The sequence below is a fragment of the Leptodactylus fuscus genome, chromosome 5, assembly GCF_031893055.1.
Source record: "Leptodactylus fuscus isolate aLepFus1 chromosome 5, aLepFus1.hap2, whole genome shotgun sequence".
NCBI classification, from domain to species: domain Eukaryota; kingdom Metazoa; phylum Chordata; class Amphibia; order Anura; family Leptodactylidae; genus Leptodactylus; species Leptodactylus fuscus.
Window position 1 is genome coordinate 141,505,215 of NC_134269.1, and position 121,896 is coordinate 141,627,110.

General features: G+C 41.3%; 3 protein-coding genes across 3 annotated transcripts; 2 read left to right on the top strand and 1 right to left on the bottom strand.

Annotated features, from left to right (window-relative positions):
* The first annotated feature begins 35,295 nt into the window (after positions 1–35,295).
* Positions 35,296–44,487, top strand: E2F7 (E2F transcription factor 7). The gene is made up of 12 exons (XM_075276308.1): positions 35,296–35,388; positions 36,433–36,711; positions 37,531–37,690; positions 38,759–39,031; positions 39,166–39,324; positions 40,124–40,261; positions 41,505–41,678; positions 41,989–42,070; positions 42,206–42,608; positions 42,928–43,132; positions 43,493–43,902; positions 44,314–44,487. Exons 1-12 carry the CDS (start codon positions 35,296–35,298, stop codon positions 44,485–44,487), a joined length of 2,550 nt encoding a protein of 849 aa, XP_075132409.1.
* Positions 44,488–56,022: 11,535 nt separating this feature from the next.
* On the top strand, positions 56,023–71,163 carry CSRP2 (cysteine and glycine rich protein 2). The gene is made up of 6 exons (XM_075274383.1): positions 56,023–56,110; positions 66,105–66,223; positions 68,078–68,246; positions 68,666–68,795; positions 69,668–69,761; positions 70,845–71,163. Exons 2-6 carry the CDS (start codon positions 66,112–66,114, stop codon positions 70,919–70,921), a joined length of 582 nt encoding a protein of 193 aa, XP_075130484.1. The 5' UTR covers positions 56,023–56,110; positions 66,105–66,111; the 3' UTR covers positions 70,922–71,163.
* A 12,073-nt stretch (positions 71,164–83,236) lies between these two features.
* Positions 83,237–121,509, bottom strand: ZDHHC17 (zDHHC palmitoyltransferase 17). The gene is made up of 18 exons (XM_075274386.1): positions 121,431–121,509; positions 112,192–112,298; positions 111,370–111,492; positions 109,922–109,999; positions 107,999–108,143; positions 107,055–107,119; positions 104,529–104,691; positions 102,187–102,312; positions 98,336–98,478; positions 96,061–96,161; positions 92,588–92,712; positions 91,702–91,764; positions 91,383–91,476; positions 91,148–91,231; positions 89,744–89,901; positions 87,145–87,239; positions 83,867–85,020; positions 83,237–83,461 (listed from the first exon to the last, which is right to left on the bottom strand). The coding sequence occupies exons 1-17, from the start codon at positions 121,491–121,493 to the stop codon at positions 84,882–84,884; spliced, it is 1,872 nt and encodes a 623-aa protein (XP_075130487.1). The 5' UTR covers positions 121,494–121,509; the 3' UTR covers positions 83,237–83,461; positions 83,867–84,881.
* Positions 121,510–121,896: the final 387 nt, after the last annotated feature.

Here is a 121,896-nt window from a genome sequence, read left to right on the forward strand (position 1 = left end):
TGGATGGATGTACTGGGGGTCTACCAAACTGTATGTGGTAACCAGAGGTAACACTGTTTAAGCTGGCCGGGTATGTAGGGTCACGTGGTAGAATATATGCAGCCCTTAGGGTCACGTGGTAGAATATATGCAGCCCTTGTGTTTCTGGTGTCCCACAACCCTAGATTTCTCTGGAATACCCGGGTGCAATGTGCAGGCAACTGACTTCTGGACACAAGCTTGGAGGAAACCAGATAACAGTTCTTTACTGAAGGATTGTGCACAAAACAACTGTAATCCAGATGTAGATGTACAGAGGAAAAGTCACTTCAGATGTACGCAGTCAGTGGTACAGAAATGGAAGATACGTGCAATAGTCTGTTCACACTCTCCTATAGTAACTTCTGCTTGGAGCAGGCAATATACTCGGTTGCTAGGGGTGATGACTTAAGGAATACACAGTCCAACAAGGCTTCTGCCTAGAAAGAGCCTTTATGCCTTGGCTCAGTGTGGAGATGTGGCTACACACGTGGGTGTAGACTGTATAGTGCCCAGGCTGGCAGAACCATTAAAGGCCTGGAGCATATAAAGGGGCCCTGGATGTAGGATTATCTCCTCTGGCTGTGAAATTCCTGTAGGAAGATGCTCTTCTGGCATGGACTGGATGACAGGGGAGAAGCTTGTCCAAGTCTTACAAGGAATCACAAGGGATTTCTGTACACAGCAGCAATCCAGCACAGGTCGTCCTCAGGATCAGGGGTTAGCAGATTTGGCTACACTTGGCCTTTGGATACAACCTCTTTATAAAACACCTCAGCCGGGACTACTGGAGAAGACTTGGCGGCTGAACAGTGCAGTGGAGGTGCAGAGTAGTAGTCTGAGGGGAGACATGATGAGGTGATGTTCCTCTGTCTGAGCACAGGCCCCAACTCACTACTGAAGGAACCAAACACTCTAGCACAGGGGTCTCAAACTCAATTTACACGGGGGCCGCTGGAGGTAGAGTCTGGGTGAGGCTGGGCCGCATCAGGTTTTCTACAAGCTATGCTTGCCGCAGCAAATTTAGCTCCGCCCAATTTAATGATGACTCCACCCATTCTTATTCATTTTTCATGTGCCCCCACACAGTATAATCCTCCTACAGTCACCCGTACACTATATGTCCCCACATTATAATGTTCCCTTCCAACTGCCCCACAGTATTAGGTCCCTCTCCTGGTGCCCCAGTTTAAACTCAGGAAAATTAGAGGGGACATGAAACTGGGGCAGCTGGAGGGGGACATTAAACAGTGGGGGTAGTTGGAGGGGGGCAATAAATTAATGGCAGCTAAAGTGGGACATTAAACTGGGGGCAACTAGAGGGGGACATTAAACTCAGGAGGCTAGAAGCAGACATTAAACTGTAGGGGTAGGTGGACAGTGACAATAAACTGGGGACAACTAGAGGTAGACAGGTCCCCCTCCAGCTACTCCCACGGTTTAATGCCCCCTCCAGTTGTCCCCAGTTTAAGTGCCCCCCTTCATCTACCCCCAGTTTCATCTCCCCCACCATTTCTCCCCCAGTTTGATATCCCCCTTCATTTGCCCCATTTTATGTCCCCCCTCCATCTGTCCCCAGTTTTATGTCATCACTCCATCTGCCCCAATTTCAGATGCCCCCTTCATCTGCCCCCATTTTCATGTCCCCCTTCCATCAGTGACCCCAGGTTCATGTCCCCCCCTCCATCTCTGCCCCTAGGTTACTGACACACACACTGACACACACACACTCCATCTCACATTCCTCTCAGTACTACATCTCTTCAACTTTCGGCCGGCACACTAAGACACGCCTCCAATAGTCAGGTGACATCTGACGTCACACACAGGTCCTTGAGTCTTAAACTTCAGCAGTACTAGCTTTCCACTGATCACCCATCGCTTTTATTGCTGTTATAACAGATGGGTGATCAGTGAAAAGCTAGTACTGCTGCAGTTTAAGACTCAAGGACCTGTGTGTGACGTCAGACGTCACCTGACTATTGGAGGCGTGTCTTAGTGTGCCGGCCGAAAGATGACTATAGCGGGACATGCAGGGAGCTGCGCGGGGGCCGCAAACTTTCGTCCCGAGGGCCGCAGTTGGCCCGCGGGCCGCAAGTTTGAGACCCCTGCTCTAGCACATTCTAGAACCTTCAGAGGCATTAACAGATGCCATTGGCTGGAAGGATCATGTGACAGACTTTTGGTACGTACCGTTACAAGCAAGGAATAAACCAATATTTATGCAGCCAGATCAATGCATCATTTTGGTCATTAGGTGGCAGCAACACAATAAACCTAATGTGGTATAATGTAGTATAAAGTAATGCCAATATGAAGCCATTGCACTATTATTTAAGGTGACAGCACTGATTAATATACCTATGCAGAGCATTGGCCAGTGGCACGCGAAGGCCCAATGTACATAGAAATAATGGCCATTATGGAACATTACATGTATATGCAGTCTGGGTTTCCACTGATCCTATATGTATGCTAGGGCTCCTGGGTGATAATTCTGTTGGTATTTAGAGAATACTCCATCAAACTAGAATGTAGATCACTAACCACTGGATCCAGTGATTACTCCCACTAAACCTGAATTTGTGACTACAGTGAACATAGTAATTAGAGATGAACGAACACTAAAATGTTCGAGGTTCGAAATTCGATTCGAACAGCCGCTCAATGTTCGTGTGTTCGAATGGGTTTCGAACTCCATTATAGTCTATGGGGAACAGATACTCGTTAAGGGGGAAACCCAAATCCGTGTCTGGAGGGTCACCAAGTCCACTATGACACCCCAGGAAATGATGCCAACACCTCTGGAATGACACTGGGACAGCAGGGGAAGCATGTCTGGGGGCATCTAACACACCAAAGACCCTCTATTACCCCAACAGCACAGCCTAACAACTACACACTTTACACACTCAATACCACATCTCTGACAGTAGGAAAACACCTTGAAACATGTGTATTTGGCACTTGCAGTGAGGAGAGCTTGTCACCAGCAGTGAATTTGGCCCTTGTAGTAAGTTGAGGTTGGCACCAACATTTGTTTTGAAAATCAGGGTGGATTGAGCCTCTAACCAGCAGAGTTTGGGCAAATTCATGGTGGAGGGAGCCTCTAAACACCCCAGTTTGGGCAAATTCATGGTGGAGGGAGCCTCTAAAAACCCCAGTTTGGACCAATTCATGGTGGAGGGAGCCTCTAACCAGCCCAGTGTGGGCAAATTCATGGTGGAGGGAGCCTCTAAAAAACCCAGTTTGGACCAATTCATGGTGGAGGGAGCCTCTAACCAGCCCAGTTTGGGCAAATTCATGGTGGAGGGAGCCTCTAAAAAACCCAGTTTGGACCAATTCATGGTGGAGGGAGCCTCTAACCAGCCCAGTTTGGGCAAATTCATGGTGGAGGGAGCCTCTAAAAAACCCAGTTTGAACCAATTCATGGTGGAGGGAGCCTCTAACCAGCCCAGTTTGGGCAAATTCATGGTGGAGGGAGCCTCTAAACAGCCCAGTTTGGGCAAATTCATGGTGGAGGGAGCCTCTAAACAGCCCAGTTTGGGCAAATTCATGGTGGAGGGAGCCTCTAACCAGCCCAGTTTGGACCAATTAATGGTGGAGGGAGCCTCTAACCAGCCCAGTTTGGGCAAATTCATGGTGGAGGGAGCCTCTAAACAGCCCAGTTTGGACCAATTCATGGTGGAGGGAGCCTCTAAAAAACCCAGTTTAGACCAATTCATGGTGGAGGGAGCCTCTAAACAGCCCAGTTTGGGCAAATTCATGGTGGAGGGAGCCTCTAAAAAACCCAGTTTGGACCAATTCATGGTGGAGGGAGCCTCTAACCAGCCCAGTTTGGGCAAATTCATGGTGGAGGGAGCCTCTAAACAGCCCAGTTTGGACCAATTCATGGTGGAGGGAGCCTCTAAAAAACCCAGTTTGGACCAATTCATGGTGGAGGGAGCCTCTAAACAGCCCAGTTTGGGCAAATTCATGGTGGAGGGAGCCTCTAACCAGCCCAGTTTGGACCAATTCATGGTGGAGGGAGCCTCTAAACAGCCAAGTTTTGGGAAATTCATGGTGGAGGGAGCCTCTAACCAGCCCAGTTTGGACCAATTCATGGTGGAGGGAGCCTCTAAACAGCCCAGTTTGGGCAAATTCATGGTGGAGGGAGCCTCTAAAAAACCCAGTTTGGACCAATTCATGGTGGAGGGAGCCTCTAACCAGCCCAGTTTGGACCAATTAATGGTGGAGGGAGCCTCTAAACAGCCAAGTTTGGACCAATTCATGGTGGAGGGAGCCTCTAAAAACCCCAGTTTGGACCAATTCATGGTGGAGGGAGCCTCTAACCAGCCCAGTTTGGGCAAATTCATGGTGGAGGGAGCCTCTAAACAGCCCAGTTTGGGCAAATTCATGGTGGAGGGAGCCTCTAACCAGCCCAGTTTGGACCAATTAATGGTGGAGGGAGCCGCTAAACAGCCCAGTTTGGACCAATTCATGGTGGAGGGAGCCTCTAAAAACCCCAGTTTGGACCAATTCATGGTGGAGGGAGCCTCTAAAAAACCCAGTTTGGACCAATTCATGGTGGAGGGAGCCTCTAACCAGCCCAGTTTGGACCAATTAATGGTGGAGGGAGCCTCTAAACAGCCAAGTTTGGACCAATTCATGGTGGAGGGAGCCTCTAAAAACCCCAGTTTGGACCAATTCATGGTGGAGGGAGCCTCTAACCAGCCCAGTTTGGGCAAATTCATGGTGGAGGGAGCCTCTAAACAGCCCAGTTTGGGCAAATTCATGGTGGAGGGAGCCTCTAAACAGCCCAGTTTGGGCAAATTCATGGTGGAGGGAGCCTCTAAAAACCCCAGTTTGGACCAATTCATGGTGGAGGGAGCCTCTAAAAACCCCAGTTTGGACCAATTCATGGTGGAGGGAGCCTCTAAAAACCCCAGTTTGGACCAATTCATGGTGGAGGGAGCCTCTAAACAGCCCAGTTTGGGCAAATTCATGGTGGAGGGAGCCTCTAAAAACCCCAGTTTGGACCAATTCATGGTGGAGGGAGCCTCTAAAAACCCCAGTTTGGACCAATTCATGGTGGAGGGAGCCTCTAAAAACCCCAGTTTGGACCAATTCATGGTGGAGGGAGCCTCTAAAAAACCCAGTTTGGACCAATTCATGGTGGAGGGAGCCTCTAACCAGCCCAGTTTGGACCAATTCATGGTGGAGGGAGCCTCTAAAAACCCCAGTTTGGACCAATTCATGGTGGAGGGAGCCTCTAAACAGCCCAGTTTGGACCAATTCATGGTGGAGGGAGCCTCTAAAAACCCCAATTTGGACCAATTCATGGTGGAGGGAGCCTCTAACCAGCCCAGTTTGGACCAATTCATGGTGGAGGGAGCCTCTAACCAGCCCAGTTTGGGCAAATTCATGGTGGAGGGAGCCTCTAAAAACCCCAATTTGGACCAATTCATGGTGGAGGGAGCCTCTAAACAGCCCAGTTTTGGCAAATTCATGGTGGAGGGAGCCTCTAACCAGCAGAGTTGTGGGAAAGCAGGGTGGAGGGAGCCTCTAACCAGCAGAGTTGGTGGAAATCAGGGTGGAGGGAGCCTCTAACCAGCAGAGTTGGGGGAAATCATGTTGGAGGGAGCCTAGTATTAGCAGAATTGTGCAACGCTTATGGTGGATGAGTATGAGGATGCGGAGGAATTGGAGAGGTTGAGTACAGACATGGAGTTTCATGTTGGGGTGCTTTACACAGGTGGGCACAAAAATGAAGGCTCTATCCAGTGGTGGTTCATTTTTATCAAAGTGAGCCGGTCGGCACTCTCAGCTGACAGACGGGTGCGCTTGTCAGTGATGATGCCACCGGCTGCACTGAACACCCTCTCAGATAGGACGCTGGCGGCAGGACAGGACAGCACCTCCAAGGCATATAGGGCAAGTTCAAGCCACAGGTCCAACTTCGACACCCAATACGTGTAGGGCGCAGAGGGGTCGGAGAGGACAGGGCTGTGGTCGGAAAGGTATTCCCGCAACATGCGCCTATACTTCTCACGCCTGGTGACACTAGGACCCTCCGTGGCGGCACTTTGGCGAGGGGGTGCCATCAAGGTGTCCCAGACCTTAGACAGTGTGCCCCTCGTTTGTGTGGACCGGTGAGAACTTGGTTGCCTACTGGAGGAACTGCCCTCCCTGCCGCCAACGTCACATGCTGGAAACATCTCCATCATATTCTGCACCAATTGCCTGTGGCAAGCATTGATGCGATTGGCCCTCCCCTCTACCGGAATAAAAGACGAGATGTTGTTTTTATACCGGGGGTCAAGGATAGCAAAGATCCAGTACTGGTTGTCCTCCATGATTTTGACAATACGCTTGTCGGTTGTAAAGCACCCCAACATGAACTCAGCCATGTCTGCCACAGTGTTAGTTGGCATGACTCCTCTGGCCCCACCGGAAAGTTCAATCTCCATTTCCTCCTCATCCTCCATGTCTACCCATCCGCGCTGCAACAATGGGACGATTCGAAGTTGCCCGGAAGCCTCCTGTATCACCATCACATCATCGGACAACTCTTCTTCCTCCTCCTCCTCCTCCTCCTCCTCCTCCTCCATTAAAAGCAGTGAAGCGGACAGATGTGTGGACCTACTCTCCAGCTGTGACGGATCGGATGCTATCCCTAACTCCTCTGTGTGATCTGAGTTATCCCTGATGTCAATCAGGGATTCTCTCAGAACACACAAGAGCGGGATTGTAAGGCTCACCATCGCATCCTCAGAGCTCACCCTCCTTGTGGACTCCTCAAAGACCCGTAGGATGTCACAAAGGTCTCTCATCCATGGCCACTCATGGATGTGAAACTGAGGCAGCTGACTTTGTGGCACCCTAGGGTTTTGTAGCTGGTATTCCATCAAAGGTCTCTGCTGCTCAACCACTCTATTCAACATCTGAAACGTTGAGTTCCAGCGTGTGGGGACGTCGCACAAAAGCCGGTGTTGTGGCACATGCAGGCGTTGCTGGAGAGATTTTAAGCTAGCAGCGGCTACTGTCGACTTGCGAAAGTGGGCGCACATGCGCCGCACTTTCACCAGTAGCTCTGGAACATTGGGGTAGCTCTTTAGGAAACGTTGCACCACTAGGTTGAAGACGTGGGCCAGGCATGGAACATGTTGGAGTCCGGCAAGCTCCAGAGCTGCTACCAGGTTCCGGCCGTTATCACAAACGACCATGCCTGGGCCCAGGTGCAGCGGCTCAAACCATATTGCCGTCTCATCGAGGAGGGCATCCCTCACCTCGGAGGCAGTGTGCTGTCTGTCCCCCAAGCTGATCAGCTTCAGCACAGCCTGCTGACGTCTACCAACGCCAGTGCTGCAACGTTTCCAACTCGTAGCTGGGGTCAATCTAACAGCGGAGGAGGAGGCGGTGGCGGAGGAGGAGGCGGTGGCGGAGGAGGAGGCGGTAGAGGAGGAGGAGGAGGGGGGTGTTCTTCTCGTGTCCCTGCCAGGAATGTTAGGCGGGGAGACGAGGTACACCGGGCCAGTTTGGGAAGCAGTCCCAGCCTCAACTACATTCACCCAGTGTGCCGTCAGTGAAATGTAGCGTCCCTGTCCGCATGCACTTGTCCACGCGTCGGTGGTCAAGTGGACCTTTGTGCAAAGCGCGGAACTAAGGGCCCGCCTGATGTTGAGTGACACGTGCTGGTGCAAGGCGGGGACGGCACACCGGGAGAAGTAGTGACGGCTAGGGACGGCATAGCGAGGTGCCGCAGTTGCCATCAGGTCCAGGAAGGCGGGAGTTTCAACAAGCCGGAACGCCAACATCTCCTGGGCCAGCAGTTTAGCGATGTTGGCGTTCAAGGCTTGCGCGTGTGGGTGGTTAGCAGTGTATTTCTGCCGCCGCTCCAATGTCTGAGAGATGGTGGGTTGTTGTAAAGAAACGCCTGATGGTGCCTTTGATGGTGCAGGAGAAGGAGATAAGACAGGACCAGGGGAGGATGAGGTAGAAGTCAACAAAGTGGCGGAGGCAGATGAAGTGGTGTCCTGGCTCGTCCTCTGGAGTGCATCGCCAGCACAGTCAGCAGTGGCAGTGGCAGAGGCAGAGGCAGTGGCAGAGGCAGTGGCAGTGGCGTGAACGGCAGGCGGCCTTTGTCCTGCCGTTGCTGCCTGCCACTGATTCCAGTGCTTGGATTCCAAATGACGGCGCATTGAAGTGGTGGACAGGTTGCTCTTCTCAGAGCCCCTAATCAATTTCGAGAGGCAAATTGTGCAGACAACACTATATCTGTCCTCGGCGCATTCCTTGAAAAAACTCCACACCTTCGAGAAACGTGCCCTCGAGGTGGGAGTTTTTTGGGGCTGGGTACGAACTGGAACATCTTGGGAGATTCCGGGTGTGGCCTGGCTTCGCCTAAGCTGCTGACCTCTGCCTCTAGCTACCCTTTTTGGTGCTGCACCTGCCTCAACATCCACACTACTTTCCCCGCTTGACATCCCCCCTGTCCAGGTCGGGTCAGTGTCCTCATCATCCACCACTTCCTCTTCCAACTCCTGTCTCATCTCCTCCTCCCGCACAATGCGCCGGTCAACTGGATGCCCTGACGGCAACTGCATCACATCATCGTCGATGAGGGTGGGTTGCTGGTCATCCACCACCAAATCGAACGGAGATGGAGGAGACTCTAGTGTTTGAGCATCTGGACACAGATGCTCCTCTGTTAGGTTCGTGGAATCGTGACGTGGAGAGGCAGGTTGAGGGACAATGAAAGGAGCGGAGAACAGCTCTGGGGAGCAGGGACAGTTTGGGTTATTGTTCTGTAAAGCTTCGGAATTTTGGGAGGAAGGAAGACAAGACTGTTGGGTAATAGGAGGAGAGGAGGCAGAGTCTGACTGGCTGCTGGACAATGTGCTGTAAGCGTTCTCTGACAGCCATTGCAAGACCTGTTCCTGGTTCTCGGGCCTACTAAGGTTTGTACCCTGCAGTTTAGTTAATGTGGCAAGCAACCCTGGCACTGTGGAGTGGCGCAATGCTTGCTGCCCCACAGGAGTAGGCACGGGACGCCCTGTGGCTTCACTGCTACCTTGCTCCCCAGAACCATTCCCCCGACCTCGCCCACGGCCTCGTCCACGTCCCTTTCCGGGAGCCTTGCGCATTTTGAATTCCTAGTTAGAAATTGGCACTGTATACCAGTAGTAAAAATTGTGGGTGCACGTAACCCCAATATATTCTTTGAATTACCAGTCAGAAACTGGCACTATATGGCAGTAGCAAGAAATGAGGGTATTTGTATTCCCAATATATTCTTTGAATTCCCAGTCAGACAATGGCACTGTATACCAGTAGTAAAAATTGTGGGTGCACGTAACCCCAATATATTCTTTGAATTACCAGTCAGAAACTGGCACTATATGGCAGTAGCAAGAAATGAGGGTATTTGTATTCCCAATATATTCTTTGAATTCCCAGTCAGACAATGGCACTGTATACCAGTAGTAAAAATTGTGGGTGCACGTAACCCCAATATATTCTTTGAATTCCCAGTCAGACACTGGCACTATATGGCAGTAGCAAGAAATTAGGGTATTTGTATTCCCAATATATTCTTTGAATTCCCAGTCAGACAATGGCACTGTATACCAGTAGTAAAAATTGTGGGTGCACGTAACCCCAATATATTCTTTGAATTCCCAGTCAGACACTGGCACTATATGGCAGTAGCAAGAAATGAGGGTATTTGTATTCCCAATATATTCTTTGAATTCCCAGTCAGACAATGGCACTGTATACCAGTAGTAAAAATTGTGGGTGCACGTAACCCCAATATATTCTTTGAATTACCAGTCAGAAACTGGCACTATATGGCAGTAGCAAGAAATGAGGGTATTTGTATTCCCAATATATTCTTTGAATTCCCAGTCAGACAATGGCACTGTATACCAGTAGTAAAAATTGTGGGTGCACGTAACCCCAATATATTCTTTGAATTACCAGTCAGAAACTGGCACTATATGGCAGTAGCAAGAAATGAGGGTATTTGTATTCCCAATATATTCTTTGAATTCCCAGTCAGACAATGGCACTGTATACCAGTAGTAAAAATTGTGGGTGCACGTAACCCCAATATATTCTTTGAATTCCCAGTCAGACACTGGCACTATATGGCAGTAGCAAGAAATGAGGGTATTTGTATTCCCAATATATTCTTTGAATTCCCAGTCAGACAATGGCACTGTATACCAGTAGTAAAAATTGTGGGTGCACGTAACCCCAATATATTCTTTGAATTACCAGTCAGAAACTGGCACTATATGGCAGTAGCAAGAAATGAGGGTATTTGTATTCCCAATATATTCTTTGAATTCCCAGTCAGACAATGGCACTGTATACCAGTAGTAAAAATTGTGGGTGCACGTAACCACAATATATTCTTTGACTTACCAGTCAGAAACTTGCACTATATGGCAGTAGCAAGAAATGAGGGTATTTATAACCCCAATATATTCTTTGAATTCCCAGTCAGACAATGGCACTGTATACCAGTAGTAAAAATTGTGGGTGCACGTAACCCCAATATATTCTTTGAATTCCCAGTCAGACACTGGCACTATATGGCAGTAGCAAGAAATGAGGGTATTTGTATTCCCAATATATTCTTTGAATTCCCAGTCAGACAATGGCACTGTATACCAGTAGTAAAAATTGTGGGTGCACGTAACCCCAATATATTCTTTGAATTCCCAGTCAGACACTGGCACTATATGGCAGTAGCAAGAAATGAGGGTATTTGTATTCCCAATATATTCTTTGAATTCCCAGTCAGACAATGGCACTGTATACCAGTAGTAAAAATTGTGGGTGCACGTAACCCCAATATATTCTTTGAATTCCCAGTCAGACACTGGCACTATATGGCAGTAGCAAGAAATGAGGGTATTTGTATTCCCAATATATTCTTTGAATTCCCAGTCAGACAATGGCACTGTATACCAGTAGTAAAAATTGTGGGTGCACGTAACCACAATATATTCTTTGAATTACCAGTCAGAAACTGGCACTATATGGCAGTAGCAAGAAATGAGGGTATTTATAACCCCAATATATTCTTTGAATTCCCAGTCAGACAATGGCACTGTATACCAGTAGTAAAAATTGTGGGTGCACGTAACCCCAATATATTCTTTGAATTCCCAGTCAGACACTGGCACTATATGGCAGTAGCAAGAAATGAGGGTATTTGTATTCCCAATATATTCTTTGAATTCCCAGTCAGACAATGGCACTGTATACCAGTAGTAAAAATTGTGGGTGCACGTAACCCCAATATATTCTTTGAATTCCCAGTCAGACACTGGCACTATATGGCAGTAGCAAGAAATGAGGGTATTTGTATTCCCAATATATTCTTTGAATTCCCAGTCAGACAATGGCACTGTATACCAGTAGTAAAAATTGTGGGTGCACGTAACCACAATATATTCTTTGAATTACCAGTCAGAAACTGGCACTATATGGCAGTAGCAAGAAATGAGGGTATTTATAACCCCAATATATTCTTTGAATTCCCAGTCAGACAATGGCACTGTATACCAGTAGTAAAAATTGTGGGTGCACGTAACCCCAATATATTCTTTGAATTCCCAGTCAGACACTGGCACTATATGGCAGTAGCAAGAAATTAGGGTATTTGTATTCCCAATATATTCTTTGAATTCCCAGTCAGACAATGGCACTGTATACCAGTAGTAAAAATTGTGGGTGCACGTAACCCCAATATATTCTTTGAATTCCCAGTCAGACACTGGCACTATATGGCAGTAGCAAGAAATGAGGGTATTTGTATTCCCAATATATTCTTTGAATTCCCAGTCAGACAATGGCACTGTATACCAGTAGTAAAAATTGTGGGTGCACGTAACCCCAATATATTCTTTGAATTCCCAGTCAGACACTGGCACTATATGGCAGTAGCAAGAAATGAGGGTATTTGTATTCCCAATATATTCTTTGAATTCCCAGTCAGACAATGGCACTGTATACCAGTAGTAAAAATTGTGGGTGCACGTAACCCCAATATATTCTTTGAATTCCCAGTCAGACACTGGCACTATATGGCAGTAGCAAGAAATGAGGGTATTTGTATTCCCAATATATTCTTTGAATTCCCAGTCAGACAATGGCACTGTATACCAGTAGTAAAAATTGTGGGTGCACGTAACCCCAATATATTCTTTGAATTCCCAGTCAGACACTGGCACTATATGGCAGTAGCAAGAAATGAGGGTATTTGTATTCCCAATATATTCTTTGAATTCCCAGTCAGACAATGGCACTGTATACCAGTAGTAAAAATTGTGGGTGCACGTAACCCCAATATATTCTTTGAATTCCCAGTCAGACACTGGCACTATATGGCAGTAGCAAGAAATGAGGGTATTTGTATTCCCAATATATTCTTTGAATTCCCAGTCAGACAATGGCACTGTATACCAGTAGTAAAAATTGTGGGTGCACGTAACCCCAATATATTCTTTGAATTACCAGTCAGAAACTGGCACTATATGGCAGTAGCAAGAAATGAGGGTATTTGTATTCCCAATATATTCTTTGAATTCCCAGTCAGACAATGGCACTGTATACCAGTAGTAAAAATTGTGGGTGCACGTAACCCCAATATATTCTTTGAATTCCCAGTCAGACACTGGCACTATATGGCAGTAGCAAGAAATGAGGGTATTTGTATTCCCCAATATATTCTTTGAATTCCCAGTCAGACAATGGCACTGTATACCAGTAGTAAAAATTGTGGGTGCACGTAACCCCAATATATTCTTTGAATTACCAGTCAGAAACTGGCACTATATGGCAGTAGCAAGAAATGAGGGTATTTATAACCCCAATATATTCTTTGAATTCCCAGTCAGACAATGGCACTGTATACCAGTAGTAAAAATTGTGGGTGCACGTAACCCCAATATATTCTTTGAATTACCAGTCAGAAACTGGCACTATATGGCAGTAGCAAGAAATGAGGGTATTTGTATTCCCAATATATTCTTTGAATTCCCAGTCAGACAATGGCACTGTATACCAGTAGTAAAAATTGTGGGTGCACGTAACCCCAATATATTCTTTGAATTACCAGTCAGAAACTGGCACTATATGGCAGTAGCAAGAAATGAGGGTATTTGTATTCCCAATATATTCTTTGAATTCCCAGTCAGACAATGGCACTGTATACCAGTAGTAAAAATTGTGGGTGCACGTAACCACAATATATTCTTTGAATTACCAGTCAGAAACTGGCACTATATGGCAGTAGCAAGAAATGAGGGTATTTGTATTCCCAATATATTCTTTGAATTCCCAGTCAGACAATGGCACTGTATACCAGTAGTAAAAATTGTGGGTGCACGTAACCACAATATATTCTTTGAATTACCAGTCAGAAACTGGCACTATATGGCAGTAGCAAGAAATGAGGGTATTTATAACCCCAATATATTCTTTGAATTCCCAGTCAGACAATGGCACTGTATACCAGTAGTAAAAATTGTGGGTGTATATAGCCCCAATTCTATTGCTAGGGGACTTGCAGGGTATTTCTGGGGTGAAGGTGGGGGGGCACACCGTTGGAACGGGTATCGGGGTATATATCGGGTATACGGGAATACACTGACAGTGTATTCCATTCAGGATCCTGGGAAAGCTGGGTTGCGGCGATTGAGCCCGTCAGTGCCACGTTACACTGACAAGCTTCTCCCTGGAATTTAGCTCTTATAAGAGCTGTTGGTTGTCTTCTCCTTCCTATCCTAGCCTGTCCCTGCCTACCCAGAATCTAAGCCCTAGCTAGCTGGACGGAAACCTCCGTCCTCGGTGAATTGCAAGCTCAGAATGACGCGAACCTGGGCGGCGCTGTTCTTTTAAATTAGAGGTCACATGTTTTCGGCAGCCAATGGGTTTTGCCTACTTTTCTCAACGTCACCGGTGTCGTAGTTCCTGTCCCACCTACCCTGCGCTGTTATTGGAGCAAAAAAGGCGCCAGGGAAGGTGGGAGGGGAATCGAGTAATGGCGCACTTTACCACGCGGTGTTCGACTCGATTCGAACATGCCGAACAGCCTAATATCCGATCGAACATGAGTTCGATAGAACACTGTTCGCTCATCTCTAATAGTAATCAGATTAGAGAGGAGGATTTATAGGAAGTATAGGATACAGACTACATTTGAGAAAATTTTAGAGAGAAAAAAAAGAAAGACATGGAATCACACAGCCTAATCAGAGGTTCCCGGATTGATATTTCTTGACTACACCCATTTACAGAGAAACATCCCCGCTTTGATGCTTTCCCTTTATTACTGATCCTAATCAGCCAAACTTGACATTTCAGTATGGCACTCCTAGGATCACTTCATGAGGTATAAAAAGACACTTCTCAACTTCAAGAATACCTGTCTACAAAACAGGTCTATTTCACCATACTCATATCTTCTCTATTCCACAACACTAAACAGCTATGAAATACCTTCAACTCCCTTCTCCATCCTCCTGTGCCCCCTCTGACATCACTTATCTCAGGTGAAGACTTTCAAAAACAAAATTGACACCATCAGAGACAGTCTCATCCTACACCCCTGGCAAACATTCTACCCAACTGCTTGGTGCTCTTCATCCTTAACCTGTTTCTCCACCATCACCAATGAAAAGTTCTCCAACCTAATCTCTAAATCCCACCTCACCACCCGTGTGCTTGACCCAATCCAGTTGCACCTCATCCCCAACCTCACTGAAGTATTTACTCCTGTCCTAACCCATCTCTTCAACCTATCTCTAACCAGAGGATCCTACCCTTCCACCTTCAAACACGCTACTGTCACATCTATCCTTAAGAAACCATCCCTCGACCCGCCCTCTCCAGCCAACTATCACCACATCTCATTGCTCCAGTATGACTCAAAACTGCTTGAACAAGTCAACTCTGAATTATCCTCCTATATCTCATCCAGTTTAATCTTTTGACAGACTACAGTCTGGCTTCATTCTATGGAAATTGCACTAACCAAAGTCACGAGCGACCTACTAACTGCTGGGAGAAGAGGAGGCCACTGTGGAGATCGCTGCCCAATACGTGTCCAGCTGTCACCAACTAAGAGGAAGATGAGATCCCACGGACTGTTATACCCCAAATCACCCCCCCCATACAGCTGTCACCAACTAAGAGGAAGATGAGACCCCACGGACTGTTATACCCCAAATCACCCGCAACCCCCCCATACCCACCAATCTCCCCCCCAACCCCCATCTCCCCCCCCACTTTACTAGCTTTGGCAATGCCAAATATCTATTCAGACGTGCCAATAAAGCTTGTTTGATTCTGTCAGAAACGCCCTTCTGGCACTGAAGAGCTACAGTACTGGCACCGATAGCTCTTCACTGGGGGCACAGAATGGGAAAGACGATACTGCGCTGAATTCAGTGCACTGTCGGCTTTCTAGCAGTATATTAAACTGCATGTTCCCTAAGATGGTGAAAGGTCCTCTTTAAGGATTAGGCGCAACAGCGAGATGCAGCTAAAAAACACTGTGGGAAAAAAATAGCGATGAAACACAATGTATTTTTTCCACAGTGTTTTTTATTTAGCTTTTGTCCCCAGCACCCCGCTGTCCCTGGCCTGTGTCTGTTTGGTCTCATGGTGGCGCCTCATTTTTGGAAATCCTGCACCTAATTGGTCTCAGCGGTGAAATGAGGTGCAGGACTCCCAGCAAGGAGGCGCCGGCACGAGACTAAATGGACACTGGCGGTGGACAACGGAGCAACGGGGACAGGTGAATGCACTTTTTATTTTTTTATTTTACACCTCCCTCTCAGCACATGAGTTCATGAGTTGCTCCAATTCCTGGACAAATCTTTAAAGGATTTATCCATCTTTGTAATATTGATGGTCTGTCCTTAGGATAGGCCATCAAAATTACATCTGTGATGATACAACAGCCAGGACCTCTGCAGATCAGCTCTTCAAGGACAGAGTGGCTACAGGTAATGGTAACATTTATAGGAGCCATGCTGTTCACTTTCCATACAGTGTGTAGCAGTGGGTTTAGGTAGTGCAGTGGTGCACATTGTATGGCGGGTAAGCAGCATGACTCCCGAGATGTTATTACCTTTAGCTGCCCTGTCTCGGTATCGCTGGTCTGCAGGGTCCTGGTGGTGGGCCCCTAGAAACAATTCCACTGGTGGGCCCTAGATACCTCAGTCCGACACTGTGAACAGCCTTACCTACTGATTTTATTCCTCTTCACTCGTAGTGTGTAAGTCCTTGCGAGCAGGGCCTTCTATCCCAACATAACAGTTGGTCACTGTTAGTATTGTATTTGTTTTGTATATTTTGTGTACTGTATGTAAAAGCTCAAATGTACAGAACCATGAAATGAATGGTGCTCTATAGATAAAAAATAATAATATAGTCTGACTTCATCTACCAGGATTATTCATGTGCACATTGTACTTGAGGATAGATAGACTCTCAGGTAGCACTCAGTTGGATGTAAAAGTTTAGTTCATGTTTCCTGCTATTTCTGCTCTTTTGTTGTTGAAATGGCCAAATGCCTGATATTTTGCACTGTATAACCACAAGATGGACTTTAGAAAGAGAGAAGTTACCATCACTGGAATATCTTCTACAATCTAGTGTATATGAAGGAATTATTGAAGTTTATAATGACTGGCAGATACCAACATAAGCTATTAAAGGCTGTAGTATAAAAAAAACAGATGCAGATTGAAATATCATTGTACGGTATAGCATTATTGATATTACTTGCAGAATTTTCATTCTTATTTCTGTCGTTTTTGATGTTACAAGTTAATTAAGTTCAGGAATTGTATTAATGTTCTTTTTATGCTGACTGAGTTGACAGTCTCTTTTAATTAATTTTGAGTAATGTAAGAAAAGCTCTTTAAAGTCATCTATTTTGCTGTTTTCTCTCAAGTCATATTTTTTCATGTTTCAATTATATATATATTACACAACATTAATCAACATTAACATAATGTTCAAGGCCGTTTAATATTCATATAAGTTTTTAGCTATCTGTAAAATGAAAGCAGTTTCCTTTGAAAATTCAGAGAATAGACTTATTGTGCGTGCAAAATACTATGGTCTTCATCTGTAAAAATGGCTGTGAAATCTGGTGATATTGCCACTAATAACCATATACCAGGTATTAGATTTTAAAGAAAGTGATAGAAAGTAACCTGGTTGGTTGGTATCGTCAAACGGTCCTACTTCACTATTAAACCATGGCTCCCAGCCTGCTGATGACTGCTGATGGAATAATCACAGACATTAAATTACCATACACATAAGATTAAAAAATACAACCACAGGGACCCTACAGAAAAATCTCTCAGCAGCTATAATAATAATAACACATTTACATTTACAGGGTGGGAGGGGCTAGGCTTAGTGAGACAGACAGGGTGGTTGGGGCTAGGCATATTGAGAAGCAGGGTTTTGTAATGGGGTGAGAGAGAAGAGGAGTGAGGACTAAGTAAGAGGGAGTTAGTGCTGCAGCTTACACAGGAAGCCTGCACAGCAGGAAGTTACAGCATGCAAACAAACACAGTATGCAGCAGCAACAAGAGACACCCAGAAATCGCTCCAAACACTGCTAAAGCTATATGGGTGTTTTGATTAACCCATCACTAGCACTAACAGACCTTTATAAAAAAAAAAAAAAGAGAGATTTTCTTCTCAGAAAACCCCTTAAGGCTAAAGCCCCACGTTGTGGAAATGCAGCTTTTTGTTGTTGCAGATTTTGCTGCGTTTTTTTCAGCCAAAGCCAAGAATGGCTACATAAGGAATGGGACATATATAGGAATCTCTTATATTTCTCCCTTCTGCTCAATCCACTCCTGGCTTTGGCTCAAAAAACCACAACAAAATCTGCAACAAAAAAAGCTGCGTTTCCGCAATGTGGGGCCCCAGCCTTAAAGGGGCTCTATCAGCAAAATCATGCTGCTAGAGCCCCACATATGCGTGCATAGCCTTTAAAAAGGCTATTCAGGCACCGGTACAGTTATATTAAACTACCCCCCCCCCCCCCCCCGTTTTAAAATAATAACCTAAAAAAGAATGTGCTCTACTTACGGATCGTGCACGCTAGGCGGGCATTCAGGGTTTGTCTTCATCTTCTTCCACGCCTCTTCTTCCTCTGATGTCCTCCGGTCCCGTCCTCCTCTGGCGCTTGCTCGCGGACACTGATAAAAAAAAAATAGCTTGGGCGCATGCACAGTAGCACGCGGCTTCTACTACGGCTACTGCGCATGCGCCCAGGCTATTTTTTTTTATCAGTGTCCGCGAGCAAGCGCCGGAGGAAGACGGGACCGGAGAACATCAGAGGAAGAAGAGGCGGGGATGAAGATGAAGACACACCCTGAATGCCCGCCCAGGGTGCACGATCCGTAAGTAGAGCACATTCTTTTTTAGGTTATTATTTTAAAACGGGGGGGGGGGGGGGGGGGTGTAGTTTAATATGACTTTACCGGTGCCTGAATAGCCTTTTTAAAGGCTATGCACGCATATGTGGGGCTCTAGCAGCATGATTTTGCTGATAGAGCCCCTTTAAGTTACAGTCTTCATGCGCTAAGGCTTGATGCCTTGTAGTCACAGAATGAAAGCTTTCTCTCTACTGAAACTAGTTATCTAACATTTAATAGAAGGGTGAGGCAAAGCCAGACATGGGAAGAATAAGCCCAGAAAAACAACCACATCTGAACAAGTTCTTAAAAAAAGTATAAGAAATTTTATTTCATAATGCCATAAAAAAATTTTTTAACAATACAAAAAGGGGGAGTATGACAATAAAAGACATCTACAAAACACCATGTATCCAACCAATAAGACACAACCCCTCCAGGTATAATGTATCAAAACAGATTGTAGTGAACAAGGAGCAGTACAAAAAGAGTTGAGTAATAGGGTGTTGCAACCCAAATAAATGTACAACACATAAGGTGTACTGAGAATAAAAGGAATTTAATATAGTTAGGGGGAGAAACAATACCCCAGTATAATAACATACCATCAAGGTACACCAAAACAGTGTGGATATAAACAGTCCTGGATCACATACTAAAATACCATTAAAGCATACCTTTAGGGGAGGGGGAGTTGTCACACACAGGGGGCTTCCCAAGTCAAAATCAGGACCAAAATACGCTATTACGCGCACGTGTGAACTAAGCCTAACAAGCAGTAAAGATCCTCTAATTCATTAAACAACCAGTGATTGAATTTATATGAAAACAAATATGCAAAAAAAATTCTATAATATAATATAATTAAAAATATTTATTTTCTTTTGAAGTCAAAGTTGGTGACTCCATGTCTCCAAATCCACAGCCCTGGTAAAAACAATACATTTTATTTTCATTATTCACACAATAGTAGCACAGATTCTTGATGGGTGACAGTTACAATCCTGTTAAGTGGCCTATTATGCCTGATGTTTACAATTCACTTTAATAAGACATGATTACAGATGGTTGTAGCTCATGAAACATGGCATGTATAGTTAGTGGTTGCAATACACTCTAGGTAGTGCTGGTACACTTGTTGGTTGCTGATCATGCTTGATACGGAGCACATTGACATTCCAATGCTGAAGTCCCTTGTAGCGAATCCCATCCACACATTGCAGAAAAATAACCACAGCAGATATTCTGTGATTTCCAAAACCGTTGCATTTTTGGAAATGCTGGCGGTTTCCTTATAGATATAATTGAAGTAGAAAGTGTGCAGAGGAAAAACCTGCGGACTTTCTTTGAAAAGTGTTGTGGGAAAAACGTGATGCGTTTCTGCCACAGTTTTTTGCTGTTGTTTACTACAATGTGCCTTAGCCTAAAACTCAGTTTCTATTTCAGTAGTTTTATTGATATAGTCTTGAAACACAGTAGTACATCCAAATAATAAATATAATAAACTGTTTTGTTTTAAAACCAAAAGATAAACTAATGCTGTATCACATTAGCATTCGGGGATTCCGTCCCCCTTCTGCTTAACATATGCAGAGAGAAAAATCGTGAAGGCAATACATTTCTCTCTGCCGATTTCAGTAAATTTCTAGCAGAATTTGGGTGGAATCCCACCAGATCCCATTATAATCTATGGGGTCCGTTTTTAGTTCCTCAAGTGGACCTGAAGAACAGAAACCTGAACACTAGTGTGAACCTAGGGTAAGACTAAGGGAAGAAGGAAGTTACAAAAAGTTGCAGTTGAGAAACTGGAAAGGGAGAGGAATGATATACAGGTGCAGAAGTTCTGCTGGATGTTTATGTATATCCATATTCATTTATCTGTACAAAATTATTCATGTAACAGGGTGGGATATTTTAAAGGGGTTGTCCCATCACAAGGATCCTATCTACACTGCTTGTTAATGTGAATGTAAGATTTTTCCTAAATACATTGCTTCAGCAAAACTGCTTTGTTTGTCCACTATCTTACTTTATTCTTTTTTTTTTTTTGACACATCCCTTGACTTATCTGGTCATAAGTCAAGTGATGTATCTGCTGCTCTGAGGGAGGAGGGGCTAAGTGCATGGGAGCGAGCCTGGAGGGGGGTAGTTTACCCTTTGGGGGGAAGGGACCACCAATACAGACCCGGCATCCGCTGTAATAGAGAGGCGGATGCTGGGGAGTGTAGACGCTGGCACAGATGCCTGCAACATCGCTATGCTCCTGCCCTGCATGAAGCTGGCTTCATGCAAGGCAGGAGCATAGTGATGTTGCAGGCATCTGTGCCGGCGTCTACACTCCCCAGCATCCACCTCTCTATTACAGCGGATGCCAGGTCTGTATTCGCATTGTGAAGGCTAGACTGATCTCACCGTCTATGAGCGTGCACTCAGGGCCAGCGGCATCTCGCCGCTTGGCTTTGCATATGTAACCTCGCCCACCAATGACGCAACAAAGCAGGAAGACAGAAGATTTTACAGCAACGAAGACTGGTGAGTATGCGACGTGGGAATACCCCTTTAAGGATCTCCAACATTACCAATTTTGAAGCAATTTTTTCCTTTTACTTTGGTTTGAAGTGCAAATGTATATTATTAAAAATAGGAAATAGTAACCTTTCTAATGATAATGTCTAGTGAGGGGTTCTGGATCTCCAATTTAAAACAATCCAAGAAAGAATAGCAAACAATATATGAAAAATCACTATCCTACATGAAAATACAGTCTATTTCCAGTTTAAATATAAAACTTTTTATAACAGCAAGGAAAGGGAATTCCAGAGTGGGCACTACCAAATATAAATTGGCTAAAGTGCCAAACTGGCTACAATTTCACCAGCAGTGTGGTAAATGACTTGGAAACAATTTAGCAAGCTTAAAGGGGGTACAATAACAGGGGTAAAGGAGTTTATAATATGACTCATAGTGGCTGACTCATAATGTACTAGATACAGTTATTTTACAATCCAGAATCCATTTATGTAGAGGAAAAGAACATATATATCAATATCACTCCAAACTGGTCAATATTAATTTCACATATATCTTAAGACTGATCACTTAAACTTAGCACAGACAAGCTGTGTAATACACAATTAACCCCCCTGCCCAACACCACCACAGATGTCTCTCTAGACTGATGGCAGTATAGGCTTACATTATCCTATCAACAGCCACATAGCATTTCACAAGCTGTTTTCTACCACAACTAAAAACACAATCAACTCACTATTTTATGGCAGCAACATTTCCTTGTGTCAGCTCACCATCTGCTCCGCACTGTGGTTATCCATGCCTTGCTAGACTGCATCACAAAGGCACCTCTCACCTGTGGGTCTCCACAATACTCTAAATCCGTGCCCCTCAAACTTTCAGGCAGCTCACTTACTAGTGAGGCACAGGTTCCTGCCAGTGACGATAGGGTCACACCTGCGTCCGGATTTCCGTTCAGGGGGTCCGCTTGGGGACCCCATGAACAGAAACCTAATCTGCTAAAAAAAAAGTGGTTACCTGTAGAAACCCACAGACCCCATAGACTATAATGGGGTCTGTTGGGTTTCTACCAGAAAAGGGCGAAAAATGCAGAGAGAAAAGTGCTTCTTGCAGTTCCAGCGCTAGTGAAAACCCAGCTGTAGCTTTGGTACAAAGCATGGTATCTAAGGAAGTAACCAGATGAAACATGCCAGACTTGCATCAGTGCATTCTCTATGGCTAGAAAAGCTGAAAGACCTTTGATGACATAATCACTAAGGCCGGGTTCACACGGATTTTTTTGGGCCGTATTTTGACGCAGAATCCATGTCAGAATCCAGCTCAAAAAACCGCCTAATGCCCATTCTTCAGGTGGATTCCGCGGCTAAATCAGCCGCGGACGTCCGCTTCACGACACCTCCCTGGACAAAGCCCATTGGAGTTGGTGAAACGCACGGCAGGCGTGTTCTTTGGTGGCGTGGTAGATCTGTTGGTAACACTGTGATGTAGTAAAAATGGGTCATGCATTTGTCTTTGTCATTGCCTGATAGACCTTTCACTTGGTGATTATATTTGGCTCTTTGTAGCCATATAATATATACTATGGTCTTATGGACATATACAGTCCTATGAAAAAGTTTGGGCACCCCTATTAATCTTAATCATTTTTAGTTCTAAATATTTTGGTGTTTGCAGCAGCCATTTCAGTTTGATATATCTAATAACTGATGGACACAGTAATATTTCAGGAGTGAAATGAGGTTTATTGTACTAACAGAAAATGTGCAACATGCATTAAACCAAAATTTGACCGGTGCAAAAGAATGGGCACCCTTATCATTTTATTGATTTGAATACTCCTAACTACTTTTTACTGACTTACTGAAGCACAAAATTGTTTTTGTAACCTCACTGGGCTTTGAACTTCATAGCCAGATCTATCCAATCATGAGAAAAGGTATTTAAGGTGGCCAATTGCAAGTTGTTCTCCTATTTGAATCTCCTCTGAAGAGTGGCATCATGGGCTACTTAAAACAACTCTCAAATGATCTGAAAACAAAGATTGTTCAACATAGTTGTTCAGGGGAAGGATACAAAAAGTTGTCTCAGAGATTTAACCTGTCAGTTTCCACTGTGAGGAACATAGTAAGGAAATGGAAGACCACAGGGACAGTTCTTGTTAAGCCCAGAAGTGGCAGGCCAAGAAAAATATCAGAAAGGCAGAGAAGAAGAATGGTGAGAACAGTGAAGGACAATCCACAGACCACCTCCAAAGAGCTGCAGCATCATCTTGCTGCAGATGGTGTCTCTGTGCATCGGTCAACAATACAGCACACTTTGCACAAGGAGAAGCTGTATGGTTGAGTGATGAGAAAGAAGCCGTTTCTGCAAGCATGCCACAAACAGAGTCGCCTGAGGTAAGCAAAAGCACATTTGGATAAGCCAGCTTCATTTTGGAAGAAGTTCCTGTGGACTGATGAAAGATTGAGTTGTTTGGTCATACAAAAAGGCGTTATGCATGGAGTCCAAAAAAAACAGCATTCCAAGAAAAACACTTGCTACCCACTGTAATATTTGGTGGAGGTTCCATCATGCTTTGGGGCTGTGTGGCCAATGCCGGCACCGGGAATCTTGTTAAAGTTGAGGGTCACATGGATTCCACTCAGTATCAGCAGATTCTTGAGAATAATGTTCAAGAATCAGTGACGAAGTTGAAGTTACGCCGGAGATGGATATGTCAGCAAGACAATAATCCAAAACAACGCTCTAAATCGACTCAGGCATTCATGCAGAGGAACAATTACAATGTTCTGGAATGGCCATCCCAGTCCCCAGACCTGAATATCATTGAACATCTGTGGGATGATTTGAGAGCGGGCTGTCCATGCTCGGCCACCATCAAACTTAACTGAACTTGAATTGTTTTGTAAAGAGGAATGGTCCAAAATACCTTCATCCAGGATCCAGGAACTGATTAAAAGCTACAGGAAGCGACTAGAGGCTGTTATCTTTGCAAAAGGAAGATCTACTAAATATTAATGTCACTTTTCTGTTGAGGTGCCCATACTTTTGCACTGGTCAAATTTTGGTTTATTGCATAGTGCACATTTTCTGTTAGTACAATAAACCTCATTTCAATCCTGAAATATTACTGTGTCCATCAGTTATTAGATATATCAAACTGAAATGGCTGTTGCAAACACCAAAATATTTAGAACTAAAAACGATTAAGATTAATAGGGGTGCCCAAACTTTTTCATAGGACTGTATATTGCTTTTTTGCAGATACTCTATTCATTACTTATTACTTACTGTGTTACCCTGTACTACACATACGGGCTAGTTCACACGGGGACATGGACGCTGATTTTAACAGCTGATTTCGTGGCCAAATCAGCCTCCATAAAATGTAGGCCTATGTGAATTGCTAGCTTTTTTTTTTCTGCTAGCTTTTTTTTATTGCTAGCTTTTTTTGCTAGCAGAAAAAGAAGCAACATGACCTTTCTTCAGGCGTTTAACGCCTGAAAAAATGAATAGGAGTCTATGGTCGCTTATTTTTGCAGCTGTTTTGGCAAAAACAGCGACTGAAACCGCTAGTGGTTTTTTTTATCATGTACTTTTTTGTAATGCAAAAAAAAAAAAAGCTTCAAAAAAACAGTGACTGAAAAAGCGTCAAAAACAGTGTCAAAAACAGCATCCAATGCAAAAAACAGTGTCCAAAAAAAGCGACGCTGAAAAATCAGTGACAAAATCAGCTAGGCTTTTTTCACGTGTGAACTAAGCACCACCTTGGTGTTTACTGGTTCTATTATCTCTTTGATTCCCCACAATATTTGTTTTTGTATTGGATGATGATATTTTTATCTGTATGTTTTTTATATTTAGATACTAATAAACTTGAATAGTTTTATACTATTAGTGTGGAAGTTTTTTCTATTTATCCTTATGTGAGATTCACCACACTTGCTCTGCAGTATTGGCCTCTTATGTGTTAAAACATATCTATCTCTTGGGGCCCTGGCTTAAGTCTCTATTGCCAAATTTATTCAACCAGTTAAAAGATGGATAACTACTATTTTTTTTTAAATTATTCTGTATTATTTCTGTCTGAAGTAAAGTAGACCTACTACAAACATTTACAACCATAGAGTCAAGAATTAGAAGGAGGAAGTCAAAATATGAGTGTGCTGATGATACTATTTTTAGGGTCATAGTCAGCTACAGACTAAAAAAAAAAAAACACCATAAGCTATTCTTACTACAGGATACACTGAAATAACCCGTATCAGTTACAAAGTTAAGAATCCAGTTGCGTAATTGAAAGAATTGCATCAAATATATGTATGTAAAATATCTCCTAGTGAAACGTCCAATTACAGAATTCTTTGATGAAGACTGATATACTTATTTCTTTTCTTTTTTTTAAAGCCAATGCCAGAAGTGGAGTTACACAGGACGTACTTTTCATTTGCACCCCTCCCTTGATTGCTCCAAATATTGTATTTTCATCTGCATTAAAAACTGATTGTATCCTTAAGCATAATGAGGCAGCTTTATAAAGACCCTGGCCTCTTTATAAATCACCTGTGTGTCCCAGCAGGAAAATGAAAATCTGCATAATTTAGAACTTGGTATAAATTTTCATTACAATTCACAACAGAAAATGGATGCAAGTTAGGAATTTGTCAGGGTAAAGCATCCCAGCCCTGCTCCTCGCTTCACAAGCAGTGCAGAATTGGTTGAAATAAGGGCCTTGTGGCACTTGTAATCTGGTAGCCAGTGGTAATCAAGATATAACCATGTGATCACTATATGAGTTTACATCCTAACTCTTCCCATTCATGTTGATGCCTGACTTAAGTAGCTCTCATGTTAAAAGTGCATTAAGGCGACAGCTACCTGCAAGGATTCCAACATAAATACACTCTCTTGGCTGATAGAGGCCACTAGATACAAATAGAACAGTATATCTTCCAAAGATAAAGTCCTAGCGACTGAGAACAAAGTATAGGTTTTTATGTTTTGCCTCATTATTTTCTTCCTAATAATCTTACACAATTGCTGCTTGTAGTCAAGTAGCTCTCCAATAACTACTTGTATAAAAATCTCAAAAGCACTTTATTTTTCTCTAGCAACACAAACTATTTTGAGACACCAGTACAAAAGAGGCAGCATATTGTTGTTCGTAATCTGTGGAGAGGCAAAAGCAGATTGCAAGGTGGTTTCGGATAATAGGGGGTTAGTGAATAGAACATAATGCACAGAGGGTTTGCTTTAGAAAAGTCCGTTAGTCAAACTGTTCACAGAAACCAGCAGACAGATTCCAAACTTACCTAGAGCTACGTTCAGCAGGACATCTCACGTTATGGCGAGACATACCAGATTTACATTTCAGTTGAACTGATGCAGGGACACAGAATACCAAAGATTAATGAAAGAATGGCAATAAATAATATCGCCCAGTGAAAGATACAATTACGGAATTCACATACATGGACTATTATACGTATTTCTATTTATTCTTTCTTCAAAGTAGATATCAAGGAGAGGAAATGTATACAGGGAGGACTTTTCATTTGTACTCCCTCCCATGATAGCATCAAGTGTTGTATCTTCATTTGATGCTTTGCAAAGCTGGAGTCCTACTGTAGGTTCAAATCCGACAAAGGACAACATCTGCAAGGAGATTGTAAGTTCCCCCTTGTGTTTGTGTGGGTTTCCTCCTACATGCCAAAGACATACTGATTTTAGATTTTAAGCACTGTGGAATATGTTGGCGCAATACAAGTAATAGAAATAAATAACTCACACGCTTGCAGCGATTTAAGGAAGTGCAAATTGCTGGTATCTCAAATTATTATTACTAAATGGTTTTATCTTTTTCACCTTTCTCGACAGTGCATAGAAAAACAGAGTAAAAAAGATATTTTATTGGCACAAAAAAACCCATTTAAAATCAATTAAAACATATCAGTGATCAAGTCTGGGGTAACAGAGAATAAATATCTCTAAGAACTGACTCTCTAGTGGACCAGGTCTTAATGTTAATTCACTGGTTGTTTTGATAGCACTATTAAGTTTTTGTCTATAATTAATCTTTGCACCTTTTGGATTTTTTTTTCCTTTTTATGCATATTTAGGCTGAGGCTCTAGCTTCCTTTGTTGCAGACTTTGCTGTGGTTTTTTGAGCCAAAGCCAGGTGTGAACTATAAGTGTTCCCTTTATATATCCCATTCCTTTTGTAGCCACTCCTGAGATTTGCTAAAAAAAATTGGAAGCAAAATCTACAACAAAAAAAGCTGCTTTTCCGTAACGTGGGGCCTCAACCTAAGGCCAGTTTTACAGTCAGTGCATCCCATCCTGACATTGCAGAGATATATGCAATCAACAAACACCATACATGCAATCACCAAACATATGTAGATCCATTTAGCCCTTTCCCGACATCCGTGGTACTAGTACCGCCATAGCCGCTGGGTGTCTACTGCTTTACGCAGTAGACAACCGATGCTAATGTGTCCGATCGGTCCCCAGACCGATCGGAGGCATTAACTCTTCTGGCACCTCGGTCAAAGCTGACCGAGGCGCCATTTTCCTGGTGATCGCCGGCACCTGGAGTAAGCTCATAGACTTCAATGTGTGCTGGTCTTACACATTGAAATCAATGGGAGGCTTTTAAATCCATTGATTTCAATGTGTAATGCGTGTAAGACCGACATGCATTGAAGTCTATGGGATTCTGTTTTACAGCAGTCACTTTGACAAGTGTTTACGTGTCTGAATGAGCGGAGCGTAACTCCGTGTGAAAGCAGCCTTAGTAGTTCTGAAAATAAATAAACATACTTGCCTGTTTTCAGAACTAGCATACAGTAGAAATGAATGGAGAGAGTAGTACATGCTTGGTCTCTTCTTCATTCTTGGTTGTGAGACAAAGGTCCCTGAACCATATTTCCTAAGACATTTATGGCACATCTTGGAGGCATGGCCCAATGTCTTAGAAAGGTCCAGCCTAAGGTTAAGGCCCTACATAGCGAACTGCAGCAAAAAAAAACAATGCGGGAAAAACCAAAGTGGAAATAAATCGCTGTTTTTCACATAGTGTTTTACTAAAACGCAATGGTTTTTGAAAACACAGCATGTCCGCTCCTGATATTGTTTTGTAATGTGTGGGTGGGATTAGCCCAAATTCCATCCTCTTTTCAGGGACTGTAAAACGCCTCAGCAAAAACGTTGTGTTTTCACTACGTGGGTCCCCAGACTAAGGATAACTCCCCATGTTGCGATAAAGCTGATTTGCTGCGTTTTTTTTTGAGGCAAAGCCAAGAGTGGATTATGTAGAATGGAGAAGTATAAGAACTTTCTATATATTTCCTATTACTTTTGTATCCACTCCTGGGTTTTACTCAAAAAAACTGCAGCAAAATCTGCAACAAAAAAGCAGCTTTTCCACAAAGTGTGGCCACTATCCAACATAGAAATTCTATAAGATACTAAGGAGTTGAAATGCAGTAGTCTATGAAGAGCACTCACACCTGTCAGTGATCCCCCACAGACTGTTACAAGCACCCAACAGCAAATGACTTCATTTTAGTGACAGCCTACAATACACCAGCAATACATAAAAGCAAATAAACTATTCTAAAGTAGACCAAAAAAAGGACATCTTGTTTTCAATGCATGCCTCTAGTCAGTATTGTATTTAAAGTAGTCCAGTGAAGTGGCACTCTGCTAGAAATAATGACTTCTTGGAAAGTAGCCTCTTCATATCATTAAATAGCCACTTAAGCAAAAGCATTTAACCCAATAAGGGGGATCCCTAAAGGGAAGCCCATAACACTGAAGTGAGCAAAGTTATTTAAGTTCCAAATTATCCCAGAAATCATGAGTGGAAAAACAATACAGACACTGCAACTAGTAATTCACTGCAACTATTATCTTTTGCATTCATGAAAATGAGGGAGGCTTCCTTTCCACTATTATTTACATCTTAGAAGTGATACAGTACACTCAGCTCTGATATGGTGATAAAGACAATTGAATTAACATACTGTGAATGTATGGGCTTTCCACACAATTTAAATGAGAAGACAATTAAATATTAGAAATATTATACAATGGTTTCCAAAAGTACTCATACCCCTTGAACTTTTTCTCATTTTGTCACCTTACAACCACAAACTTAAAAGTATTTTTATTGAGATTTTAAGTGATAAACTAACACAAAATAACAGATAATTGTGAAAGGGAAAGAAAATAATACATAGAATTCAAATTTTTAATTGAAAATCTGAATAGTGTGACGTGCAAAAGTTCTCGGTCCCCTGTGCTCTGATACTCCTAAATAAAATCCAGTGTGCACAATAGCCTTCAGAAGTCACTTAATGAGTTAATAGAGTCCAGCCGTATGTAATTTAGTCTCAGTAGAAATACACCTGTTTGGTGAAGGCCTCAATGGTTTGTTAGGTAGCACTAGTTAACAAACAACACTATGAAGACCAAGGAACTCACCAGACAGGTCACAGATAAAGTTGTGAAGTTTAAAGTAGGGTTAGTTTATAAAAACATATCCCAAGCTTTGAGCATCCCAAGGAAGGAACACTTTTTAATCCATCATATATGGAAAAAGTATTGTACGACTGCAAACCTACCAAGACATGGCTATCCACTTAAATTAACAGATCGAGCAAGGAGAGCACTGGTCAGAGAAGCAGCCAAGAGGTCCATGGTCACTCCAGAGAAACTGCAGAAATCCACAGCTCAGGTGAGAGAGTCTGTTCACAAGACAACAATAAGTCAGGCACTCCACAAATCTGAACTTTATAGAAGAGTGGAAAAAAGAAAACCATTGTTGAAAGAAAGACATAAGGAGTGCCAATTGCATTTTGCCACAAGCCATATAGGGCACGCAGCAAACACGTGGAAAAGGGTGCTCGGGTCAGATGAGACCAAAGTTGAACTTTCAGTAACACTGCTCATCACCCTGAACACAACATCAGCAGGGACAGGGAAGCTGGTCAGAGTTGATGAGAAGATGGATGGAGCTAAATAGAGGGCAATCCTGGAAGAAAACCTCTTAAAAGCTTCAAAAGACCTTGGACTTGAGACTGGGAATGAAATTTACCTTCCAGCAAGACAATGACCCTAAACATAAGCCAGAGCTACAGTGGAATTATTTAGATCAAAGAATAGTCATGTGTTAGAATGGCCCAGTTAAAATCCAGACCTAAATCTCATTGAGTATCTGTGGCAAGACATGAAAGTTTCTGTTCACAGACGCTCTCCATCCAATCTGGCTGAGCTTGAGCTATTTTTGCAATGAAGAATGGGCAAAAATCTCAGTCTCTAGATATGCAAAGCTGGTAGAGGCATACCCCAAAAGACTTACAGCTGTAATTGCAGCAAAAGGTTGCTCTACAAAGTATTGATATTGGGGGGGCTGAATACTTTTACACAATACACTTCTCAGATTTTTTATTTGATTAAAATTTTGAAAACCATGTATAATTTTTGTTCCACTTCACAATTATTTTCTATTTTGTATTGGTCTATTACTTAAACTCTCAATAAAATTACATTTCAGTTTATGCTTGTAAGGTGACAAAATGTGAAAAAGTGTACACTGCTGTGATGTTTCACATCATTTAGGCTCTGTTCACATCTGTGCTGTGGCTCTGTCTATAAGCCACACTCTTTGTTTGTTGCAGGAAAGACACCAATGGGCTCAATATACCTCATAATGACTATAATAAGTACTTTAGATTTCAGATTTTTGTCATTTTAACTGGAAAGGTAGTGCTGGCTGCTTCCAACAGAAATGAGAATAGTGCATTCATCTTGGAACAACTCCTTTTAGCATCACCAATGTTTTACTTTCTCATTGCAACTACTCTAATACTAAGTTTACTTATTTTTAACAACAGAAACAATGTAGCAGAAAGTCCCCTTGCTGCTTTAAATGGGTATTTCCATCTCCAGGATCACATTTAAACTTGCAGCTTAAGCTACTTAAAGAGTTTTACCCAATACATTGCTTTATCGCGATTGTCAGATATAGCTGAGTATGTCTCCTCAGTGTTTACAGCTAGCTGCCTGTTATAGGTTCTCACTCTATAATACACAACCAGAGTTAAAGCGGTAAGGCCGTATGTACAGCACGTACTGCAATATGTGCCTTCTTAAAGCCTAAGGGCTTGTTCACATCTGCGCCTGGGAGTCCGTTCTGCAGGTTTCCGTTTCCTGCACAAAACAGGGCAGGAAACGGAAACCTGCTGGCATGTTTCATACCCATTCATTTGAATGGGCTTGAAAAGTCTCCGGCCGTGTGCGCCGGTGAGCGTTTTATGCGCTCCGCGGCAAAACCGTTTTTTTTAAACTGGACACAGAGTCGGACATGCAGTACTTTGTGTCTGGTTAAAAAAAAAACGGTTTCGTTGCGGAGCGCATATAACGCTCACCGGCGCTCACGGCCGGACTAGGCATGACAGGTTTCCGTCTTCTGCATGCTGATAACGGAGTTCAGGCACTGGTGTGAACCCAGTATCAGTAAACGTTCGAGCGAACATCTCTTGATTTTCTGGCAACATTTGTGTTATTAATATATTACGTAACATACTTTATTAAACAAATGTTTGCTCCTCTCTGTAAAATCCTGCATTTCTTTATTCTTTACATTGCTTCTCTATTAAAAGAAGTGCACTGCTTCTCACTGTGTACAGGTTTGTGTGTAATAAAGGGAAAATAGGGGTGACATGGGGTCATTTAGTTATATTACAGGTGCCATAAACATAGAAATATGCTTTTGGTGCAGTTCCGACCATGATTTCCAGAGATATCATCAGCTGAAAGCATAGTCAAGATTGGAGGCTGCTGCTGCTGCTGCATATACATTTCCTAATCCTGACTGCACAATTGCTGGCAGCACATTGCTTTGTGCAAACAGGAATATACAATGAGTACAGAAAATATTCAGACCCCTTTACATTTTTCACTGTTTGTTTCATTGGAGCCATTTGCTAAAAGCAAAAAAAAAGTTCATTTTATTTCTCATTAATGTACACTCAGCACCCCCCAAAAAAACTGAAATATCACATGTTCATTATTAGTCATAAGTATTCAGACCCTTCTTGGGAATGATGAAACAAGTTTTTCACATCTGGATTTGGAGATCCTCTGCCATTCTTCCTTGCAGATCCTCTCCAGTTCCATCAAGTTGGATGATGAACGTTGGTGGACAGCCATTTTGAGGTCTCTCCAGAGATGCTCAATTTGGTTTAGGTCAGGGCTCTGGCTGGGCCAGTCAAGAATGGTCACAGACTTGTTTCAAAGCCATCCTTTTGTAATTTTAGCTGTAAGCTTAGGTCATTGTCTTGTTGGAAGGTGAACCTTTGGGGCCAGAGCACTCTGGAAAATGTTTTCTTCCAGGATATCTCTGTACTAGGCCATATTAATCTTTCCTTCCATTGCAACCAGTTGTCCTGTCCCTGCAGCTGAAAAAGACCCCCATAGCATGATGCTGCCACCATCGTATTTCACTGTTGGGATTGTATTGGGCAGGTGATGAGCAGTGCCTGGTTTTCTCCACACATACCGCTTGGAATTAACGCCAAAAAGTTCAATCTTTGTCTCATCAGACCAGAGAATTTTATTTCTCATAGTCTGGGAGTCTTTCAAGGTTTTTGGTTTTTTTTTGCAAACGCTATGTGGGCTTTCATATGTCTTGCACTGAGGAGAGGCTTCCTTCTGGCCCCTCTGCCATAAACCCCCGACTGGTGGAGGGCTGCAGTGATAGTTGACTTTATGGAATTTTCTACCATCTTCCTACTAAATCTCTGCTGTTCAGCTACAGTGATCTTTGGGTTTTTCTTTATCTCTCTCACCAAAGCTCTTCTTCCACGATTGCTCAGTTTGGCTGGACAGCCAGGTCTAGAAAGAATTCTGGTCGTCCTAAACATCTTCCATTTAAGGATTATGCAGGGCACTATGCTTTTAGGAACCTTGAGTGCTGCAGAAATTCTTATGTAAACCTTGGCCAGATCTGTGCCTTGCCACAATTTTGTCTCTCAGCTCCTTGCACAGTTCCTTTGACCTCATTTGCTCTGCCATGCACTGTGAGCTATGAGGTCTTATATAGACAGGCGTGCGCCTTTCCTAATCAAGTCCAATCAGCTTAATTAAACACAGCTGGACTCCAATGAAGGAGTAGAACCATCTCAAGGAGGATCATAAGGAAATGGACAGCATGTGAGTTAAATATGAGTGTCACAGCAAAGTGTCTGAATACTTATGACCATGTGTTCTTTCAGTTTTTTTAATACATTTTCAAAAATATATACATTTGTTTGTTTGTTTGGTCAAGATGGGGTGCTGAGTGTACATTAATGAAAAATAAAATGATCTTTTTTTTGATTGCAGCAAATTGCTGCAATGAAACAAAGAGTGAAAAAATTTAAAGGGGTCTGAATACTTTCCGTACCCATTGTATTGTCAGCAATAAATTGCAGCAGCAATGGTTCCTATCCCATGTATTTTAAGTTTGAATAAAGGCCATTTACCAGGATCTATGACAGAAGCCACTATCTGTTTCATAGATATATCACAATGTTATGTACCTTCACCTACTTATAATAGTTTTTTTGGGTTTTTTTTTTTTACAAAAACTGTGTTAGAGCTAAAGTGAAGTCCACGCCTCTGTTGCTTTTTCTGAATAATGAGGAAATATCTGATGTCGATGGGAAGATAGCACAAAGTGGAGTGAGGCTACTCTTCCCTGTAAAAAGAAGGCAAAGGAATCTATCTGGGATCCTGTAACAGTAGTCCATTCTGCAGTTACATCCATCTAGGGGTAGGGAACCTGGGCTCTCCAGCTGTTACAAAACTACAACTCCCAGCATGCATACTTGCTCTGCTGTTCTTGGAACTCCGATAGAAGCATGATGGGAGTTGTAGTTTCACAGCAGATGAAAAGCCAAGGTTCCCTACTCCTGATTTGTAGCCCTGTTGGGAAATGTATTCATCACCAGCCAAGCTGTGATACAAATGGAAGCCATGATGCCTTTAACTGACCCCAATAAAAATCTTGTGATATTGTTTATTTTACAAGTGACCAATACTAGAGCAGCCCAGTGAACAGTCACAGCCCAGGAGCCTTAGGGACCCATAAGGTGTCTCTTCCCAATGTGTATCAATCATACACTATAGCTGGTGGCTCTGGTAAAGATTGGGGCACCCCAAACTAAACAACACCATGGCAAATATAACTATCCAGAGAAGGCACAGCTTCTCTGTAACGGAAACTACACCCTCGTGAGCGAACCTGACACATTACCTGACCTACAGGATTAGCCAGCCATATAATTAAGTGGAGGGGACTACAACAATTTGGCGGGGTCTTTCAGCAAACACACTGCCCTTCACCCCCTCCCTCTCATTAATGAATAACAAAGCGAGCGGCGGGTCCAGCACTCAGCCCGTTCCCAGGTGCTGCGACTACTGAGGGGACAAGGTGAAGGCGGGAGCGGGAGAGGACAGCGCGCTAAATCTACCTAGCAGAGCTGCCGGGGGAGGGCTGGGGGCGTGGCCACAGCTGGGCGCTAGTTGGTCGCACATGACTGAGGACGCCGCTGATTGGCTACTTGGTATTGTCACGTCTCGGGGCGCCAGAATAGAAGTTGCAGCGGGATGTCTAGAGAAGAGAGAGCGTTCCTATACACGGGCTTATCGGTAGAGTGGCGGGCGATGTGTGTGCGATCAGACGGATCCGGATCCAGTGGATTGTAGCCGATCACAAGTCTCCTAACTCTTGAGCCGCGTCCTGCTTGTCTTCCCTCCATTCATTCATTTCTCCTGTATGATCTAGGGAGCGAGGTAAGTCACTTTCATCAGCTGTGCAGCTAGAACATATGTACTTAGGAAAGTTCTGACAACTTTGCGCCCTTCAGTTTGTTTAGTGGCCGTCCTCTGTCCCGGGCACAGATCGCTATTTCCAAGCACTTGTTGCAGAGCCGCGTTAACTGCCTACGTGCTGGTTTTGAGTTTCCCTCCATTAGCAGGACTGCGGGCTCCTCCCTGTGCGCGGCACGTTGGGGGTTAATGTTACTCAGCAGACTTGCACTCTGCTGACTCCCCAGGGTTTCAAGTTACACTCACTTAACTCTCCTTCCCGGGATTTGACCATTTCCTTTGCGCCAAAATTAACAGACCCCTGAAGTCCGGGCAGATCAGGCGCCGAATCTGTCCATAGTGCCTGCACATCTGGATTATTCTCCTGGTTGCATTTTATTCCTTATTCCTATGTATTAAATCTGCTTTATCTTTAGACATGGAAATAACCGGCTGCTTGACTCTGAAAGACTTGATCTGTACCAAAAAAAGTAAGCCTGACCAAGATAAAGATGCAAGGAGCTCTCAGAAGGTAGGTGTGAACATGGTGTTAGTATGGGGGCACCTCTATATACCATGTAAATGGCTCTTATTGTCCCCAGATGTTTGGGCTACTGGGTGTTTCATTGAAATGTAATTTTAGTATTGGCAAGAATAGATACTTTTGCATGTGGCTTTATATTCAGTTATTTGATTATTGTCCATTTAGGTGTGGTTGTATCTTAGTATCAACTATAAATATTTTTTAAAAAATAGGGGGCATTTATAAGTGGGCGGTATGAGAGAGATCATTCCAGATCAGTCATGGATCCTGTGATCAGAGCCTAAGTAATACAGCAGTGTATAATAATAGGTTCAGCCTGACCAAATGACCCAGAAATAAGCTATTAATTGGATTGCTACATGTTATAGTAAATTCTCTCCAGAAAAGTTGGTCCAGGCGATGTATATGACTGATCACGTATGATTCACCATCGTGCTATACATTAGGATTTAACAATCTTAGGATCTGTGCAACACAACTGAACTTTTTTTTTCAATTACTTGAATAATCTTTTAGTAGTGAGTGCTATTGAAATAATTTATCCAGAAATGGGTGTATATCTATGTTATCCTTGAAGGGCGTTACTCATTGAATAGGAATGATATCATAAAACTGATGTGGAAAATGTTCTTCTCAAAAGGGCGGGTATATGGAGAGGTTTCACTTTATAAATCTGTAAAAAGAATGCCGCAAATACACGTATATAATATATACTCAAGAATAAAGTTAGCCTGGCTTGAGAGAGGTTCTCCTTTGGATCCAAACATCATTTTTGCAATTTTTATTCTAAATCAAATGCTGCCTTTTTATCTTAACCCTTAAGTACTATCATGGTGTCTATCATACACCACTACCATAGGCATATCATTGTGATAGAAACCATGATCATACTTAAGGGTTAAGTGATATCAGAGGATTATTTGCCTCCTCCTGTTAGCCTGCACCCATTTACTATTGAGATATAGGTTGTGATGTTTTGGAGTTTTTCCTTATTTATTACTCATATAAATCTATTTTTGTATCATTATTTAGGAAAATATGTGTGATCGAATGAGGATTAGTCCAAGAGTGCCATTAAAAGGAGAACCTATTGATCTATCCAAACAAAAAGGTCTCACTCCAGAAAGGTATCCCATCACCCCAGTAAAAGCAGTTGACAGACCTCTTGCAGATCCATGGACTCCCACTGCCAACTTGAAAATGCTTAGCAGTGTTGCTAGCCCAGAAATCCGGGACAGGGAAAAGAAGAAAGAACTTTTCAGGCCTATTGAAAACAATGAACAAGAAGATGCTGGACTTGATGTTCAACAGGTTAGCAAAGGTCACCTACAAGACAATAATGTTTATTACTGGTCAGATTGTAGATGTTTAAAGGACTTATTCTGGGGAAAAACAAAGATTGTCAGTGTATTCCCTACACTGGATATGTTTACTTATTCATATATGCAGGTCCCCCAGAGCCCAGATGACTAGCTAGAAGGCTCTATACACTGCTGACTCTTGGTCGCATGACCAACTCCACTATATTCTGGACATTCAGCAGGAGTACAGCATAGTCGGTGATGTTGGAACAGCAGGAAACGCTGAACACGGGGATTTCCCACACCCAGTTATAGTCATATCATATAGATGTTTATATATTAGGATGTAGGCTTACCCAGTTCAGGGGATACACTGGTTATTTATTCTCTTTCCTCGCAAAACCACATCAACTTGACAAAGAGAAACTGGGTAGTCAAGGCTCCTGTAATAGAGCCCATTCTAGAGTGGTATCAGATACACTCCAATATCCAAACTCATATCTGCTGTCTGACACCCATGGTGATTGCAGAGTTTGCCTGGTCTTGTTCATAGCTGCCTGATTTGCCAAGCATGAATCACTTGGCGTAAGGCCAAATGCAAGAGGCTTCATGAGTCACTCTAGGTAGAATATTACACTACTGATTTGGTATATAACCGTACAATAGGAATTTCTGCTAGTGTACTGAAATATTCTATCATGTGTAATGCTGTGCTTTAGAGCAGCAGTCTTGACCACAATTCCACACAAGTATATGGTTGTGTAATAGGTAAAATATGTACAAGAAATGTGTATTTAATTTTTTTTTTTTTCTTTTTTACCCTCATCAGTTTGAGACTGTAGAAGACCTGGATGAATTGGAAAAGAGACCAAGCAGGAAGCAGAAGAGTTTAGGTCTACTGTGTCAAAAGTTTTTAGCTAGATATCCTAGCTATCCTATATCAACTGAAAAGACCACTATCTCATTAGACGAAGCTGCTTCAGGCCTTGGTATGGAAAATATTTCTATTGTATGTATTTTGGAAATGGTTACTGCCTTTTGCTTGTGCATGTAGCTGATAATGCATCAACAAACACTAAATAAATCAATAATACATTTTATATAGCGCCAACATATTCCATTGTACTGTACAATTTGCAGGATTCAAATACAAACAAACACATTACAAAGAAATAGTTATTTCGCACAATGGGATTGAGGGCCCTACAAGCCCTCAGTACAAGCAAATATGAGAAACGCTGTAATGTGTCTAATCAGAGAAAAATGTTTCCCTACTTATTTGGCTCCCTATCTTTTCCCTCCTGCTAAACTGACTTTCACTCTGAAACATTTCATCTCGCACAGGTATCAAGTTACAGCTCACAATAGAAATCTTTGGGAAGGGGCACAGAGACTGCAAGAATCTAAATGGAAAACTTCTTATCTTGCTCCTAGTATTTTATTCACATTCTATAAGGCTCTTGCTGATGCTTCTGAGTGTGAGAGGGTTATGAAGCAGATTTTTCTCTTTCAGGCTGCTGTCTATGGCAGTTGACAGAGCTGGGAAACAGAGACTATTTTAATTGCTATAAGACAACTGAAAACAAGAGTGCTGAGGGGGAACTGCTAAAATGCATAATAAACATAACGGGCAGAGCTAGTCTTGCAACATACCCACACAATCAAGTTTTATTTGTGAAACTGTCAATGTGTGAGCCTTATTTATTGGCCTGAATACTATGCTGGGAGACAGACAACAAGCATTATAGTTATTGATGACACTTGGAGTCCATCCATCCCAGCAAAATACTGTTCCAGACTATATTCACTATTGAGCAGTATTTCGCTGGGATGCAGAGACTCCAAGCATCATACATAACTATAATGCTTGGAGTCTGTCTCCTGGAATATTGTTGAGGCTGATAAATAAGACTCGAACATTGACTGCGTTTCACAGATGAAACCTTGATGTGTGCTGAATGAGCTGTGCTATTGTGTGTGTTTGTTTTTTTGTTTTATTATTAAAAGATTAGGGACACTTTAAGTATCGACTAATTATTTAACGTTTTGTCTTCCAGGAGTGGAGCGTAGGCGTATCTATGACATTGTGAATGTTCTAGAGTCACTAAACTTAGTTAGCCGTGTGGCGAAAAATCAGTACTGCTGGCATGGCCAGCACAACCTAAATGTAACTTTAAAAAACCTGCAGCGGGAAGGAGAGAGACAAAAATACAATGCACAGATTGCTTATTTTCAACATCAAGATTTAAGTACAGAGCAGAGAAAAGACAATTCCATCAACAGCCAGTCTGTTCTATCAGAGGAATTAGCTGAAGTGGACTGCCCATCAGGTGAGAGAAGGAATGAGCGGTTGACAATGGACAAGTTGTTTTCTTGTACCTGAATAAACCCTTCACATATCTTTTAAATTAAATGACTTTGTTTTGACAATAAATCGTAACTCTAACATGTCACTTTCTACTAGCTTCAGCAAGCAGCCGCAAGGACAAATCACTGAGGATCATGAGCCAGAAATTTGTCATGCTGTTCCTGGTGTCCACAACCAAAATAATTACTCTTGAGATTGCTGCCAAAATCCTAATTGAAGAGAGCCAAGACATTTCTGATCATAGCAAATTTAAAAGTAAGTATTACATTGCCCAAAGAAGGGATTCTAAGGGCTCGTTCACACTGGGCAAGAGAAGGCGGAATTTGACGCTGAATCCACTTCAGAATCCGCCCCCTCACAATAGAGGTTTATGTAGACCGCTAGCTTCCCTTTTTCCATGAGCGGGAAAAAGAAGCCAGCTGCCCGTTTTTCAGGCAGATTCCGCCTCGGCGTCCGCCTTGCGACAGCACCCTCCGGACTAGGCCCATTTATTTAGGCCTACTGCAGAGCGGGAAGCTGCGACTGTCAGAAGTCGCGGCAGGTGCATTTTGGACCCATATCAGAATTGGAACCAAAATACGTGGTCCTGTGCCCTGTGTGGACTAGCCCTAACAGCTTCCTTGTAAGACAGCATGGTATTTATATCTACTTTTAATGTAGATATTCAGACTTGGATCACCATAAAACCATATGGCAATCTACAGTTTCCTTCAGTAGAGGCTTTAAAAATATTTCAATATTCCAAGTAAATGAAGTAGAAACCAGAGTCTATGCTGAATTTAATGAAGGCATAGTGAGGGGAACCTAAGACTACTCAAGTCATATATATTTTACCAGTTAAGAACCCATATTAACATGACCTAAAGCCATGAACAGTACTATGGTCTTAAATTTGGAATGGCTGTAGGCAGACTGCTAGAATTCCAGCATGCAGGTGGGCATGTCTGTGATAAGGGGATAAGCTGCCAGCTTTACCTTTTTGTTACTAGCCTAAAATGTTCGTCAGTTTGTGTGTTATGCTAAGTAACTCATATATCTACATTTCTCCCTCTAGCCAAGGTCCGACGTCTGTATGACATAGCTAATGTTCTGACCAGTCTGGGCCTTATCAAAAAAGTCCATGTTACTGAAGAACGTGGAAGAAAACCTGCATTTAAGTGGATAGGACCTGTTGATTTTAAAACTGAGAACAGTAAGTTCATTGCCTTTAAAATACATCTAGATTAACTAAGATTGGGCATGGAGTATTTGCTTAACCCTTTAAGGAAAACACAGGGTAGTATGGGCGATAATGCTGAGACCCCATCTTTCAAATATGACATGTTTACTTGATGTGATAATGGCTTCATGATGCATTTACCTATCCAGGCTATTCCAAGATTTTGTTGTGACACATTGTATTTTGTTAGTGGTAAATTTTGGTCATTATACTTTGCTAAAATATTATTATTAATATTTTTTATATATATATTGAGAACTTCATAATTTTGAAACTTTCTGTTATATTGAAAAGTCATATCACACAAAATTCTTAATTAACACTTACCATATGTTTACTTTATATTGGCGTTGTTTCTTAAACATCCTTTTACCTATTTAGGATGTTAGAAGGCGTATAAATTTAGTAGAAGATTGTCAAATTTTGAAGAAACTTTGTGTGCTTTATAGGGACCTATTCAGTTGTGGAGTGACTTTGAGGGGCCTATATAATAGAAAACTCTCAGAAATGAGCACATGTTAGAAACCACTCCTCAAACTATTTAAAACCGTGTATAGAAATTTTAACCTTTTAAAAATTCCATGGGTATTTCTAATTCTGGACCCTTGTTGCATGCTGTGAAGGTCTGCTGTCCCATACAGCAGGCACTGAATTACATGCAGCATTAAGAATGAACGTGGCAGTGGTTGCACTTCTGCAATTGCCACCATTAGTCACGTGGGCAATAGCTGGGATTACTGATCTAGAACCACTGCCATTTGTCAAAAGGCACTTAGCTGAGATGGTCTGATATCTGACAGCAGCCCTCCCAGCTTGTACGCAGTATGAAAAAGAAATGGCGGCAATCCCACTTTGATCGCTGCCATTAGTATTTACTCAGTCAGTGACTAATGATGGCGATCGCCAATGTGGGACTTCTTCCACTTGTCTCTTCGAACTTAGCTCTGATGGTCTGCTGTTTGGAACAGCAGACATCACAGCTATTTTATGAGGGGAGGAGGGAAGGCAGGAGGGCGCAGGGAAGCTGTACTGTAATAGTACTGAGCATAGTGCTAACTATATACATGGCATACTATTGCAGGAAGGGGTTAATGTACTTATGCCTAGTTATTAGTATGGCTCTCCTACATCAGAATGTCTAATTGCACTTGTATAGGTTCTTGGTGTTTTATCAAGTGATTATCTTGCTTTTACAAATATTTTTTACCTTTTCTAGACCAGGAAGTCGCAACCACAACTTTAGCAGCAGGTTCAAAAAGAGATACAACAGCTGAGAATATCAAGCAGCAGAAATTGCTCCGTCACTCATCATTTAATCACATTCAGTCCATCAATACTGTGAAGAGAAAAGTCTGTTCTGAGCCAAGTAGCCCACGCAAAGCACAGGAAGGTAAGTGTGGTGGACATTTCTGTAATCTTAGAAGTACTATCACCTCCCTGTAGTTCCAGGGGACCCACAATGTAAAGGTATGCTGAGTTCAGCGCACAGACAGCTTTGTCATGGTACATAAATATTCTCGTAGAGAGAGCATGTTAAGGTCCTCTTCTAAACAAGGCAGGTCTCCTCTCGATTCACAGGATGAGTGAGAGTTTCTCACATCAAACTCCCACTGATAATGAAGTAATAGTGTAGGTGAGGATCACCACTTTAAGAACTCTGTTAAAGAGAAAATGTAACATTGTTTTCTTTCCTCTTGCAGCTGTTTTAGAACATAATGGTTATGCATCAAAGATGGCACATCTAGCCGCTATCTGCAGGCAGAAGATTGAAGAAGATTCCACGTAAGTTCAGCTTGAATGGATACTTGAGTTTGAACTGGCTGAGATGCTCATTGTGGCAGTGTAAATAGGTCTAAAACTGCATGAAGAATAAAACTGTAAATTCTCATTTAACTGTATGCCATTCTTCCCTTTTAGGGGCTCCAAATCTGCATCAAATCCAGCCCTTGGCAATGTAGGGCATCTACCATTTTCTGTTGTAGTGCCTGTCTCTATGGATTCAGATTATTGCACCGGAGATTCTGGTCACCAGAAGCCATCTGTATCTCCAAATTCAATAAAATCTCAGCTAAAGGTCATGGCTTCATCTAATGTAGAATACAGTGGTTTTCTTCCTAACCAGCCATACATGTATGTTCCATCAACTTCTGTCTTCATGCTATGTGGAAATCCTGGCACCGAAAAGTCTATAGATGCACTGCAAGGAGCTGGCAGTCTATCGCCTTCAGATCAAAAAAACATTCAAGATGCGGACCAACCAGCCAAGCGACAGAGGATTGGAAGCACTGACAATGCTCCACTTCCTTTGGTGGTACCAAAAGTAGGTCCTTATTTTGGTTTGCTTTGTTTTTACACTGTGGATTCACCAGACCTTAATTTCTAATTCTGTTAGTTGCCATCAAATGTTGAATATGCACATAGCTGACATTGTTGTTTAACTACTAATATAGTAAAAAGGTATTTAAAAAAAAACCAAAAAAAAAACCTGACCTTTCTAGATTGCAATTCACCAAAGTAAATTCTGCCTAGTCATTGTTTGTTCAATGTGTTATTCTCTGGAATATACAGAATTTAGCTGTGCATGAAAATGTGTTGTACATCTTTTGCCGTAACTCAGAAATGCTCTAATTCTTTACTAGGCTTGTTCATCTGAGAGAAGTTCATGTGATGACCATTTACCACATAACTCACCAGATCCATGTAAAGTAGAAATTCTGCCTTCAGCCCTCTCCACTGCCTGCCAAGAAACAACCACTCAGGTGATGGTGACCAAAGAGCAAGAACCACCAGAACGGGCAGCATCTGCTGCACTACCCCAATATTTATATGTTCCCTCCCCAGCTGGTGAGTAGAATTTTTGTATATTCTCCAGTCAATGACTTCCCAATTAGTCATAGATTTTCATGAATAACTCTCCTACTCCTGGTCCTCCTTTTGGGTGGCATGTACCTGGCTAGAACTACAGAGGCTCTTGAGACCACAGTGGTCACTGTTAATGCAACATGTGATTGCATGCAGCAGACATGTGAGCTTTATAAAATGGCCAATCCTGGGTATGTGGGTTGTATTTTTAAGCCACCCCAGGCCTTTCAAGTTATCCTGGGGGGGAAAAAAAACCCTTCTTTATCTATCTTGTTCTGTTAAGATAAATTTCCATCAATGTTCAATGAATCTTACCACTTTCTTTTTTTTATTGCTCTTTAGGATTAAATGGCTTCAATTTCTTCCTGCCTGCAAATCAAACTACAGGAGCTCTAAGCATTCCACAGAATCCATTACCACATCTTAATGTACCTTATGTAATGGTGCCATCTACAGCTCTAGCAGCCTTCCCATTTATTTGCTCCCCTGCGGTTAGCAGCTCTGTTACTGCTGCCTCCAATGACCACACCTTAAGTACTGGGAGCATGAATTACAGCTTGCCTGGTGTGACCACTCCACCACCACCTCACATCATGTTTGGAACTCCATCTGTACCATCTCCTCCAATACCTGAACCTTCTCCAGACCTACAGCAAAGTGCTCCCCCAGCTAGTGCAAGCTCACAGTCTGCTAGTCCTGTAACAGGCGATTCAGTTTGCGTAGTTCAACCACTTCCTGTTAAAAATCAAAAGGTAAAGAAACAAAATTTCATATTTTATAAATATAGTTTAATGTCTGTATTATCAGTTCCTGGACTGGGTATTTATTCTAAGCCCAATATAATAATGACCCACTTCCCCCAAATGTTTAGGTTTAGCAATAGTAGTTCAGAAACCTGCCTAGGTTCTGTTCTTATTTTTGATGTGAGTAAGGTTTCCAGCTGTGCCTGCCCTCTCCCCATCACTGTTTGCAGATTTTGGCTAAGAGTCTGGTCAAGAATTGTTCTTTGCTTCTTTCTTTGGGTTTCCTCCCACAAACAGCACTTCTAACCATTTTAAGACTACAACTTCCTCCAGTAAACTGCTTCATAGTTGCTTCTACTGACACACACACCCATGTCTGTATTTATCTTATTTTTTTTTTTTAATTCTTTTTCTTTCTAGTCTCCGACTCCACTAACGCCAAAGAGCATGCGTCCGGTTCACAAAGATACATTCTTCAAGACTCCTGGCAGCTTGGGAGTTTCTCCAGCTCTCCGAAAAAATGAAAGATCTCATGCTAGGAATTCCAGCTCTGCGCAGAGAAGACTAGACATCTGCAATACCACTGATGATTGACTAGACACGACCTGCCCTTCCATCTTATAATATTTTCAGTTTGGCAAGACTGATTCTCAGCTACATTCCTTTAAATATGAACATTTTAAGGCTTTTTTTTTGAGGGGGAGAGAGATATATATAATTGTATATGTACTAAAGTGTAGGTAGACTATGCAGACTCTTCATTATTTAAAAAATAATAATTCTAATAGCCTAGGATTATTGACCACCCTTAATATACTGTTATGGTGGTGTGAAATGTGAACAAAAAACAAGCTAGCACTTAAACGTTCTGCCTTGTTCAGAGGTCCTTCATACTGCATCAGGTTCTATTGTAATGAATGAATGGGAGCTGCAATCCCAACACTCTATAGCAGCACACTAAATGAACTATGATCTATACGTCCCAAGTACTGCTTATGTGTACGCAAACTTTGAATTATTACTTGAATATTTGTATACTAAACAGGAATAGGAGACTCTTCCAATGTCTGAAGGTAAAAGAATGTATACAACTAACCTGTGAATGAATTTTGTTATGAACTCCTCCATGGCGTCAATCTATATCAACGATTACTTGTCATGTTTATATTGAGGGAGGCTTCCCTTCACCCCCGCCCCCCCATACTTGAGTAAATGTAAGATTTCAGTATTGGTTGGCTGTATGTTTGTCATGAGACTAGTACACATAGGTACCAGGTTACTTATTTCACTATTTAATACTGTTTTTTTCCATTAGACCTTGTGTGCCTAGGGATATTTTGTCTCTTACTGTTGGACAGTGCATTTGAGGGACCAGCAAAACTTGAGCAGGATAGTGTAACATATTACTTTTATTTTATGTTTGATCGGTGCTAACACTAAAATGGATGTTACTGTTATTACCAATTATTGCCTTGAATAGTATTTCTAGCGGTATATTCTTTTAGTATTTTAATCAAAAAGTTGGTTACCCTTCATTTTTGAAGGCAAACCTTCACTGTACAGTATCTGTTAAAGCTAGCTTAATTAATTTAGTTCCAGTTTTACAATGGGTGGATGTGCTTGCTCACTATTTTGGCAGTCACTCTATCACAAGGTGATATATATTTTTTTTTTTTCTTTGCACTGACTTATTTGCAGGCTGGATGGTCACCAAACCATCTTTTTCCGTATGTTTAGTGTTATCTGAGCTGTTAATACTTGAATATTTTACTGAGTTTACATTTATCACATGGTGCTATGTTCACTTCATCCTTGGGTTTTTAATTCCAGCGCTGCTTAGTGTGATACTCTTATTGCACTGCTAGTTTTAAATGTCTTTTGTTTTTACTTTTCTTTCTCTTTATTTGTTTGTGTGTCTCTCTTCTATGCTTTTTAGCTATGTTCCTCATAGCTCTAAAGTCATGTACAGGGTCTTTATGCATCACTTATTAAATGTAATATTTACAAATAAAATAATGAATGTGAGGTTTACGTAGTCAGACTTGCTATTACTTTCACAGTAAAAACATACAGATTTAACATAAGAGGTATTCTTGTATACTCTTTTTATCCACATGGAAACCATACAGGATTCAGATCTGGTAAGCGGTTCAAGATCACAGTAATGTCCAAAAATAAAAGCAACTTTTTAAATTCTGAAGGCTTATTTTATCACAGATGGCATATGTATGCATTTCAATTACTGTGCTGAAACTGTAAAGATTGAATGTCCTTAGTTGATACCTTTTTAATGGCTAACAAAAAATGATGACATATTGCGAGCTTTCGGACCAACTTGGTTCCTTCATCAGGATGGTATAACACAATATCTGAAGGCAAGCACATTTATATAGGAATACAGTGTTTGATGAAAAACAGTACAGCAGATAAACACATAAGTCCCAAAAAAAAAGTCATTTCACAAGAAGGTTCTCTGAGTTTTGTGTGCTAGAACTGTAAGAGCTGGGTGTCATCACATGACCATAGACTGTAAATGATAACTAGGGACCGATTTTATTTTTCCCTTCTTCACTGGAAGTAAATAAAGCATTATAGCAAGAAGATCTAGAAAACTGAGGAACCGATACAGAAATGTGAATAACTGTCCAGTATACGATCAAAAGACATTTGCTGAAGCTGGAGATCCCCCTTAAAAAATGCTTTAGACAATTCTGTCTTGCTGTAAGTGATCCCTGACTGCCTCTGGTCGGTGGGATTCCAGTCTAGTTATCCTGGATGAAGTGGCCACATTCCGCTCCAGTGCTAGAGATATTATACCTTATGCAATCTACAATGACTTTGATCTGTCTGGGCCTTTTGGATTATTCAGAATTATTATGGAGAGTCCTAAATGGGACCGCTTCATAAAACAAAATTGGGAAACTTTTTTTTTTTTCCCCTGTAACTGGTCTAAAAACTACAAAAAGTTAATATTGATGGAATAACAGAATGTGTTGAGTTTAATAAATTATCCCATTGAAGTTCATGGGTCTGTTTCAGTCTTCCAAGCAAACTAAAATATTAAGGGGCGACATATACTCTGCAACATCTAGAAGCACAAACTATAAGGTTTTGCAAATGAACGAAGGAGGAGGTGCCGCTAAGATATTTCAAATGATCATAGCTTTAATAATTGGCTCCAATCTGAGGCATATGTGAGAGGGACATAAAAGCCAGGCTGAAAGCAAAGTTTTTAAAGAGAACCTGTCAGGCAGATTTGGAGACACTAAACCACCCAAAGGTCCTTAAAGACTAGTGGTTTAGTGTCACAAAACACCCTATTTTAAGTCCATCTGTGCCCACATTAAAAAAAAAAAAAAAAAAATCCTTTATACTTACACTGTGATCAAAAGTATCCGGACACCTGGCAGAAAATGACTTACAAGTTCCTGGCGCCCTCCATCGGTAATGCTGGAATAAAATATGGTGTTGGCCCACCCTTAGCCTTGATGACAGCTTCCACTCTCGCACGCATACATTCAATCAGGTGCTGGAAGGTTTCTTGGGGAATGGCAGCCCATTCTTCACGGAGTGCTGCACTGAGGAGAGTTATCGATGTAGGTCGGTGAGGCCTGGCACGAAGTCGGCGTTCCAAAACATCCCAAAGGTGTTCTATAGGATTCTAGTCAGGACTCTGTGCAGGCCAGTCCATTACAGAAATGTTATTGAGTAAAAAAATATGCAAATCTATTCTCCAGGATGAAATTAGAACAGTGCACTCTGTACACCACCCTCTAGAGGGCAGCATCCTTAACATCATGCATGACACAGTTATAAAGTCTAATTAATCATGATGTGGATTTAATTGCCAAATTAGTATTTCTATCCCCAAAAGAAAAGATTCCCAGCTATGGACAGCGCTGTATTGTCATGTAACCACTCCGCCACAGGCCGTGCAGTATGAACAGGTGCTCGATCGTGTTGAAAGATGCAATCACCATCCCCGAATTGCTCATCAATAGAGGGAAGCAAGAAGGTGTTTAAAACATCAATGTAAGCCTGTGCTGTGATAGTGCCACACAAAACAACAAGGGGTGCAAGCCCCCTCCATGAAAAATACGACCACATCATAACACCACCGCCTCTGAATTTTACTCTTGGCACTACACACGCTGACAGATGATGTTCACTGGACATTCGCCATACCCACACCCTGCCATCAGATCGCCACATTGTGTACCGTGATTTGTCACTCCACACAATGTTTTTTCACTGTTAAATTGTCCAATGTTTACGCTCCTTACACCAAGTGAGGTGTCGTTTGGCATTGACCTGCTTGATGTGTGGCACCCAATCACCTGACCACGTTCCAAGTCCGTGAGTTCCACGGAGCGCCCCATTCTGCTCTCTCACGATGTCTAATGTCTTCTGAGGTCGCTGATATGGAGTACCTGGCAGTAGGTGGCAGCACAATGCACCTAATATGAAAAACGTATGTTTTTGGGGGTGTCTGGATACTTTTGATCACATAGAGTACCTATAGCTAACCAATGAGTCTCATCAGACATTCTCTCTGGGGCTTCCAGTACCTGCACTATTCTTCAGTGAAGCAGAGGACATACACGTTGGCTTCACTGTGCAAGTACTGGAGGTATGGGGCATGCACAATGAAGCCAAAGTATACTTCGCTGACTTAAGTGAATAACTGCACTGTTAAAAAGCAAATTCTTCTCCTATATGTCTTGATGGAATTCCCTCAGTCATGGTTTATTACTACTTAAAATGTGTGGATAGAGTGCTATTTAATATATAAAATGTATAAAGCTAATAAAGCTTCAATTAAACATAAATGTGAACAGGACCTCTCTTGCCTTTAGTTAATCCAAGTGCCCCATAGACCCCTGCAGCTGCTCCATGAGTTACCATTTTGTGTACTGGAACTCTTCTATTAACCTTTCCATTTCAGTTTGGCTCCAGTGTTTGAAGTATGAATTAAAAAAAAAAAAAAAAAATCCATGTGTGACTCTTTGTCAAGCATGAAATTTTCTTTAAACCATTCAACTATTGTAACTGGTCTATCACATGTTACACCCTTGGGACCAGATTTGCAACCATTTGTGAAAGATGTATGGCTTGGATACTAAGAGCAATATATGTGAAAGAGGTGAAAATTTCCTGGGCGTCCAGGTTGAGTCCAGTTCCTCTGGGGTAATGGACTAGAAAATTAGTACGAGTGGATTAATAGTTGACAATAATCTCCAAAGGGATTCAACATAATGAACCACCTCCCTCCAGAATGCCTCTATATGGGGACATGACCACAAGTTGTGCCACAGCTCACTGGAGTGTCTCAGGGAGAGTTGTAGAGTTGGGTAAATTTAATCGAAAAAGAGCCCAATGTATTATTTTATAGCCGGTTTCCCTCCATTTTCCTCATGCTTCCCAACATTGCTGCATTCCTACAATATCCAATGGAAAACCTCACCCCTCTGTAGAATCTGCGTACACGTTTTGAAGACTAGTTGCAGCCTGATCAGGGTGAATTGTTCCTTTAATGTCCAGAATAGGCAGATGATAGTGTTTCTGACACAAGCAGACCCCAACAATTGGTCAAAAGGGCTATTCCCTATCTCAACATCTACCTTGATCAACCTAGATTGACAGCGCAAGAACAGTTACATAAATTGCAGATTGCAAACTTGTAAATTATGTTAGATATCACAAAAAAGAAACGATCAATACACACAACTAAATATAGGGCAAAAGGTTGGCAGAGCCACAAGAATGAAACACTATGCTAAAAAAGCGCACTGCCACAAAGATGTTTAGCAAAAATATATATCAAACTTTATTTAAATACATGTAAAACATATATAAAGAACAAAATGATAAATGAGGTGGTACAACCATACAAACAATGGAGGCCCAATTAGAATAATAATATGTAGTGGCTTATACTAAACACTCTCATTGTATACATATAAGGGTATATACAATATCCATAGTTATTTAGAGTGCATGTACACCAAGAGATAACATAGTATGAAGTGGTTAACGTTTCTTCCCCCTGACGAAGCCACATAGTGGCGAAACGCGCGTCGGGGCGCGTTTACTACATGGAGGTCCCCTCATAGGTAATTAACCACTTCACTACTTTAAGCAGTAGACAACCGGCTCTAATGCCTCCGATCGGTCCCCGGACCGATCGGAGGCATTAACCCCTCCGGCGCTGCTGTCAAAGGCGCCGGAGGTGCCATTTTCCCGGCGGCGCATGGGCGCCGCCATTTTGGCAGGGATCGCCGGCTCCTGGAGCATGCTCCAGGGCCGACCCCCCGTTGCCATGACAGCCGGGAGCCTTGTTAAAGGCTCCCAGCCGGTCTGCAAATTCTCTCTTTTGCAGGCTGGTGTATACAGCCTGCAAAAGAGATGATGCTTTTTTGCAATGCATTGTAATGCATTGCATTAGTGATCAGACCCCCTGGGGTTCAACACCCCTAGGGGGTCTAATAAATGCAAAAAAAAAATTAAAAAAAAAGTAAAAAAAAATATAAAAAAATATAAAAAGTATTAAAAGTTCAAATCACCCCCCTTTCCCTAGAACAGATATAAAAGTAGTTAAAAACTGTGAAACACATACACGTTAGGTATCCCCGCGTCCGAAATCGCCCGCTCTACAAATCTATACAAATATTTTTCCTGTTCGGTAAACGCCGTAGCAGGAAAAATAGTCAAAAGTGCCAAACCGCCGTTTTTTCACTGTTTTAATTCTGATAAAAATTTGAATAAAAAGTGATCAAAGCAATAACATTTCCCGAAAATGGTAGAACTAAAAAGTACACCCGGCCCCGCAAAAAAAAGACACCCTATACATCCCCGTACACCTATGTATAAAAAAGTTACGGCCGTCGGAATATGGCGACTTTTAGAAAAAAAATTTTTTAACACCGTTTTGGAATTTTTTTTAGGGGTCAAAATGTAAATAAAACCATATAAATTTGGTATCCCTGGAACCGTACCGAAACACAGAATATAGGGGACATTTCATTTTGGCTGCACAGTGAACGCCGTAAAACCAAAGCCCTTAAGAAAGTCGCAGAAATGCATTTTTTCTTCAAATCCACCCCATTCTGAATTTTTTTCCTGCTTCCCAGTACATTATATAGAATAATTAATGGTGGCATCATGAAGAAAAAATTGTCCCGCAAAAATTAAGACCTCATATGACTCTGGGAGCGGAGAAATAAAAAAGTTATGGGGTTTAGAAGGAGGGGAGTCAAAAACGAAAAAAGAAAATCAAAAAATGCCATCGGCGGGAAGGGGTTAAAGGACGTCTGTCAAAAGTAAATGGGTACCTTGTAGAGGAGATTCTACAGTTCAGCTTTGGAGCCCCATCTTTACTGCTGTTTTAAGCATATGCAAACAAGGGAAATGTACTTTATGTGGAAACCTAGAATGTAGACTCAGAGACCAGATAATCTAAGACCTCCAAAAGCAATTTCCCTCCAAATTTGCATATAAATAAATTAACAGTTTGCATGAAAATTGTGCTCCAAAGCTAAATAACAGGCATCTTTGGAAACTAGAGAATCACCTCTACAATGTATTTTGGTTAGGTTTATAAGCAATTTACTGCTGACATTCCCTTTAATCATAGATGGAAGCCTCTCATAGATTGTAACTTGTAAGCCCTTGCGGGCAGGGCCCTCTATCCCACTGTGCCGGTAGGTCATTGTTTGTATTGTATTTGTCTGTTATTTTGTGTACTGTATGTAAACCCTCAAATATAAAGCACCATGGAATTAATAGTGCTATATAAATAAACAATAATAATAATAATTGATGTTAGGGTCTGCATTCATTTTCATATAAAGTGAGGAGTAATGTGTTTAGATGCGTTTTTACTTTTTCCACAAGATGGCAGCATTGCTTTGCTAACATAGCTACAGAGATTAAAATTGGACTTTTTAGCTTTTTTACATTTATTTTTGAAATGGGTTTTCTCAGGACAACCCCTGTTCATACGTCCTATTAGGGCAAATGGACATCATTGAGAATTATACTATGCCCAGGACCCCTCTCTATCTGACAGGATGGAGAACTGCCCTGTGAAACCGAGACATTAGTGGACTGAATGTTTCACCACACATTTAGGCTCTGTTCCCATGGAGTAACACGCTGCTCATTCTGACACGTAAACACGTGTCAGAGTGAGGCGCTTTAAAACAGATTCGATTGACTTCAATGGGTGCCGTCTTATGCGCGTTACCCATTGAACTCAATGGGAGGCTTTTTTACCTATTGCTTTCAATGTAATACGCGCGAGCTGCCCTTTCTTCAGGCGGATTCCGCGGCTGAATCAGCCGCCGTGTCTGCCTCACGGCAGCACCCTCCGGACTAGGCCCATTCATTTGGGCCTAATCCGGAGTGGAAAGCTGCGACGCAATATGCACATGCGTAATCGTGTGAACTAGCCCTGAAAATTAGGTAAATGGAGGGAAAAAAACCCAGAAAGCTGTTTACTGTTTTATGATGCAGAAAACTTGCATGTATGTTCTACGATGCTTGGAAAAAACATAGTGGTTTTTTTTGGCATTATTGCCATAGACTTCTTTGAAAGATAAAACTGACTGAAAAAAATCTAAAGAACCGTGTCAGGTGGTTCTTCTACCATAAGGGTATGTTCACGTAACTGAATCAAACTCCAAATTCTGCCTGAAATCTGCCTCCCATTTATTTCAATAGGAAGCAAATGCTGATTTTTTTTTCTCTAGCTGATTTTTTTCAACTGAAAACTCCCATTGAAATGAATGGAAAGCATCAGATTCCACTGCAAATTCAATGGCAGAATTTAGTCAAACAGAAAAATTCAGCTTGAAATTCATGATGAATATAAGACCCTGTCTTGTTTTTGGAGAGACATGGTACAAATTACCCTAAGTAGTCACAATGGACGCGAGGCCACAGCCTTTTTACAGGTTATGGGGACAGAGCAGCTTCAGGATATTCATGCAGTCCGCTTGATCTCACCTCCTGGGTATGATTGACAACTCCCTTTCAGTCCTCTCACTCTGTGAAGCCACAAGGAGGTGGACAGCGTTACTAGACTGAAGTTGCTCCCTGCCAATAACCTGTAAGGGTCCATTCACACGGAGTAAACGCGCGCTCATTTTGGCAAAATACACATGTAAAGAATACACATGTAAAAATAAGTGTATTTTGACGTGTTTTTTTACATGTGTAAAAAAATGTCATTGAAGTCAATGGGAGTCTTATTTTTACACATGTATTTTTTACACGTGTATTTTGTCAAAATGAGCGCGCGTTTACTCACTGTGAATGGACCCTAAAAGGGCTGTAACAATCCCCTATGTATTATCATAAAGTAGAAGTCAAGAACTAACTAAAGCTAGGAAACTTTCCTTATATTCGACAGGAGCACAATATGGAGAATTAGGCACAGTAAGGGAGCGTTCACACTACCGTCATTGTCCGACAGGTAGTGTCCGCTGCTAGTGTCCGTTCAAAATCTTGCACGGACATTAGCAGCGGACACTAGCTGTGTCTGTGACACTTTTCATTCATTTAAATGGCGATCGGGTGCTTTTTTTTTGCACTCCATGCCTGTCCTTAACTGTCCATTTGTAAAGATGTCCGACTTTTCAAGCGGATAGCAAAACCCAACATGTAGGTTTTTTCTGTCTGCTTGAAAAGTCAGACATCTTTACAAACGGACAGTTAAGGACAGGCACGGAGTGCAAAAGAACGCACCCGATCGCCATTTAAATGAATGAAAAGTGTCATGGACACAGCTAGTGTCCGCTCCTAATGTCCGTGCGAGATTTTGAACGGACACTACCTGTCGGACACTGACTGTAGTGTGAACTCCTGCTTACAAAACCTAATAGACCCCTGGCAGAGTCCTATGGCATGGAAAAGAGACATCACGCCCCAACCCCCAAGGGAGTACAGTAGCGCCTGGACACTCCCCACGTGTCCGGACATGTGACCTGCACCACTGTGAGTAGTGCTGTAGCCCAGTGCTGAGGCCTAGTACATGCTGTCAAGTGAGACACGCTATCCCAGAGCCGCTGAACTACATGGTCCTGGGTATTAGACCCTTGCAGGTGTAATAATCCTAAGGACAGGCCATGAATATTAGAAAGTGGATAACCCATTCAATAAAGTATACGTTGCAGTAAAGTGGTGGACAGGGTGTATATCTCGCCTGGTTTCCTCAGTCAGGTGAGATAAAGGAAACCCAGAGCGATTAATTTTTGCTCTAGCAGAACATAATCTGCTAGTGCACTTTTGGTTTTCATATCATGGGCTGGTTTTTCTGGACTGGAGGGCAGGTTGGTAGTGGGAGCCTTCCAGTCCACAACTCTGATCCACCACAGGTTTTTTTCCCTTCGTCCCAGGTGCTCACAGCTGAGGTTTCCTAATGGCCATTACTGGGGAAGGAAGCCTAGTAAAAGGGGGATGACGGGGTTTGCAGCCAGAGTGAGACAAAGCACTGCTGGGATGGTATGTACCGCTTGGGTCCCTGCATTGGCTGTTATGTGACCTGCTATAGCACAGACAGGCATGCTGATGTTTAGTTACAGCCGGACAGGCTTAGGTTTTGTTTTGTTGTTTGCTGACAGTGTTTTATACTGAAGACACTAAAATAAAACACTCTGGATTTTAAACCTGCTGCCTGTCTGACCCATATCATTGCCATACCCCAACCGTGTGAGCTGGAACCCCTTACAATGTCTAAGGCTATATTCACACTAGCACTTGAAATCCGTTCGGGGTTTCTGTCCCCAACCAAGCAGAAAACCAAAATTATGTGCAAGGAAAGCTCACCCTTCCAGAGAATATTCGTTCTGTCCCCAACCCCCTACAAGCAGCACTTTTCTCTTCGCATTTTTTGACCTTTTGAAGCGGAAACCTGGCAGACCCCATTATAGTCTATAGTTTCTGTGAGTAACCACTATTTTAAAGGGATTCTACCACTAAAACACTTTTTTTTTTCTAGTTACCACATCGGAATAGCCTTTAAAAAGGCTATTCGTCTCTTACCTGTGGAAGTGCTCTCCGCCGCGCCGTTCGTTCAAAATACCGGTTTGTACCGGTATGCTAATTAGTTCTCTCGCAGCGATGGGGGCGTCCCCATCGCAGGAGCAGCGATGGGGGCGTCCCCATTGCAGCTCGAAAACCGACCGCAGCGCCGCCTCTCTGGTCTTCGGTGTCCTCCCCTTGCCTCTTCAGCGTCTGTCGGACGCCTGCGCAGTATGCTCTCTGTTCGGCGAAGCTTGCCGAACGTACTGCGCATGCGCGAAAGTGCGGTCCCAGCCATAGTGCGGGCACCGCACTTTCGCGCATGCGCAGTACGTTCGGCAAGCTTCGCCGAACAGAGAGCATACTGCGCAGGCGTCCGACAGACGCTGAAGAGGCAAGGGGAGGACACCGAAGACCAGAGAGGCGGCGCTGCGGTCGGTTTTCGAGCTGCAATGGGGACGCCCCCATCGCTGCAAGAGAACTAATTAGCATACCGGTACAAACCGGTATTTTGAACGAATGGCGCGGCGGAGAGCACTTCCACAGGTAAGAGACGAATAGCCTTTTTAAAGGCTATTCCGACGTGGTAACTAGAAAAAAAAGTGTTTTAGTGGTAGAATCCCTTTAAGCGCATTAGGTTTCCCTTTAGGAAGTCCCCAACCGGACCCCGAAAGGAAACCCAGGTGTGAACCTAGTGTAATAAAGAGGAGGTGGGCCAGGTACACGAGGTTTTATCAGCGGCCAGACATTGGCCATCATTCATATGGGAATGATACTAAGTTATTTGGTTACGTTTGTGCATTTTTACCTTTTCTTTTGAAAACACGGCATGTTGTGTGTATAGGATGTCAATACATAAATATAGGCTTGAAGTGAGCTGGTGGAGGCAGAGCTCACCTCCCAGCCCTGCTCTGTGCTATACCTCAGAACACGTCACTGGCATACATGTTTGTCTAGTGACTCCTGGAAGAAACATGCAATGACGCAAAGGCAGACTGCATGTTGTGGGAGGAAGGGGTGATGTCATATGAAGCAGAGAACAGCGAGTATGTGGCACAGCCGCTCCCCCCGTCTCTCCTTCACATAGTTCTCCCCGGCCCCGCCCATCCTGTGCACTGTAGTTACTCCCCAGCACGGCCACCTAGCGCCTCATTCTACCTTGTGCTCGGTGGAGGTGACTGCTGCCTGTATACTGGTGAGTGCTGTAGCTGGTAATGAGCAGGACTTATAGCTATGTATTTAGTCATACCTGCCTGTGTCTGTGGTAACGTCACTGCCACACCTATGTGAGAGACATCTCTCCTAAGACTAGCACTATGTCCTGCTGGTCAGTGGGGTGCCGGCTTGTGGGGCTTCATAGGTGCAGCTCTTGGCATGTCTCACAGGCTAGGAAATAGTTAACTTTAGTGACACCGGCTGCTGTGTCTAGTCAGTGACGGTGCAGAGGTGCCCAAACCGCAGCCCATAGGCGGCTCCTTCAGCTCCTTGTAGGGAATTGTCTGCCTAGAAATTCTTCTTAAGGGTTTGTCACATCTGGACATATGAAAGGCAGGGAGTCTGTCTGGTGAGCCCCTGGGGCTGCATTCACACTTGCATGCTTTCATCAGGTTTATGAACATGCAGATAGGAAGTATAAATGATGTGCAATTCACTATCAAAAACCTGCATGTGTGAATATATACTTACACAAGGGACATAAGTGTAAAACTTTGTAACATGCACTGTGTCACCCATAGGACCCTATATTGTAACTGAGAGAGAAGGGTCGGGGGCCAGACCAAATAACAAAGAGGGATACATGTTTATTTGTGCTGTGTAAAAAGTGTATTTTATGAACAGATGTCTGCAGAATAAATATGTGCACCTTTTTGAAGGTGTGGATGACATATGGAGAAAACCTGGCCCAGATAAACTATCATCCTTTAGCCATTGCAGAGCTACATTAGACCGCCATAAACTGCACCAGGTTCTTCCAAGTGTTGGTGTGCAGTTTTCCACATTAAGCCCCACCTGTCATATGAGGAGCAGAAATGTGTCTAACTAGTGTGACGTGTGCCTGACAGTGTATTGTAGTGTGACTGTAGCAGACAGTGAATAATGTGCCCAGTTTATAAGTGTGAGGGTACATTTGGTGGAACTCAAGACAGGTCACATTTTCTCTCATATCTAGAGGTACAGATTGGGTTATGTGAGAGTTGGAAGTCTGTGCTTTGCCTCTCCAGCTACCACTCCTCACTGACTCCCCTCTACTCTTATTGCTTTTACATAGATTAGAGCAGAGTGGTCATGTGATTGGGATTTGGTGAGTCCACAGGGAAGAGACTTCTGACCTCCTGCTGTATGCTGCAAATCTACTAATCCGGTTGCTGAGAGTCCTCCATCTATAGAGTGATGCACTGTGGAAAGATCTCTCCCAGCATAATCTATTTAAGCATTGTTGTGGCAGATATGGATTGCTGCTCTCTGCTTTTATGTATTATTGACTCCCTACCACTTGCTGGTATTTTTATGTATGGGCGAGAGGTTAATAACTGGTACTAACCTTCTTCCTCACTGTTTTGGCACCATTTCTTTAGTAAAACTCCCATTGTTCCCAAGGGTATTCCTTTTAGGAACATAGGAGAACGTCTTGTCTCACTAAACTTTCTTTGGTCCTTGGAGAAATCCCTTATGTATTGCCTCCATTCTTTCTGTGACTTTTGGACACAAAGTAGCTTGTGTAACCTTTCTCTGTCAGTACAATTGCCCTCTTATTTTTCTTGCTTTGTTACAAGTAATGGGTAATGTTGGTTAGATATTGCAAGCGTATTGTTTAACTAACAATGACTGAGGTGTTTGATACAGGGCTTTATGAAGGCCCTCAGTCACACAATCTAAATGATTATTTTTACTAGCGTTATATTGTCTACAAGTATAATCTAGGCAAATCCTACCTGATACATATCTGTTGAATTGTCAAAAATAAAAGGTATTTCTTAAGTGGGCCATACACTTAAAATAGTACTGCTGATGGCTATTTATTCGAGCCTGTCCACCCCCCTATAATTTATTTATTTATTATGCTTACTTATATAGTGCCATGGCCAGCGTTAGGGGCTATGTTTGTCTAATAAAAATGTCACTGCATTGTCGACTTGTTCAGCATAAGATGCAGTTGATACTATCAGTTCCACAGAAGGCATACTGCAAACATGTACTCTGCACTTATCGAACAGTCAGCAGGACAGAAGGGGGTAGGTACTGTCCTCAGTAGTGTCTGTGTATATCTGCTTGTAGCTTTCTTGTTCCATACAACTGGTGGACAGCTGGATGTGGAGGGGTATTGCATCCTGAGTCTGAATTGAGGGAGAATAGAGCTGAACGACTTTTATTGTGGACAGTGTCAGGTTGTTACTACAGATATAGGGTTTTACATCACTGCGTACAAATTTTTATATGCTTGTGTATAACCAATAATCCCTGATGCATCTATATTATAGTTACAAGAAAGATTAATTCTAGAAATAAGGCAAGTTACCCTACAGTCCTATGACTGGGGCTCCTAGCAATACAGTTATCTATGCTGCTAGGAGTTCCTGCCTTCCAGTGATATACTGTCTTGTACTGATTATAATACAGGGCAGTATGTTTGGATGGGAGGCTCTCTGCATACTGTTCTGGACAGTAAATCCTAGCCAACACTGATAAGGTTTCAGGGTTGCGTGAATGTGGGGTTAATGTCAGGGAATCCAGTTTACCAATGCCTACTCTTCAGGGTTGTCAACCTGGACAGCTGGTTTACAGCTTCTCCAGAAATAACAGACAGCCATTTTTACAAACACATTAAAAAAAATGTTCCAAAACTTGTGAAAAAAAATAGATTTTTACGATTTATTCACATACTGCTATTATAATAAAATTGGCACCAGTCCCTGCCTGCAGTCTAAACTCCCCAGCCACAGACCAATAAATGTGTCGTATGCATTATATGTATTATAGAATGATGTGGTGTAGTGCCTAGTGACCAGCATAATAGCGGTCAAATTAATTTACCAAATTATGGGATAGTTATGGTGATTCATGGAAACAGTTGTCTAAGGGTCAGTTCACATAGTGCTTATTTGCTGAAGAACTGCGCTGTTTTTAATTGCAGTAGTGACTAGCATATGTTACTGTACATTTCACCTGTATGCTAAAGACCTTCGAATTGAAAGGCTGAGTTCATATGTGTTGTTGTTAGGGAGGGGGGGAATTTGTATATAAAAAATGCATGTTAGGCTAATGTACCGTGGAGCTAGTCGAAGCAAAAAGTGATTTGGGAAAAATCGCAACGGAAATGCATCATAGCTTTTCCCGCACTGTTTTTCACAAAGTCCACAAAGTTTTCCTCTTTGGATTCAGTTATACCTATATGGAAACTGCCAGCGTTTCCATTGGTATAATTCATGTGCTGCAATTTACAAAAATGCTGCATTTCCACTGTGGATATTTTTCTGCAATGTGGGATGGGACTAGCCAGAATCCCAACCACTTTGCAGGCACTGCAAAACACTGTGGGAAAAATTACGGCGTTTATACTATGTGGGGCCCCGGCCTTATGCGTTTTTTTGTTTGTTTGGGGTTTTTTTGCCAAAAAAACACGGTGTGATTGTACCCAAAACATCTGGTGAATGGGTTGTTAGCATACAGGTGAGATGTGTAGTAATTAGAGATGAGCGAGTACTATTCAAAACTCCCGTTTCGAATAGCACACACCCTTAGGAGTGAATGGACGCAGCCGGCACACAGGGGGTTAAGGGGCCGGCCGCTGGCAAAGTCTGCGTGCCGGTCACTTCCATTCATTCCTATGGGTACGTGCTATTCCAAACGGCCGTTTCGAATAGTACTCGCTCATCTCTAGTAGTAATATGCCTACTCAATACTGCAATTAGAAATTGCATACATTTTTTTGGCCAAAAGTGCTATGTAAACCCAGCCTAAAGTTCCAGCCCAACATTTGTCTACCAGTAGTTGGGAGAGGGTACATGAATATGCCTTCCGAAAGTGAACTCTGCCCAATAGAAAATAATTCTATCCAACATGCAAGTAGAAACATTACTAACAATATTTGGGAAGGAGTGTTTAATACGAACAATAACATGCATTCATAGCAGCATTGTGGCATGGACACAATCTTCTAGATACACAAGAGATAGACATCACATTTAGAAATCTGCTATATGAAAGGTCACTGAACAGAGCCGCTCTTCATGCCTGACCTCCATCTGGCTGTTTTTCATTGTGTTTGTGGCATTTTTTTTTTCCTATCTCACAAGATTAATCTGCAGTTACTATTGTTCTATTTTTCTTAGACCATGGTTAGTTTGATAGCTTGTACTCAATGACCATACCCCTTCTGGGTGCTGGCGTAGAAAAAAACAAAAATAAGCCTTTCCCTGTTTTCTGCTTTATAATGTCCATGAACTTCTCCAAGTATTTTCCATGATTGGAACTGCGCCAACATTATCTGAAGTACAGAGAAATTTCACAACACGCTCTTATTACAGAAAATTTCCAATTAAGGTAATGGAGTGATTTTCCAGCAGTGAATTCTCTGAATACAATACATTTATTGTGCAACCTTTTCTGCGCTTACAAGCGTCTATCTACGTTTTATGAAACATTACTTATAGTAGGGCTTTACAATGATTAGATACGTTCTGATTTTCACACTTTTTATAGGTTTCAGTAAGTTTTTTGCTTTTAAAACAAAAAAATGTAAAAGCCAGTATACAGGTGAATACCCTTATAACTTATGAATACCCAAGGCTGAAAAGTACCATTTATTTATTTTTTTTATTGTAGATTTTGCTGTGTTTTTTATTTTGTTTGTTTGCTGTGATTTCCAAAACCATTGCATCAATTATACCTACAGAAATGCTGTTGGTTTCCCCATAGGTATAATTGAAGAAGAAAGTCTGCAGAGGAAAACTGCGTATTTTCTGTGAAAAGCTCTGCAGGAAAAGCCGTGATGCTTTTCTACTATGGTTTTTCCCGCAGTGCTTTTTTGCTGTGGCGCACTATGTGAGGCCTTGGCCTTCATGTGGAATTTGTAGCTTATTTTGAGACAGAACCTGTGTGAACATAAAGCTTATCCAGTGCAGGTCAATTTTTTTTTATTTTTTTTTTCTCACTTAACCTCCCCCCCCCAACCCCAATAAAGTAATGTGTTGATACATCTACAATACCACAGAACTTTAGAATTAAGGTTATGTTGATAGTCTGACTATGATCATATGTATTCTTGCAGCTATGAGATCAATGCAGCTTCCTACAAGGCTGAAGAATTTTCAACACGAAAATGAGAATCTCTATTTAGGAGTCTTGTTGAGACGAACGAAGCAATTGTGCTTCCTATATAATATGTGGCTCTGCAGGATAACAGATTTTATTTTATTTATTTTTCCCTATCAGTATGTCTCTGTATGTTGTTTGCCTTGGGTTTCCTCCCACATTCCAAACTCTTTACAAATGTTGTCCTTGGCGGGATTTGAACCCGGGACACCTGCGCTGCAGTGCTAACCACTGAGCCACCATGTTGCCTTAGTTAACAGATTTTATATTATCTATACGTATAAAATCTATGATTTTTCAGTTCTGTGACTTGCAATATCCCTTCTATTTAGACTTTGAAGACATGAGGGCAGACTTTTCATTGTAGACCTGTTCAGGTGATATGCTGTTTGCCTCTTTGTTATCTTTTCTGAAGGGCTGTGGCAGAGACATGTTTATAAGTTGGGTGCGGCCATGAGACATTTCTCAAACTGAGAATTGTATTGTAAAGCACTGACGCCTTTTCATAATAAAAAAGTGTGGTTATATTTATTTATTATATTTTTATAGCTATATGACATGCTTCAGATATGGCTAAAAATAATGTTTGTGCACAGCTCTAGTTCCTGTGATGGATAAATCTATCCCAGGGTTTCTGAATGCCACTGTCCTGGATTACATTCTCTGCTGCTTGGAGCTTTACCTAACAATGTGAATGGATGCTTAGTATGCATGACACAGAAGATAGTAAAACTCCATACACTGCCTCTACAGACCTACAGTTCATTTTAAGACAGGACTTTGTAAGCAGAAGTGACATTCAGTAATATAGTTTTCTACAGGCTGGAAAATATAATGTATACATTGAGTTTGGGTGCTGTGTATAATATATGATGGTGTCAGCCATAGAGGTTACAGCAGCTGTGGTGATGGAGTACAGTGCACAACATCTGGGGGTAACTGACGCTTGCAGAATGGTTCTGTTTAATGAGACTTCTGGAGGAAGGTATCACACGTCAGACTGGAATCTAGATGATAACACTTTCCCAGATTTACTAATGCTGTCTAAAAGTTAGACCGTGAAAATTCAGACTAGGCCAACTTAAACTGCGCCAGATTTATCAGTGTCCAATGCTGTTTGATAAATCTGGTATATTCTGAGACTGTCAATTCTAAGTTTGTGCCGATTAGTTGGCATAAAAGTTGTTAGCACACTTGTACTGTATTTTATTTATTTTGCTTACTGATATAGCGCCATCATATTCTGCAGCCCTTTACAGTTGTTGTCAATCACTGTCACTTATAGGGTGCACCATCTACATTGCCTATCAGTATGGTTTTTTGAGTGTGGGAGGAAACTCAAGAAGAACATACAGACTCCTTGCAGATGTTGTCTTTTGGTCAGATCTGAACCTGTCTCCAGCACTGGCTGTGTGTAGTAGGCTGCCATTATGTCCTTACCCAGAATATTACTGTTTCCTTTAACTCGCTAATAACACTTAGATAACAATATCTATGGATGGCCACCTATTCATTCTATCCTGCGGCATAATGCCAATCAAATCCAGTTAGCCACATTCGTTACACAAGTCTTGGTTCCCATCATCTGAATGAGGTTGTTTTGGCAGCAAGCGGATGAATTTCTGCAATGTCAGTTCAGATGGACAAAACAGTCCTAAACAATTCATCTGTCCTACAGTTGGCTGTCTGACAGTTTGTTGTTATGGGCAGAGTCCTGAAGGTAGTGATACACATGGGTGAATATATCAAACATCAATTATTGGGGTGTTCCAAATGTAAGCATGTCTACTATCCATATGATAGAAAATGAATTTCTGATTAGTGGGGGTCTGACTACTGTGAACAACTGGGGTCCCTATAGCAGTGGAGTGGCAGGTGCTGCTCCATTCAGCTTTGTGTAGTGACGGACATAACAGAACACTGTACTTGGCTTCTCTTCACATAGATAAATGACATTTATTAATATTTGAATAGCTATTATGTTTAGACTAGTCTCCTATCTAGACAGACCATTTTTGGACAGTGTATAAGTAGAACAGTATTTATAGCTACATTTACTATCCTCATCTTTGGGGATATTACTGACTAGTACATGGAATGAAATCCCAAAGGTTCTACTTCATTTAGAGTTGGAGCGGATCTTATTCAAGACCAATCCATTTCCACTGATCTTTGTCAGCTGCTGTTTGGCATGTCAGCCAAATGCTTATATAAAAGAAAAGGAATGTTAAGCTGGAAGATGTGTCTGCCAGAAATTATAGACAAACTATGGATTGCGTCATCAAATGCGGAGTTAACTTTCCAGCAATTTGTGTTTTAACATACTTTAAAGGGGTATTCCCACGTCGCATACTCACCAGTCTTCGTTGCTGTAAATTCTTTTTTCTTGCGGCTTTGTTGCGTCATTGGTGGGCGGGGTTTACATATGCAAAGCCAGCGTGTGCACGCTCATAGATAGTGAGACCAGTGTAGCCTTCACAGTGCAACTACAGACCTGTCATCCGCTGTAATAGAGAGGCGGATGCCGGGGAGTGTAGACGCCAGCACAGATGCCTGCAACATCGCTATGCTCCTGCCCTGCATGAAGCCAGCAGTGGCAGGAGCTCCTGTTATTCCGCTCCTCCGCCCCCCCCCTCCCCTCTGGAATAGCAGCATCGCTCCTGCCACTGCTGGCTTCATGCAGGGCAGGAGCATAGCGATGTTGCAGGCATCTGTGCCGGCGTCTACACTCCCCGGCATCCGCTGTAATAGAGAGGCGGATGCCGGGGAGTGTAGACGCCGGCACAGTCTGTATTGGCGGTCCCTTCCCCCCCCCCCAAAGGGTAAACTACCCCCTCCCCCCCCCCCCCGGGCTCGCTCCCGTGTACTTAGCGCCTCCTTCCTCCCCCTCAGAGCAGCAGATACATCACTTGACTTATGACAAGATAAGTCAAGGGATGTGTAAAAAGAAAAAAAAAATGAATAAGATAGTGGACAATCAAACCAGTTTTGCTGAAGCAATGTATTTAGTAAAAGTCTTACAGCCACATTATCAAGCAGTATAGATAGGATCCTTGTGATGGGACAACCCCTTTAAGGCTTTTTTTTTTTTTTTTAATATGGCACAGTTTTAGAATACACTGCTACAGAGCATATACGTGTCATTCAGGTTACTTCTGAACCAAGAGAAAGGGGCCAAAATTTCCCCATGTCCCATATGAGGGTGTGCTTTAAATGTAATATTTGAGGGCCCTGTTACATATTTTGTATTAGGCTCAGGCTATAGAAGTGTACAGTCGGGGGGTATTCCTCACTGCGCAGTGATGAAGCTTAGCTGTAAGGCTGGCCCCACTGATTGCTTTTTGAAAATCGCAACAAGTCAATTATACACTTACGTATTCCATATAGGTATAATGGAAGTAAAAAGTCCATAGAGGAAAACTCTGCAACATCACAGGGGAAAAAAAAGATGCGTTTCCATATAGCTTTTTGCTTCAATACGAGGGGTCTTAGCCTAAAGCTGTGTCTCTATGCTCATGTTCTCTGCTGCGGTTTTTGAAGCCAAAACCAGGCATGGATCATAAATGGAGGGACAGGTACTGCTTCTCTTGTGGCATGTGTGAACATGAACTATGGCATAAAGTAAGACAAATAACTGGTGTGCAAATGTTGAATTTTCTAGTGTGTATGTGTGTTTTACAAGATGGCTGTCTGTATTGTCTCCTTGGATACATGAAGCACCTTGTGTATGTTACTTGGATTCATTTACATGTATCTAGTAAGCAAATGACGTAACCAAGTATTAGTACTTCCAGTATTGCAGCAGATAAAACTAACAAATGACCTAACTGTGGTTCCAGGTTTATTGGTTTTCCTGTTTCCATCCACTGGATTACTTTCCCATATTTGGTAATGAACGAATGCTGTGAAGATAACTCAGCATATGCTCTTATGCTTAGAGAATGACTGGTGGTCCTCCCTGCCAGTTTCCACCTATAGAGGCTTGCCCTGACTCCTTGGTGGTCTTCATGTGATATTTTCTAACTTTTTGATAATTTCATAGCAGCTTCCTTTTGTACTTTTGCTAGGTCAGACCACTTGTATGAGAAAATAATACTTATTTGTTTGCAATACTTAACACACTCAGACAGACATCTGTCTCTGAACCGTGCAGCTTATTTTACTATGTATATCCTACTAGACGCCTGAAGATTTTTATAATTTTCTTCTTCTTTCCAAAATGTGACTATATTTGGGATAATCTCACACTTCTATATTATAGCTCATCTGTGCAATTCATTGGAGGGGTTTTTTTTGCCAAAAAAGGAACACAGATAATTTCTCAGTTGCCCTGTGGCATAGTTCAGATAACTCCTTCCACAGCTAAAAATGGAAATTTCTGTTGTGTTTTCTAAAGGAATGCTGGCAGAGCACACAGCAGTACCATGATATGCCCGCGTGCCCTGTATAACCCACACAAGTGAAATGTGACTGCATCTTGCAGAAGAGATGGACCTCAGAAAACAGTACCACGCATTTGTACTGGGTGAAAGCATGTTGGTCCAGTCCTGATCATACACGTTTTTGGAAGTTTTCCATAACTGAAGAGCTGTGCTGGTGTATTATGGAAATACTGTATTAATGTAATTAAATTGCGATTCTTGGTAGTGCGTAGACATGGTTTCTGGATGGCAGACAGGCTCTGTAAAACACAAAGAATGTTCTAGATAATATACTTGAGTAGGTGTCGTCATATCATGATCTCATCTTGTTGCTACATGCTGGGGTGGAGGCAGTAAGTGCTGTCGGTGCATGTAAAACCTCATCCCTCATTGTTCAGGCTCATTGTGCCTTGAATTACCTGCTGCTGACTTAGCCGATTTTTTTGTTTTCTATAGTCACAAGATGCCTAACTGGGGTGGCGGAAACAAGTGTGGGGCCTGTGGCAGCACTGTGTACCATGCTGAAGAGGTGCAGTGCGACGGCAAGAGCTTTCATAAGTGCTGCTTCCTTTGCAGTAAGTATACCACTACTTTCCACTTTGGTTCATGATACCACATAGAAACATGCAATCTTTTACATATGACCTCTCCAAAAATATTCTGGAGTCAGCGAGAATGAAATTATTAGTATTTTGTACTTTGTGACAAATACTCTTTAGGGACCTTTCACACAAATGCATTTGGGATGAAAAAAATTGGAGCACTGGGGCAGTCGTGTAAACTCCTTCAGGGCATTGCAATCCAAGTAGATAATTTTTCTTCCACAATGAAGGTCTGCACACTGCTGGCAATACTGACTACTGGTATTTTGCAGTCCTGCAAAATGGGCTTTGATAATGTCATGTGACAAGTCACATGCAGGGGTAAAGCCTGTACAAAAGTTCCATGTATGGAAGCGGTGCAGGGCTGCGAGTAGGGGGAGTGCTGTGGGGGAAAATGTGGTTGTACCAGAGCTGAGAGTGTTGTGGGACATGCAGAAGTGAGTGTATGAAGGGAGCAGGTCGTATACTAAGAGGAAACATGAAAGTAGCAGAAATGTGGCTGTAGACAGTGTGGGCTGAAAGGAAACATTTGTGTATATATGTAGGGGGGAAACGGGAAGCTAGTATAGCTAGTTGTGGGTGTAGTGAACACGGATGCAGCAAAGCTGTGTGTGTAGGGAATGTGGATGTAGCAGAGCTATGTTTGGGTGACAACATGGAAGTAGCAGAGCTGTATGTGCCAACCAGGCATGTATGAAAGGAAGATAAGCAGAACAGAGGCAGTTTACAGCTGAATAGAGGCCAAATATACCTGACTTTTTTTTTCAGATGAGACTAAGTACAATAGAAAGGATTCCTGAATGAAAGTCTCACCTGAAACTGGGTACTGCTTTCAGAAAGTTTGAGAACCACTGAATTAGAGGATCCTAATTGTTTCTGACTTTCTGTTTGAGCAGGAGTCAGTTGGAGTTGATGGTTTAGCCTAGAAGCTCCACATCCCTGTAATTGAATAAACAATTCACTACTGAATCTCATATGATGGATACCAGCAGCATCCAACAGATCCCATTGATTCACATATCATCATGTTATTTCAATATACAGTCTCTTTTCTCTTTTTTTTTTTTTTTTTTCCTCCCCTCTCTCTCACCATATCTTCAGAGTGCCAGAAATCTTCAAGATTCTCCTCCCTGCATGAATTGTAATGTTCTCTGTGGGCCGCTGACACAAATCATCCTGTGAGGATTAGGGATGCTTAAAGGGTGGAATGTGAGAACAGTGAAGGGCCATGGCATCTACTTGGCACTCTTAGCACAATTATATTTTTGTTTAATAATTCTGCAGTTGTAGATTCCCACTGGAAAAATGTTGCTGGAAACAGAACATTCAGTGCTAACTGCTGACTCATTTTCCACTTATTGAATGTCACCATTATACAGTGGTGAGCCCACAGCCATAATAGCTGGCTGACTTTACTTCTCAGTTTTATAAAAAGATAAAATATTCTATGTTCTTCTCACAATAAGAAGAATGGTGCACATTTAGGTAACGTCGGGATACACTATGAAAGTGACTATCAGGCTCTTACTTGCTGTCCTGTAAATAAGCATATGTGGTTTGGTAAATGTGCAATATAACTATTTATTCTCAGTAGTTTTGTCATAGTCTAATAAAATGGGTTGTGGACGTTTGTGTAAATTGAGCTTGATCACTGTATGCAAATGTGAACAATTTTCAGCAGAGATCTTAATCAGCAAGGGGAAAAAAAAATCTGAGAAATTACTGTTTTAGGTTTGTGGGGGGTTTTTTGCAAGTGAAAAGCATCCAGTATGACTCTTAAGTATAAAAACTATTTTTATTTTATTTTTTTTAATGTTCTTGTTTCAGTGGTCTGCCGAAAAAATCTTGATAGCACAACTGTGGCTATTCATGAGAGTGAAATTTACTGCCGATCTTGTTATGGGAAAAAGTATGGGCCAAAGGGCTATGGCTATGGGCAAGGAGCTGGTACACTGAACATGGACAAAGGGGAACGACTGGGCATCAGGCCTGAAGAGTAAGTTAATATTTGTTACTACATAGTAGTGTATCTAAGGAATGCTTCTACATTATGGCCTGTATTGCAGAATGTACATTTTATATCCAAGGGAAACCATTTTTTACATTGCTAATACATCCAAAATCTCATCAAATACATGTCTGTAAACACAAAGGTGTATGCTCACTCATGTAAGTGGAATATTTCACAAGAGCTAACATGCACTGCTTTTATCCTATGGGAAATTATGTGGCTCACTACATGAAAAGAACTCTTTCCACTTTCTGAAGATTACTGACAATAAAAAGTAGCAACTGAAATGGGGGGAGGAGGTTTAGAGTGTATTATGAATAGGATGCTAATCGATTTTCATAATATATGTTATAGGGGTTCCTGTTACTGATATTTACTAAGCCAGACTCTTTGTACCATTACAGATCACAACAGTCACGTTCCAGTGCCTCTGCTAATCCTTCCAAGTTTGCCCAGAAATTTGGAGGAACTGATAAGTGTCCCAGATGTAATGAATCTGTATACGCCGCAGAGAAAGTAGTCGGAGCCGGAAAGGTAAAGGACTGGACTAGGGAAAATATGTATAAATAAGTAAAAATAACTAGAATTTGAACATCTCCAAGGTGATTAAGGGGTAGGAGGAGGGGGAGTACTTGCTTTATAGTCCAGGATGAGAAAAAAACAAACAAAAAAAAAAACCTCCAGTTCTGGTAATTTAAACCCTTGGATTCCCCCAGGGATAACATCAATGTGTGTCTATGCCAAACGTACAGCATAATAGGTTGCATGTCAGTTTTTCACTAATAACCTATTACACTGCAGTAGATAAGCATTGCCTTTGTGGGACTAATAATGCCAAATGATGAAAATATTCAAAGGTTTTTTTTGGGAAAAAGTGGCGATATAGTGGATGGGAGGTAAAAAACTGTTGCTCCTGCAGGTTTTAGAATCCACATCATGTCGGCTCCATTAACAGCTGTTGAATGAACTAAGTCACTGCAGCTTTAAGTTAGTGGGAACTGATGTGCAGTAACCTGGTCTGGCCACTAAACTGAGTGCAGCAGTCGTCTTCTTGCTCCATTCTCGGTGTAGTAGCTCATGAGAACAGCTGATTGGTGAGGTTTTTAGGTGTCAACCCCACCTCTGATCTCATATTCTAGCTCATATCTCAGCTCATTAGCATATAAGGAAAACAAATCTAATATCTCAGCATTGGGCAGCAGAAGGAGGAGTTATTCATGTAAACCTCAGTTATCTGACTGGGCTTTTCTGACAATGAAGAACAAATTATTAGTGTCTATAAGAACGGGCTCTTTGCCAAAGATATGGCACTGGTGAAATGAGTAGCTAAATATTACATACAGCATATACACTACATATATACTATATACACTCCTTTCTGACTTATTTTACTTTCTCCCTTGTAGGCATGGCATAAGAATTGTTTCCGGTGTGCAAAATGTGGCAAGAGTTTAGAATCTACAACTTTGACTGAAAAAGATGGAGAAATCTATTGCAAAGGTGAGAAGGTTTAAATGGCAGGATGTTACTTTCTGAATGTTTGCACCCCATTGTCTTCTGTTTAGTTGAATGTACAACACAATATAGGAAATTAGAATAAAAGTAGAAGACACGTCTGCAGGAAATGTCTGGTTGAGAGCATCAACAGGCAAATTATTATTAGTATTTCATAGTCGCACAAAGCTTAGTGGTATCTGTTCAAGAAGAGGCCAGTTTTCTGACATGCCCCAAATATACAGGATTCTAAATAATTGTCGTTTACACTTAGTTTCCTGGAACGTCGATGTGGCCTCCTATTGTATCATAAAACACAAGGCTATTAAAAGATAACATAGGATGTTAGAGGTTTGAGAAGGAAGTTGGGAATGGGGGCAATTGTTTCCTTAGGGAAATAGATGGGTTACACCTTTTAACCCATTAAGGACAATAGTTGGGTTTTTTTTGTTGTTTTTTTTTTTTGGGGGGGGGGGTGAGAAGTGTCCCTCCCAACCCAATCACATTATAGAAGTCATAACTTTTTCATTTTAAAATTGACAGTTATGTACGTGCTTATTTTTTGTGCAAAAAGTCACTTATTGCACCATCTTGGGAATCGGTGTATTGATCAAATTTTTATTCATTCATTCTTAGCAGGGTGTTAACAAAAGTGAGGTATAAATTCTGTGTTGCTCTGGGCATCAGGGTGTCACAACTTTTCTATTGTCAAAAGACATTACAAATACTATATTTGGTAAAGCCCACAGAATACAGCTAACGTCATTTTTACAACATAGTGAACGGCATAAAAATTAAACCCATATGAAATTGGCACAAAGTTGTTTTTTTTTTTTTTTTCCCCATCTCCTAGTAAATTGTGATGGCACCCTTGAATATCTTGTACAAAGTACAATTTGTCCCGTAAATAAGCAATCGTGTGACTCTGACCTAGCAAAAAAATAAATTCTTTTGGAAGGTGGGGGAGGAAAAACAAATGTGCAATAATGAAAATCGATTCAGTTTAAGATGTTAAATGCATGGAAGGAATTTGGCAAATAGGATGGTACAGTATGTGAAGTAAAATTTGTATTTTTCTATCTTCTTTAGCTTGTTACGCCAAAAACTTTGGACCAAAAGGATTTGGATTTGGCCAAGGAGCTGGAGCTCTAGTCCATGCATCGTAAAGACCATGTAAAGGCCTCAAACATTTATTGACCACCTAACAATGCCTTATTACTAAGCAAGTTTGCCACTCTAAGAATATACTAATCACTGTGACGTTGTACTTCAATTCTAATTGTTTTGCATTTGTCCACTGCTAAACTAAAATTTTGTAAACTGGTTTTTTTTTTTTTTTGAGTATTTTCTGTTGTGACTCTAATGTAACTGTAGATCCGCTCTTGATTCTGATTCTTTCTACTTTTGTATCGCAAAATAAATGTAATTAATAGACAATTGTAACATGTTATTGCTTTGTCTCTTGGAAAGTATATCAGACAATAGTCTTGCCAGCATTTGAAAGACACATTGTGGAACATTTAAGGCTCACCTCTGGAACGCCCCTTTAAAAGTAGGCAGAATTTATTATGTGAATATTCTGCGGAATTAGATTAGATATTAGTGGAATGGAAGATCCAGTATGAACTGATTAATTTCTATGAAAGAAGCCAAGTGCACTCTCCAGTGGCCCTATTAGAATTGAATGGAGTAGCAGCACACATGCACAGATGTCCTACTCCAATGTGGCAAACCTCTTAAAATTTCCAGGAAGGCAAAGGATTTCCTCATAACAATAACAGAGGATCTTAATATATTTTCTAGTTATTTGTGAAGAAAAAAAAAAAAATTAAAAAAGTGTGTAAATCCAACTGATGAAGATTCTACTAAGTCTAGCTATAACCTACAAAGTTTGTCCTTGCAGACTTGTGAAAATTTTGTTTGCAAATAGGTAATACAAGAGGATGCTAAGAAGTTTTGTAAAGAATACCACAATCAGGACTGAAAAATAGAATAGTACAGGGGCCAAACGGTGGCTCAGTGGTTAGCACTGCAGCCTTGCAGCGCTGGAGTCCTGGTGTTCAAATCCCGCCAAGGGCATAAAACCATCTGCAAGGAGTTTGTATGTTCTCCCCGTGTTTGCATGGATTTCCATCCCATATTCCAAAAAAAAAGACATACTGATAGGGAAAAATGTACATTGTGAGCTCTATGTGGGGCTTACAATCTACATTTAAAAAAAAAAATAAAAAAAAAAATAGAATAGTACTTGCTGGTAACTTGTTTTCTGGAAAGTCCTCCATGGCCGCACCATTGAGTTGTATCTCCACCCACTATTAGGGACATGAAAAATCACATAAGTGGGTAATAGCCCCTCCCCTTCCTCCCTCTAAAGTGCATTCCAGACGACCACTAATGGCATAACCTAAACCAAATATAGTCTAGTCAATGGGAGGGAAATTAGGGTGCTGTCATGAAGGGCTTGCCAGTAACCGAATTACCGGTAAATACTAATTCTATTTTCTCAAATGTCCTCAATGACAGCACCATAGAAGGAATGTCAAATAACTACTCTGAGGAAGGGGGGAAATATCGCCTGCAGTGGCATAACTAGGAATGGTGGGGCCACGGAACCTTTGACATGGCCCTGGCCGACGTATTTCTGCACGCACCACTATGCCCCATGGTGGCCCCTGCACACTGTATCGTGGCCCTTGCACACTGTATTATGACCCAGGGGAGGATACAAATATAAACACTTACTTTCCTTTCCCTGGCTCCGGTGCCGTCCCTGCTGATGTCTGTCATTTTCAATGACGTACAGGACGTCACTTGACCCAGGGCTTGCGTTGCGACGCATAAGGACGCAGGCCCCGGTCATGTGACGTCAGAGACGTCATACAAGTAAGCCCGAAGCCTGCCGAGGTAAGTAACAGGGTTTTTTATGCTCCTTCACCTCACCTGGGCCTCCGATCATTATACTTGGGGTTCTGAGAAGACCCACCAGTATAATAGTGTTTGTGGAGCTCACAGCCTCACTTACAGATTCTGGCTCCTGCTCACAGTGGCCTCTGCAGAAGGAGCAAAAGCCAGGATTGGTAAGTAAATATGGCCTGTTACTTGCTGGAGTTATGCCCCTGCCTGCAAGACCTCCCTACCAAAGAACAGGTCCAACATGCTAGAAAGGTCCAGTCTATAACGTTTGGTAAATGTATGGACTGAAGATAAAGTAGCTGCTGTACAAACTTGGTCTAAAGAGGCATCTGTCCTTTCAGCCCAAGAAACAAACATAGCTCTTGTAGATAGGGATAGTCCTACGAACATCTCTAGCCTGTGAAATGATTGTTCCCTGCTGTCACACGGATGTTGACAAAAGGATGGAAGAATGATCTCCTGAGACTTATGAAAATCGGAAACTACTTTTGGGAAAAAAAGGTAGGGTCAGGACAGAACACTATTTTGGCCTTCAAATTTTTTTAGTAAAGGTTCATTGAGAGAGCCTACATTTCATCAATTCTTCGGGAAGATGTTATGGCAACCAGAAAAGCTGCTTTCTAGAACAGTTCCCTGATATTAGCTTCAGTAATTGGTTCAAAAGGATGAAGTGTTAGGCCCTTAAGGACTATGTTGACATCCCACTGTGGAAGTAAAGCCTTCTTCCTTGGTAGAAGTCTACAAGCCCCTCTAAATTTAAATAAATAAAAATTCTCTTAACCCATCGATGGTTAGCTAAGTCAGAATCAAAATAACTGCTAAGGGCTGTTACTTCTACCTTTTTAGAGTACTAGGTTTTAGACCTTTATCTAGCCCCGCCTGCAAGAAATCCAAATTTTTTTGCTATATTTGGGCAATTAATATAAGGAACGTTTCTTCCACACCTTATTGTAAATGGCATGAGTAACTCTTCCTTCCAGGCAGGAAGGTTTGAATTATTGATTGATAGTCTTCTTGGCTTCAAGATGGAGATTTCAAAAGCCAGGCTGCTAACCGTTGTTTGAGGATCTGGATGGAATATTGGACCATGATGTAGAAGGTCTGGAACCAACGGAAGAATCAGAGGGTCTGCTATCTTGAGATTGTTTAGAAGCCCAAACCACGCTCTCTTGGGCCATACTGGGCTATCAAAATGATGAGATGGGTTCCAAGGAATTACTCTGTAAATTTGAGCTGTTCTTCCACTATTGAAGGGAGGCTTTTACCCTGTGGTACACATAGATTGTCTTGTCTAATGACAACTGATCTTTAGTTGGTCTAGCCATCTATACATGGACCTCGCCACACATGTTGACCAATGTTAATGTGCAACAGGGCTGAAGGTCATTCTCAGGTTTTTTAAGAAGGCTGTCAGCTTTTCTATCTAGCTAGTCTTTAAGCTGCAATGAGTCTAAGTGTATTTTTTTTCCTTTTACACACTTTAGCCACCTTTCCAGATGCAGCCACTCATCCTGAAGACTCAAAATTTTCATGAATGAGAAATTAATTTTTCTTTAGACTAAGCTCATGATGAGATGTTTAGCCCTGCAAACATCTTATGAGCAGTTTGCTTTTCCTGAAGATCTATGTTCATGGTGCTTCTAACTGCCAAAAGAAGCTTCTAAGTAAATGCAGATCATAAGTAATATCTTCTATCCTCCATCTCTGAAGGCCCAAGTAACTGCCCTACCTCAATTGAAAACTTTGGACACAGATGGGACATAGACGTCACTATTATCCGAATCTGGCTCTATAATTAGCTTCCTCCCTTTGGCCTCAGGGTGTGGCTCAGAGGCAAAGGTATGAGCAAAAGAAACTAGGGAGGATTGGATCTCATGCCAAACCATCCCTTTAATTAACTCCATTAATGACAGCTGTTCCTCTTTAATTTTCTCAGTACAAGACTGACACAGGGATTTTGATGTGGAAGGAAGTTTCTTCTCACAGATGGCACTTTTTTTTTTAAACTTAGCAATTTTTAATAGCTTTAGCAGACACAACTTTAGCTTCTTTTCCCTAAATAAATACATGAAAATAAAGGGATAAGAACTCCCATAACATACCATGTAAAACCCTGTTACCAGATTACTCACTGGGGTTGGAGGTACACCAGGCTCATACACAACTCTAAAAGACTCCTTGAATGGGTTTGTAAAAGTGACTGCCCCTGTCCACGGAGAAACAGTTTTGTTTTTTTAGCTGGACAAAGTCCGGCATGTCCGACTTTGGCTAAAAAAACCCCAAAACACTGTTTCCCCACGAACAGGCCACAGGCAGTCACCTTTACAAACCCATTCAAGTGAATGGATTTTAAAGCTGACCAATAGGTTTCTGTCCCCTGTCCATTTTTTCTGGGGCTGAAGACTGAAACCCGTTGGAATGCACAAATCGGGCACAAGAGTGAACGACCCCAAAACTGTTAGGTCTTGGGCACATGTGGAACAGGTAAAATAAACCAGGAGAGAGCTTGTTCACCCATCCAGATACAAGTGACACATTCATTACACACCCATCTCAGACCATTTCCAGGCACTTGGGAGAGGGAAATGTGTTGTCATGGAACCCACATGTCCTAGCCAGTCACCTTCATTTTCAGTGTTATAATGAACAGGAAACTGGACTTCTATAGATTGGAACCATATTGTCATTAGCTATCAATCTAGGTTATGTTTGACTGTTGGACCACAATATGAAAGCCTTGTGGTGAGCACTTCAATCCTGACTAGTGTGAAGAGAACAACTTCCCCAACTACCGGGGAGCTATTGCATATGACAGTCGGTCACCATGGACAATAAACTTCAAAGTGGTATTTTTAAGCAAAATCATGCTCGCCCACACACAGCAAAGGCTTTTCTGGATGACTCTGCAAGATTGCAACATTTTCTTGGCTTGCATGGTCAGACTAATTGCCAACTGGGCATTGCTGGGACACCAGGTTTGGCAACCTACAAGCCTGTAGCATATACAGTGCTAGTTGCAACATCCGTGGGCAAATGTGCCACATGATGCCATACATAACCTTTATGTCCAACTAGGCTAGAAGCAGCCTAACAGGGAAGTACAGTTTTCCCCAATCACATAGGATTACATTGGAACAATGTGTGTGTGTGTGTGTGTGCGTGCGTGCGTGCGTGCGTCAGTCAGTCAGTCGATGAGTGTACAATCTGACTTTTTGGTCCAGAAGACGGGTCAGTGCCTTGTTAACATTTGTCTTAGACTTTTTGGAGATGTGGAAGACCACTATGTCTCGCTGTCTTTTGGGTTCTGGATCATCAAACATGTGGAACCAAATAGAGACTAGGATAGAAAAATGTGGCAAGTTATCATCTAATTTTTACTACTTGATGAAACAAGATCAAATACATTGTTAAGCTCATGCCAGACATGACACTAAACAGAATTGTCAATATTTATTTGATTAATAACTTACAAAAAAAAATTGATGAAATTAACTTATGTAAGGAGAGCTAAATTATGAAATGTACAATTTGTTGCTCACAATGTAGTACATCAAGACAGACAGTAGTAAAATAATACTTGGCACAGTTAAATAAATACAAAATGAAATATACATACAGTTCAATAGCTTAAAAAAAAGTGTATTGCAGTATTTTGTAGTTGGCTCGCAAATGGGAAAACAAAAAGCATTTTGGGGGGCATAAAACATGGACACACAGTTCCCTACTAGGTTAGGTTTCACTATATAAAACGTCGTCGTTCCTAGATAAGAGTTTCCACAGATACCATTGCCCTTTTACCAAACATGCTTTTTATATACTTCTTACTGCAGAAATCCAGGCAGCCAATCAGTGTAATGGTAGATTATCAGTGCATAGAGCTACACAGTCTCTACTGTATAACATCCTAAAATATTGGGTATGAACAAGACTTGTGTGCAAAAGAAAGACGAGAACAAAATAGTGCAGACAGGCATGATCAAGAAGAGCTCCAGACACTGTTGAGGTTATGGGCACAAACTCCAAGATGTTCAATATTTCCCACATTAGCCAACAATTATCTGGAAATCTGATAATAGAATTATTCACAAAAAGTTGTCCCCAGTCCAGTTTACACAGTCCTCAGCTATGGTTCACCATTATAATCCCTTCCCATCACTACCTTTAGAGTACCACAGGGTTCAGGAAAATACAGCAAGTTCCACCAGTAAACAGAGGTCACATTACAGGCACCAGTATAGACTATTTCTAATAGAAATTCTTTTGGAGCAGAAGACAAGCAGCGCACACACATTTTTACCTTGCTACACCCCAAAAGACATGTTTGTTACAGTTTAAAATATACATTCATATACAAAATGTCCTTTAATAGTTTAGAATCGGTTTTAAGACTAAGTCAACATTGACATGGACTACGTTAATAGGGGTTGTACCAAGGTTTGAAATTATCCCCCCATCATGTCCCAGGAGCTGGACTCCCACCAAGCCAGAGAACAGGGGTCCAGTTTGACCATCCTAATGGAGAGACAGGCTAAACATATGCCCTGCAGCTCCATTCATTCTCTATGGAGCACTGGAGATAGGTTTATCCATCTGTACGAGGTAACTACAAAACTTAGTACACCCGCCTTAAATTAAAACAGCATTATCATTAAAGAAATTTCCCCCACATATTGAGAACACAACCATATGCCATCAACGTCCAAATAGTGCAGGTTCAACTGCCGCAACCTTTGGCAGTGATTAAAGTTAAGTGACTGAGGGAGTTGGTTAGGAGGAGAGTGATGAGGGGAATTTTAAAGTGAGTTTTGCCAATTTAGAAATACTCAGTGCATTGGTATAATTTACAGCAAATCTCAAAGACATTGTAATTTTAGGCAACTGTAAGTCTAACATTTATCATAAGATATTACTCCACTTTCAATACCATCCCCTTGCTGGAGCGAGATTGCAACAATTTGGGAGTTTTTAAAAATTCACATTTAGGCCGGGGCCCCACGGACTGGAAAAGCCGCGATTTTCCCGCAGCCGAGACGCTGCGGGAAAAAATCGCGGCATTGTACAGTGCAGGCAAAGTGGATGGGATTCCTGCGAATCCCATCCCCACTTTGCAGAAAAGATTGCAGCGCGGACACGCTGCGATTTGCAAAGCTGTTGTGGCTTTGCAAATCGCAGCATGTCAATTATATCTACGGAAACGCGGCGGCTTTCCCGTAGATATAATGTTAAGAGAAAGTCCAGAGGAAAACTCTGTGAATTTTCTCTTAAAAGCGCTGCGGAAAGAACCGCAATGCGATCACGCAGTGGTTCTTCCCGCAGCGCTTTAGTGCTGTGGATACAGCCTGTGGGGCCTTAGCCTTAATACATCTGGTGTGTAGGCAGCAATGTAGGTTAAACACACCCAAAAGTGGAGTGAATGGTGTAAAAATGCAAATGTGTAAATCTCAAAAAGTTGCAATCCCCTCTTCTTAATTTTTAAAGTGGAGTGCACAACTCCCCCCATTGTTACCCACATCATCTCAGTCATTCATGGACTTTGTGGTCGCTATTTACCACTATACTCATCTTTCTGAGCAGACAGAAACCACAGGAGCACAGCGGTCAGCTCACAATAGATTGGACATTCATGGCATATTCTACCAATATGCACCAATGCCTTAATTGAAAAAACCTATTTAATCTCATTTCAATACAGAATACAATTGTCTTACACATATTATAGCTCCTCCATGTATTTTTCCTAGAATGCGGAGTTCTTGCTAGTAATTTTGAGAGCATTTTTTTCTATTTTCCACAAGAGTTTAAGGCTTGGGTCACATAGTGTGTATACCCGCTACAATGTACAGTGGCAGCATGGCAAATGAGATTTCACCAAATATCACCCTAAGGCTGCATTCACACTGAGTAACGCTGGAGTTTTTTGTGCTTATTTTTGCACATAGCGCCGCGTTAACGCCGGGCAACGCCACTGCAAAATAGCGCGGCTATGCGCCGCTATGTGCAAAAATAAGCACAAAAAACGCCAGCGTTACTCAGTGTGAATGCAGCCTAAAACCTGCAGCACAAAGTGCATCCACTGTGCTGTGGGTTTTCACCCTGCAGAATGTTGATTCATGTTGCAGGTTTAACCTTTTGAAAGCTCCTGGAGACCCCGGTATCTGCAGGTGTGCTGCTGCATTTGGGAATTTTTTTGTGGCACTGTTGAATATCCATGTAAGAAATTCAATAGTGTGACTGCTCAATGTGACCCACCTTTAAAGAAGATTAAAAAACTAAATCAATAAATGCAAATATATTTTCAATATAATTTTTTTTTTTTTTTAAATAAAAATTTGAAATAAACACACTGCCCCTTTTTTCCCTATTATACAAAAAAAATATTTACTGTAAAATCTGAAGTACCAAAGTAAAAAAAAAAAAAAAAAACAGCAATTTAGGTGTTGACATTTCCAATAGACATGTTCACTATTGTGTTCTACAAAATATGATATGAAAACAAGTAGGGTCTTGTTCACATGTAGCAGACTGCTGCCATAATTTCTAGATAGAAGATTGCAGCATAAGTTAATGAAATTTATACAATAAAATAAAAAATATCATCCACAGGCTGCAAAAACGTTTTCACATTTAAAGGGGCTCTATCATTGGGAAAAGTCATTTTTAGCTAAGCACATACTTGCATAGCCTTTAGAAAGTCTATTCACACATACCTTTTATATGTTAATCACCTCAGTCGTTTTTATATGCTATTTATGTGCTCTCTCACACACACACAGAAGACTGTGCTCGCTGAGACTTCCGGTGCTCGCTGGAGTCTAATTTGCATATGAGTAAAAAATGGTCTCATTGAAAAACTACTGAGGTGATTTACATAGAAAAGGTACGTGTGGAATAGTCTTTCTAAAGGATATACAAGTATGTGCTTAGTTAAAAATAACTGTTCCCAATGATCGAGCCCCTTTAAAGTGTTATTCGCAAAGGAAGTCATAACTTTACAACTTTTCACCAGGGATGTCATCCACAACAAAATGTGATATATTCTACCAGGGATTTGAAGCAAAGTTCACTACTGACTGTTCATGTCCCATGTGGACCTACCCATTGGAAGCAAGGTCATTGTGCTGTGTTGCTGTCATATTGGATACCCTGTTCATAAAAGTATTCCAATTGCTAACAGAATATTACAGTAAACATAGAAATATAACAGTATATTTGACTTTTAAATACTGCCATATAGATGGTCACTGCATAAATGTACTAAGGCATAGTACAAGGAATCATTAAATGCATATAAAAAGGAATAAAAACATTAAAAATAAACAAAACAATATTCCTGGCTTCAGTTACCAAAAACAAAAAGCTACTTCATGTATTCAGACAAACACATTGAAGGGTGGTATATGACACGCATGAAGAAAATTAGGATTGATACTAGGGAATGGGCATCACAACCATCTCTGACATAACTCCGTTCATGATTTTTGTTCCAGAAAAATTCTTTACATTTACAAGAAACACGGTGAAGAGACAAAAGCAAAAAAAAAACAAAAAAACAAAAAAAAAACAAACAAAAAAAACACAGCAGCATCAATTAAAAAATACTAGCAAATAAAAAAAAAAAAAAGTCACCTGTGTGACAATTTATCTAAATCCTTATTTACACTTACTTGCTTTTTGTGCATAGTTGCAGCTGAGTATTTCTAGCATTCAGGGGGCATGAACCTAAACCAATTCCAAACCAAATCTTACTTATAGTTTGTTAGGTTTTTTTTTTTTTGTCAATCTACAGCACCATTGTGGTCCACACGAGTTTGTGTCTGTGTGTACATGTCAATATATATATATATATATATATATATATATATATATATATATATATATATATATATATATATATATATATATTTGTATGCATGTGTATATATTACATATACATTAATACTGTGGCTGCTATTAAACTTAAAAAGGCCTGAGCTGCAATACCAAATACAGGCACAGACAGCATCAAGTAAACCTGGGAGGTGACACTTGCTGCCATATCTTATACAAGTATATAATAAATGGTAGGAAGCTGAGCTGATGAGGATTAATTATTATTATTAGATAGGTTTCTATGAAGTCCTGATAAGACTCAGGAGCGACAGTGGGGCATATTCATCAGTCCCTCTAATGCCATAAACTATTAAGACTGGCATGCATCACACCAGTCTCAATACACGTGCCTCTGTTTACTCCCTCAGTTTTTTACTTTGCCTTCTACTCAGAAATCTTGATTATAAATGACAAACCTATATAATGACAAGGCCTGGCTTCTCTGCCTCTCTGCAAAGCCTGACAGGTTCACTTAACATCAAAACAAAGCTCTGATGGCTGCAAAGTTATATAAAGAATGTACTCAGCATTTTGGAGCTATAGAGTATATAAATGCTGTTCAGACATAGACATTTTATTGATAGATCCTTACTGACCGTGGAATAGCAGGCACAGGGGTAGAAGATTTATCTGCACAATTATAGCTTTTATCTACATAAAAATAAGTGTAGTTTTAGTCCAATATCCATCCTATAGAAAACCAAAAATATCTATGGCACAATACGTCAGACTCATAGCATTTTCAATATGTATTACTGTCTATTTACCAGAAAAATAGGGGGTCGTTCATTTCAACGTAAATGGCCGATATGTTCTCATAATACTATAACCTGTAGAAATCATAGAGTTATATAGGGCCTTGTCAGCAGTTTGAGAGGCAATGAGTAAGGTGTGAATTCCAGATGATATCTGGTAATGGTAGCAAATAAGTAATCAGCCTTGGTACCATCAAATAATAAGAATAAAAAAAATTCTATTGATCCTAGTTCGTCTCATAATAGAATTAAGAAAGAGAAATGTAAAAAGCAATGTGTCAGGCTGTAGGACAACTGGCTGGAGCAGAAGCCAACCCTTCCCCCACCTAAGACCCACCCTCCACTGGGTCACCATCTTAAAGTGAAACAGATCAGCAGGCGATCTTTGTATTGTTTCCACATGACTATCTTGTCATGCAGCAGGACCCTAAAACAAACAGTGAGGGCAACTATATGTCAGATTTAGTTTTCACTTATATAAATACATTTTTAGTTTAGTGTTCTTTCAGGTGAGCAATACAATTATATATATATATATATATATATATATATATATATATATATATATATATATTCTACACACATTTCTGCTCATATGATAATTGTAATCTCCTCTCCTGAACATCCGTCATATTCTCCACTGACTTCACTCAGAGGACAAAAGATAACTGGAATTATTTCTACATAGTGTTTCACCACATCTGCATACATTTTAACTAGAACACATGGTTTTTTAGTGTAATGTTTGGTGTAAATGTTCTACCCTTAAAACTGGTCAAAAAAAGCAATGGAATGGCTACTGGAACGCAATCAATGACTTACCACAAACTCATATTGATCAACATTTTCCTATATAGCCTGTACAATATACAGAATTCTCTTGTACTCTCCTACTGAAATTAAGTGACAAAAGCACAAAGAAATCAACTTACAGAGAAGTAGCAAGCGTGCATACACTAAGATGAGATACCTTAGACCTGTTTGATGAGATTGTGAAGCCACAGATACAGAAGACATTACAGTGTTGTTTTTGTAGTCTATATTACAGGTGACTGACCTAATAAATTACTGCATGGAAAGAAGGCCGCTGTTAATGGTAAACTGTAAGAGCTATGTGGTACACTAAACCCTACACAGCTAATTATTCGTTAAGGACCCGTTCACACAGGGCGTATTTTGGCGCTGAATTCCAGTCATAATCCGCCCCCTCACAATAGCGGTCTATGTAGACCGTTAGCTTATTTTTTTCCGTAGGTGGCAAGTTGTTGCTCACGGAAAAAAGAAGCGAGCTGCCCTTTCTTAAGGCGGATTCCTCGCAGCATCACACTCTAGACTAGGCCCATTATTTGGGCTTACTCTGGAGTGGGAAGCCACGACTGTCGGAAGCTGTGACAGGCGTATTTTGGTCCTATGCTGACGCGGCTTCCCTCGTCAAAATCAGGACCAAAATACGCCCCCCTTGCCCCGTGTGAACTAGGCCTTAATGTCCCAAATAGCCCTATCCTGATGCTGTCTGTGGCTTGGATTAAAAAAAAAAAAAAAAACACAAACAAAAAACACCTCTATACTTACTCCAGCTCCTGCACAGCTCTTCAATGATTCAAAGACGATGGGGAAATACACCTCAACTTCGGTGCGCATGCACCAGTCCTTAGGCATATGCGCAATGAAGCTGAAGTGAACTTTCTTAGGCTGCTTTCACATGGTAGTGATTGTTATCCAAAAATTAGGAGTGGAGACTACACAGAGGTCAGGTATAATAGAAATATTTGTACCTGTTCTGTGTTTTTAACCCACTCCTAGTTTTGGCTCACAATCACTGATGAAAATGACTGACGTTGTGAAAGCATCCTTAGATGCAGTGAATGAAGAGCTGTGAAGGTGCTTGGAGCACCAGGGAGGAGTCCGATGAGATTTAGCAGACTCCTCTCTAGGCGAGTATTATCATTTTATTTTACTTATTTTAAAGTGGACACTGACAAAGCTAGGATAGGGCAATTGGGGGCATTTAGTCACTGGTCCAAGAGAACCTGTGGGTGGTTCAGTGCTCCGAACAACACTCACAGATTACCTTTAACTTGCAGATATTTTTGGAGCTTTACTACTAGAAATTCACAACAAAACAAAGCACCCATGAATATGCATGTGTCTTTAAACATTTCTACTTCCCTCTCCCAAGACTGATAGAAATAAATTTCCTGCACTCAAATTAATGCTTCCAAAATATTGTGAACTTTTATTAACATCCGACAAAAACGTTTCGGTCTTATATAGACCTTCTTCAGTTTGTCGGTGGGGTATAGTGGAAAGTGGAAGCTTCTGAAAGGGTCCAGGCCCTCTGACCTGGACCCTTTCAGAAGCTTCCACTTTCCACTATACCCCACCGACAAACTGAAGAAGGTCTATATAAGACCGAAACGTTTTTGTCGGATGTTAATAAAAGTTCACAATATTTTGGAAGCATTAATTTGAGTGCAGGAAATTTATTTCTATTTTGCTATGGCTATGAGAAGCCTTTTCCTGGCACCAAACTTCTTGACCGAGTGACGGCACATTAAGATTTTAAAGGATTACCTCTCCCAAGACTAACATAGAAGAACATGTTCTAAATTGCACAAAAAAAAAAACCAAAACAAAAAGGACAACCGTCATGTTTTCTTTGGCTTCACATCCGTTTCCAGTGCTGTCTTGTCAGTGTGAAGAGGGCTTTGTCCAGGATGTAAGCATAGCATCCAGTCAACGCATCAGCTCTTAATGATGTAATTTGGCGATTTACTAGCATTTCCTTATAATCCTATAATACACTACTTGCATGCAACTTGCTGAGGACTGCTCGATTTCAAAAAAGGAAAACTTATTGTGAGATCTCCGAAATCCAGAAAAAGATGGTAAGAATAGATGACAGTCATATAATGTAGGAAACATACATTCATTTTTTGTGTTTAACATCTTCATGTGCCCATTTCATCAAGTTAACCCTAAAGGCTGAACAGCCCAAAGAAACATACGAGTCTTCAGCCCAGCATCAAGATTCACATTTTCAATTACATTATGATAGAACACAACTGGGAGATCACATTACAGGAATAAAATGCCACAGTATTGTAGATCAAGCCAGGCCACATTAGGGAATCATGATGGTGTACTAGAAAGTCTTACTCCACTGGGTGTATTCAGAAAGAAAGGGGCGATGAATAAATTCTGTTCAAGCAGACCAAGACTGAAGCTTGTCGAGAAAGCAATGCCATGCTTTGTTGTGAATGGTGCAAAATAAATAATCAATTAAAAAAAGTACACAGAACAAAAACACAGATTGCAGATTCACGGCTGTTCAAAATATTTCCAATGCAAGGATCTGTTAAAATCCTCCCCTTCCCCACATCTTCTTTCTCTACATCAGTGCGGGCAGAAGGTCCTGTCCATGGTCACTGTGGTTGATAAAATGCTGACAGAGAAGGAACTGTAAGATTTATCAATAGCCCTACAAACAGCATGCTATAGTTCAAGGGGCAAGTTTTCGCGAGAGACATATAGACATCTTTAGGTACCACCCATACTGGATCATGTCAGAGTGGTGCTTCTGCGGAGACTACACCAGCTGATAACCTGAGCCTGACGTTTGTTCATACTCTATTGTGTATTGCCTTGTCCAGTCCACTGTTACAGGGCGGAAGAGGCCACAGCATCGGAATTCAAAGAAGTCTATGATATTTCTGATACATCCATGGCTGCAATTAAATGGGAAAAAATACCTTTCATAAATACACGGTATGTACTGGACTGATAAACACATCAATTAACAGGACAGGACACAAAGAAAAGATAAGAGCTCAAAGATTAACAACAATCTCAAGGGTGAAATTTAGTTACTGTATATGGTTTCTAAGCCTGACATGGTTGATAATTCACTAGAACTAACGCTCTCATCACAGACCCTGATCTTTCATCATCTGGTTAGATTTTCAGTGGGTATTAGATTCTTCTTCTTATGTGTTGGTATAGTATAACTCTCTGACATGTAATCCTCTTCTACATATACCCACAATCTGAGACTAGGATTTCCAATATCGGTTTTAGTCCAACTTTTCTCAGATCATTGTTTAATTCTGCGTTTCCCAACAATCTAAAATGAAGCAACTTTGTAATAGGTCGTAGCTTAAATATGCCCTATTGATTAATGTCCACAGAGCTTGTCCAGACTATGCGTAGCCATGGTAACAGGAAGTAAACATTCTTTGTTACGGAATTCTGCTTTCCTGTAGTCTCATGCTTTCTTACATCAGTCCCCTAAGTTAGGGGGCGTTCACACTACTGTCAGTGTCCGACATGTAGTGTCCGCTCCTAGTGTCCGTGACAGATTTTGAGCGGACACTAGCTGTGTCCGTGACACCTGTCATTTATTTCAATGGGCATCGGGTGCGTTCTTTTCTGTTCCTTTCCTGTCCGCAAGTGAAGATGTCCGACTTCTCAAGCGGACAGAAAAACCCTGCATGCAGGGTTCCTCTGCATATTTTGGTGGGTATTCAGAAGTAGAGGTCAGATAGAGGGGAATACAACTGCAGGATTACCATGCAAGAGCTGCAGAAATAAAACTGTAGGAAACTTGTAATGAGGACCTATTGCAAAGTTGCCTTTTTTTCCATTTTATATACATGAACAGAGAAAAAAAAATCTTGCTTTGAAGGCGGAGATATTCTTTAATCACACTATCCTTTCAGATCTTAGGTCTTATTTGAAACTCACAGATAAAACAGATTTCATCATCTCTAGAGAAGTCTCAAGCCATTTCATACTAGCGCTTTTTGGTTTCTTTTTGGTTTTCTGTCAAGTGTGGCAAAGTCTGAAGTGTTTTTTTTCTAGAGAACCACATTATTAGAACTTCCAATAAAAACCTTACAGACCTCGCTGCAAGTCAATGGAATTGAAACTAGATCTGTCCTAGCTGTCATGGCGCTGTTATGAAGAAAGGCCATTATGAAATTTTTATTATATCCTCATTTTCCAGTCCAACCAGTTTAACACCCTCCTCTGTGACAATCACAGACACACCGACCTGGGAGACCCTTTTACAAAAACAGGAGTGGTTAATATAAAAGCTTGTGTCTAAGGAGAAAGAGCCCCAACTCTAGATAACATATCAAAATACATTCAGAACAGAAAAAAATAAAAATATTTCTGTACTCATCCTATACATTCTATTAGCCACTGTGTTATTAATTTCCAAAGTTACCTTCTATACATGATCGCACTTGGCTCTTCTAACTTCAATGTAAGATGTCTGTGAATTATTTTTACCCTTAAATCCCACATACAACTTGACTAATAGCATTGCACTCTTCCTACTTACTATATGAAGCCCTGAATGCCACACATGGCAGTACCATTGTCATTGCCACTGGGAGTTTGGGAAATTATACACAGAAATACAGCTGAATGTGAGCCTCCTGCACTGCTGTGTGTATAGACACCTATAGCATATGCATATATATATATATATATATATATATATATATATATATATATATATATATATACACACACACACACACACACACTCTATTTTGGTCCAATGTACAGATCACAGACATCCAGGATAGTTTATGATACATGAGGACAACACATGGATGTCCTCCATATTCTGTCCCAGATCAAACTCAATACAAAAGTACAGCATTGAAAAAAGAAAAAAAAAAAAAAAAAAAAGTTGATCTGGTTTTCACCGATATGAAAAACAATGACACTATACCACCCTAAAATCAAAATGTCCATTGTCAGTGAGAAGCAATAACAGTACATGAAAATGATAAAACAAACATGTGAATAAGGCCTAAGTGACGGAAAGATCGGCTTACTTGAAAGGACTTTCAATTGAAGTGGTTGTGACTTTGAAGTGCTTGTATCTCCTTGCATTCATCCTCTCATTTGTAGTGATTCCCAAACATGATATCTGTAAATATAAGTTATACAATTATGTCTTCTGCTGACATAGATGCAAGCACAGTACTGAGTACATGGACTGTAACTGGAATATAACTAAATCTCCTCGGATCCCACTGATTCAATTTGCCTCTATAAAACCAGGAAGTAATGGAGAGCTTTAGAAAATATAATGGAGAAGGAAATTGGTGTGGTCATTGTTTACAGAGTAGAAAAAAGGAGAAGTAGAACATTTAATAAGGCAGAGAAGTGAGAATATAGAGATGTGCAGAAATGTTATTTGTAGATAAAGATAAATAACCAGCTGAACAATGCTCATGCTGCACGTTTCCTGATGTGCTCAGTGTCTGGCCCACAAAAACTCCATTTTGTGACAGCCCATGGACAACAACTTAAGTTGACCTCCATCAAAAATCAATTCTAAACCACTTATATGCTGCTAACCTGCAAGACACCGACTTAGCCATACATATTCCCCAGTACAATGTAATTCATTAGAAATCCGTAAACCACATAAAAAAAGATCCCATTTAAGAAAAAAAGAGGGACTGCATGCACATAACATGGCTATAGATAAAAGAAGTAACAAACTATTAATAAATGAGCAGCAAATCTAAAACTAAAGTAAAAGTAGCCAAATAGAACTGCTGACGTATAGTCTCGAAGTTAGTAAAAGTAGTAGTGTAAAAAGTACAATGCACTCCCTATCCTAATATAAATGTAAGGGGGAAATTAATGAAGACTGGCGATTCTTATGACAGTCTCTATTCATTCCCCGAAAGGCACAAGACACGCCAAAATTATTAAGGGGCTTCTCTCTCATAGTAATTCTCATACATGTAGGTGCATCTGAACTGAAATCTACATAAGCCATGAACTGGCATAGATTGTTGGTGTAAGTTACAGTAAATTGGATGAACCAAAAAATCTTTGCACCACTTCGCTCTGTCCATTGTCTAAAAATGCGACAGCGCTTTATTTTTTTTGGGCCACTTTCGAGGTGCAGGCCAGATACTACATTTGGACCCCTAGTGCATACCCCAGTGTGTGCAACATCCCTGTTGATGAGCGTTTTGCCTAGATTTGTCAGGTGGCCTTTTTTGCATTTGTGTGCTGTCTGAGGGTTGGTTACGCTGGGTTCACACTAGCGTTCGGCAGTCCGTTCTCATGTTTCCTTCTTCTGCATGCAGAAGACGGAAACCTGTCATGCTGAGTCCGGCTGTGAACGCCGGTGAGCGTTTTATGCGCTCCGTGGCGAAACAGTTTCTTTTAAACCGGACACAAAGTACTGCATGTCCGACTATGTCCGTTTAAAAAAAAAAAGGGTTTCGCCGCGGAGAGCATAAAACACTCACCGGCGCTCACGGCTGGACACCTTTCAAACCCATTCAAATGAATGGTCTTGAAAGAGTCCTGCAGCTTTCCGTCTCCTGCTCTGTTTTGTGCAGGAAACGGAAACCTGCAGAACGGAGTCCCAGGCGCAGATGTGAACGAGCCCTGAATGATATGGCAAACATACCTTTGTGTGTCATAGTACAATCCTGCAGTTGAGAAAGTCAACTTTTAATTTGTATGTAGATGAGCTGTGCAGTGAACCCAGAATGTGGCCACTTCTGCTACGGCATTCATTTATGGCAGTGCTGAGACAAACAGCAATAGGAACAAAACAGTTCTATATCCAAAACCAAACAGCATAGTTTAGTATAGGCTCAATATTTATGTAGAGGTTTTGGATACTACTCACAGGTCCCTCAGTTGAACAATAAACAAGCCAAGGACTGTACAAAAAGAAGGAAGGGTCTGTGTACAGGGTTGAAAGTGAAGTACACTATGGTCCCCAGACCTTTTGAAATTTCTGAGGGTTGCCCTCTCCCTTGTACACCAGTTGGTTATATGGCAGAATCAAGTTGACCAACTTCCTCCACATCAAAACCAAGGGAGGGCGTAAAGCCATCCATTGTAAGGCTGTATGGCTTTTTTAGCCATAAATAAGGATTTGCGCAAGACTATTCTGATATAGTGTAGCCATATCTCTTCATCTAAAAACTCAAATAGATATATCTCAGGAGTAAGCAGGACAGGAGTATTTAATATCTCTTAAAGGAGACCAACTAACTCTTTCCAAAAATCCAAGATTAAATCTTAACACACAAAAATATGTTAACATTTTGTACAGGAAGCCCCTAGAACAGCATATAAATGGTTCTGGTGGAGTTTAATGTCTTTAATCCAACACCATGCAAAGAATAACCCAGGCTCAGATAATGTTGGACTGAATGTCAATGCTTTATTTCACTTCTACGGTTGTCCATGTACTGTCACAACATGGACATTCTGTGGACTTTTATGTTTAGGTCATAATATAGATTATGGCAAAGTACAAATACATTTTTCTTTTAAATAATATCACAGTACAATACATTATTCCATAACTCCTGTCTTACACTGTATATTACAAGCCAATATTCCCCTATATATCTTCAGCCACCTTGAAAGAGATCTGCATATCCTTACCTGGTACATTTGACACATCAATAACACCGCAACCCACATTAAGTGAAACACACTGTTGAGAAACATCCAGAACATCCAAGGCGAACAGGTAGCAATCTGGGTCACATATGTCCAGAATCCATCTTTACTGTACGTAGTGTCGCAGCGTATTCCCCAATCTATAGAAAACAAGACAGTTAGAATAGTACTTTGATGAAGTTGATGTCTAGGCTCTGCTTTTATCTATCTTTTTCACATCATAAGGAAGGCATTAATGTACATGGAACAATCTTACAAAAAGCTACAACTTGTTGTACAATAATTTATTTGCATATTCTTTCCCCGGAATCCTTAGTAGAGCAAGTGAAAGGTGGTCTGAAAGGGCAGTCTGCTTAAGGATATTATAAGTCTGTATGAAGATAAGGACAAACTCTCCTTGAGTTGGCTATTAGAGCCAGATCGAGGCCCTAACAGAGATCCACTGCGATGTTGACCTCCACGTAACACAGAAAATACTGTGTGCATTAGATTAGGATTATTTTAAACTGCACTGTCAGGGCCTTTATTCTCGTGTGATTTGTCTGCATCAACAATCATGCAGAAGTAGATCAGATATCAGATGATCAGTGAAAACATAGGCAACAGAGAAGACTGACGATAGCCACTTCTTTCTTAATCGCTTTATCCCCAGTGGTCAATAAGCAGAGTATTTTAAACAGGAAGCAGCAGTGCCACCTACTGTCTTACTGCTGAAACACCCAGAAGTCACTAAATGAGATTCCGTTATCACCAAAATGCCATTTCTGGATTAGAATTACTGGGTATTGCTAGACACAAATCAATTTCCAACACCGGATAGTATTCATATGTAACATTGTCAGCTCCTATGTATTGAAAATATTCTAAGCCATATTATACTTCATGATATTTAAATTGTATTGCAAAAAAATAAGTGCAGCCCTTATACCAGCATGAACCTAAAGGATTTTACAGGCCGCAAAAACTAATGACATACTCGACTAAGGCATGTGACTGCTGAGGCCAGATAATACCTGTAGCAACCACATTGTGGTGGGGGGCAAGGAGTTCATTTGTAGCATCTGTAGAACAGATCTCTTTGATAAAATATCTTACAAAGTTTTTTTTATCAGGGGATAAACACACTGCTAAGGGAGTGCGCACCTTTACAGGCGTATGGAGACTTACAAGCCTTTTTTGCTCCACTGGGGGATTATGGGAAAAATATGCAAATCTGTTTTCCAAGATTTAAATAGGAAAAACTTGCTGTCCTCTAGGGGCAGTCCCCTTAACTTTTTATATTCACATATATTACTCATTTATGAAGGTTGCTTATCACTGGAGGTACGCTTTAAATGCTAGAGGGTGTCTGCTTAGCTACGTTAGTCCAACTCAATGTATACTCACAGGAAATGCACCCATAAATCATCCAGCAAATCATGCAGAGCAAGAAAAAAAGGTATCCCATGAAATAGCGATGGTTTCCTGCACCTAAACAAATAGAAGAAAACGTGTTAGACTGCTGGCCAAATTGCACTACACACTACAACACATCAACCAATTTCCATCACAGTATGTAAGCGTGTTTGTGTGTGTGTGTGTGTGTGTGTGTGTGTGTGTGTGTGTGTGTTCTGCTACATACCTACACAGTTGCCAACCCAAGGACAGTGGTGGTCAAACTTTGCTATGCATCGATTGCAAATGCCACAGTGCTTAGATCTCACTGGTTTTCTTATCTGTAAATAGTAGATAAAAATAAATATATGCAAAATGTTCAATAAATGTAAACCTTCATATTATGATTTAAAACAAAAACAAAAAAAAAAACAAAACAAGAAAGCTGGGGCAACCTATATTATTGTAGGTTTTGCCTAGACATAAGAACTTTCCCTTTCTAGGAATGTGTTTTTATCTCTTATGAGGACCAGGCTTTCATTTGCTATGTAACTAAACATACTCACCAAACAGGTACTGCAGAATATACTCAGGTCCAGACTGCCAGTTTCAGCAAGCTCTACAATTGTCTAATAATGACAAATACCAAAATAGGTTACAACCAAGACATGTAGAATCTCAATACGAAAGCAACACACTTGACATAAATAAAAAAGTGTTCACTAGAGATGAGCAAATAGTATTCGAAACTCTAGTTTCGAATACCTTGCTCCCATATGAATGAATGGAAGCGGCCGAGCACCAAGGGGTTAAGCGCCGTCCGTGCGCCGACTGCTTCCATTCATTCCTATGGAGCGAGGTATTCAAAACTAGAGTTTCGAATACTATTCGCTCATCTCTGGTGTTCACTAATAGTTGACTTTTCATTTTCAAACCAACTTTGGAAGAATAAAACAGGGACCATGGCCACTGTGTGGAAGAAGTGTTTAATACAATAACCCCATTAGCACATAAGCTGCACCTGTACATGGAGAAAGGTTCCAATTCAGGATAGTGGGGTTATCTTTGTATGTGATTTTCAGCTGTCAGATTTCCTTTAAGATTAACAAGTTATGAGCTTGGTCACAAAATATTATTACTAAACACTTTCAAGCATAAAAAGAATGGGTGTATCTGGTGTAACTTGGGTCTTAATCTCTAAGCTTTAATAAAAGTGAGAGTTTTTACTTCTTTAAATCACATACGTGATTGTGGCTGCCATCTTTCAGTCCCATACTGCTGCCATCACCCATAATCTACTACTACATCAAGTAAGTTTGCAGAGGTGAGAAAGATCTAACTTGGCAGCTATAAATGATAACCAGATGTGGACAGGGCCAAACATGAATTGGAATAGCTCCAAGTTTACACTCCTTAACCCATTCCTTTGAGACAAGTTAGATTACATTTTACCTTTTTCTTTTGCTCCTCTGTGGCCTTGATAATACCTGGATCAGATTTCCAGGATTTACCAAAGTTGTAGAACAGCGCAACACTGTTCGCCAAAAATGGAAGATGGATGAAGAAAAAATTCAGATGTGCTATGAATTAAGGAAAAGCTCAAGAAATATGTGGTTATACATGTATAGTCTAGCAAAAGAACCCTTAAGCATAAGTAGTCCAGACGTCTAAACCTAAGCTAAATAACATGACTTTCTGACTTGCCAAATGATGATATAAAGACAGTTATGTGATAGTAACAGCAGACAAGACAGCAATGAGAAAATTCACAACTGTTCCCATGGTCATAAGACAATCATAAAATGAATAAATCCCATACATTTTTGCATAACAATATACCCCTATCATGTGATTTAGATGCTTTGACAAGACAAAATATCTAGGACATAGTGACAAGATGTTAGTATGTTAGTTTAACATTGCCGAGCCAATTAGAAAATGTATAGGAGTTAAATGCTTAAGAATTTAACCCCTTGGAGCCAAGTAGTAACATTTGCAGTGCTGGTGCTATGTAGTTGGCACTAAGCACCATAAATGTAGACAGGAGTTGATTTACCATGGGAACCAAGCTGTTCAGAAAGTGACCAGCCATTCACACAAAGGACTCCTGTGACAGAATAATGTACCATTGTGGCTCTTCACACAGTATAACATCCCATAGTAGCCCCTCCACATAGTAGGCACATGCATACGGATGACTGAACAAGTTCTCATTACAAATTTTCCAAAACTTTCATGTTTGGCGGAACCCTAAATTTTTGAAGTTCGCTTGAGTACATAAACCCAGAATGTAATAAGTAGAGGCTCATTGGAGGTGAGTAAGGTTGAGCCAATCTTGAGATTTCAGGATCGATTTTAAAATCCAATTTCCGATCATTTTCCATTCAAACCCAATCTCGATCCCAATTCTGATTCTAAAGCAAGTCAATGGGATTTTTTTTTCTAAGATCGTTTTCAAAAGCTATAAAAAGTTACCAAAAAAATACATACAAGTTCTTAGAATGCATAGAAAGAGCAAGGGAACACAAATGGCCATGAAACATTGTTTTTTAATCACTTTGTGAGGACGATGAGGCACTCGCCATATGATAAGCAATGGCTGAAGTTCGCGAGTAGATAGATACTATCTACTCTTCTGTTTTCTCCCTGCTGTGCCGTATACTGGACACTGCTACATCTGAATTACTGTACATTGACTTGTCTATCTACTCTTCTGCTCCGTCCCTGCTTTACCGTATACACAGCTCTGCTATATCTCAGATACAGATACTGTAGTATCTACTCACGAACTTCAGCCATGGCTTATTATATGGCAAGTGCCTCGTCGTCCTCACAGCAGCGCACTGAAGAACAGGAATACCTGCAGGCCTACGAGGATGTGCTGGAGAGATATAAAGGTACTGGGCAGAGAGGGCACTGCTCCGATGGTAGTACAGCACAGGGAGAAGGGCACTCACCTAAAATAGCCGCAGCCAGCGAGTGTCAGTTACTACACATCTGAGATGTAGCAGAGCCGAGTATACGGTAAAGCAGGGACTAAGCAGAAGAGTAGATAGAAAAGTCAATGTACAGTAATGCAGATGAAGCAGAGATCCAGTATACAGCACAGCAGGGAGGAAACAGAATAGTAGATACTATCTACTCTTCTGTTTCCTCCCCGCTATGCCGTATACTGGACACTGCTACATTTCCATTACTGTACATTGTAGTAGCTAACATTGTTAGCTTTTTCCACAATGCTTGGCCAGTAGCCAAGCATTGTGGGAAATAAGCTCTGACCTCGATCCCACCGGGAAAGATCGGGATCGGAATTCCGATCAAGATCATGAAATTTACTCGATCGCAATCTGAACTTTTCCGATCCCTCAACCCTAGAGGGGAGTAAACAAACAGTCTTAATCTCTTTCACTGGGCTCCAGAGCACAGGTCCCCATTCTTACCTTGGTCACAACACTATGCAACTGCTGAGAAGGCCCAAAGAGAACAGGTAGTCGCACTAGAGACCAGGAGAGGCGAATAACACTGATTTTGTTTACTGACTGACTGATCACTTTCCCTGGGCCTCTACTTATTATACTCTGAGGTCTGGTTCAGACGTGTTCGGTCTGAATTAAACTGCAACTAGAATCTTGCGAATATTATAATAACTGGCATACACAAAATCCCATCAGTTATCAGGGTTGATGTTCGGTTTTGGTTATTTTTCGATTAATTCCTCAGCCCTACCCTGAACATTAAGCATGAATAGGTCATCTCCTGGGCACTTCCGATTAAAATGTGGATTTTTCAATCATGTAACCTACATAACAGAAGTATGTTTGTTAATATGGCTCTCCTTGCCCTCTATTTGCCAACAAAAAAAAAATCAGTTTACAGTAGTCCCAACCTGCCTGGTAACACCCAACCAAAACCCAATCCCGTGGATTGCCATAATTTTTCCTGTCAATGACTTATGACAACTATGATCTAGTGTGGTCAGCAATTTAAAGGGGCCAAAACTGCCGACAATCTCCATTTAAATATATTGAGGTAACGATCCCATAAAATCCTTGTTGCGTTTTATATTTACTCTACCTAAACAAGAGGTACATGTTAAGCCATGTATAATAACGGTATAACACATCTAGGCATGTAGGTTAGTACTTTACATCCATTAAATGTATCACCATGGTTAAAGAAAAACAAAAAACAAGAACATATAAACATGTTTCAACAAACCCAATAAATAAGTCCGGTTTCCTAATACTACATATTTCATAAGGGTAAAGACTAGTTATCTCTACAGAGCTTGTGCCCTCACAGAGGTCATAAGAACAAAAGGGATCTAACAAAGGGAAATGAAGGCAAGCAACAGTTACATATTTACAGAGCACTGGTATCCACACTCACGTCTAGACAGACGTCATCATTTAACTATGTGGGCTCTTAGCCGGATGTAAGAGAAGTGAAGGAGAGACAGAATACTTTACCACTGCATGCTATGAGTCAGCAAGATGAAAGACATGAAATCACTGGAACACACATTAGAGGAAACAGGAGGGAATGGGGGGCTGGCTACAGGACAAAGATGTCATTTTACAGACATCCAGGGGCTGTGCAAGATCCTGTCTCACTTTATTTAAAAGAACCCCCCCCCCAAAAAAAAAAAAAAAAATCACATACACTATGCCTTATGAGTTATAGTTATTAAGTAGGAGAAAACTGTAGAGAATTGACCTGACAGACCAATGAATGAAACAATTATCCTGTTCTACTGCACCAAACTTAGGTCAAGATAAATACCAGAAAACATCAACTTGACCTACTATTGAACATGGCATCTAACATGACATGAAATCCACTTCTATAGACTAAAGGTGAAGTCTGTAGAAATTAATACATTTAGAGGAAAGTGGTCACTGGTAATGTACTCTGAGAAAGGATATCATTCCAAAACCAGAAGAACCAGGTAACATACATCCAAAACTTGGTTGCCAGGTATATTCCAAGTGGAAGAGCACTATGCATTGAGTGATCAAAGAAAGACCTAGGGAAGGAAGGAAAAAAATAAATTAAGATTATATGGTTAATAGTTCACATATATTGATTTCATTTCAATGAGAAAAAAAAAGTTGTCCTAAAACATTTCTGAGATGAGTTAAGGATGTATTCCACCGTCACATTACATTAGAACTGTCAGATTATACCACGTGCAAAATTATACATTATTACATATAGTGGACTTACATTAGCAGATCCAAACAATTTCAACCAGGGTTAACTTGCCATATAATGTGCATGAAATGTTCCACTGACATTTATTCAAAGAAGTATTGGGCATTCTGAATTTCAACATGACTAAATTTTTGTTCTCAGGAAAGATGAGCTAGCACCAGAGTTGTCAGGGAGTCGCTTAATTCACTCTAGTCAACAGCAAGTTAGGAATAGCTGTCAATCGTATAACCACCTTAAAGGGGTTATCCACTTTCTAATATTGATGGCCTATCCTTAGGATAGGCCATCGATATTAGGCTGTTGAATCCTGCAGATAAGCTGTTCCAGGATAGAGCAGCTCACGGTAATCAGGACTGTGGAGTCCATAGGCCAAACCACCGACTCCAGCTCCTCTAATTTTCCCACAGTCAGACTCAGTCTCCTTCATACACGGCTGACAGCCATTATCAGACAAAAGCAGCAAAATGTATCAAATTCACTAAAAAGCTAGCGAGTTAATTTCTATGATAGTAAATTTGCATCAAAGGCTATATCTAATTCATTATACAATATTAATAATTGTAGAATATAACAAACTAATCATAATATTTTGAAGCCAGAGTCTGTAACTTTCTCCGGACTCCAACGCTACAGCCCTGCCAGTAATGTGTAGATGGCAGGAACTGTACTGCTCACTCACCATACAGCTAGAGATACCACAATGTTGTCTCAATTACTTCAATCATATCATATATCAATGGGACAGTAGTATCTAGAGCACTTACTACATTTTGTATGGCAAGTGAGCAGCAAGGATTCAGGTATGTAAACATTAATGGGAAACACGCTGCCCCAGAGCAATGGGTCCAGCTAGATCCATGAAACTATGGATAACCCCTTAAGATTAAATACCCATCACATCTGAGCCTAGTAGTGCCTAGTAGTGATGGGTAGTTAATGAACTAACTAATCTAGTTCACATTTCTGGCAAAGGTTATTTCATCGTGAACTAAAGCAAATTGGAGGAGTTGGTGGGAAGGGGAGAGATACAAATCACATCAGCGCCTCCCGTACACTTGCTTCAAGGTATAAAAACAATTGCTGCCCTCTGATCAGGCTAGCTCATGCCCAGACACACTATAACATCTCATGTTTCCACCATAGTACCTTCTCTGCTGTAGGACCTCAGCTTAGAGAGCCCTGTGCCAGGTAGATATGCCTGAAGTGCCCATTTTAGCAAAGGTGCCAGAGGTTGCCGACCCCTGGGTTATACTGTAGATCTGTTTACTTCACCAGGTATCTTCTCCTTGTTCTTATTAAAATCTCATGGTTTACTATACTGTCTGTCATCAAACTGCTAGACATTAGTTCACATTTACAGTTGCTCTAATTTTTAGACCCAACTTATTTTCCACAATTGTAAATGACTGCTGGAGCTAGAATGTAAGGTACAAGTAACATCAGTAAAAAAAAAATGACAGCCAATTACTATATTATTCCGTCTCACCCCACCTATCTCAAAGAGTGGTCTACGGGGATACAGGAACATTCTTCCTACAGCATATACAAATCAACTTCCGAAAACGATTTTAACTGGAGCTATAGCTGTAGTGATATACTGGAGGCTCTCAGCTTTAAAATGATAGCAGAAGCACTTTTCTAGGTGGTACCAGAGATACAACAATTTGACGTGAACCCCCTTCACCTACCGATACACTATATACTGGTATATACTAGCAATAAAGGGTAAATATGGGATGGATCTCCAAAGAAACTCCTCATTAGAAGTGATAGTTATACTTTAAAGAGTCAATACGGCCATAGAAGAACACACAATTAAGAGTTGGTAACAATTTTAATTTTTAGGGGGTACACATTCTGTGAGATATGGACATATACATTCCAAGGAGGTTTAATTTCACATGCATAACCAAGAGTATATATGATATTCTCTGATAGTTTCCATTTGTGGATGGTAGAATATTCTTTAAGTAAAAGTTCACTTACTTTGATAGAAATTGCACCATTGCCCAGACACCTCCATACATGAGTCCTTTAATTAACCAGGAATCAATATCAAGATCAGCAATAAATCCAACCAACCAAATGACCAGAAATGGTGTTCCCAGCATTACTTTTTGCCGGAATTCCTAAAAAGTAAGATGTGAACAGTGTGATGACTTTCAGCTAAATAACTCACTTGCAATAATAAAAGTTAGGGGGCATTCACACGGAGTAACGCCGGGCGTGTATTACAGCCGTACACGCCGGCGTTACGGCAGACTGCCGAACACTTCCCATTCACTTCAATGGGAGCGCTCGTAAACGCTGCTGTTACGAGCACTCCCATTGAAGTGAATGGGAAGTGTTCGGCAGTCTGCCGTAACGCCGGTGTGTACGGCTGTAATACACGCCTGGCGTTACTCCATGTGAATGCCCCCTTAAGGTGGAGCAGACTCCAAATGACAGATAAAGAGTAATATGTATAAATGATTACAGAATATAAACCTGAACACATATTTCTGGGAGATGTCAGATAATAAAAAATTATAGAGACAGGAATAAAAGAGGTATACTAAACATTGGCCTGAAACTTGGTGATCCTTATTTGGAGAATGGTGAAACCTTGAAGAATACAAGGCATTTCCTACTATTTACGCTGGGTTCACACCAGCGTTCGGCACTCCGTATTAGGTTTCCATCTTCTACTTCCCTGAGAAAGCATGGTGCAAGCACAGGATTTCAGAGCAAAAAATAATGAGTACCAGCCGCATAGGCTAACATTCTCTGACAGACTCCTTTTTTTTAAAAAAAAATCCAAATTCTAGCAAAAATTCATGTCTAATCTGATATGGTCATGAACGAATAATCATGACATATGGAATATTAAAAAAAAAAGTTAAGACAACCAAAGTATAATGTATATCACACAACCACAAGTAAAAAAAAAAAGACAAATTCATGAGCCCACAGAGTGTGGGAAAGGAAGGGGGAGATCAAATCACCACATCCACAGGACAAGGTCTCATATAGGGGAGATATACATAGCACCACGCCTGTCTCTTTGCCTATCCCAGAAGAGCCGCAAAGTCTTGACAGGGGTACTATAAGTGCCAAAAAGCTCCTATCTCATTCAAGTCTCCAACACGTATCGGGAGTCCCAGGATACTTGTGAATACATACAAGCAATAGTACTCATCTAGATATAATCTTAAAATTATTGCCCCTTCTTCTGTGATGCCACTGTCATTTCATGGGAGACCATGCAAAACTTTTAAAAGGTCTCCTCTCAGATCCCTCTCCCACTGCTGGAAGAACCCAGCCCTGTCACCATTGCATTTGCAGATGAAGCTGATAAAAGTGGAAAAGGCATCCAGACATCACCCTCAAGCCAAGAAAGAGTCTAGCAAAGTCTCAGAGAGAAATATCACAGAGGTTAGACCCAAAGAGAAATCTGAAGACAGACAACAGCTGCTTGTACTCTAACCATGAAACCAGCAAGGGTACACTTTGTTCCTGCAATTGCAACAGCACAGGCACCGTGTCATTAACCAAAATCTCCATCGGGGGGGGCACTGTCTGTCCCAAATAAGGAATGTTCGTGCAGAGAGACCCCGAAGGATACCTTGAGTTCTGAAAGTCATGGGATGGCCAAGAGGAGATCGCTCCTTTGTCAACCTAACCATCCCACACATGTAAGGTAAGCAAAACTAGAAGAGGCCACTGCCCAAGCAGCAAACAGGAGATCTATTGGAGACAAACAATGTTCTGCATTAACCCAAAGCTTAAAGTCTCTATAACGTGACCAATCAAAAATACAAGACAGTATAGCTGCTTCATGGAACAGTTTGAAATCTGGCATGCACTCTCCCACAGCACCCATTCAGGGTCTAGCAGATTACCATACAAATCTGTTGAAGGCCCTCTGTAGTGTCCTAAAGTAGCTGTTAGGAACACTCAGGGGTACATTCTGGAAAGACAAATACATCTTTAAGTCAAAAACTTTTGAGATACTAAAGTATGACTATAAAACTATTTTTCCCCAACGTGACAATTAGTTTTTGGTGATCGGATACTCCTAGTTTTAACCAATAGCTATATAGATGAGGACTAGGTACCACGCATTAGAAATGCTAGAACATATCTGTGTCTGCAGCAGCAGCAAACTAGGAATCTTGAAATAAAGTTCTAGTCAAAATCCTGATGTTTACTGGAATATGGATAATAGAGATTTTTTGAGTCTTCCGTTCTGATGATTTTGTAAAGATTTACATTACATGGCATAAACATAGTTGGCACGTGGGAGCTCTTCACATTGCAAAACACCACATTTAGTGCATCAGGCCCTTCTCAGGTAAGTTTTTGCTACCAACATAATTTTATTCAACCTAACAAGGGGTTTTCTCATGAACAGAACCACATTTCAAAAGGACTTTTCACCATCTTCACCAACTCCAGTCTCTAGGTGTTAATATGCTCTTCCGCACTGATTCTACCAAAGCTGGAATTTTTTCTCTACCCCCACCGTTCCCAAAGTGCTGTTAGCTTTGGTGCCGGACAGTCTCTGTACTGTCAGGAGGACGATGTCAGGCAGCAGCATACAAAGGGGGTGCCATTCTTAGCTCTGACACTGGCTGTCTCTGATTGGAGGTCCAAATTATGCACTCCCACCTGACACTGCCCTTCTGATATTACAGAGCTGAAATAGCACATCAGGCAGCAAAACTGCCTGCACTCGTAGCTAGGGAACAGTGCCTACTAACAGACGCTAAAAAGTAGAATTGGTAGAGGTGATAAAAGGTTCTCTTTAAATTTGCAGACAGTTAAAAGTTAAACAGTTTTTTTTAAGAGCTTTACAGATTTTCTGTAATCTGCTAAAAAATCTAGTGGTAAAAGTCTTGATAGAATACCAATGGATACAACCATGAATATAGCAACTTTCTATGGTCTGCCATGATTTCCTTATTATGGACAGGCTATGAGGTAGGGACACTACAATCATGAGCAGATAACCTAACCACAATAAGAAAATCATGGTGGAATTTCAGAGTATAGCAAGTTCTTGCATTCATGGTCATATCTAGAGATGAGCAAACACTGTTCGGATCAGCCGATCCGAACAGCACGCACCCATAGAAATGAATGGAAGCACCTGTGATGCCGGCCACCGGCAAAGTTAGCGTCACAGGTGCTTCCATTCATTTCTATGGGTGCATGCTGTTCGGATCGGCTGATCCGAACAGTGTTCGCTCATTTCTAGTCATATCCATTGGCAACTGATTGATTATAATTATGATTGGAGAAAATCTTTAAAATGTAGCAAAAAATTTATGTTTGAAAAAAGGTTTAACATTTAATTGTATGCAAATACAAATATGGTTATGTTCATAGGTTTGTAAAGAGCTAGGTAACATTTTCACAATGTGCTAGACACCTACTTTCAGAAAATCGCTGTGGAAAAGTTATTTTTTATTTATAAATCATGTTTTATTTGGCCTAGTAAAAACTGTCATTGTATCAAAAAAGCTTAAAACTCAGAAGTTGTCTGCATCTCTTTTGTATATCAACACTGTGTCCCACTGGGGCCAGCAATTGGCTACAGCAGTCATGTAGATGGAAACATCAAGGCTGCTATCAATTAAACAAAGGCAGTGATCAGGACCAGAGTAGCGCAGGATTTACCAGGTATCTAATGGGTCTTTTGTTATTTCAAGGCATTTTCTCATCTAGGCTAAATTTTGCTTACTCAGAAACCCCTCTAACTGTATCGGATGTAAAAATAAATATATCTAGTACTACAACCTTTGCCCCAAAAATATTCAGAAAGGCTTATCATAAATTACAGGGCCTCTAATTACCTTGTCTGCCTTCAGTTTTTTCAGGAATGAGGGATTATCATAGCCTTTGGCTTGTCTTGCTTCTTGCAAATGGTTAATCATCCAAACATTTTTCCTCTGTTTTGCCAGATCAAGCGGTGATTCGCCCTGTTATGGAATACATGTGAAGTATGATTATTTTATTTTACACCACAAGTTTTAAACAACTGCTTAATATCTTTAAATTTAGGTTATATTCGCAATACTGTTGCCCGATATTACTGGACATGCAACCTGGAAGAGCCCTTAAAAGGGAGATTCGTTTACAGCGATTTGGAGCAATAGTAAGAGTGTCATTTTCAGGGTCATGGCCTTTATAAAAGGGCACAGGTAAATATACTCAGACCCCATATAACAATATTGGACCTTTGAAAATTGAAAAATCAGGGGTACTGTATATACTGCACTGTATATTAATGTACCAGCAGCCGAGTGAGAGGGCCTGAAAACTGGGAAAGTCAGGAGAGTTAACATGCCTGTATTACCTTATTAACGGATATGTCGCAGGGAAATGATGAAACTAGGGATTTGATCAAATCCCGAAAGATGTTAAAATAACAACTGTGTGGGGTCATTTCCCTAAAGAAAGTCAGTGATTTGATCAAATCCTTGAACTGTTTTAGTGAAATGAAGTGAAATGTTTAAATATGAAAAGTATTTATTCTGTAAAGCAGCATTATTAAATGTAGAGCAGGCAATACAGCAATGGTCCTTGAAACACAAATGATTTATTCAAAACTAATTAACAAAACAAATTGGTACTTAAGGTGATATTTTTTTAGTACCTACTTCCATAACATTGTAATTTTTACCATAATAGTCCTGCGTATGTGTCCGTTGTAGTCTAAGTAGTTGTACTAATTGTAAATTGTTCAAGGACTGTGATCGTGTCTGTGAGTCCACAAAGGTTTTATCATGCCGCTTGTTCAAAATACGTCCTGATACTTTCATTAAACTGTTCTTCAGATAGAAATTTGGTCAGAGTTTGTTTTTTTTTCATGTGCGTCACGTGTGAAGCGCGGCGCACTGGCCGGCATGATCACTTGAGGGGAGTGGTGAGGAAAAGGGCGAGTGGTAATAAGCAAAACATAGAACTTGTGTTATTTCTAGAGATGAGCGAGTACTGTTCGGATCAGCCGATCCGAACAGCACACTCGCATAGAAATGAATGGACGTAGCTGGCACGCGGGGGGTTAAGCGGCCGGCCGCTGTCAAAGCGGAAGTACCAGGTGCATCCATTCATTTCTATGGAGCGTGCTGTTCGGATCGGCTGATCCGAACAGTACTCGCTCATCTCTAATCTGAACCCATTTTTTGTGTGTGTCACGTCAGAAGCGCGCAGAGTGGTGAGATAAGCCTGGTTTCACACAGGGTTTTTTGGACAGGATTTTGAGACGGAATCCGCCTCAGAATCCGGCTTAAAAAAAACGCCTCCCATTGACTTCAATGGGATCCGTTCACTTCCTTTTTCCACGAGCGGTTTCTTCCCACTTGTACGAAAAAGAAGTGACCTGCCCTTACTTGTCGTAGATTCCGCGGCACGACATTCCCTCCCAACTAGGCCCATTCATTTGGGCCTAATCCAGAGTGGAATGCTGCAACTGTTGGAATGCCACGACAGTCGCGGCTAGCTGTGGGAGGCGCTTTTTGGTCCAGATTCTGAGGCGGCTTCCTGTGTAAAAAATCCTGTCCAAAAAACCCCTTGTGAACCCAGCCTCAAGGGGAAAGTGAAAACAAGAGAAACATAAAACAGTTCAGGGATTTGATCAAATCACAGACTTTCTTTAGGGAAATGACCCAACAGCGTTATTTTAACATCTTCCGGGATTTGATTAAATCGCTAGTTTCATCATTTCCCTGTGACAGATACAAACAGAAGACTTTCCATTTGTATCATCCTCATTCAATTCATTTTAAAATAAAAACAAAAAGGACTCTTTGAATTAATTTCATACAGAAAAATAACGGAGAAAAAAAAAAAAAAAAAAAAAAAAAAAAGGACAGTGTGATATTTTTCCAGCACAAGCAAATGGAAATATGGGTAGTCTTTAGATTTGGCAGTGTCACATGACTATGTTACTTGAACGCAAACTGGGCATCACGCGTCTACAGTAAACTTGGAGGGAATAAAAGTACAGTAGAATGAAACTGAATACTGGACCAAAATCATATTACTAATATTCACACCTTTAATTTTTTTGGACAGCAATTCTACCAAGTGTTTTTAAGATCTAGTATTAAAACTGATTTCATCATGCATACGGAAGCATATCATTCAGCAGAGATGTAAAATAATTGGTGCAATGTAGAACACGTAATTTTACCTTAATATTCTGTGCATCAACATTGGCACCCGCATCAAGGAGCAGACTAATGACCGTCGTATTTCCAGCCAAAACAGCCCAGTGTAATGCCGTGTTCTTGTGGTATTTATCACCAAGATTAACAGACACATTAAACGTGAGGAGTAGCCTTGTGGGGTCCACACTAGAAAAATCAAACAAAATACATACGTTCATGTTATAGAGGGATAAACATCATCTACATTCTAATCTAATACAGTTATTTTTAAAGAGGACCTTTCATCAGATTGGGCACAGGCAGTTCTATATACTGCTGGAAAGCTGACAGTGCGCTGAATTCAGCTCACTATCGGCTTTCCTGATCTGTGCCCAATGTAAAGCGCTATCGGTCCCGGTACCGTAGGGATTTACAGTCAGAAGGGCGTTTCTGACACTTAGCCAGGGACGCCCTTCTGCCCAGCAGCGCCTATTGCACTGTACTGTGGAGCGGGGAGGAACGCCCCCTCCCTCTGCTCACACAGCTCGTCCATAGACCAGTATTATCAGGAGAGGAGGGGGCGTTCCTCCCCAGTCTTAGAGCACAGCGCGATAGGCGCTGCTGGGCAGAAGGGCGTCCCTGGCTAAGTGTCAGAAACGCCCTTCTGACTGTAAAGCACTACGGTACCGGGACCGATAGCGCTTTACACCGGGCACAGATCGGGAAAGCCGATAGTGCGCTGAATTCAGCGCACTGTCAGCTTTCCAGCAGTATATAGAACTACATGTGCCCGATCTGATGAAAGGTCCTCTTTAATAGACATGAGCTTTTCATTATGAAATTAGTCCATATAAAATTTGCTTAAGTCCTTCACACACAATTTTTAGGAGTTGAAAAAAAATGTAATGAAATTAAAGGCTTTGTATTTATTTTGTTTTGAAACAAGGTTTTATTTCAATGTCTTTTGGATCTTTTATTGTGGTTTTGGTCGCAGCCTTATTCTTTTCCAGGAGTTTGTTCCCCTACAGAGACATCTTTTGGTTAAAAGGAGTCTTACAAGTGTAAAATGCCTTCCAAACCAATAAAAGTGACATGTTGAGGACTTTAATAGGAGCAGAAACATGCCTTTGTGGCCTCAAACCAAAGATTTGCGTATCCATAAAAAGACGATTAAGTGCATTTGTCTACAGAAATCCTAAAGCGCTCTGAATGTCATGTAAAATTTACCAAAGTCACCCCTTCAGCAATAAATAACATTTACAGCCTCTGCTTGAGTCACAACTGTCTGTACAAAAATCTAGCCAACTGGGTCCGCCCCAATGCACTTACCAGCTGATTTGCATATTTCTAAAAAGATGATTATATCTGCATTGCTTCATCAGTTTGCTGGTACATAGATATGTTTGGGTGTCTATTAAAGGTCTCTACACAGAACTATTAAGGCCTTTGGAGGGATTTTGGACCTGACAGATTCCCTTTTAACACCCGACAAAAAAAAAGATTATGCCAGACCCATAGCATGTTTCACTTCAACCCCCCCCCCCAAAAAAAAGCAAAAACAGACGTAACCTACAGTTTTATGCATTTTATAGTTCCCTCCATAGTTGACTCATAGCTACCATCTAGCCACTACATTTTTTTTTTTTTTTTTTAATACCTGTAGCAACCTAAAGAGGTATGATCAACAAAGAAACGCATGGAAGGATATGCTATAGGTTTCTGATAGATACGAGTCCAACCTGTCTTAATGACAGAGATCCCCAAGGCAATGCCATCCCGCGTCTGATGCAGACGTTCCTTTGCTGTAAATTGAGGGGTGGATGCCACTCTTGCCCAGATGCCAGAGCATAGGCACAGTGGTAGTCTTCAAGTAAAGTGTTTTCAATGGGTATCTCCACTACCAAGAAATCACCTTATCTGTCAACAAGACAATGAGTTTGTTGGAGCAACAATGGTGTTGCCATTACTCTAAAGAGGTAAGAGTGCCCTCTATTGGTTTGCTTGACTGAGACTCTGTCTACCTAATTACATCATGGAAAATAGACTTGCACATTCTCAGTGAGCGCCCTCTATTGGTGTGCATTCTTGAGGCACTGGCTTCCTAATTACATCATGAAAGTCAGATTTTCATATTCTTCCATGTTCTAAAGAGGTAAGCAGCTAAGTCTTTGTTCTTCCAAAGGCTGCGGTATCTCCACAGAAGAGGCATGGATACACCTGGGGGAAAACACCATTAATTCAGGTGACCTTAACCTATCTGTCTGCAAAGAAAGGTTCATATGCTACATTCTGGTGACAGACTCCCTGTAAGTAAAGGGGCAAGTAAACACACTTGCTAATCCTTGGACATCTAAGTGAAACACAATTCATAACTTTTCATCACAAACTATCCAGCAAGTTCAGGATCTACATGTTTTCCATCCCTCATAGGCCAATTGGTTAAAAAGTAACTAATACTACTGTAAAATATAAGAATATTTTGAACCAAAAAGCTTCTTGAAACATGAAGAATACATATTTAAAGATATTAAGAGTTTCACACTAAATTGAAAAAACAGAAAAGCAGTTACCTATGTGTCCTGTAAGCTGCCCACATTAATGGAGTCATGCCATTCTGATCCATCATATCTACATCCTGGAGCAACAAAGTCAATAAACATGTCAGAGTTCAGACTAAATAATTCTATAGTCTGCATCACAAGTCAACTATAATATGTCTATGCTTAAGATGTTGCTTGTAATGCACCTACGATACAGCTGTCATAAAATGCTGGTGACTGCCGGCAGGAAGGCTACAGGGAATAGGAATTAGGGATTCCAGTGTAGAATTTAACCATCTGTAGGAAAAATCTAGAACAGCAGCTTGTTTCTTTAGGCCACGCAATGGATTATTGCTTAATTGAATATAATGTTTAAACCCAATTTTCTTGATGTAGCTTTACAATGAGCACTGCAGAGCATCTGGAATCTGCAATGGCGGGCTTCTTTCTCCTTTCATAGGTGGCTGTTTGTACTTGGACTTGGCATTTAAGAACTAACAGAAAAATAGGGGTTTTTTTCCTCCACAATTACTCTTAATGTAATTGCTAAGATTATTACACAGAAATATGATGACACATATATTTGGGATAATCTTATTTAGAGAACATGCATACGGTGCAGACACATCCCAACATATGTATCTGTGTGCGCCCTTTGCTTGCCAAAAAAGATATGAAATTAAGCGTTATATGAAAATGTAATATTAAAAGCTTTATTCCAATCACACCAATCTACACCATTCCTAGTCTGTACAAGGTGCGGTCAGATATGGCTATTTTGTTCAAATTCAGTGCGAAAGATTGCAAAAGATACTTACAAAACAAAGCATAGGTACAGTGAGAAATAGAACACTAATAATAATAATTAAATCTATTTATTTTATTGTTTGAACACAATACATAAGCATGGTCTCTACATACTCACACAAATAATGTATAAAATATTATTGATATAAAGTAAAAACTGTATCTACCTGTCCCTTTGCAATAAGATATGCCACAATTGAGGTATGCCCAAACTGGGCAGCTAGGTGAATACAGCTGCAGCCTTCTCCGTCTATAAGCGAGGGGTCAGCGCCATATTTCATCAACTGGACAACCATGGAGAGATGTCCCTGTCTGAAAGAGAACCATAATATGTCAGAGTGCTCCAAAAAAAAAAAAAAAAGCTAAATAATCAAGGTAAACACAAGCATTTCATTTCCTTCTTACACGGTTACTTGAAGATGTACATCTAGCCCCATTGACTAGCAATAAAATAACTGGTTCTGCTCATCCTTTTCCTCTCTGGGAATATTTTACACAATATTCTTATGCTTATATTCAGACATTCATTTATTCAGCCAGACATTTGCATGCAGCATGGGGAATCTTTTAGTGCACCCAATGACTTCAGACATCTTATAGATACTGTCAGGGTCTGAGGTTGCTAGGTGGGGTGGCATAGACACACAAGTCCAGATTTTTAGTTCAAAAAGGTAGAGTTTTATTTTTACTCCACAAGAAACAGTGCAGCAACAAAAAAAAAGGGGAAAAAAACAATATAAAATAAATACCTGCCTGGCTAGGCTCTAACTAAACACATAAATAAGTTACCTCACCTCAGATTCAATAACAAAATTGAATAGTACAAGACACAGCTCCCACAGTGTGACCTTCCAGCTGGCCCTGCAGCCCAGCTCTGTCCAAAGTCTTGCTGCTGGAGATGACCTTTTAACCCTCACTGATGAGGGCAAGCCACAGCATCTGACATGCTGCAGAAACTTCCACAATGTGTGGACTGGAGGGTGTATGGAATGACAGGTCCCGCTGCCAATCCTACCTGCCATTCCTACAAAATCCAGCCCAATACTGAGCATATAACAAAATGTAAGTAATTCCTGGGCTCTCTCTCATCTTGCCCACCTGAGTAGTCTGGGCGAGATGTACACCCCCTCCATTATTTTGCCGGCCATCAGCTTACAATACCCTTAAAAAAGCTTGCACGTTACTACAAATCTATGAACTTAAAATGGTTCCTGATTCAAATGCAAATAACAGCACAATCATAAAAGGAGTTGTCATACTCCTTGGAAGAAAAAAAAAAAAAAAAGCAACACACACCCTAGCCTACACTTACTTTACATTAAGGCAGCAAATATAAGTTAGAGTAAATTGCAAGAAGGTGGTACTGGTGGTTAGCGTCGGATAACCTTTCCCATAATTTTGTTGCTGGTTTCTTAATCTTCAGTAGGGTCAGAGCTCCCTTATTTCTTTTGTAATACAGCTTCCGTTTCTCATTACACAATCAAAAATAAAATTGAAATGGGTGCTTCAAGAGCGGAAAAAAAAAATGCCAAAAATATGTAATATCAATTGGCAAGGAACCATCTGGGCTGGAACAACAGAAAATTTAAAGGAGTTTCCCATTAAGTTACAACAGGGGCTACTTTTAGTAGAAGTCTCAGAAACAGACAGTAAAAAAAAAAAACGTCATTCAGGGGGAGTTCACGCTACCGTTACTAAAGTCTGTTGCTGTCTTCTTAGGATGACCGCAACGGAATTTAGCTGTCACAGTCTGGTTTTGTGTCTGTTCCCATTGACAATAATGTAAACAACATGACAGAAGGGGGCAACTAAAATCACTTCCTATGGCATCACAGGTAGCACAGTGTACCTTCATCTAAAGTCATCACACAGATTTACTGCAAGTAATTCAATTTCATCCCACAACCCAACAAAATATATATTAGTAGATGAATTACCATCCTCATCCGTGTGAGAAATAGAAATTACATGGTGGCAAGGACTGATATGAGGGAGTAGAATTGGTTAAAGCTGCTGCAACAATTTTCAGTGCCATTTAATGTTAAGTAACAAAATTCTACATCTTGGTTTGTATCGGGATAAGACCTTACCTAGTTGCCCAATGAAGAGGAGTAGAGTTTAGATCACCTCCAAGTTGGTCCACAATAGCACCTTTAGATATGTAGAATCTGCAAGTGAAAAAACATTTACCAACTGTGGCACTTTTATGTATCACAATCACTAGTAATGCATAGATATCACTAAGGAGCTATCCCATCAAGACAATCCCTTTCCAGAAGTCCTGTAAGGGCATACTGAAGTCATGGTTAGGACCCCGTCCATGAGCAGGAGTACACAACCTTTTGAATAAAGGACTGTGAATTTGGTCCCCAATTTGAATGGATTCCATATGATGCATTCTATGTTGAGTATCACTCGGCTCTCTGCAGTTGCCATCAGGCATAACAGCTTTTATTTTATTTTTTTTGTTTGTTTGTTGTTTTTTTTTTGTTTTGTTTTGTTTTTTTGGGGGGGGGGTTGTTTTGTGGGGTTGTCTTGATGAAGTCCCCCTAAGCATTTCAGCTGCATTCACTACCAGCCTTGAACAATAAATGTATGTTTTCATATTCACAGAAAAAGGGAATGGATTGGCTGTCATAACTCACTCCTAAATAGTAAAATGTACAATAATGTACAATAATCTAAAATGAAACACGTACATTAAGAAAGTGTATTTAACACTAAATAAGTGATAACAACTTACCCCCTATTCACAGTATAGGAGGTAGCTTTCTGATCAGCAGGGACCCCTCAATGATCACGGTTATTTTGCATCACAGTTTGAATGATGCGGCAGGTCGAAAATGTGCATCACTGCTCCATTTATTTATTTTTTTAATTCAGGTTTATTGACATAAAAGTAAACAAAGCAAATCAATTGATATAGTCAAAAACAGCCAGGACACAGCCTGGTAGCATTTGAAAGTTTACATGTCAGTGTAAATAGTAAAGCACAACATATGTAATGGTACAATAAAGTCAATAAACTCCTTTTTTGCATTTTCACAAATGGGGAGGGAGGGGGGCTTGGGGATCACTGCTCCATTTATGTCAATGGGAACCATCAGAGACAAACAGAGTATAGCACTTTTCCAGCACACATCATATCTCGTGATCAGTGGGAGCCCAAACAGTGAGGCCACAACAATCAGCAAGTGAATAAATAATAATATTACATAATAATATACTGTAATAGGATATACAAGCACTTCTGGACCTCTTATTAACAGAAAACAAAATGTTTTGTACTGAGGAAAGCTCTTCTGTCAAAACTGCAGAAAATGAATGTTCTAAACGAATAATCACTAAGGGGAACAATTGCTAGTAAAAATATATCAGGCATGATACCCTTATATAGCTAAATACAAACATCAATACTGGAATAATATATTTCAGTGATTTTAAAGCCTGTAGACAGCAGATTTCCCCTGTGTCTATAACTTTCCTTTCTGCAAACCCATGTAACAAGGATGCCAGCTTTTTATGAAGGTCTACTCACTTCACCAAATCTATCCTATTGTTGATGGCAGCCCAGTGAAGCAGAGTAACATTCTCTTTGTCAGGCTGTCGCACATCATAGCCTGCTTCCACCAGCTCTCTGCAGCGCTCATAGATTCCATACCTGCAGCAAGATAAGAGGGAGAGCAAACAGAATCAGCATACAGGAATACCAATGTACATTTTGGCACTTTTTTATGCTTTTACCATATTATGTAAAAGAGCAAGTAATATCTTTGCTAATGAACAACAACAGCTAACTGTAAAATTAGCTTACGTTTATTTAATGTTGGGCATGTCCATAGTTTATATGGACCGTTCTGTTTCATAGTGCAACCTCTGAGGAAAGGGGGTCATTGTGTGCTTGGGTCCCTCTTCGTCAGACAATATTAAAATATAACAAAATTAAAAGGACCATCCTCAGCCCCAGTATATAGCATAGTATATTGAACAGATATTTACTTCCAATCTACACTTCCCATGATTCATCTCCCTGCTCTTACTCTGTGTACCTCGCCCTTCCCCAATTTCCCCTGCAATGAAATCACGGATAATCACTCCCACATCTAAGGTCACATGCTGCTGTGATGTTTCATTCAAGCACAGGGAGTGAAAGCAAGCAGATGCATCATGGGAACTGTAGTTTATTCACAGATTTCTTGCATGTAAATAACATTGAAACAAGTAGGGTCAAGTAAAATAAAGCCAAGTAAAGACTGTACAAGGAAACAGTGAGTATTTAGTACTGCTGTAAATATGTTTGGAATCTAGATAACCCCTTTAAATGTAAATACTCTCTGCCCGATGATGGAGGTATACTTACTGTGTGGCTTTGACAATGTCCCATGTACTGTAGTCATCCATGTGGCTTTTACGTCCCATAGATTCAGTGCTGTAACCATGATTGTAATGACCCTGAGTCTTGATTTCCTAGAAGAGAGACACTTACTGATGTTACTGAAGGAAATGAATTTATGAAAATAGTTTATATACAAAATATATATGATATGGTAGGCCACTATGGATAACATTTTCACCTAAAACAAATGTTATCCAAACATTATACAAAAAAGCTCAAATTGGACTCCTGAGACTCCTTTTGGAGTAGGCCAAAGAGTGAATCTGTCACCACTCCTGATATCTCTGTAAATAATTGTACTCACCACAAATTGACAATTAGGCATTACCAATCCCTTCGTCAAAGGCCAGTGTCTATATACAACCGGAGGGCAAGATCGCACAGTCTGGCTGCCATGCAAAACCAAAACTGCCTCCATTCCATCGATGGAAGCCTTAAACCCCAAAATTGTACCACCATTGGCCACTGCTGCAGTCAAACCGTACAGGCAATAACAGACAATGTCAGAGTCTGTAGGGATCCCACTCCAGAACACGTAACGCCCAGTTAATTCATTTGTAGAAGAAATAACATTGGAAAATCAATGTTCTACGAAATATTATTCCAAAATTGACAGGAATTTATTAAATCAGATGTATCAGAAGGTGACAGGTGCTTTTTAATCCTTTCAGTTTAGACCAGTTTCTCAACCTTTTTAAAGCAAAGTATGCCCCTGGTGAGAAAACGTTCCAAGCGAGTACCCCCAAAGTAGATATCACTTATAGACAGCTTCATTTGGAGACACCATTAACAGTTATGAAACGGCCTGCTGTCACCCCGTGTAGTATAATGGTCCCCTCACATATAGTACAATGGCTCACACATATAAAATATAGTGGCCCCAAACTCAGCGATGCTCAAGGAACATGCCTCGTCTGAATGCCATGGCCACCATCCTGACTTTGCAGTCAAGGCACAACGAGCACGGGGTGTTCATGGACACCTGGTCAATATTAGTCCAATTTGTGGACCGCTCTTTCTTGTTACAATGTATGGGGCCATCATCATGACAGGCTTTAGAGCACTTCTAAACTGTATACAGTTCTTAATAGGGTTATTCACATCTCAATAAATCGCTGCCGAGATAGGAATAACTGCTTCCTGCCTCAGCCTGTATGGCAGGTCTTATGGGATAGCAGAGCTTTGCTGCTCTATGAAGGAGGAAGGGAGCTTCAGAAACAGCTTAGCACATCTAGCCACATGGGTTCCGCAATTTTAATAGGAGCTCAGCTATGTTCTGCTGCTCCCATAGCTTGCATTCTCCTCTATGCGAGTTATAGGAACAGAAAACAACAGTACTGCTCCGTTGTTCCTGTAGGTCCCAGCTATAGGAGTCAGAGAGAAATGATTCCTCGATTGCAACTGGCCAAAATGGGAAGAAACTTTTAAGAGAGCATGCTCACAAATGTAGCTAGTATACTGCATATGCGTGTGATCATTGGTGGCCATGTGAAGCTACCGCTAATGGCAGCACGGTGGCTCAGTGGTTAGCACTGCAGCCTTGCAGCGCTGGAGTCCTGGGTTCAAATCCCGCCCAGGACAACATCTGCAAGGAGTTTGTATGTTCTCCCCGTGTTTGTGCGTGGGTTTCCTCCACACATCAAAGAATTTAGGGAATTTAGATTGTGAGCCCTATATGGGACAGTGACTGTCAACATCTGTAAAGCGCTGCGGAATATGATGGCGCTATACAAGTAAGCATAATAAATAAATAAATAATAATTGAGTATGCACCCCAAGTACAAAAGCACTGTGTATACACAGCCTTAGGCTAAAGTCACACATTATGGAAATACAGTGGGATAGATTTACTAATAGTGTCTAAATTTTAGACAGAGCAAATATAGACTAGATAATCTTAAACCAACACGTTTATCAAAGTGTCTGATGCAGTTTGATAACCCAGGTGTATTGTTACCTTGTTTAGTCTTACAATACACCATTTATCAAGTGGCTCAAAATCTTGATGCATTTTTAGGGTTTGGTTGTAGCTTGGGCCATACACCTTTCCTGATATGACTTGTACAAAAAAAAAAAAATGATGTGACCTAAAAGTGTCTGAAACCTTTGTGTCCAAGATTTGAAAGTGGAGAGGCCACATATGGACTGTGCATGCCTGCAGCCACAAGAAACCACTTCCACAGTAAGCATAAATGGCCATTTTCTTGTGGCTGCGGGCATGCGCAGTCTACTCTGCCTGAGGCCTAGAAGATTGAAACCCTGTTCCGGAAGAAGACGCACAGAGAGGCCATTCCTGAAAAAGATGGAGTCGGCGCTGGAGAGTTCTCTTGCAGCATTTGGAACGCCCCCATTGCTGCGAGAGAACATATTTGCATATCGAAGAAAACCAGGATTTCAACCGAACGGTGGCGCGGAGAAGACATCTAAAAGGTAGGAGAAGAATAGCCTTTCTTAAGGCTATTCCTACGTATTATCGTGAAAAAAAAAAAAAAAAAGCATTTTAATGGTAGAATCCCTTTAAGAAACTCAAGTGTCCCTTCCCAGAAAAGTGAATGAGATTTTAACACTGATGAAAACAAACATGCAAAAAAAAAAAAAAAAAACACACAAGTATAAATGCAGCTGAATTTCTGCCACAGTTTTATGCTGCATTTCCAAAGCGTAGGGCCATAACCTTAGAAAAGAGTTCTGGCCAAATGCATTGCAATTCCTATTGGTTGGTTGCAGTCTGGTGGCTGGCCGCAGGGGAAGCCACGTTGGCATATTTGCGTGGGTGGCACCAGTGCCCAAGTCTGCGCCGGAAATCATGGCAGCTGCTCGCGTCTCCAGAGCGACGACACCATGCCGGCCGGCAGCGCGGTGCCAGCATAGGTTGCGGCCGTGCAACCACACATTCGGAAGACAGGCACACCTGCCTACGAACTTGCCGTCCAGAGGTACACACACTAGAGAGGCCGCGCCACACATACCTCGACACCACCTGTTCGGTGAGTACAGCGGCCTGTTAGCCCCCAGTCTGGGCGAGACGCCCTGTAGTGGGCTCCGCGTACAGGTTGTTGGCTGTGGGGGTACTGTGGTAGGGGAGCACCAGCAGGGACGTTTTATGCATTTAGAACCGGCGGGGGCCATTGTCGCGCACCGCAGAGGAGGTTCGGTGAGCCGCGCGGGCAGCAATCGCGGGTGCGCCACGGCGGGGGAAAGACACAGGCGCGGGAGAGCCTGCGGGGGAAGGGGGGCAGATGCGTTGAGGGTGGGCCTGCGGATGCGCTGGAGGTGGATCATGCATGGAGTGAGGGGGCTGTGGATGAAGTCGCGTGTAATGCTAATACTAACTAAATGCCAGACTGCACTTGTACTTGCCACTAGTTCTAATCTGAAAGTATAGCGGCATGCTTAACACGTGACAGATACTGACAGAACGCAGTCTAAGATCACCCTAAGGGCCTGCCTTTAGCGGCCCGTGACAAATTTCTATATTATTCAAAGTCTTGGTGGTCCGTAAAAACAGTATCTGTGTGCTATTCATTTTTTTTCTGACCCCATAGACCATAATGAGTGTGTGGTCACCAAAACAGACCTAAATAGAGCATTTCTCTAATAATTTTATACTCACCGAGATCACCATGTGAATAAACCCTTATGGTGCTATTACCCATTTTACTCATGACAAAGCACGTGCTGTTCTTTCTAAACCAATGAAAGTAACTAACACTTTTTAAAATGCAAAACACACATATGGTTTCAAAACCACTTGTGTTCTCACAAGTCAAAATGCAGATGTGCAATAGCATTCTTACCAGACTCCTTAGTCTATGGGCAAATAACTGTCTTTTCATTGCATTTGTCTGCACTGCCAATGAAAGACAATGGAGGAAGGAAGTGTGCTTCCCGAATATGGCAGCCGTCAGGTTTTAGCATTAAATAGAATTGAAACAATATTAAAAAAGAAATAACCCACAATATTTCTCTTAAACAATTTAACTAGAATATATGATACATTCCCTTCCAATGAGCCATAGGAATGGCTGATAACTATCTAATACATGTTTGGTATGCAGAAGTGGAAACTCCTCCTTATGATAAACTGAAATATTTTTAATACCAGTGTCCTAAATACTGCAGGCCACTGCTTAATGCAATACAGGCTCTGCCACTAACACACATAGGCGCAGCCTATATCCCACAATAACATAAACACACGGGGAACTATCCAGGCTAGATTATGTATGTTACATAAAGGCTGGATGGAATCATGAGAGGTATAGAAGACATGTGAGCTGCGCTAGAAAATTTAGCTTAGATTTAGTTCCTTTGAATAAAACCGTAATTTAAGAACCAGATGAAAGGTTGACACACAAAACATGATTAAATGGGGAAAAAAAACATAAAGCAGCGACTAAGCTCACCAAATAACAGCATTAACCTCAGATATCCCTAAGAATGTGGGTCACTTAGATTTGATGGATATCAGCGACATGAAATTCATTTTATTCTCATTAAGAGTAGTATTATACAGCCATGTTATGCAGGCCAGATGTGAATATGGATGTTATAGTGTACATTACATACATAGAAAGAATAGCATTTTATACTCAGAATAGTCATTTCATAGATTACACCAACGTAACAAAGGTAAAGCAAAATACACACTTGGGTGCATTCACACTGAGTAAACGTGCCTGTATTTTTGCAAAATACACGTGTAAAAATAAGACTCCCATTGACTTCAATGACATTTTACAGGCGTATTTTTACACGTGTAAAAAATATCATTGAAGTCAATGGGATAGCAAATTTACAAGTGTAATTTTATTCTACAAAATAAGCTAGCGTTTACTCAGTGTGAACTTACAGTAGATTTATACACAGCCTTGTTATCTGTGATGGGCATGTGATAAGGCGCTATCTACCACACGTGATTGGCACAGTAAATAACCAAAGTGGTGCTGGAAGAGCAGAGGGATTAAAACAGGCACTTTCACCACCTGTAAGGCTGAATGCATATGGGTTTTTTTTTTTTTGGTCCCAAAACTGAGGCGAAGGCTGCCTCAGTTTCCTGACCAGAAAACGGATAGCCATGACTGGATGCCAGTGCAGTGCACCAGTCTCGCACTCTGCTTCAGATTAGGCCCAATGAATGGGCCTAGTCGGGAGGAGGGAGTGTCTTCAGGCGGATTCGAATCAGCCTGAAGAACGAGAATGTCCGTTCTTTTTTCCAGGAGCTGGAACAAACAGCTTCCGGAAAAAACACCTGACCGGCTCCCATTTGATTTCAATGGGAGATGTCTTTTTGGTCAGGATTTTAAGGCAGATACGGCCTCAAAATCCTGTCCAAAATACCCCGTGTGAACTCAGCCTAACAATTTCAGCTATTTACATCCTTTGATAGGTACTGCACCTCTGATTCCAGTTCATTTTGAGTTTTTTCTCTGATCCCCACCATTCCTGAGCTATGAATACGTACTGTTCACTTTTGTGCCTTATATAGTTATTAGACTATACTGTGAAGAGGGTGGTCTCAAGTAGAAACAAGGGGTGTGATTCAGAGCTCTGACACTGTCTGTCTCTGACTGGAGCTCAAAATCATATTCACTTACATGCTCTTAACGGAGACCACCCACTTGACAGAAAGCCTAAATTAGATATCAGACACCAAAACTAATTTCTCAGGAACAGTGGGGGCTACAGAAAAAATGTCAACTGTGCCAGAATCAGTGGAGAAGTGCCTGTAAAAACCTGGATTTGCTAGAGGCAGTGAAAGGTCCTCTTCATTTAAGTTGTAGGACCAGCTATATTGTTTCAAAACTGAGCTTCTTGTGTTCCTTCAAGTGTAATCAAACTTTATTAAACATTTTACAAATGATAGGATATAACAAAACAAGGGTAAGGCATAATGCTAATATGAGATCGGCTAAGGCCCTGTTAAGTGCCAGTACATAGGCAAACAGCCAGGTCATACCGAAAACTGGCTCCCTCCATCTATCTACGCCAAGGCAGCAAACCCGCTGTCTAGAGATTACTTTGACTGTGATCATTCTTGTATCCCCTATATTTAACCTCTTGTCACCGGCACCTCAAAACATCTCCACAATCTGACCTTGACAGTCACATCTATGAGAGGCTCTCAGGTCCATTCCGTTCTGATAACACGAAGCAGAATAGGACCTGCTCTATAATCTGTAGTGTTATCAGAACGGAATAGATCCAGAAGTCCCATAGAAGTGAAAGCAGCACGGAATTCAGTCGGATGTCATCCGACTGCATTTCGTGATAAACTCCACCCCCGACTTGGGCGCACACACATTCAAGCCAGGGACAGACAAGTATGTTTTTGTTTTTTCACCCTTCCCAGCCTCAAGATAATAATTGTATTGTGCCGGATGAGCCCAAAAGACACTGTGTTATAGTAGTCGGTCTTGTCTTGTTTAGGCTAGATTCACATCAGCTTTTTACAATATGAATTGAATCCCATTGAAATGAATGGGAAACAGATAATTCTGATACTGTTTTTACACCAAAAAAAAAAAAAAAGAAAAGCACTAGACATTTTAGGAAATGGAATCCAGACTGCCAAAAAGCATCAAACATCACAAGGGTGTAAAAAAACTTCAATAAGATTTTCCTGCTTCACAAACACACCCTAAGTCCTACTGGTATCTCCTTATCAACACTAGACAATCTATAATGCTGGCATTCCGGTTCTATGACAAAGCAATGTGCCCTGTCATATACTATCAGCTATCTACATAGGGAGTGTGATATAATGACAGTAAAGAGTATATCTGCCACAATGATTTTAGATGCTCAAGTCTTTATCTTCGGCCTGGTTCACATCTGCGTTTGGGGAGTCCGATTGGGGATCCCCCGAACAGAATAGCAAATGCATTAAAAAGCGGTTAGCAGTGAAACCACACGGACCCCATAGACTATAATGGGGTCCGTGTGTTTTCCGAAATTCTTCATGCAAAACAATTTATATAATTACATGGTCAGTAAAGGAGTTTTCTGGTGACCATCCGTATCAGATCAGTGGTTGTCTGACCAACAGTCTCTAGGCAGTTTAAGACCAAGGCCCTATGTAGCATGCCACAGCAAAAAAGCGAAGCGGGAAAACTGAGGCGGCAACACACTGTTTTTTCCCCACAGCGCTTTTCACAGAAAGTCCACCAAGGTTTCCTCTGTGGACTTTCTACTTCCACTATACCTATAGGGAAACCAACAGCATTTCCGTTTTGGAAATTTCAACATGTTCGCTGCGCATATTTTTCTGCACTGTGTGGATTTGCAGCGTTTACGCCACGTGGGGCCCCAGCCTAAATGGGTTTTTCCGCACTATCAACAGTGACTCAGTTCAACCACTACATACAGAACAGAGCTGTCTGCTTCCTGCTCCATTCTCTGTATCATCTGCTGTGAACAGTTGATCAGTAGAAGTGCTGGGTGTCAAACCCTACCTTCATCACACTGATGCCCTATCTTTAGGGTCATCAATAATTAATTTTAGCCAAGAAAATCCCTTTAAATCCCACGTCTTCCTCCTAACTATTCTGGCTCATGTGCACTACCATTAGAGGTGTAAAGAAGGCTTATACCCTATAAAAGAATACAACGCTTTTCTATTTTTTTTCATGTTCTGCAGGTGTGGTATAAGACAGAGGAACAAAAATAATGAAATGAAGTGTAGTTTTTTTTATTGTTTGGGTTGTGGGTTTAGTAGTCATTTAATGGTATGTTCACATACAAAAGATTGTTGCAGAATGTTCTGCTACTGCCCCATTTATCGGAATAGGGCCTGGGGAAATCTATGATAAGCTTACCTGTGAAACAACCCCATTCAGCAAAATGCAAGAGATACTGTGTGGCAGAAATTTCTGCAACATAGGGCTATAACTATAGACGTTTAATAGGATCCGAAATAAAACTATATAGCAGTGCTTTCTATTACAAAAGCAAATAAGCATCTCCTAACGGAAGTATTGATATTTCCTGCCCACACACAGTCACCATTGTCTCTCTAGTGGATTATATGCCCCCTGCCATAGTGTTCAGGCTTTAGATGCAGAAAGATTTGCAGTGTGTGAATTCTCCCTAACAGTTAGCAATATGCTCCAGTCTCAGCTTCTCAAACCCCATAGTATCAGTCACATATAGCAACCCACGGAATGTAAGCCTAGTCTTCTTTAGTATATTCATACCTCATTACAATAAAAGGACCAAGGAAGCAGTTTGTCCTCGGTCATAGCTACAAAGATTACATAACAAGGAGACCCCAGTATTATAAACAGGACATAATAAGTGGGCGTCCTGTCACATATTTTAAAGTGGAGCTCATGGGGTTGAGTTAAACCTCTAAGACGGCCATTTGTCTACAAAGAGATATTGGGATTTGTTGGCCCATGTTCTATAGACTATGGGAAAGCTTTATAAAAATTGACATAAATAAGGTGGAGAAGCAGCCTCTAGCTACCAATCAGACTGCAGAGTTCATTTTGCAACCAGCAAGTGAAAAATGAGAGCCGAGATCTGATTGGCTATGGCACCTTCTCCAGCATTTATAAATGGCTGCCAGTATTTGCTCAACATCCTGACCCTTGTCACGTTGTCCCCTGGGAGCCTGGAGGGGCCACCATCTTACCATTTCAAAGCAGATGCTAAAGAAGCCTTCCTAGGGGAAGACAGGATGGCCAGTGGGGATGCTTGTGGTAAAGGACATAATGAAGGCACCCGCAGTCCTACTACCCATATTGTACACACACAGCTCCTATGTAGGGCAATGCCAAGCAGTGGGCAGGAGATGAATGGGTGCTAGCACTAGAACCCAAATAACCCAGATATTAGAGTAGGGGTCCACAAGCTAGCCAGTGCCCAGAAGACTGAGGCCTTGTCTCCGGGTGCAGGTAGTTACTGAGTGTCAATGAGTATGGGCCTGGAAGGTGCCCGCTGCTGTTACTAAGTACATGGCCATCAGAAAGCAGCAACACCTGTCCGGAGACCAGAGGCCACACAGGTCCGGAATCCGCACAGCGTGCCCGGGTCACAACAAGCACAGGCCGCGATGCTCTGCCTACACCTCCCTGAGCATCCTCGGTAGCAGCAGGCGCACGTCCTCAGTCTGTGCCCCTCCGCCCGGACCAGCAGCCCGTCCCGCCAGCCCCTTACACCCGGCCTCGGATACCTGCACTGCAGTGACAGGGCACACTCACCTCTGGGTGCAGGATCGGGACGCAGCCAGCGTCTTTCTCATATTCCTCCATAGTGTCAGCCATCTTGGTGTTAAATCCCCCGCTGCATGCTGGGTAATGAGCAACCGGGGAGGGAGAGGCTGTTGTCCTGACACACACAATACACAGGACAGAGTTCAGCACCACAGAACGGTACAGCGCCGGCTGTCACACAGCCCATGACTGTCTATGGGGCGCGTTCACAATGGTTTACTGCGGCTTGTGGACGCGTCTCTTGTGGTTAGGAAGCTACAGACGCGCAGTCCTGCATAGGAAAGGGTGCAAATGACGTCATAGCTCATAGGAGTAGTGAGGTCGCAAGTGATGTCACTGACCACAGTGTTCACAAAAAAATACTGATTACAGTGCCTTAATAACTGTACTGACCACAGTGCCCCCATAAGAATACTGATCACAGTGCCCATATAATAGTACTGACAACAGTGTC

Coding starts and splice junctions, on each gene's coding strand:
- E2F7 (XM_075276308.1), top strand. CDS start 35,296: ATGGAAATAACCGGCTGCTTGACTCTGAAAGACTTGATCTGTACCAAA. Junction 35,389..36,432: donor ATGCAAGGAGCTCTCAGAAG/GTAGGTGTGAAC, acceptor ATCATTATTTAG/GAAAATATGTGTGATCGAAT. Junction 42,071..42,205: donor AAGATTGAAGAAGATTCCAC/GTAAGTTCAGCT, acceptor CTTCCCTTTTAG/GGGCTCCAAATCTGCATCAA.
- CSRP2 (XM_075274383.1), top strand. CDS start 66,112: ATGCCTAACTGGGGTGGCGGAAACAAGTGTGGGGCCTGTGGCAGCACT. Junction 68,796..69,667: donor AAGTAGTCGGAGCCGGAAAG/GTAAAGGACTGG, acceptor TCTCCCTTGTAG/GCATGGCATAAGAATTGTTT. Junction 69,762..70,844: donor TGGAGAAATCTATTGCAAAG/GTGAGAAGGTTT, acceptor TATCTTCTTTAG/CTTGTTACGCCAAAAACTTT.
- ZDHHC17 (XM_075274386.1), bottom strand. CDS start 121,493: ATGGCTGACACTATGGAGGAATATGAGAAAGACGCTGGCTGCGTCCCG. Junction 92,713..96,060: donor GTTCTTCTGGTTTTGGAATG/ATATCCTTTCTC, acceptor AATTCATAGCAC/ATCTGAATTTTTTCTTCATC. Junction 87,240..89,743: donor TGATGTGTCAAATGTACCAG/GTAAGGATATGC, acceptor TTATATTTACAG/ATATCATGTTTGGGAATCAC.